This window comes from Sceloporus undulatus, chromosome 3 (assembly GCF_019175285.1).
Source record: "Sceloporus undulatus isolate JIND9_A2432 ecotype Alabama chromosome 3, SceUnd_v1.1, whole genome shotgun sequence".
Lineage (NCBI taxonomy): Eukaryota > Metazoa > Chordata > Lepidosauria > Squamata > Phrynosomatidae > Sceloporus > Sceloporus undulatus.
In genome coordinates, this window is record NC_056524.1 from 261,537,915 (window position 1) to 261,672,758 (window position 134,844).

Here is a 134,844-nt window from a genome sequence, read left to right on the forward strand (position 1 = left end):
TTTTACCCTCGACTGATCCACGGGTCATAGCAAAATCCACAATTTTGGCCCCAAAACTTGCCCTCGACTTATAGTAGAGTATATCTATAATTGCCTTTATCCCAAAGGTGCATGTGGTAATGACTCAGAGCACTAGAGGGCAGCATTTCCTCAAGATCAAAGGCCACCTGTTTCTACTTTGGGGCTGAATTGCAATTTTAGTCCACTTCTGTCCAGAATGTATCAGATTGTAGAATCTGGATATGGAAGAAAGAGGGAAAATGACAACCTGCAAATCTCAAAATAAGAGAGCATTTTGTTTCAGTTCATTACTCTGATCAGAATTTACCAACATTTGGATGTGGGAGAAAGCAGCCCTCGCTTCAGGCAGCCCTCCACATTTGCGCCTTTGACTTTTGCAGATTTGATTAATATGTTCTCCCTTGCTAGGTCCCCCAGTGTGACTCTATTAGATGCAACTTCTGCCAGACATTGCCCATAGAGTCATGCTGGAGGAAGAAGAAGAAGCATGGATTGACATGCCCTACAAGGAGAGGCTTAGGGAGCTGGGGATGTTTAGCCTGGAGAAGGTTAAGAGGTGACATGATAGCCCTGTTTAAATATTTGAAGGGATGTGATATTGAGGAGGGAGCAAGCTTGTTTTCTGCTGCTCCAGAGACTAGGACCCGGCGCAATGGATGCAAACTGCAGGAAAAGAGATTCCACTTAAACATTAGTAGGAACTTCCTGACAGTAAGGGCTTTGGAGGTCTTTAAGCAGAGGCTGGATGGCCATCTCTCAGGGATGCTTTGACTGAGAGTTCCTGCATGGCAGAAGGGGGGTTGGAGTGGATGGCCCTTGTGGTCTCTTCCAACTCTAGGGCTGTTATCACACAGAGGTGCTAAGATGTTGGTAAAACATTCCTGAAGCGCAAAGGTGTGATAGCTGGTTGCGCTTCTAATTCATCACTGAGGCGTCCCGCTTCTCTCCCATTGACAAAGTGTCTCCGGAGAAGCCATTTCTCCAATAATGGAAACCTCTGTTATTGAAGAGATGGCTGCTCCATAAACGCTTTGAGGACGGCAGAGAAGCAGGACGCTTCAGTGACGATTTAGAAGTGTGACCGGCTATTGCACCTTTGTGCTTCAGGAACGTTTCACTGACGGCAAGCGCCTCCGTCTGAAAAGGGCCTCATAGGACTGCATCACATGGAAATCAGGGGTTTATCCTGTGAATATCATGGAAAGGATTGTGTAATTATGTGTAAAGGTTTCACAGGACGTTGCACAAAACCTGCTGTTAAAGCTGTCACAAAGAAGCATTAATGTGCATCTTTTTAGTTTTGGGATTTCCGTGACAATGCATTTCTGATCTTGTTGTGTCCTTTGTGTGATTGTTGCGTTGTGTGTGATAATCATTTGTGCACTGACTTGCTTTGTTGGGGGGATGTGCTTTAAGGTCTCTCTTTCATGCCCCGGTGTGATGTACTCCACAGCAGATTACATTTAGATTTGTATTTCTAGTGCTGCTTTTAAGTTTTTAATTCCGTTGCATTTTGAGGGAGGCTGAGGGCCTGGAGATGGGCATTTTGAAATGCGTTTCGTAGAGGGAGGGATATTAATACATTTGATGATGATGATGATGATGTTGCACTTCCTTTGGGTCAAGGAGGATGCGGCGCCACAGTGTTCGTCACGGGTGCCTCTGAGCATGTGCAGAGTGCCCTCAGATACACTCTATGGGTGGTTTTGTAAAGCTTTTGTTTGGCCATCTGCCTTCCACTTGTTCCTTGGCGTTGAAGAGGAGAACGCGGGGCCTGAATGGGCGCTGCCTCTGAGCATGTGCAGAGTGCCCTCCTTCCCCCATGAGCTAATAATCTTCGGGCGTGGCTCCTCCCTCGGAGGCCTCCTTGTTCTTCTCCGAGGGAGGCTGGGCCTTTCTTCCTCAGTTGCTGCTGCTGCTGCTGCTGCTGCGGCATAAAAATAGCCCCTGCTGCCCTGCCTCCCTCCTCCTCCTCCTCCTCCTCCGGGCCTCTCCTTCTCCTTCTCCTTCTCCTTCTGCTTCTGCTGGGCATGGAGCGCGGTGGCGGTGGCGGCGGCGGCGCCTTTTTGCTGGGGTCTCCGGAGGGGGACGGCGGCGGCGGCGGAGGGTCCTCGTTGGGGGGCCTGAGGATGGGCTCCTCCTCGGCGGCGGCGGCGTCGGCGGCGGCGGCCTCGGGCGACGTGGGCGAGCTGCTGGTGCCTTACATGCCCACCATCCGCGTCCCGAAGGCCGGGGACCGCGTCTACAAGGCCGAGTGCGCCTTCTCCTTCCACGCCCCGGTGAGACCCCAGAGCCCCTTCCCCTCCTCTCCCCAGGGCTCAAGGAGATACACAGAGAGAGTGTCTCTCTCTCTCCGTGTGTATATAGATATATAAAACCTACTGTATATTGCATACTCTCTCTCTCTCTCTCTCTCTCTATATATATATATACACACACACACATACAGATAGTGTATGCAATATATACTATGTAATTAATATCTATCTATCTAGCTATCTATCTGCATACTATTATATATACATTTATATATATTACATACTATATATATATATATATATATATATATATATATATAAATGTATATATAATATGCATATAGATAGAAAGAGTATGCAATATACAGTAGGTTATATATATATATATATATAGAGAGAGAGAGAGAGAGAGTGTGTGTGTTCAGATGCAGTACTCTAGGGTTTAGGTACAGTGAAGTCTACATCACTTTCGCTTACTCTGCATGTAAAATGCTCCAGGTTTACCTCTGTCTGTTCCCTGTTAGAGTCAGAGAGGACACTTCAGAGCCACTCCCAACCAACCAGAGTAGACAGCACTATGCCGCAGGGAGCCTTGGCTGGGCAGCTTTCTGTGTTTCTACTGTCCTGTCTGTATTACAACTGGCCAGCCTCCTCTCCCTGGCAACCCATCACTTCAGTTCATTCTCATACTATGAGTCTCTTTTGTCCCAGATCACTCTGGCAAGACTCATCCCCTTTGCACAAAGTTTTATTTCGCCTTTGGTGCTGCCTCCAGCAAGTTGCATCAAGGGGAAAAGATCCATTGGTAGGAAACTTTCCTCTCTAAGAAGCGGTGTCCCAATCCATATGTTCAATTGCTGCAAGTGATGACTGGACATAGATGCACATTACAGATACAGTGCTTTCCTTGCAAGGGAATATTGTCATGTTCACACAGCTCTGATACTGTTCCTTAAAACAGGATATAAATGTGTGTGTGCCTTGGTTTCAGACTTATGGCGACCCTAATGCAAACCTGTCACAGGGTTTTCTTGGCAAGATTTGTTCAGAGGAGGTTTGCCCTCACCTTTGCCTGAGGCTGAGAGAGTGTGACTTGCCAAAGGTCATCCAGTGGGTTTTTGTGGTCAAGCGAGAATACGAATCGTGGTCTCCTGAGTCCTAGTCCAGTGCGCAAACCACTACACCACATTGGATCTCATGTATTTCATTTCCCGTGAGCAAAAGTGCTTCCAGGTGCGTGCAGCTCGGATGGATGCACATGTGCGCCTGTCTTTAGGAGCTGTTGAATTTAGCAACACAGAAGTGTTTGCATTTGGGGAGGGGACGATGGCTGGGATTTTCTGATTCCTCTCATGTTCGCTGGGACTGGAGGCTGCAAAGGTGTCAGTTCTCCTTTTAAAATCAGCTTGAACCTGCCTAGCTTTTCTAGTGCAGCTGAAACTGAAGTCTGCAGAATGGCAACGAATGTGTTTTGTCCTCTCCAAATTGGTTTTTTCAGCATCTTATATCTGTCCAACTTTGATGGTCCTGTTTTATTTAGAAATCCTGATTTATAGCTGGTCTGTTGCACATGTTGCAGACTGCTACTTAGTTTCATGGGGCCCTTCTGCTGTTCATCCCTCAGGATTGTTGAAATAACTGATTAGGTGGATATATTTTTGTCATTGTCTGGTGTGTCTTGCTAACCTTCTGCTCATCGTTTTGTGATTAGACAGAGCAATCTGTGTAGTGCTCACATTGCTACCTCAATGGAGGAAGGGGGCAGTTCATGGGCTCAGTGTATTTGGGATTATAAAACATACAGGTGCATGCACAAGATAGTGGTTTGTACTCTTTTTTTGTTAATCTCTGGTTGCATTTAGTTACGTCCCTGTTTCTCATTTGCATGCAAGTGTACTCCCACTTACATACACACATGCATGCATGCTATTCATCCTGACTTAAGTAAATAATACTTTGCAGAAGTGCTTTTGGTCAAAGAAAGGGTTATGCAGCCCATCTTCATACCTCCCTGTTTGGGGAGTGAGAGAGGGAGGACGCAACTGCTTTTATGTGAAAATAAATCAAGGAAGCTACAGCTCTGAGTCTGCAAGACCTACGCAGGGCAGCTGAGGATCAGGGGACTTGGAGGTCTCTCATTCGTACGGTCATTATAAGTCGAAGTTGGCTTGACGCTAGTTAACAGCAACAACAGCAACAAATAAATTACTTATTTAATTGTAAATAAATATATGAAGTGAAAACGAATAGATTTTCCAATCCAGTCGTGGATTTTCTGTGTAACGTATCATTGATCCTCTGAATTCTGGTTTGTATTAGAACCTGCAGATGCATTCCTTTGAAAACAAATGTAGCAACCCATTTATTAGGTCTTGACTCATTCTGACTGCATGTATGGTTTAAGATTTTAAAGGAAGGCTCTTCTGCATTAAGCGATAATGAGCTCAAATCTTATTTTCTTCTCCCCAGGGCATGTTTGTCTAGCACTTTCTTTGGCAGTTGGTTGTTCTTAAATCTTGAGCCTACTCTGCTTTTCAGCCTGTCTGCTTGGCAGCTGGGTAGGACAGCATGCTCTGCTGCCCAGACAACCTACATTTCACGTTGGAGGTATAGTGATTTGAGTGTTGTACCTGGAGACCAAGGTTCAAATGATGGCTCAGCCATGTAAACTCACTGGGTGACCTTGGGCAAGTCACTCTCTCTTAGCCTTAGAAGATGGTGATGGCAAATCCCCTCCGAAGTAACTTGCCAAGAAAACCCTGTGATAGTTCCACCTAAGGGTCATCATAAATCAGAAACAACTTGAAGGCAAAAACAACTCCAGCTGTGAAGCAACAAAGACTAGATTTGGGGGAACCACATAATACTTAAAGGCATCTGTAAAATCACTTGAATGTGGAGTTATTCTCCCTCAGTGTGTCTGCACTGTACTGTACCATTTCATATTGCAGAAGGGGGATTGTGCATTCTAGTTATTCCTGTCTGAAACAGAATAAAAGTAAAATATTTTAACATGGAAAACTAGCATGTCATTTTTTGGCACATGGAAATAGATCCTAATTTAGATTGGTTTAGAAAGAGGATGTTTTTTATTGTCTTAAAGCACATGGTTTTAGAAGAGGAGGGGAGATAGCATCATTTAAATTGAAAAGATCACTTGTTTGCATCCTGTTTGGCCTAATAAAAACATGCAGTGTTGAAAAGCAGCTTTCTGTGCCATCATTTGAGGTGTGTGTGGTGGCAACACCACACTGTGGCAGTTCAGAGAGGTCATGGGTTCACTGTTCAAACCTCCTCTTCACACTGTGGTTATCTCTGTTTACTTTGGATGTCTGTGCAGCAATGACTTGGAAATGTGTGGCGAGCGAACTTGTGTTTTGTAAGGATTTCTTTGGGACAGAGTGTATGTGTTCCATAAGCTCAATGCTTGAAGTGCCATAGAGCCCTGTAGAATGATGTTGGTAAGGACTAGCATTCTTAGGGATGATGAGTTTTACAAAACCTTTATAATTCATTTATAACTCTACAAATTCAACTTTCCCCCATTAAAGAGAATTGTCATAGTGCACTTAAGGGGGAAGAAACAAGGCTTCACTTAGACACCACTGCAGTAGGTGTGGTGGTGTTTTTCCACTGTTGTGCAGCCCACCATCTTAAGACTTCTTGCTGTTGTTTATATAGCGCCATCCATGTATATGGACTGAAGCTTGCTTCTATATCTCTAGCCCTGTCGTTATTCATCGGTCACACAAACCTACTACAGTTGTAAGAATAGGGCAGAATCCTTGGTGCCCTCAGGTGGAGTTTTATTATTATTATATTATTATTTATGGTATTTATACCCCACCCTTCAGCCCTAAAGGCTATCAGAGCGGCTTACAACTGGTGGTGGGCAAGAAGGGTCTTGGCTGTCATTGAAATTCCCCACAATGCCCTAAGATAATGTTGCTTTTAGGCATTGTGGGAAATTAGGAGTGGAACAGAGTGAGGTATTAGAGCCGGAGCAGACATCATCACAACAGTGCAGTGGATGCTACGGGGATGCTGGACACCATATGCTGGTATGCGATTGGGAAGAGGTTTATTTAAGCATTGGTGTAAGCCCCAAGTGAATACGATAAATTGCATGAAGAGGCTTGTATGTTCCTTAATATAAATTCATTTTATATGCATGAATTTTGAATATGCCCCTGAATAATTAACTGCAGATTGTTCCATGCTCTCACTCTCTGCAGTGTTACTCAGCCTAGCCTGCTGAGCTGTGAGAATGTGAGAGATGTTGCATATTGAAGTAGCATATTTACAGCATTGATTCGTTACTTGAACCGCACAGCATTGGCACAAGGGCTGCAGAACTTTGTCTTCAACATTGCCTGGTTTCAAGGCTGATAGGCAAGGTGCAGATGTGTGGCTGCATTTCCAAAATCTGGTTTTCAGCAATTTGATCATTTGTCAATGAATAGTGGAGGAAACTGACTGACAGAATCTAAAAGTTCCTCAAAATCAAGAGTTATGGTGACTTGATTGCTTCTTGGCTTCTCTTTTGTGAGAACTGCTTTCCAGAAGGCGACTTGACCTCCATCTTAGGGAAAGCTGAGATAACACTCATCCGTTGGCCTCTTAGAGGCTGCATCTGCACTACAGAAAGAATGCAATTTCACACTGCTTTAACTGCTATGGCTCCATGCTATGGAGTTCTGGGAATTGTAGTTTTATGGGATATTTAGTCTTCTCTGTCAGGGAGCTCTGGTGACAGAATTCCATAGGATGGAGCCAAGGCAGTTGAAGCAGTGTCAAACTGCATTATTTCTGCAGTGCGGATGGAGCCTGAGACTTGCTGCCATTTTGTTTTTCTTTACCCAGAACTGTCTTCTTCATCAATTAATTTGTTTGGCCGTTGTGTAAGAGTTAGGCTGCATCTGCACTGGAGAAATAATGCATTTTGACACTGCTTTAACTGCCATAGCACAATGCCATGGAATTCTGGGATTTGTAGTTTTGTCAGATATTTAAGCTTCTGTACCGCAGCACTCTGGTGCCACAACAAACTACAAATCAAAGGGCTTCATAGCACTGACCCATGGCAGTTGAAGCAGTATCAAACTGCATTAATTCTGCAGTGCAGTTGCAACCTTTGTATCCAAGATAGCTAATTTTCTTCCTCCTTCTCTGTCTATTCTTCATTTTAAAATTTTATCTATTAGATTGCAAACTGTTTTATATTGTGAAATGATACTTTATATCATTAGGCAGAGTAAGGCAGTTTTTCTCTTGGTTTCTCTCTTCAGAGGCAATAGAGGGCACTGCCAAAGATTCAGTTGCTAATCCAGTTTGCTTCTGTACTTGAAAACAGGCAGGGTGCCATCTTGTTGTTATTTGCTTCAGACAGCAAAGTGTCTGGGGTCAGCACTGTTAATATTCTTGGGATCCCTAGAAGAAAGATGGTATGCAGCTGTGTAAGTAAATTAAAGATGGCTTTGTGACAAAGTCAAACATGATATCATAAATTGGAATTAAAGAAAGATACCCTGTACTTTTGCCCAGCACTTTTCGTCAGAAAAAAATATTTTCATATTATGTGTCAAGTATATATTTGAAGTTTTAGATAGTGAATCCCCACTTTCCCTCTTTGTTTTCCATTTTGATCAAGAATCTATACAGGATTCAAAAGTGACTCAGCTGCCTGGCTGTTGTCATCTCTTTTTGGCAGACGGGTTATTTTTAAAACTCACACACTTCAGATCTCAAGTGTCACCTATCAGTTTTCTTAGAAGAGAGAGCTGCACTGATTAGAAAAGCTAAAGAAAATTCCAAAACAATGTTAGAGGTTTAACTACTTAAGGTAGAACAACTAGACTCTAGAGGAAGTTACTACTTTTAGCATGCTAGAAAAACTTCCTCTGATCCCCCCCCCCCCCCGTTCGCTTAATTTGGACTAAATCTGTGGATATACAGTCATTTTCCAGAGTGGTGTGGTGCGGAGAATATCTGTACATTTATGTATTGTGACAAGCAGCAAGATTTAGAGAGTGCACTTTACTAAAGTTTCCATGGTTAAGTGGGGAGTGGGGATTTGAACCCTCATCCCCATCAGTTAAAATCGTGAACCCAGAGGCATCTTTGGCAATGAAATCTTCACATGTCCTGAGTGACTTCATTTTGCTGGGTGAAGAACTAGTTCAGTCCTATTTCACTTGTGTCCCTGTATAACTTGATCTTTTGAGTGTATTGGACTTCGATTCCCAGGAGCCCCATCCAGCATAGGGGTATGGGATCATGAATACTGCAGTCCAAAATATCTGCTTGACATGCTCCTTTGCATAGCCCATGGCTGGAAATTGTGTGGCACTCCAAATATCAGACTGCTTAGGAATGGGGGAAAATGTTATTTCTCACAAGTTTTTCTCACATCTACTTCAGCTTGTATGTGCAACCTGCATTAAAAATGTTGACTCTTCTTTTTTATTAGCCCCTTTTCCCATTGCTGTAAATTGGAAAGAGACGTTTATTTCTGAAATATATGGAACTTGGCACTGATGTAGCTTGTGGGTCTGTAATAGCCATAGATGTTGCTAATAGGCTTTTTCACCACTCAAGTAAAGTACGCCTTTAATAGCTGTATTTTGGGAAAGTGCCAATTGTTTCTATTGTCTAATAGCCTTACATTTTCTGGCACTTTGTTGTGACCAGATTTCTGCTTGATTTAATTAGACTGAGGCTGATCCCTTTGGTCGTAACATTTTCTCAAGTATTAAATGTCCCAACTTACTGCAATAAACAGGCATAAAACTGATGAATCGGTGGGTTCTTGGTGTATCTTTACTTGCTTGGATCAATAGCATACTGACTCTTGCTGGGATGATGGGATTGGGCCAGAGTCAGAAAAAAGTTAGTTTTTTGGACAACACCTCCCCAAATCACCCAGTCATCTTGATCAGCGATAGCTGTAGTTCAGTGAAGTAAGTATATAAATACCCCATGCATTACAGGGCATAATATGAACCATTTTTCTCCCCAAGCACTGAATTGGATACATCCCAAAGACCAGCTGGTTCTTGACAAAAGAGTATAAGCCAAGGATAGGCAACTTTAAAGGGGCTGAAGGTAAAATTTTGTCTGTATCACTTAGGAATGTAAGGAATACTCAAACAAAAGATAGTATCCTGATGCTCAAGACATCACACTAAGGAAAAGAACAACCATAAGATTACTCATAGCTTCTCTGACAAGATTTGTTTATGCAAAAAATACACATTATTCCTGCATAGAAAATACATTTTCTGCACAAAATTACTGCTTTTTGGCCGTAAACAATTTTCTGTTCAATTGCTTTTTGGGTTTTTTAAGTGCAAAGTTCAAAACTTTTAAGGTGCAAATAGTGTTTTAAAATAGTACAGATGCCCTTGTATTCTCACACAGCAAGGAAGGAACTGCTAAAATAATATATTTTATATGTGGGAATGAAATTAGTGAATATTTGCATCCTTTCCAGCACCTGCTGTGGATGGTAGGAGACCTGACAATGCTTTAAAAGAAAATGAGGACAAAGAAAGACTAAGATCAAAACTGGATATAATCAGACTTCCACTTCTGGAATTGTTTTTGGGTTTGAGGGATGTGAGCTGTGACACCTCTCCCTGTAACACGTGGTGCTTCTGGAAGCTGATATATATATATATATATATATATATATATATATATATTTGGGGGGGGACCTCACTTTATTATTTTTTTCAGATTCTGCCCTGGGAACTCTGGAGCCCTATAGGGCTATACTCTGTGTCCTCCTCAGTATAGGCCATTATTTTAAAGATGGATGATGTCCTACAGGCAGTTTATGCACATGAATGTGAAGTTAATGCATATCAATGCAAATGACCCCCCTCCCAATTAGCAGCACACACATGCAACTTGTTATGTGTTTGGCCTTCCTATTGCTTACATGCACCTTGCTGTGAGATTTCAGAAGGGCAAATGCTTCCTGACCTGGCTTTTGAAAAAAGGAATCCCTGGCGTCTTAAAAAGTTTCTGTAATATATGAGTTTATTTACAAAAGATGTAAGGATGAGCCAAGGCGAAGGACCATAGTTTACTCATTCTACAGGAGCAAATCTACTCAGATTCTTTTACTTTCTAATTCTCAGTTCTTTGGTTGTATTCTGACAAAAATGACACACTAGGATTCTGAAGAATCCTGTCACAATGTTGACAAGTGTTTTGCTGCATGCTGCCCCATTGCTTCCTCTGCGGGAGTATCTTCAGCAACTAGCAATTCACAAGTAAGAAAAGGCATTTACTTTATGTTGGGTACAATTCCTGGCTTGTCACGCTGTTTTTTGGAAGTGAGAAATTGGGAGTCAGGTTCAGATGTAACACAACTGTTATTTCCAAGCGAACTGCAGATTGTTTCATACTCTTGTCCTCTGAAATATTACTTTTAAAAAATAATTAATTTCCCAGTTATTTACTGTTATAGGTACCTTCTTAAAAAGCAACACTTCATTTTACCATTTCTCAAAAGTAAGTAAAATACCGTAGTTATTTTTTGCTTCTTTAAATCCCCCTCTGAATGCTAGATGCCTTAGGTATATACTGTACTATATTCTCCTCCTCCTCCTCCTTTATTGTGGGTAAGAAATCATAAAACAAATCAATTAAGATGCATTGTAAAAACATTATTACTTACATAAATTTTAGTAATGTGTATCTGTTACATATCTAGAATATACATATAATCTAATGGGACCCTAAGTTCCTTCAAAATTGTACCCCTATTAGTTCATTGACTGTTTATCATCATTCTCATTTACCTATAGTTAAATGTCCACTACTTCATGCCAAAAAGAGCCTGAATTACTACAAAGTTTATAGGATAGCTTTACGAGTTTTAGCAGCTAGTACAAAGAATTTCACTACTTCCTCTGTTACCCTTCTGTTGAAGGGTGTGTTGTACAAAATATATCCTCTTCTTGTATACTTTGTTGTAACTTCAGCACCCACAACAAGGCATGAGGCAGCAACATGAGACAGTATTTGAACCATGTGATAGTCCTCCACATTTAGTGAGACTGTAGTTCTATAACTATAAAGTAACTAAGAACTGCAGTTACACCTCAATCAGAGTGAAATGAATCCTTCTTAAATTGCAATCTAATTTAGGCTGCATTGGCAGTTCAGAGATAATCCATGTTGACACCACTTCAACTGCCATGGCTCTGTGCTATCGAATTTTGGGAGATATTTTGCCTTTTCTGTCAGAGAACTCTTGGGCTACAACAAATTCCAATTCCAAAGTTTCTACAGGATGGATCAATGGCAGCTAAAGTGGTGTCACCCTGGATTATTTTTGCCCTGCAGACGCCGCCTATGATGTATTTTAGTGATAAAACAAATTAAGTACAAGAAATATGTTGCTGGAAATTAGTTCCAAACATTCATACATGCCCACACACATCATCTCCTCAGTCAAGTGTGGAAAAAGGTGTGCCATCTCTGCCACTCACAACATTCAAGAAAGTTCTCAGTGATGCTTCCAAAGAAACTCACAGCAATGGCCATACTTAAAAGGATCAGATAGGAATATCACAACATAATTGTTGTGATGCCAGGGAAACAACTGTTCCATATGACCTAGTCTTTTTCTGCCATCAAATAATTTTTGCGCTGTTTGTTAGTCAGTACAGCAGACATATAATTAACAAGTTACAAAGATCCAACAAACACAAAACATGGTTCACAGAAGAGTAGAAAAACACTAGGACATTGATAGATTATAAAATAATAACAATATGGTTTGAGGACATCAAAATGGGCTTCTGCAGAATTTCATTCCTGAAGTGAGGGGCCTGTAAATTGGGGATCCTTTACATCCAATATAGCAAATTGTGTTACAGTACTTATATGTTGATCAGTTTGTAAAGGCAGTTTGTAAGAGCTGGCGTGATGTAGTGGTTTGAGCATTGGGCTCTGGGAGTCCAGGGTTTGAATCCCTGCTGGGCCACAAAAATCCACTGTTCCACCTTGGGCAAGTCACACAATCTTAGCCTCAGAGAAAGGCAGTGGCAGCCCCCCATCACCCCCCCCCCAAAAAAAATCCAAAAACAAATCTGACCAAGAAAACCCATAATAGATTCTCTTTAGGATTGCCATATAAATTGGAAATGGCTTGAAGGCACACAACAGCAACATCATCATCATCAACAACAGGCCTATTGTGCCATCCTAGAGGATTCATCCTAGAGATTTCCTATTGTAACTGTCCTTTTTGTGTTGTTTTTCCCAGGATTCTGAAGGAGGCATTTATGTCTGCATGAACACTTTCCTGGGATTTGGAAGGGAACATGTAGAAAGGCATTATCGGAAGACGGGCCAGTGTGTGTACATGCATTTGAAACGGCACATGAAGGAGGTAAGTACTACTGAAGAGAGGGGCTGCGTCAAATGTTATTTTCTTCTACATATGAACGAAAACTTGTCTTAAAAATGTATGTTTTGTGGCTCAGGTATGCCTTTTGGAAAACTTTGTCAGAGGAATTCCTTTATTCATACTTTGTGTGATGCAAATGTCCTCTCAGTGACCTTGGTTTTGTTGTCACAGAAAGTGTGTGGCAAACAGTAGCAAGGTTGTGAGGAAAGCAGGAGAGATTTAGCGGCTTGAAAGATGAAAATTTGCTTCGGTGTTTTGCTTTTTTAACACATCTATCATATGCATTTTCAAATTGTGTTCCTGCCTTTCAAGCTATTTAGAGTTCCAATGATAATGAGTGAGGCCTGTTATAGACAGGCGTAAAGTACGTCCTGGGGACGTACTAGGGTTAGGCAAAGTGCGTGCCTTACGCACACACCTAACCCTAGTACGTCCCCAGGACATACAAAATGGCAGCGCCCGTTCCACACGGGGGCCGCCATTACGACGTCACGAACACGCCGCCTCCAAACAACGTGATGTCATCGCGCCACACGAGGGCGCATAGAGCACCCTTTCTGTGGCATCAGAAGGAGCTCTGAAATGGAGCTCCTTCAGCGATTTGTGTTGCTGGCGCAGCCTTTAGACGGCTGCGCCAGCAACGCAAGGGAGAAAGGGGCCAAGTGGCCCCTTTCTCCTCCTCCCCACCGCCACTGGGTGTCCTTGGGGCATGAAGCCCCAAGGACACCCCCTTTCCAGGCCACGGGGAAGCAGCCTTTTGCCGCTTCCCCGTGGCCTGGAAAGAGGCGGATTGGGGCCTCGGAGGCTGCCGCTCTGGAAGCTGAGGCCCCAATCCGGAGGGAAAAGCAGCTCCTACAGGCCGCCCCAAATGGGCAGTCTGTAAAGCACCTCAGTTTTCCTGAAAGATAGGATGTCCACTTACTACTAGTTGTCTTCTGTCACACATCATTAACGTGGAGTGCTGGATGCTTTGTAGGACGCTTCCTAAGTTCATGTGAAATAATATGGGGACTTGGTAAATGTAGCCAGCACTTTCTGTGTTATGTTCCCTATAATATTTCCCAGAATTCCCTGCAGGGGTTCCATAGCAGACATGTAAAAGTTCTTTGGAAGAGTGTTAGACATGGAAGAGGTTTATTATGGATAGACAGTTATCAATGGGAACTCATTTGAACTGGCGATAGATTTACTTACTTTCTTGTGACTCCATTTACAGTATTTGCATAGAACTTTGCTTTTTTGCCCATTCTATTCTGATTTTCATTTTGCTGTTTCCTGACCTGATAAGATTTTGTTTTGTCTTTGTGGTTTAAGTCTCATGCTATGGCTATGGTGAAGTTACTTTCTGCAATGCAGAGCTAATGTTATTTTTTTCAGTGTTGTGATGGATGCCATTTATTAAGATAAAATGACTTTTAAAACAATTAATGGACAAGTTCATATAGGAGTAGCTAGTCATTTGAGGTTATTAGCCATGGCAGATAAAAATAGAAGAAGAATGCCTGGCCACTTGAGAAATCTTAATTTCCTTTTTGTGGGCTTATGGCCATGCCATCTTGCAGAGAATTGCAATTGCTAAATTTATCAGGGCTAGACTGTCAGGCTAGAGGGCATATACCACATCCACAGCAAGGGTTTCCTCTGACACTTTTGTTAAACATTGTCTTGTCTGGGGAGTTGGTTGGTGGCTTTGTTTTGCTTAATTTCCTGTAAGTGTTGCCAGGGGGTGCTTAGAAACCTTGCTTGTGAATAGTGAAAATCCTGCTCTGCTCCCCTTTGGATTTTGAGAGTTCATAAGCCACTTTCCACTGTTTTCAAGAGTGCCCTTCCTACCATAATGGCTAGTTATTTTTCTTAAAAAGTCAAGAGTCTCAGGTACCCAGTTACCAAATATCATGCTTAATGCAACATGCTTATGAATACATGGGGTGAACCCTGGAAATGGGGTATACTTGCTTTCTGTGGGGCTGAGCAATATCAAAGGCAAAGGACTCACAAATATTATTCTGGCCAGAGGTGCAGAGAAGTCTGGATCATTTTGAGTACTATATGGATCAGAGCTTGGAAGAATTATTTTTTGGAGTACAGTTCCCAGAATTGCCAGATAGCATGGCCAGTGTTATCCATGGTATAGTCCAAAAAAAGGAAGTTTACAGGCTATGGTTTATGAATGAATGAATATACCTATACACATATTCAACCTGACCTGCTTGAGTTTTTCACATATGAATATTGTTAGCTTTGGATACAAAGTTTGCTGAAACATATTGAACTGCTCTTCTTTTTTGGGGGGTGAAAGAACCTAGCCCTACTCATTTCATGTAATTTCTGTGCCTGATAACCAAATTTTCTGTTAAAGAAGTAATGCCCAGGAACAAATCGACTTCATTAACGGAGGTGTATCTGGATCTGCATGACACTATGGAGGACCACAAGAGCCAAAATAATAGTATTTGCTTTTCTGATGTTGATGTTTTTTTTCTATTCTTACTGTTTTCCCCTTGATTCTCATAAACTGGCAAAACGAAAGGGATTCCTTATGGGCCCGACTCAGCCATGTAAACCCACTGGGTGACCTTGGGCAAATTTTACTCTCTCAGCCTCAGAAGATGGCAATGGCAAACTCCCTCTGAAGAAACTTGACAAGGAAACTCCATGATAGATTCGGCTTAGGGTTCACATAAGTTAGAAGCCACTTGAAGGCACACAACAACAACCCAGGACCTTGTGGTGTCACTTGTAGGAAATAAAACAAACAAACAAACAAACAACCCCAATATAAACTGTACTTTCAGTATACCAACATTTATACTTTTAAGCCAAACCAAGTTATGCATAAAAAGAGAAACTGAATTTTGATATGCTAATGTTGCATTTTTCGTTTCCCCCCCCAAAAATGCTCTATTTTCCAACCCACCTGGAAAAAAAAAACCCTCACTCCATGATTTGAAAACTTCCAGAAATTTTACATCTCTAACATTTATTAGAGATGTAAGCATAATATTATTTTCAGGAGCTGGAGAGTAAGAGATCCCTGGATAGGCTGGGCTGTATAAAAATTCCTGCCTATAAATACCTTTTCATCTTTGCTTGGTTAACAGAACAGCAAGATCCTAACTCCTTGTCCTGGGGCCTCTGTTTAGCTACTCAATATCATCTTGCTCTTTGTTCCATCATTCTGTGCATATCTCCTGCTGTTTCTCCAGATTTATTAAGAATTTGTAGGAAAACCATAACCAAAAGTAAGAATTACATCCATGGTTTTGTGGTTTAGATAATGCTGCTTTAGGTGACTGGTGGTAACTTCCCTGCCCTTGCTCCCAAAGGTGGATAGACATGCCCACCTGTTCACTTTCATTTCTCCACCTGTGCCAGTTGGAGACAGCTGTCTTTTGTTTGTTTCTTCCTGTTGCCTTGCAGAGGCAGCAAGGAGATTGTTCAGTACTGAGCCCTGACTGTTTACGTTTCCATTCTCTCTGGGTTGGCTTTGCGAACGAAGATTCAGGAAGGACTCATCCCGCGCTTTGTACAAGCGCGTTGGTGACTAAAAAGGCCAATCCGGGATACAGTGGTACCCCGGGATACGAATGCGCCGCCTTACGAAATTTCTGGGTTACGAAAAAAATCCATTTAAAAAAACTGTTCTGGGTTACGAAGGTTTTTTCGGGTTACGAAAAAACTTTTGGTGCTTTTCGGCGCTATTTCACACGAAATCGCGGCTTTTCCCCATTAGCGCCTATGGGTTTTTCGGCTTGCGAAGTATTTTGGGTTACGAAAGCGGCGGCGGAACGAATTATTTTCGTAACTCGGGGTACCACTGTAAACAGGTCCGGTTGCAGTTTCCATTATTATTATTACTATTACTACTACTACTACTATTTTATATAGCTCCATGGCTGTTAACATTGACAAATGGGGAAAACCCCGTCCTCCTTCTGCTCTGAGGTTTGCGTTCTGCACATTTCCTAGTCTTTCTGTGATGATTCTTGAGTCCATTGACCACCCTTGGCATAACATGACAAGGAGGAGTTCCAACCTGGGCCAGAATGGCAGCCTTCCTTGGGGAGCAGAGCCATAGAACATATCTCTGCTACTCCTTTATAGCAGTCTGATGCCACTTTATAGCTCCATCCCATGGAATCCTGGGATATATAGTTTGGTGGGGTACTCTGTATTCTCTGCTATAGCTCTACTGCTGTAATTTAGAGGACTGGACAAGAGCTCTCTAGCAAAGAATTTAAATACCTCACCAAACTACTAATCAGAGGATTCCTTAGGATGGAGTCATGATGGTTAAGGTGGAATCAGACAAACTACTAGGACTGTGTACTGTAGATACATGCATACTTTCTGCTTCTGGTATGACATAATTGCTCACAATAAGTCCCAGTTGCCTCACACAGATATTGCATGGTAAGAAATAAATAACTTTTGCATACAATATTTAATTTATACAGTAGTAGCTGCATATATTATACAGATCAGTCTTTCCTAAGCTCGTACCATCCACATCTTTTGGATCACAACTCCCATAAACCTCAACTGGCATGGCCATTCATCAAGTATGCTGGGAGTTATCCAAAATGTCTGGAGGACATCAGCTTGGAGAAATTTCCTATAGACAACATATGGACACATTGTAGGCACAGTTTAGGATGTGGTAGACAACAGTTTATTGTCAATTGTGCTGATTGTGGGACTTGAACATTGTTTTCAGCCACTAATTTTCTTGCTTGCATAACTTTTTGAATAATAATTACCCTTGGATAAACAGCTAAGCGCTGAATTACACTGCACATCTATCCATTTTCTTCCTGGCAGTCATAAAATTGCTTCTGTTGTTGCAGTATTGCTTTCATGTATTCCTTTCCAAATCATTTTTTTTAAAAGGCAAGACTTTTTCTTTTGGTTACAAAGGTTTTGGTAGCACAGGTTAAATGTAAATGAGCATAGGTGTATGTGGTTATTACTGTGACGTGTTTTCTTTTCCTGTGGAGCCAGCACTGTGACAGCTTTCTGACCAGTTTGCACCAAAATCCTTGAGGATAGCTGGCCTATGACACTGTTGCTGTTGGAAACATTGAGCAGTGTTGTTGTTGTTGTTATATTTTTATATTCCACTTATTTCTAAAGTTGGAACTCAAACTATCTCACAATGTAAAATAATACAATTAAAAACATACAAAAGTGAACATTAAAATAGAATGTTAATATTTATGATGTGCGGACAGCACCATACTACTAGCAGAAAACATCACAGACCTAGGACACCTAAGGAAGATCAGAAAGGAAAGTGCAAAGGCAGGCTTAGTGTTGAACATAAAGAAAACAAAAATAATGAAATAGTATGGGTATGTTTAGCCTGGAGAAGAGAAGGTTAAGAGGTGATATGATAGCCCTTTTAAAACATTTGAGCAGATGTCATATTGAGGATGGAGCAGGCTTGTTTTCTAGTGCTCCAGAGACTAGGACCTGGAGCAATGGATTCAAACTAAAGTAAAAGAGATTCCACCCCAACATTAGGAGGAACATCCTGACAGCAAGAACTATTTTGACAATGGAACACACTCCCTTGGAGTGTGGCAGAGTCTCCATCTTTGGAGGTTTTTAAACAGAGGCTGGATGGCCATCTATTGGGGGTGCTTTCATTGTGAGTTCCTGCATGGCAGGGTGTTGGACTGGATGGCCAACTCTATGATTTTGTGATTCTAGTAAAAGAATTTTCATACCTGGGATCAAACATTGGCCAGACTGGGGACTGCAGTCAGGAAATCAGACAAAGACTTAAGAATATATGTGTGTGGTACTGGAGAAGAGTGCTGAGGGTACCATAGACAGACAAAAAGACAACCCATGGGTCCTAAACAGATCAAGTTAGAAATCACCTTGGAAGCCAAGATGGCTAAACTGAGGCTGTCATACTTTGGCCACATCATGAGAAGACACGGATCGCTAGAAAAGACAATGATGCTAGGAAAGGTAGAGGGAAATAGAAAGAGAGGACTCAGTTGAGGAAGACGTGGGCAAGAATTTACAAGACCTCTTCAGAGCAGTAGAGGATAGGAAGCCTTGGAGATGTCTGGTTCTTATCCTTGAATCTGTTTTCTGTCATTGTTTATATTTGTTATAGAGGTAACCTGTAAACATGTCTTCTAAAATGCATAACACAACATTGCATTGAGCAAGGCTGTCAATCCTTTTCAGAGATGTGGAGCTGCCAGTGCTGATTTTGAACAGCTACAATAGCACTGTGACTGTTCTGGCAGAGGGTAGAAATGAGGTGGGGTGGGGAGTACTTTGAATGGAGAAAAGCAGTAATGATGGAAAGTGCAACCAGTCCCCTGAATAAATATTTACGATGTTGCTGTAGAGTTTGGCAGTGCCTCTTCCTGTTTCATGAAAGTCTTTACAGGCCATTGCAGGAGGGGATTCAAGATATACACCAATCCATTTGGCTTATTGTTTACATGTCAGCAGGTACTGAGTTCTACCCTCTCTGGCTGTGGAGATGAATGTAACCATGGTTCCAGTAATACAACGTCAAAGTTGGTTTGTCTGCTGTGATTTCTATATTCTGCTGCTGTCCAGTAAAGTCATGTGAATAAATATGTTTGTACGTTGTATCAAAAAGATTCTGAACATTGTGTCCTCCAAAACTGAATTAAGTAAAATTATATGGATTTATCAAATGTGTTTGATGGATTTATCAAATGTGTCTACCACAAAAATATTTAATCCCATTTTTTGGAGCTGTAACTGAGGAAAACTGTAGCCTCTGGTAATGAGCCCTGAAAAGAAGATCTCTGCTGAACCAATCTGTGTGGGATAATAGGCATGTGTGTTTTAATTTTTAGATGTTTTTGTGATTAGACCATCATCAATTTGAATTAACTAAAAATATTTGCATCGGTTATCAGCTTTGCTCTCTCTGTCTAGCTTGGCCATTGCTGGGATGCCAATCTGCCTTATGATGAGTTTATGTAACTTGAAACTTCGTATACTACTGCCATAACAGAAGCTGATCCACATGGCCTTTTGCCTATTTTATTTGCTTTCTTCTTTGGAACATGGAACATAAGAAGAGTTGTGATGGATCAGATGAAAGATTATTTAGTCCACCGTTCTTTTCCCACAGTAGCCAACCAAATATTAGGAGCAGGGAACAACGTGAAAACAGTATCCCTCTCCCACTGTTTTTCTACAGCTGAGCCTGAGTGCCATCATGCCTCTTTAACCATACATGAAATGTGATATGTAGCCACTGATAATAACTTTATTCTTCAGCATGCCAACATGTTCTGTATACAGTTTATCTTGTGGCAGTGCATTCTGAGCTTCCTTAACCTGTGCTGGCTTTTGAGGACCATATCAAATTTCACCAAAGAAAATGTGTCCCTGTGTTACCATAATGTTTTGGCCACATTTCTTCTGGAATTTTAGAAGTGGAGGCAGTCTTTTTGCAAACAGGAAAAAAGAAAGCACCCCCCCACCTACTTGCTTGGGGGCTATCTGCACAAGCCAAAGGCCCCTGTTTCCCCTGGCCTCGCATTGTCCAGTTCAGATGGTGCAGGCCAGGAGGAGGCGCAGTCCTGATTTCCCCATGGGACTTGGTGACAGGAGCTTGTCAGTATCATCAACAGCATGGCAAGGTAAGGTGTGCGCAGTTGTAGCAGGTCCCAGGTAGGTGCGGGGACAGGTGTGTAAATGCATGCCTGTCCCTGTGCCAACCTGAGGACTGATGCAGATAAGCACAGGGGCCAGAATAGCATGGGCTTTGTCATGCTGTCCTGGACTGTCTGCACAGCCCCATGGAAACTGACTGATGGAGAATCTTGAGCAACCTATTCAAATTTAAAAGGACCTCTTTTCTTTCCTTCTCCCTTACCAGATGGCTGTTACATAGATGGGCACAGATGTTTTTTTCTCCTCCTTTCAAAAACTTTTAATTGAGGTTGGTTTGTGTATTGGAAGCACCATGCCTGACGAACAACTGTAATAGATAGATAGATAGATAGTGGGGGCGGGTGGGGACCTGTTTGTTCCTGTGGTGCCTTATAGTTCTCCCTGCACTCTCCCCCATTTTTATGGCAGAGGCAGTAATTGCAATGCTTTCTTTTGGAAAAATTATAGAAATATTGTGTAGTGCAGGTGCTCTGTTTCTGCAGAGCACAGCTCCAGGTAGTTATAGCTCCAGAGTATCTTTAGGTAGGCACTATGAAAAGTGAAAATGGCAGGCATGGTTGTTGTGTGCTTGTGCACCTTCAAGTTGCTTGTCAGCTTATGGTGACCCTATAGGGTTTTCTTAGGCAAGGAGCACTCAGAGATGGTTTGCTATTTCCTTTCTTTGAGATCTAGCCTACAACAATTTGTATACCTTGGCGGTTCCCTTTCCAAATAATAATCAGGTCTCACTCTGTTTAGCTTCCAAGATAAGATGGGGTCAAGTGCCTTCGAATTATAGGTAGAGTTGAGGAAAGTGCAGATCACCAGATTTTATTAGAATGCAGCTCCCAGCATTTGTCTAATAATTATGTTTTATAGAGTGAATGAGAGTTATATTTTATATAGCTGAGAAGACTACACTTTGTCCATCTTCACCTAGAGTTTTGCTTCAGGGCAGCACACTTCTTTGCTATTTCTTTTAAGAATGGAGGAAAGGAATTGTTGTGGTGATGTGCCACAGAAATGTCATTTGGAGATCTTCACTAGTAACCTTAGGGATACATCCAGTTGTTAGTCCAAAGTATCGCAGACTCATTGAATCAGTGAAAATCTGGAAGGGCAATACTGATACTGTATAAATTCAATTGATTCAGCAAGTCTCCTGTAGTTGGGACTAATGACTGAATTTATCCCTCAATTATATAAATAAATTAAAAAATGTTTCCAGATATACCTTCAAAATCATAGGTACTTTTTTTTGTAGTTGTGTGAAGGCACTTGTTTAAAAGGTGATTTTTAAAATGTGAGACTTACGTAAACATGGAGCTTATCATTTTGAGAGGCTCCACCAATTGAATGTGTTTTTTTTAAAAGTAATTGTGTAAGTGTTTTAGAAGGGCAGTGGCTTTTACATAATTAGAACATACGGAGCTGACCTGAAATAGAACTTCTTTGAATAGCTATAAAGGCAAAATAAAGTAATTGAAGTAGAAACATGTATGATTTAGTTGTTAAAGGTGGTGGAGCATTTTGGTGGCATACACTGGCTTGAATCCTGTTGGTTAGCCCCAAAGTTGAGTAAACCCACTGAATCAATTGTTGAATGTTAAGTCTATATGTTGGTAAGTCTCCTTGATTCAGTGAGTCTGCCCTATTGAGAACTAGCAAGAGGTTTCAGGCTATTGTAGACCAGCGCTCGCCAACCTTGTAGCCAGCCTCTTGTCTGAGGGGCATCAAGCTGGGGAAGACTGTTGTAGGCTTTGGTTTTGTTCCTGGTTGCGTAGATCTTTCTCTTTCTGTTGAATGGTTGTTGTTGTAATGTCCTTCAGTCCAAGTTTGCTGCAAGTTTAGATTCAACCTCTTGATCTTTTGGAACACCCTAACTACAGTAATAAAGTATGATGGCCTGCAAAAGGCAATGTATTGAGAAATTCACACACTTGGTGCCCATGTGTTAGGCTTCAACACTAACAATAAATATTGGTTTTATACTAGTTTATAGTTTTATAGCCTCATTCAGAGCATCATAGTGACTAAGCTTGGTGATAGTGCTGAGTGTTCTTTGTTAGAGATTTCTTCACTGCAGTACTATGATTTTAGGAGGTAAAGAAATGACTGTTTGTTTACAAAGTCTATGACAATATCCCTTCCCTGGTGCTCTCCAGATGTCTTGGATTGAACTCTCATAATTCCTAGCCAGCATGGAGGCACCAGACCGGGGAAAGTCATTCTGTGATTCAGATGTGCTTTGTGACCTTTCTGGAACAAAAGCTCTGTCCAACAAACTCACTTGAAGAGTTGGTCCCATGGTCTGTGAACAGGGTACTAAAAATATTTTCCCCTTCAATTACTTTCTTGTTACTTTGAAAATTGTGTTTAAGTGCATTTTTAAAACCAAATACTCCAAAGGGTGTGTAACCTCAAAAAAGAGTTAAGAGCCACAGGTCTAGAGACAAGGAGAAAAGGTTTCTGATACTTTTAAAAACAGGTGGGTAGAGAAGAGAGTTTTAGCAGGTGCAGCTTGTTGGGCAAAGAAGAAAGAGTCTGCAGCTGTTGATGTCTCCTCCTCTTACAATCTGTTAAATCCCTGAATTCCCTTGCCTTTACATGGCATAGAAAATATCCTTAGCTGTTCTGTGTCAAATATGATTAATGATGATGATATTATTACTTTATCTTTGCCTTTATAACAACCTTGTAGTATGGGATAGAATCAAGTTTCAGATTCATCCACTGTGTATAACAGCATACATTTTACATTAGAGTATTTATACCCAAGGTAATTTTATATTCTTTTTTTTGCAACCACACGAGAGTAATTTTTTCATGTAGTGACAAGAGTTAGACTTTTAACTTTTCTTCTTCTTCTTCTGTTTTATCTCTCCCCTTTTTCTTTCTTTCCAGAAGGTAACAGGGGCATCTGGTGGAGCTTTACCAAAAAGGAGAAACACCAAGCTATTTTTAGGTATTGTAAAGAGCCATTTTCACAACCTTCTTCTGACTAACCCAAGTGCATGCATAATTTTTTGTGTTTTGATTTTTTAAATGCAGATGAAATACAAGTTACTTGTTGATGAGAAGCATTTTTTTTAAAAAATCGTTATAACGCTTGCAACCCTTGGAGGCTTTTCTTTAATACCTTGAGAAATTGCTCAGAATACTCTTCCCTTTCTCTCTGTATCCATCTGTGCTCTAATAATTCTTTGCATGTGCTAATAATTTGAACCTTCAAGCCTTTCTTTGTGGCAGTGAAAGTCTTGAGAAAAGAAATAGAACAGTAGAGAGAGTTAGGTCCCAAGATCAGGGAAGACATGGGGAAAAAAAAATCTTCACGACTATATGGTTTTTGCTTTCTGTTAGGATGGACTGAATTAGTGAATTTACAAGGTTCCTGTCAATAGGCTTGCTAGTTCATGTTGTGAATTTATTGATGATTGCTTACAAGTCTGAATCAGATTTACATGTGCAGCAGTGTTACTGGAATCAAATGGACATCAGTGTAGGACTGTATCCTCACAGTATATGTGTACATTTGTATAGGTGAACTATGTTGTGGTTTCTCTGATTCTGGTGTTCTTAGGAGTTTAGCAGCTGAAAGGTCCATAGTGAAAGGTGTGTAGACAAAACTGTGTTCTGGGTTCAGATTAGGGACAGATCAACTGTTAATTTTACTTTCTTCCACCATGTTCAATTTTCAAAGAAAATCTCAATTTCCTTCCATTTTATGCTTGAAGAAATTTGAGAAGTTTGGTAAATTCTTATTAAAACCCAAAGCTATGAAATTTCTTACTCAACTGTTAAAAAGCTTTATGAGTACATCCAGCCCTCTATATCCATGTATTCAACCATCCACAATTTCAAAATATTTAAGAAATATAAATTCCAAAAAGCAAACTTTTATTTTGTCATTTTAATATATGTGACGCCATTTTCCAATGCCCTGGTTTGTAATGGGACTTGAGCATCCACTGATTTTGGGATCCATGCAGGGTTCTGGAATCAAACCTCAGTGGATGCCAAGGGCTCACTGTAATCCAAAGCATCTCTGAGGATAAATGGATGTGATTCTATTAAATTCACAGTTAATGGAAGAACAAAACAATGATATCCCCTATCACAACTTTTATTTGCATTGGAACCTTTGGCAGAACCAAAAAAGAAACAACTCTAAAATACAAGGTACCTTAACTGGAAAAACAGATATTGGCCTATTTTCAGAGGATATGGCTTTATTTGTACCATTACCACAAAAACGAGGCCTCTGAGATGATGAATGAGTTAAATATGTATAGTTTTTAAATAAGAACATGACAGACTATGAAAGGATAGTAATAAGTACCTAACCTCCACTTAATCCGATACAAATGCTTATAGCAAGATGACTAGAAGTTTTTTAAAAATAGAGAGAAATACTTAAAAGAGTTGTGGGGAAAAGGGGGGAAATCCCAGCTAGGTTTCTGTGGGTTTTGCTTGGTTCACAAAAACATTCCTTTTTCACTTCTTTTTCCGGATTTGATTTTTCAGAATTTATCCTGGATATTGAAAAAATGGACAAGGGAGGACAGCAGGCAAAGCAAAGAGTGATTTAGCTCACCACATACCTTTCTCAGAGTCACATTCCATAGATCAAAGTTTCTCAAATGGGATTCTAAGCTTTTGTTCAGATTCAGTCATGGGAAACAACAATGAAGAGAGAGGATGTGGTCTGCATTACAGGCAACACAGAACTGTGAACAGCAACTTGGGCCTCTCTGTTATTTTATCTGTGGAACATGAAAAACAGGAAAGGAGGCAAAAAAGAAAAGAAAAAGATAGAAAGATTTCCCAGAAATAATAAAGCAGAGCCAGGACATTGTGATCCCAATACGTCATCTTCTCTAGCCAATACCAAACACAAAAAAGAAGTAAAAAAATCAGGGTTTTTGGAACCCTCTGTTTAGATCAGATGTGTTAAAAAGGAAATTGGGAGGGCTTCACAAATAGCCATTTGGAGAGTGCGCAGAGAAAGTTAGTTGGATCAGAGCCAGTTCAGTCATTGGACTAATAAGGAATTAATCTTTAATGGCAACCCTAGCGGCAGTGCCAACATAAAAGCTTGCCAGACGTTTCCTGACATTGCTGTGCTGTCCTTAACCATGCTGCTGAGTGCCAGGCCACATCTCAAAACTAGTCAGCCATTTTGGTGGCTTTGGGGAAAAGAGTAAGTTGAGCTCTAGCCGTTAAGCAACTACAATCCCCTTTTTCTCAACCATAAATTGAAACCTGAGGATTCATGTTGGGCTCTGGATGGTGGGCTGTGGGCATTCTTAGGTCAAAGAGATGTAAACATTATCCCCGGGGGGGGAATGATACCGCCAAAGTCTGAGAGTAATCTAATTTTAAGATTCCCTTGATGTTTTATGGTCTATTGTGCACGCTTCTTGGTATTTTGTCATAATTTGGAAACCACCTGGAGAATTTTCTTATAAAACCAAAAGGTGAAGTGGAAACATTCTAAGTCTGCTAATCCTATTCAAGGCATGGAAAATGAACTCCCCCCCCCAGCATATATCACACAAAAGGGTGTTTCATATGTCGTAAAACTAGCTTAGAATTGACTCATCGAGCTCAGTTTTACAATATTTTACAATATTGAATAATGAGTTCTTGGTTCAAAAAAGGGAATACAGGGGTGAAATAGATGACCCTGATGGGGTAGCTTGGAACCACCCCACTTAGGATAGATTGGGGCTGTGGCAAACAGACACGAGGCCTCAATCCATCCAGCTTCCACCCTAAGTAGGGGTGGAAGAAATCCACTCCTATTTTGGGCGAAAAAAGCCATCCCTTTGTCGCTGGAGCTGGCTTTTCAACGCCTCTGGGGTATGTGGCATATAAACACCATGCCCCCAAGTCATCAGGAAGCCACCTGGCATGTAATCGCCTGCATGACTTCTGGATGACTTGAGGCATGGTGCGTGTAAACACCATGCCCCCAAGCGAGCTTGAAGCTGGCTGAAGATGCTGGTCTGTTTTGGCCCAAAGTTTCACAAGAAAGCAGAAACAGCTTTTACTATTTGATTGACAATATTAAAAAATAGTCAGCCATCCTATGGATTGTCATCTCACCCTATATTAGTTCTAAAACTATACGAGGGGGACAAGGGGGAATTGATTACATTACTTTTTCTGGTAGCTCTTTTAGTGTTTGTTTTTACAAAGCTAGGTGTGAGTAAAATTCAAGCAACATCTGGAGGGCTGTATGAGTCCGGTTTCATCTTTAAAATAACAACTTACCAAAACCAGCATTTTCCTCATAAGAAGCATAGACAGAATGTGCAGTTTTAAAAAATGCACATGGAAAACAAAATTCCTAGATTACTCTATCAAGGGGGGGGCAGTTGTGGTCTTCAAGATGTTTCTGACCTACAAATCTCATCAGCCCTAGCCCGCATAGCCATTGGCAAGGGTTTGTAGGTGCGGGAGTCCAGTTATTCACTGGGCTTTGAATGCTGTGTCTGAATTCCTGCCTATTCTGATATGTTTACAGCATTGAACTAGACTCAACTGGTCTTTTCCCCCACTCACAGATGCCTTATCTTTAAATAGCCACATGGCAGGTACAATATGAGAGAAGCCTTATGGGTTCACAACACCAAACTGTCCAATCCAGCATTCTTTGCACACAATGAGACAATCACAATCAGGACATCAGTGCAGTAATTCACTGGAAAAAGGTTTTTCACCTCTTGAGCCAGTGTGGTATAGTGGTTTGAGTGCTGGACTATGACTATGGAGACCAGGGTTCAAATTCCCACTCCGTTATGGGAACCCACTGGATCACCATGGGCAAGGCACAATCCCTCAATTTCAGAGGAATACAAAGGCAAACCTTCTCTGAACAAATCTTGCCAAGAAAATCCAGTGATATGTCCCTCTTAGGGTTGCCATAAATCAAAAACAACTTGAAGGCACGCAACAACAGCAACAACCTCTGGCCTAGACCAATAAACTGAACTGAAATAATATTACACTTCATGGTAATGCTGCTAAGGAGCAGAGTTGTTCAGTTTTTCCTCTTAACTTCCTTATGTAAACTGGGAGTTTGCAGCCAAGGAAAGGTGCTTTGTTTTCTAGCAAGACCTCCTTCTCTCTTCTCTTGTTGAGAGAGGGTTATGGAAAAGTTAATGGACTGGCAAGCTCTTTTGAGTGATTACTCGATTATAAGTCAACCTCATGTATTAGTAGAGGGCAGGTTTTGGTGCCACAATTAGTGTTTTGATATGACTATTGAATAAGTCAGGGTTAAATGTTAGGGGCACATAACAAAGGATCTAATGGATGAAGCAAAGGAAAACACTGCCAAAGAACTTACAAAATTCAAGCAGCCATAACCGTTTGTGCTCACATGAAAGGTTGGATGGATGAAAGAGTAGAGGGGGGGCAGTGCTTCCAGGACAGATTACATTCTTGCCTTTCACCAGGAGATGGTTCCTTTTTCCATAAGAGTTAACATACTGTACTTATATTGACCCATGGATAAGTCAATTTGAGGTTTTTGGGACAATTTTTTGACTAAAAATATAGACTTATACATGAGTATATACAGCATTAGGTGTGGTGACTCATTGGCTATTAATCATGATGCCTATGGAACTTCCAGGCCAGTGGATGTTGGTAACCAGAGAGTAGAGAGATCTTGTAGCACCTTTGAGACTAACTGAAAGAAAAAAAGTTGGCAGCATGAGCTTTCCTAGACTCATGCAGCCAACGCCTTTCTTTCAGTTAATCTCAAAGGTATTATAAGATCTCTACCTACTGTTTCTACAGACTTACACAGCTATATTTTTAATTTTACCACTAAGGTAACCAGGGAGAAATGGTAAGAGAGGACTTTTGCTTTCACTTTCTACTTGTAGGCTTCCTGGAACTATCTGGTTGACCATTGTGAGAAGCAAACTGAAGGATGGATAGACCATTGATCTGACGAAACAGGCTCTTTTTATGTTCTTGTGAAACATGATACTTTCAGCCAGAATGATATAACCAGAGCTTGTAGGGGGGATTACATTTCTAGACTGATGTTCTCAGAATCCTTCAGCTGTCATAGCCTTGCAGTTTTTCCAAGCTCTGCATTTAACTTTCTTGTAATAGTGGGAAAACAGATTGGTTGCCCAGTAAGCACTGGTAAGAATTTTTGGTCCCTGCTGACCTGACAACACATTTCATACATGAAAAACTGGAAGAAACAGTTGATTAGTGAAAGTAAGGCAGACAGTTCATCTTTCATTGAAACTGGTAGAGTTGGCACACAGAAATATAGTTCTACCTTGTTGATCATTTAAATGTATCAGTGATCAGACATTCAAATGATGTATGGGTAGTGCTCCAGACTGACATGAAGAAGGTGTCTTCTTGCAAATAAATTTCTGGTTAAACATATAGAAGAAGCCTTGAAGACCTGGTGAGGACATAGTTTAGAGTCTGTCTTTAGACAGTTCCATATGGCTGCTTTCTAATAAAATGTGGAAAGCCTCATCCCAAATGATGATAAATTTTAAAAGTAATGTGTGCATTTTAAGGCTTTGTGGTAATACAGTGCTCCCTCGGGTTACGAAATTAATTCGTTCCGCGGCTAATTTCGTAACCCGAAAAACCTTCGTAACCTGAATTGCCATAGGCGCTAATGGAAAAAAAGCCGCGGCTCTGCCGCGGCTCCATTGAAAACAGCGCCAGAGGTTTTTTCGTAACCCGAAAAAACCTTCGTAAGCCGAAACAATAAATCCCTATGGGATTTTTTCGTATCCCGAAAAATTCGTAAGCTGGGTAATTCGTATCCCGGGGTACCACTGTACATTGAATGTGAACCAGCCACACAGTATGGACTGCTTAGTTCACTCAGCCAGGATTGATGCTGAAGACTTCTTTGTGTTTTAAAATAGTTTTCCTGATTTTTTGCAAAATTTGAGATGAGGAGTAAAAAAATAAGAGCTAATCCCAATTGCAGAAATCCCAACATGTGATTAAAACGAAATGAATTAACAAGCACAGAAGGCGGTGTGGATTAGATGAAGCCTTACATAATCCTGCATCAAAAAGTACCCGCAAACGCAGTCTGTCAATTCAGTTTGAATTTTTGCCGCATTCTAGCTTCTAATTCTCTTTGAGGTATAAACCTATTAAGGACATTAAACTCCTTCCAATCCCTTCTGTATCAGAAACATCCTTAATTGATCGCCTTATGGAAATCAGCAGCAATAGCAAAGACAGAGCTGGAATAAGGAAGAGTTTCTTTTTTTCAAACTTAATATTGGGGTAACAGGAGAATTTTGGGCTCCAAATAAGTGGAAAGGCATAGCTGATGAAAAGGCTTAAGTCTTTCTCAGGCTTGTGCTTCAGCTGGGTTGAACAAAAAGTCAAAACAAAATAAAAAAAGAAAAACTTCAGTGTGAGTGAATATATGTTTATTAAATGATTTGAGAGTTTGTATCTCTGACACTGTTTTACTTGGACTAGATAGAAAGTTATGCATTAGATGTGATCCTGGGCATTGCGTCTTGAGTAGAAAATTTGGTATCAGAGACAGAAATAAAATGGAAAGAAGAGGGATAGGTTGCAGATCACATAGACTTCATCCACGCTGCAGAAATAATCCAGTTTGACACCACTTTAATTGTCATGGGGCCAAAACACACTTCAGAAATAATCAAGGTTGAGACCACTTTAATTGCCCTGCTCTGATAGAGAAGGTTAAATGTCCCAGAGTTCCCAGAATTCCCTAGCATTGAGGCAGGGCAGTTAAAGCAGTCTCGAACTGGATTATTTCTGCAGTGTGGTTTGGTTCATGGCTCACTGCTATGGAATTCTGGAAATTGTAGTTTTGGGAGACATGTAGCCTTCTCTGTCAGAGAGCTCTGGTGCCACAACAAACTACAATTCCCAGGATCCCATAGCATTGAGGTGTGGCTGTTAAAGTTGTGTCAAAGTGGATTATTTCTGCATTGTGGATGGAGACTCAGTAAAGCATTCTGAAAGCAGCTGCTATTTATTTTGCCTGTTGTAGGCAGGCACACATACCTGCAGCAGGATCACTAAAAGTAAAACTTTGTTCTTTCCCAGCTGAAGCTTTATTGCATTGCTTTCTACTAACTTATTTGATTTATTTAATTTTTATGATGTCTTTCTCCCAAAAAGGGACCCAAGGTGACTTCTGCAGCCGAACCTTGACAATCTGTGTTTTCTTGCCCTTCATCATGCTCTCCATGATTACTGTATGTTGCTAAAACACCTTTAACTGTTCAGAGGACAGGGAGAAAAGGGGATTGGAAGAGCATAAATATACTTTGTAAAAAGGAACTTCTTTGCCAGAAACCTTGTTAATGGAAGTATGTCTGTATTGTTTTTAGAGCTGTTGCTTGACTGAAGAATCTTTTCTGATTGAAGGACATTAATTTTAATCTATTAATTAATTAAATTCACATGCTACTAAAACCAATTTTAACTAATGCATGTATTTGTCTCAGTAGGAGACATTTCGGAAGAGGAATTCCTATTTATGTGAGAGGGAAGGGAGAATGCCTCATCTAAAATGGTGGTTTCCATTTGCTATTCCTCATTTTAAAAAAATAATCAATGTACCCAATTAATTAAAAGTTGTAATCCTAATTGTTTTTATTGTTTTTAGAAATTTAACCTATTGTTCACTGACTTTCTCTGGAAAACAACATTTGCCATTCTTATCAGAGAACCTGTGTAAGTTGATGGGTAAGACTAGGATCTTATTTAAATGTCTGCATTTAATGGAAATGTATCATCCAGGTGTTAATGGTCTGGACTCCTCTCATGATTATCAACTCTGATAGCATTTCTAAGTCTGTTCTAAAAGCGGAAATCTGTGTTTGGTGCTGTGCAAACATGCTGGGAGCAGGGAAATATGGCTAACAGATACTGTACTTACTGTGTGGGTGGATCCTTAGTATTGATGAATTTTAGGATCTTGCTGTAAGTCATCCTTCAAGAATCATATGGCCTACTCAAAATACCTCCCCCCCATCACAAAACAAAACCAGAAGCATCTGGAAGCCCACTTCTGGTTTTGAAATATATATATAGATTTTTTAAAATGTGAAACAGTGCAGGGTGTTTAGCAGGTGAATTTTTGCTTTAAGTGTCTTCCAGGAAGTCATTTTCCAGAAAAGGGATGGTAGGGAGTCTGTAGGGGTCAAAGGCAGTGAAAACAGCTTTGAGGAGACTCCACACAGTGCCAAAGCCATATTTTACCCACTTCTTGGCCTATCTAGTGGACCCTCCATATTGGTGGGCTGGTGATCCATGGATTTGACTGTCTGCAGGTTGCCACACTTAATATTATTCAATGGTAGTTTGTACACTACATTTGTTCACATATACATGTACACGTCACCACCTTTGAATAATATGGGGCTTGAGCAGTCACATTTTTTGCCATCCATGGAGGGAACGTCACAGAACCAAACTCCTGCAGTTGGGAAGGATCCATTGTATTTAATTCAATTTAAGATTAATAGAATAAGATATGTGAATTGTGTTACAGAAATGATGCTACAACAGAATGCATATTTGAAAATGGATGGTTTCTTGCCTGATTGCTTTAAAATTGCATCTTGTATATGATGAAAATCCCATAATTCTTAGAATAACCCCATGTGAGAGGCCAGAATTTTCTTTGTTTTTAACAGGTTTATTGTGTGAATTTTGTTGACAGTTGTTCTCACTTTCCTGTGCAAATTTGTATCCATTTGGCCTCCCTCTGCTGAAAATGAGCAACCATGCCAATCCATGTAAAGCAGACAGATACATTTTGATAATGCACATCCTTGCAGATATTCCCAGTTATTCCAGGTAAAAAACAGGATTCCTTTTTCCACAGGGTTTGGTGAATTCTTCCTAATTGCTTGTGGAAGGATCACATTCTATTGAAATAGAATGAGGAGTACAGTTGCCCCTCCGTTTGCACAGTCTTGGAATTTGTGTCCTTGGTTATGTGCGAGTGGCAAACGGAGGGGGGGCATAATGGGGTGCGCACCTGCAAGCATGCACCACTATTCATGCCTATGGGCTTGAATATTGTTGAGTTTGTTTTCTCTGGGGGTGGGGGTCCGGAATGGATCCCCCATGAAAACGGAGGGCTGACTGTATTTACATAATAATAATAATAATAATAATAATAATAATAATAATAATAATATTTATTTGTATACCGCCCTCTGGCAAACCAATCCGGGCGGTTAACAACAGTAAAATATAAAATATGACAATTAAAAACATTTTATCCCTCCCCCCCTTAAGACAGTATTAAACAGTATAACATATTAAAACACAATGTCAATGCATAAAAACAACAATTAAAAACTAAAAACCCTGATATTGTGTAGACAAGGCTAAAATCTCATGCTAAAATAAATCTATAGTTTCACAAGATTTCTTTCCTTCTTGTTTTGTTATGCTGATTACCTCTTGAAGAAAATGGAAGGTAGAGAAAGTGAATACCAGTGTAATGGGAGTGGGGGAAGATTGTTTAGTATCTTGAAGGAAATAGTAGATAAATGAGATGATGGCATCACATAGTGGTTTGAGTGTTGGGCTACAACTCTGGAGAACAGGTTTCAATTTCTAGCTCAGCCATGAAACCCACTGAGTGACCCTGGGGGCAAGTTATATGCTCTCAGCCTCAGGGAAAGGCAAAGGCAAACCTCCTCTGAACAAATCTTTCTGAGAATACCCCATGATAGAGTCATGGGTCATAGGGTTGCCATAAGTTGGGAATGACTTCAAGGCACACAACATCAATAAAGATGAATAATTACCAGTATATAAAAGTTGAACTGCACTCTTTTGACATACAACTGTCTTATTTAGTCACTTTGGTGCAACAGCTCATGCTGTCATGCCTTAGAAGTCAATGATATTAAGGAACTCATCATAAGTGAAGGGATGTGAAGGAACTGGCAACTTGCAGCCTCAAGTATCTCTAGCTTATTGGCTTGTGTTTTTGTATGAGAAGGAATCCACTGGGGTTTGGTTCCAGGACCTCACGGGGATAATAAAATCCATAGATGCTCAAGTCCCATTAAATAGAATGGCATAGCAAAATGGAGTCCCTTATATACAATGGCTATTTGAAATTAATACTTTATTATTATTATTTGGAATACTTTCAAGTCATGGATGCTTGATCTGTGGATAAGGAGGGCTGACTGTATCTTCCTTCATTGATCATGGAGGGGATGCTCTTTAGGAAGGAGCCCAGTTTAGAATCTGATCTTGGTGTTATTATTAGCACATTCAGTTGGTAACATCTAAATCTGATCTGGGCATGTCTAGTCAAGCAATCCTCTCTTTTCTTTCGCCTTCACTGTATTAGCCTATGGCTCCCTTGTCTGCCTAGAGCTAGTCTTCAGCTGTTCTTTTCAGTCAGCCGATGGCTGAACATTTGTCATCGTAGAGTGATGTGCTTGTTGAACCTAGCCAGATGGTATCTAGAGGAAATGGAAATTTACCCTACTGACTGCTCACCCAAAAATAACAGCTTCTCAGTCCTTCTTCCCTACATGATGCCTCCCTCCAGTCTTTGCAGGCTTACACCATTGCTTATTTTGCTTTGCTGCTGTTCTCCTTTTTTTTCTTTCTACTGTGGTTTTGTGACCTTCAGTTGATCTCTGCTGATGAGGGCATCATTTTTATCAGTGCTTCTGACTGAACGCCAGAGTACTTCCAGGCCCTTAGAAGGGAAATGCACTCTGCTCTCTATATTAGCTTGCCTAAACTCCCTTTTAATAAGCATGGCTTGGCTGACAGCAGCTGGAGTTTCTGCTAAAGGGGAAATAGAGCACCTTATGATGCTGCATAAGCACATTTAAGAGCTCACTGGTTTTGGAAAGGAACCTGTAATCAAAATAGCTACTGTGTGTCATTCATGTACAGTAATTTCCAGAGAACTGCCCAGTATATTATACACCAATATTTTGAAAGGGAGATGTGTATTTCCCAACCTTTTAAGGGACAGTGGACTTAATTTTTTTCAGTTTTCTTCCTGTGTCTGCACAAATTGAGAAAAAAATGGCTTGCTGAGCAGGACATTTTGGGACATACAAACTTTCCTCCCTCTTCCTCCAGTGTTGAATCGCTTGAGCTAAGTAGTTTGAGTGTACAAGTGATTTCACATGTTAAATGTTAAAAGTTATCTTGAGAGGTCCTACCTAATGACAGAGAAAATTAAACATGCGTTTACAGCTATTTCTGATAGCTGCAGTACAGTGAGCATTTCTTATTCCAAATGGTTAGGACCAGAAGTGTTTTGGATTTTGGACTTTTTTGGATTCTTGAAATATTTACATAATGAGATATCTTGGAGGTGGAATCCAAGACTAAACATGAAATTCATTTATGTTTTGTGTACACCTTATACATATAGAATGAAGGTAATTTTATACATAATATTTTAAATGATTTTGTGCATGAAACAAAGTTTGTGTACACTGAATCATCAGAAAGCAAAGGTGTACCTCTCTCAGCCACCCATGTGGACAGTTGGATTTGGGAGTATTTTGGATTTAGAAATTCCAAATAAGGGATACTTAACCAATAGTGTGAATCAGAACCCTTTTGATTTGTTACATTTTACATTTATTACAGGTGGGCTGTGATAATTTGTAGTATATATTTCCCTAAGGGCAATTCCTTATAAATAATATTTTGGAGAATGCAGCAGATATCCTGGAAAAATGCTAAGAGGTACCTTTATCATACTCTTGTTGGATTAACATGAGATGGTAATTTTTCTGAGCATATATAGTACCTTCATTACATCCTAGTATGTATCTTTCACATTGCTTCTTCATTTATAAACCTGTAATCTTGCCCCCTCTCCATCATTAAAAATTGCATTTATACCTTTTCATATTTGAACCTGTCTTCTGACTTTATGCAATAATCTTTCTCTTTGTTCTCCTACACCAGTTTTGGGTTCATGGGTTAATCCTGTTTATATATTTTTCATTTTACACTTATATATAATTCTCATAGTACCTTATGGTAATGACCTATAATAACACACACCAGATATATATTACTGTCAGTAAATAGGCATCAAAAGGGGTGCTAATTAATAAGCCCACTCTATCCTCCAAAGCAACCAACAATTACTAATGTGGTTTTCTGCAGATTTTTATTTGGCTATTATTTATTAAGCACACTGGGCATGCAAGGAAACTCCTCTCATTTACAGAGTGTGGCATTTAAGAGCATTCATACCCTTATACAGTTGCCCCTCCACAGATTCTGCATCAATGGATTCCACCATTCATGGCCTGAAATATATATATTTTAAAAAATCCCCCAAACAAACCTTGATTTTGCCATTTTGAATAAGGGACATAATTCTACTATACCACTGTCTGTAATGGGACTTGGGCATCCATGGATGTTGGTATCCATGGAGGGTCCTGGAACCAAACCCTAGCGGATACCAAGGTTCCATTATACTTGAATTATTTTGCTGTATGGTTAGTTTTGCCCAGACTTTAATATCTTCAGGAAATGGTTTCTTTTCTGCCATTAGTGGGAGTAGTCATTAATTGAGGGGAGGGGCTTTTTGGTGGCTGGTCCCAGCCTCTGGCTCTCCCTGTCATGTGGGGCTGGGGTGGTGTTTTTCCATGAGCAGACAAAGATACTTGTTTTTGGTCTGAAGACTTATTATTTTATTGCTGAAGTAGGTTTTAATTTGATTTATTCCTTGCTTCTAATAAACTGCCAATGCTTTTAAATAATTAGTTTTCACATTTTTATGGTGAATTTATATTTTGATTTTATTGGTGCTTTACTTTACTGTTTGCTTAGTGGGGAATCTGTATATTAGTTTAATAAAGAAAGGATGAGGCTGTCTGTCACTGAACACAGTCAGTAGACATTAGGTGAAAGGAAGAAAGGGCTTCAGGAACACACATTTCTGTATTATAATACTGTGGGAACTGCCATAACATCACTGGGTCCAGTCCTGCAAAATGGTTCAGATTCCTAGGTTGCTGGATAGCCAGATATTTCCAGTCCTGCATATGATTATTCTAGATTTTTTCTTAAATGGCTAAACCAAAATACTTGTCCTGCTTCCTAAAAGCCATTATTGATTTCTGAGTTACCATATATGTAATGTCCATTATTTTTGCTTCATTTGTATTATTCTTCTGTTTTTAATCTCTTAAATATATTTTTTTATATCTGTTACTATTTTGTATTCTGCTCTTCAAACTATCTTCTGGGCTATTTTAAAAAATAAAATAATGACTATCCTATCCATTGGTCGTGTGGTCTTCCTCTCTTTCTCCTACCCTCTACCTTCTCTAGCATTATTGTCTTTTCTAGTGATCTGTACCTTCTCATTATGTGGCTAAAGTACGACAGACTCATTTTGATCATCTTGGCTTCCAAGGAGATTTCAGGCTTGATCTGTTTGACTTGAGTCCCTGTACCGGGATATAAATAAAATAATCATTTAAGGACCCATTTGTTTATTTTTTGAGCTGTCCAATGTATCCTAAATGCACTTCTATGGCCGCCTGGTATAACACTTAATGGTGCAATTTAAATAGATAGATAGATAGATAGATAGATAGATAGATAGATAGATCTATCTATCTGTCTTGATATGTAGCAAGTTTAGTAGCTTCATTTCAGAATAGACACATGTCTCTAACTGAAGTTCACTGGTTAGCTATGGTCAAATCAGGGTCTAATCTGCTTTACAGGATTGTTTCGAGAGAAAAATAGGACTTTTTAATGCATTGCCAATAAGTACATTCTGTATCTCTGTGTACAATATGAAGTACTGAAATGGTTTTATTTCCTTAGAAAAGCTAAGCTCTTATTGCTATAGCATTTTCTTTCATCTTTGGAAAGAACCTTGTGAGAAACTTTAAATTACTTTTTCAGACTGAGGGAAAATGGTTTGTCCAAACCTACCCAATCGAGCTCACTTAACCAGAAACAAGACTTGAATCTAGTTCCATATCTACTGTTTGATCCATCAACCTTATATAAACTGTCACAAAGGGCAAAGCACTAGTTGTTATAAAACAGTGAAATGTTTTGAGTGTTGAAGGCTAAGCACATAATTTGTCATAATAGTTTAATTTGAAGGATTAGCTGGTTGACAACAATTACAGAACCTTTCACCTCTAGCTCTCAGTTTCATTTCCTGGTTAGGGTTGTTACAACCAACAAAGTAATTAACATCCATTTATTGGAAGAAGTTCTGACATGAAGTGGGTGAAACATCCTTTATTTCCACATGGAATTTAATTGCATGTCAACCATACTTTTTAATAGGTGTTTGAAGCCAAACTATCGGCTTATATTAAAAATTTGATTTTATGGACTTTTTATAGAAACACTGTAGTTGTCTTCTTTAGATTTTTTGACATTTTACGTCTTTGATCCTCCAACATTTGCCTCTCTTCTTTTGACATGTGAACCTGATGTTTAAATGACAATGAAAGGGATCAACAATTCCGTATTGTAAGACCGTTTAGTTGCATGTAGTGCCTTTTATATGTTTAAACCTGAGAACAGTTGTTCAGGAAGGTGTTTGTGAGAAAGATAGGCAAGGAGCTTGGATATCTAAATTAATTGCTTTGGCTTCTTATATGCTACACTGCATTGTGTGTCACAGATTATCTGGTACCTCGTGGGATATAATTCTACAGGATTCAGTGGTGGATTCCACTGGCAGAACAATGGGATCCAATTGAACTTGGAAGGGAATTATTCCTATTGCAGCCCCTTTTGAGTACCCCAAGCTAGCTCAGAGTTTCAAAACCAGTTTGATCAGGAGGTAGTACAGAAGGAAAGTGTATGTGCCTATACGCATATTGCAAGAAACCTAACCTCTCTTTAAAGGCTCTATCTAAACTGCAGAATTAATGCAATTTGACACTGCTTTAACTGCTATGGCTCAGTGCTGTGGAATCCTGGGATTTGTAGTTTAGTGAAATATTTAGCCTTCTCTGTCAGAGAGCTCTGGTGCCACAACAAACTACAAATCCGAGAATTCCACAGGATAGAGCCATGCCAGTAAAAGAAGTGCCGAACTGCATTAGTTCTGTAGTGTGGCAGCAGCCAAAATCTGATCCTGATCTCTTCTCAGAATATTGAATAATGACAGCTAGAAATAATAGAGCAATTATCTCACAAGAATTATAAGAATCACAGATGGGGCAAGGCAGGAGGTGTTCAGGACAATCAGGATTAAATTGAGTGATCTTCCTTTTGCAGTTTGTTGTAGTTGATCTTTGGGAGTATATTTTTATACCTGTCTACATAAAGAGAGGAGTTTGATTTTACAGATAATTCTTCAAGTGGTAGGATGAAAAAAATTGTAGCATCATAAATGTCATTGTCAAGTCTTGAAGAAGTCAGTATCAAATATATGCCCTGTTTTTAAAATAATGCTAAAGAAATATTTTTGCTTCAGTGACACCAGAATCAAAATTTAAGGCATCCACTTTGAGCAACTAAGTTTCTGAATTTTTTTCAGCCCGTCCTGAAAGTGCTGCCTGGTGAAAGGTATGATTCTTTGGCTTTTCTGCTCTTAATGTTGTTTTCTGTCTCACCCTTTCTCTTACAGATCTAGAGTCCAATGCTGATTTAAATAATGACGATTATGAATATGAGGATGAAGCTAAGCTTGTCATATTTCCAGACCACTATGAAATTCCTTTGCCCAACATAGAAGAGTTACCAGCACTGGTAAGAGAAATGAGCATGGGTGATAATGAATAGGTCTGAAGCTGGCTTTGTGAGTGAGGGGAAGTGCACCTAAGACTCGGTACGCAGTGTCCTGATGGTGATAGTAGGGCCTGGGACCACACACCAACTGCACAGTCCCGAGCCCTAATACGTGTGGGTGGCGCCATTAAAGCGCTGCCCCACCCACACAGGGGGCTTGTGCATGATGTGTGGGCATTGTAGCTCACACACATTATGTAAAGGAAGAGATGTTGTAAGGGCTATGACATCCCAAAAGGAGCCCCTCTAGGCGGCTCCTTTTTTGATCCGCAACGTTGTCGGACGGTTTGGTTGATACGGAAACGCTGCAGACCAAAAACTGGTGCCCCTAAAGAAACAAAATATAACATAGCTCTTCTTTTAGCTTGGAAGAAACAAAACTGAGAAGTGACATGATTTGTTGCTACTGCTCTGTACCTTCAAGTCATTTCCAACCTTTGGCTGTCCATCGCTGAGTGCAGCATTTGCTGGATTTTCTTGGTCAGTTTGTAGACCATTTGGAGGTTGTGTTTCCTTAATAGTTTTCCTATTCTGTCTGTGACTCGTTTGATGTATGGTAAAAATACTTCCCCTTTGGGTGGTTGTTTGTCTTCACTCCTATGGGTTTTTCTGGGTTTGGAAGACCTTCCAATGTCTGAGTTGGAGTAACCATTAGCCTATAGAACCCTGTCTAGGTGCTTTAATTCATCTTCCAAAAAGTGGGGTTCTTGTGTAGGTATCTGTTCGTGTGTATAGGTTTTCTGTATACTGTGTGGCCCAAACTTTGGTTCAGTTTCCAGATGACCAGGACATCCAAGAATGGCAATGTTCCTTCCTTTTCTTTTTCCATCATGAATTGTATGTTTGTGTAAATGTTGTTCAGATATGGTTCAAAACATGGTTCAAAAACATGGTCAGATCTTCTTCTCTCTGGCTCCAGGTCACGAAAGTGTCATGTACATATCCTGGGAACAGCACCAAAAAAGCCCACAACATGGTTCCTATATGTGGATGACACTTTCACCATCTGAAGCCATGGAGAAGAAGAATATTGCCATTCTTGGATGTCCTGGTCATCTGAAAACAGAACCAATGCTTGGGCCACACAATATACAGAACCACCCTCCTTCCACAAGAACTTCAACCATCACCCAGGACAAAAGAGAAGCACAATAAAAACATTGGTAGACTGGACAAAAAGGATCTGTGAACCCCACTTCCTGGAAGATGAATTGAAGCACCTAGACTAGGCTCTACAGGTTAATGGTTACTCCAGCTCAGACAGCAGAAGGGCTGTCAGACCCAGAAAAACCCATAGGAGTGAAGACAACCACCCACCCAAAGGGAAGGTATTTTTTACCATACATCAGAGGGAAACTGGTAAGTAAACACAATCTCCAAATGGTCTGCAAACCAACCAAAAAATCCAGCAAATGCTACGCTCAGCGAAGGACAGGAGAGACCTTCTCATGGCCGTAAGAGTTTACTGTATACTGTGCAGCTGTGAACAAGTCTACATAGGGACCGCCAAATGCAGTGTTCAAACACGAATCAAGGAACACAAGAGATACTGTAGGCTAGGTCAGCCAGAAAAATCAGCAGTAGCAGAACACATTATAAACCATCCTGGGCATAAAATGCTGCTTGAAAACACTGAAATTCTGGACCGTACCAACAACTATCAGGTCATAATGCACAGGGAAGCCATTGAAATCCATAAACATCTGGACAACTTCAACAGGAAAGAAGAAACACTTAAAGTAAACTAGGGCGTGTTACAGACGGGCCCTTCCGGCGCCACCGTCATATGCTAGGGGTTGGTTGAGGACCTAGCATCCACACCGGCCTCACCCCTAGCACAGGACGGGGCCGTAATAATGGCGGCGCCCTATATACACGGGCGCCGCCATTATTATGTGCCAGACACATAGTGTCTGCACGTCGCGCCCCGGATATGACGCCGTGAGTGCGCGCCTCGCGGTGTCACATCCGGGGCACAAGAAGAAGTGCCATTTCAGCACTTCTTTTTAGCTGCGCCAGGAAGCCTCGTGGTCTGGCCGCTGGGGCTTCTTGGCGCAGCTAATGACGGCGCAGGGAGAGCACCGCTTTTCGGCGCTCTTTAACGCGCCAAAGTTTGGCCACTAGTCCTGAAAAACATCAAAATCAAGACCCAGCAAATGCAAATGAAAACCACCCAGGGTGAGGGGAGTTTCCAAGCAGACAGTGTATCATTAATTAAACAGACATGCTGAGACCTTGCCAATCAACCACAACAGAACAATAGACAGATCAACATGCCAATCGCTTCCTCTCAACCAACAGTATATATACCCCACTCTCTTCCATGCCAGCATTCTCTGAAGCTGCCAGCCACAACTACTGGCAAAACAGGAATAAAACTCTTCTAAAACACAGCCTCATAACCTGAAAAACCCACAAAAAAACCAAGAAACTATGTTGTTGTTGTTATTGGTGTGCTTAGTTAGAAATCATGCTAAGACAATGAAAAAGTTATGTTTTGTTTGGTCTTATGTTACCTTTTAGTTTCAATTTGTCTTCTTGTTCCCATCTTCAGGTCACAATAGCTTGTGATGCAGTCCTTAGTTCGAAATCTCCATACAGAAAGCAAGATCCAGACTCATGGGAGGAAGAGCTCCAAGTCTCCAAACATGCGAATTCTCTTGTACAGATAGACAATGGAGTCAGGATTCCACCAAGGTGAGGCTTTTGCAGTTTGTACCATAGAACTGCTTTACTATAAAAGACCAAAGATTTTTTTTTTGTGGGTGAATAGTGAATATGGATGGTGTGTGTGTTGAAGGGAGATGCTGTGGCTTTGTTCATTTTGGATTTGGCCTCACTCAACTGAGGCATGTGATCTCCATTAGGCTTCCAAAGAACTAATATGGACCTCAGGTTGAAAAACTCCTTAACCCTGGAATAGGCAATATTGAGTGAAATGGATAACTGACTCAGTATGATGCATGTTTATATTTGGCTACGTTTTTGGAGGGAGATCCTGCTAGAGCCTATGTCTTAAGTCATTTAGAGAGAAAGTATCCTGTTTTGCTTTTTTTCTGTTCCTTGTTGTATCACAAACCTAGTCCTCTCTCTTCTCCTTTCATTTGGCCCAAACTTTAGACTTTTAGTTCTCTACAAGACACTGATTAATGTGCTGAAAGTCCATCTGACAGTAAGTGCTCAGAAAGATGTCAGAACACTTTTTTTTGGATCCAAGAACTTGTTTGATCGGGGTTGCATTAAAATCAAGAAAAATCTGATTGCCAAATTCAAGACCGATAAGGAAAACCCCCTAATTATTCTTCAGCAACAATATAAAATTATTCTAAAGGCAAAAATGTGATATGCTGTACAAGCTGAATGGAATCATCTTATCTGTGTGGTAAAATCTAATGACACAGCTTCCTGCTGGCACCTCACAGCAACATACATCACCTGTTTTTTACATTCAAAGACATTGTCATGTTAGTCTGGTTCAGTAGGCAAAGGGATATTGTGACACTGTTGAGATTTAACTGAGAGAAGGAAGGTTGTAACATAACTTTTTGTAGACAGAGTCTACTACATAAGATGCATCTGATTATGAAGTAAATGCAGCCTATGAAAGCTTATGCTTTAACCTTCTTTCTCTCAGTTAATCTTAAAGATGCTACAATATCCTCCTGTTTTTATATGTTTGTGCTACCACACCCCTGCAAAGTGGTGGGAGACATATTTCTCCTATCTGTATGTAGAAGATGAAACACATTTTTGCCTGAACAGTATTTCTGTCTATTTCTTTACCTAATCAGCCTGTTTCAGTCTCTGAAGTAATCTAACTGGTAAATCAACTAAAATTGGGTAAGTCTCCAGCTTGTGATTATATCTTCCCTGACTTAGGTTGATTGGTGGGCTCCCATTCTTGCTACTGTGGTCCAAAACACATTGCAGAAATAATCCAATTTGAGACTGCTTTAACTGCCCTGACTCAGGGCTAGGGAATTATGGGAACTGTTTTGTGAGACATTTAGCTTTCTCTGTCAGAGAGCCCTGGTGCCACAATAAACTACAATTCCCAGGATTCCCTAGCACTGAGCCAGGACAGTTAAAACAGTTTCAAACTGGATTATTTCAGCAGTGTGTTTTGGACCTCTCTTCACCTATGTTGGTCATAATGCAAACATTCCTTCTGACGAGGCTTAACTGTCATCGTTCTCATTTTTAAAAAGTGAGAGAAAGACAAGTCTTCCATTGTCTTGAGTCAGCTAGAGTAGGTATCTTGCTTTGCTTCCTTCTGTTGCTTGTTGTGTCACAAAACCATCTTGCTACTGCACAGTACTGCAGTAGGTAGAAGTGTGTGTATGTGTAGCACAGTTGAGGTAAGCTAAATGGTGTGACAAATGGAGAAACACGGTAGAAAGCACAATGCTGCCCTAATTTTCTCAAAGTGTTCTGGGGAACATGTGGCCTTCCAGAAGTCATTGGATGACAAGGCCTGTCATTGCTGATCAGTCAGCAAGCCAGTTGGGGCTGATGGAAGGTGAAGTCAAGCAACATATGGAGAGATACAGGTTACCTTCTCCTAATTAAGAAGAATAGCACCCCTCAGGTAACCCCTCCCCACTCTAGACTTGTGGCACAGAGGTCTCCACTCATCTAATTTGTAATTTCTCTTGGTTATTGTTAGTGCAGCAGCTATTAAGGCTCCTGCTGGCAGTTATTTACATTCTCTCAGATGCATTAACACTGCATTAATCCATTCTCTGCCCCATGCAAAGCACATCAAGGCTAATTAAATTATTCTAAAATGTACTGTGATACATTAAGTGGTTTTTAAAACATATACTCTTTAATATACCATATTCTTGAAAGCAGGCTATTTTTTGCTTTATTTTATAGGAATATGATCCCTTTTCCGGAACAATACTGAGGAAAGAAAGACACTGTGTTTGTTGTGGTTTCTGTGCATTGCACACACAAATCTGCATTATGCAAAGTCACCTTCAGAACCACCTAGATAACTGAAAAGGTCTTTATTTTATAGGAAAATTATTGTTACTGCTGTAAGAAAGAGAAATACATTGTGTTCACATCTATCCCTTTTGTCCCAGATTTTATTATTACTGATAACCTTTCCCTTTTTGGCTCCTTTTCTAATGAAATTTAGATCGCAAGCTCTTTGAGGCCATCGTTTGTTGGTTTGTATTGTGTTTGCAGGGGCTTCCTTTTGTTTTGTTAAGAGGTATGTTCATTGACAGCGCTTCAGAAGTAGTCCTTAATAAAAGCCAGCAGTTTGGGGTTCTTAAAATGGTGGAAGAAAATGTTGGTGCCCCTGATTGTTGCCAAAATATATTTTATGCCTAATCCAATCTAAGAATTTAGCAGCTGCCTGTTAATTCTGAAGCAAAGCCCAGGTTTTGCAGCCAGTGCTGGCAAATGAGCTTTGTCGGATTGTGTTTTTCAGTGGCTGGAAATGTTCAAAATGTGACTTGCGGGAGAATCTTTGGCTGAACCTTACAGATGGGTCAATCCTGTGTGGAAAGTGGTTCTTTGATGGCAGTGGAGGAAATGGACATGCGCTGGAACACTACAAAGAGATGGGTTATCCCCTAGCAGTGAAACTCGGAACAATTACTCCAGATGGTGCAGGTTAGTAAAAGCTGTGTGTTTTACTGGGCATAACATTTTTTCAACAATGTTTATTTCATTTACCAAAAAAGTCTAACAACATTTTTATTTCATTCAACATGCCTCTTAAATTGTAGTTTCAAAAGGATAGTGCATTGTTACTTACTGTTGAATTGATTTCAATTTACAGCGAGCCCAATGAACGAGAAACCTCCAAGATTCCTGGTCATCAGCTGCTCTGCTCAGGTTTTGCAAACTCAGGGCTATATCTTCCTTGATGGAATCAGTCCCCTGTAACATGGACTCCCTCTTTTCCCATTACCTTCCACTTTACCAAACATTACCATCTTTTCCAGTGAGTCATGCTGGATATGTAAAGGATATGATTTTAGATATATTCTTATGAAACTATAAGGAAGGGTCATATTGTCCGACTTGTCTCTGTCTTTCTCTACCTTGGTCCAGGGAAAGCCAGTTCTGTGGATCGAAGCAATTATTCTCAATGTTGATTGGCTAGTGGCTTTACTATCATGTTTCTAGCTCCTGCAAGCTTTTTTTAGGATTTTGATTCATATGGACACACAGATTTTCTTTTTTCTTTTGCAAAGCTATTGTGGGGACATGTATCTCTCCTTCAAACCCGTTTTAGCTCTTTGTGCAGCATTGCTATGCAGAAGTAGATTTGGTGCTTGGCTTGCTCATGCCGTGTTCTCACAGTGCTGCAAATTTAGAACAAAGGGCTTTGCAGACCCATATAGCCCAGCCGTGTTTGTCATGCAGCTCCCAAGGGCCTTGTGGTTCAGCTGGCAACTCTTTCAGGCTCCTCCCTCCATCTTTCATGCTTTTACCATAGAATTAATGCTGCGTCAGGAACAAATAAATCATCTGAACTTCTGGCAGCAGCTGAAAAGGGCAGAGTGGCCTCCGTCATTGTTAATGTTTTTTTTTTGCTGAGGGCATGGGGACAAAATTTATTAAAGGAAGACAGGCTAATGAGCCTTATGTACCCATAGTGTTGCACATTTGGCAATCTGCTCTGAAAGGCTTCCATCTGGCCAGGAAGCAATGAAAAAATGTATGCCTTGAAGTCACCTGTATAATATTTTGACCAAAGTAGGCTATTAGGATTATAGTGTATTATACTGAGGCTACATGGAGGATTTGAGGAAGATGCTAATGATACATACATTTTTTTTAAAAAAAAAAAGAACTTTAGGTTATTTTTGCAAACCTTTCAAAGACATAGCCGTGTTAGTCTAGAAAATCAGTATGCAATCAGTATTGTAGCACCTTTGAGACTAACTGAAAGAAAGAAGCTGATAGCATGAAATTTCATAGACTTGAGCCTACTTCCTCAGATACATGTTTTTGCAAACCTTGGTAATCTTAGCAAACAAACTTAGAACTGTAAAGGCAGGCAGTGCATCTTTGTGCATTCCCCCCTCCCCTCAAAACTCGGACATTCAGTTTCAACCCTACATACCTTATTGGGATCTTTCATTCTTGCTCACTTTAATGAGAAGCATTTTAATCTTTTCTTATTTTAGCTAGATCAGAAATAATTTAATGCCCAAATGCCTTGAATAATAAACACAAGATGAAGCAAGCTTGCAGTTGGTCTTTTGAAAGATTGTTTTATTTTTCACTGATGGAGGAAATTGGGGCATCTGTGTAGTTTGCATAGTAGTGGACCCCACCAACACCCTTATTCTGAATTCTGTTGGAGAACAGTTTTTCAAACTCCAATCTTGTGTTCCATTATTGAGGCAACCTCAAAGAGGTGTGTGTCTGTGTCTGTGTCTGTGTCTGCACATGACTTCAAGCTGCCTCTTGACCTTTGGTTACCCCATGAATTTTCTAAGAGTTTCTGAGGTAAGAAATACTCAGAATTGCCATTGCCTTCATCTGAACAATAGGGTACAGCATTTGGTATTCCTTGGTGGTCTGCCATCCAAATATTAACCAGACCCAAAGTATATATGTGACAAAACTGAGCTCAGTTAATTAAATTAGTACAGTTGGCCCTCTGTATCCATGCACTCTACATCCATTGATTTAGCCACCGTGTAATTCCTAAAAGCAAACCTTGATTTTGTCATTTTTATATAAGGATCACCATTTTACTACACCACTGTGTGTAATGAGATTTGAGCATGCATGTATATTGGAATCCACAGGAGCTCTTGGACCAAACCCCACTAGATATCAAGGGCCCCCACTGTACCATACTTTTTCTTAAGGAAGTGCAAAATGATGTTTCTGTGATTCCTTCCCCTCCTTCCCCCAACTTTGAGATAAATTACAAGCACAAGGACACCCAATGGAGCTTTATGGTCGAACAGAAATTTATATGCAAGTACCCTAAGATAAAGCCCAACTTTTACAAGTTAATCTTGACTGTGCTTCAAAAAAGACATGTGGTTTCTTAGTCTAGTTGTTGCTGTTTTCTTAATTGCGGTAAATGTTCTGGGCTCACAATTTTCTTCCTGTATTTAAAAAAATACCCATATTTGCAGGCATTGTTTGCTTTGCTTTCTGGTCAGACATCCATTATTGGTAAAGATAGTACCCCAAGATCCATTTAAACTCACTTAGTTGAACCTAGTTACTTTTACAGGTATTGTGATTTAACTGGAAAAACATGCAAACTCTCTGAGCTCATGTTTATAGATGGGAACAATAATACATTCTGGAAAACAGAGGCTCCCTTAATATGCCAGTAGGAGGGCACAGTATGTATCTATAAATGTCAGCTGGGTCATCCTTGCTGGACACTGGGAGATAAAATGCTAAATGTGATATATCCTTGGCAGCAGAAATTAAAGGGCCATTTCAGTATCAACCAAATTAACTTTTTTAATGAAGTAGACATGTTAGTCTCTTGTAGAAAAAAAAAGGAAGGGGTGGGAGGAAAAAAAGAATGTGGCAGCATCTTTAAGATTTTTAAGTTTTATTTTATCATGAGTTTCATGTAAGAGGATAAATGGACATAAATCTGGCAATAACCAAAAGCTAGTTGCAGAACATGTAGCCTTCTTGGACACACAGTAACAGATTTCCTTAAACAAAGACATTACAGAGGAAAACTAGAAAGAGAAACAGTTGAATAAAATTATATTAACAATTTCCAATGCCTTAGCAGAAGTATGAACAAAATGAATGGCTTTCTCAGGGGAGAGACGAACCCACAGTATCTGCTGGACTTGATCCCCTTCCTCACTGCCATTCCTTTCTCCTTTTGTATCATGTCTTTTTAGATTGTAAGCCTGAGGGTAGGGAACTGTCAAATTAGCAGTCTACAAACTGCTTTGAGAGCCTCTGTGGCTGAAAAGTGGGGTATAAATACTTTAAATAGATAGATAGATAAATAGGCTGCATCAATAGAAGTATAGTGACAACATCAAGGGAAGTAATAGTGCCACTCTATTCTGCTTTGGTCAGGCTGCACCTGGAATAATACTGTGTCCAGTTCTGGGCACCACAATTCAGAAGGGATGTTGAAAAATGAGTGTGTCCAAAGGAGGGCAACTAAAATGGTGAAGGGTCTGGAAACCATGTCCTATGGGAGCTGGGGATGTTTAGTCTGGAGAAGAAAAGGTTAAGAGGTGATATGATAGCCCTGTTTAAATACTTGAAGGGATGTCATACTGAGGAGGGAGCAAGCTTGTTTTTTGCTGCTCCAGAGAACAGGATCCGGAGCAATGGATGCAAGCTGCAGGAAAAGAGATCCCACCTCAACATTAGGAAGAACTTCCTGACAGTAAGGGCTGTTCGACAGGAGAACACACTCCTTCCTCGGAGATTGTGGTGGAGTCTCCTTCCTTGGAGGTCTTTAAACAGAGGCTGGATGGCCATCTTTTGGGGATGCTTTGATTGAGAGTTCCTGCATGGCAGAGGGTTGGACTGTATGGCTCTTGTGGTCTCTTCCAATTCTATGATTCCATGAAATAAGAGCCCTTGCTACTGCACATATAACAAAATGAATCTTCTGAGAGAATTTTGAACCCAGGGAAACTGACTTTTGATACACAGATTTGTTATTTTCACATGTCAGCACTATCTGACTATTGTAAAGATCTGAAAGATGGATATCATCTTGCCAGCCCTTTGAAAAATTTGAGCAAGGGGCATGATTTGCATCTTTCTGGACCTTGTTGTATTCTTTCCCACTTCCACCATTGTACAAATATGCTTTATAACCTGAGGCTTTAATGCAGGGGTAGGCAACCTGCGGCCCGCGGGCCGGATGCGGCCCGGCGAGGCCTTGGGACCGGCCCCAGCCTGGTCCTGCCACCGATTGCCGCCGGGGCCTTTGGCGTCTCGCGCGAGGGGCATGGTGGGGCAATTGTCTATAGAAGCCTCAGAAACATGCATTTATCTTAACATTTTTTTAAAAAATCAGCAAATTTTTTCACGTGTCCTCCATTTTTTATTTAAAAAGTGCCCGCCATTTGAAAATTTTGTCCTACATTTGGCCCAGTTTATTTATTTATTTAATTTCTAAACAAATTATTTAATTAATTATTTTTTTTCTTCGGCCCCCCAGTTGTCTGAGGGACAGCAACCTGGCTTCCGGCTCAAAAGGGTTGCCTACCCCTGCTTTAATGGCACTCTGTACTGCATCAGAAGATGTGGGCTTATATCCACGAAAGCTCATGCTAAATAAAACCAATAAGTCTTAAAGGTGCTGCCATATCTTTCCAACAAATTTTTGCTCTTTCAAATGCTGGTTAAAGAAGAAAAAAACCTTGATAGTGCAGTACAGAACTTTAAGAGTTCCAAAATTACAGGATAGGATGATATCCACTAATAAAATTCCTGTGTGCTTCTCCTCCACCACCAAACAGGCCCATGAAACAACCTAGCAGCAATAGTACCTGGATATAAAATATCAATGGAAATCTAAAATTTGGATAATTTTAAGTTTCATTGTTGCACAGACCTTCTGAGGAAGACCATTTATATTAATTTTCTTTAAAGAAAGAGGGTGGGAATCTTAAAAATATCATCTGTAATGACATTATCATTAACAGATGACATTATGTTCATTATCATTAGGAAATGAAGAGATGATTTGCCCAGGGGCACACACTGAATTTTGAAAACAGATAATCCAGACTGAAGTGCTGCTTTCTTCTCTTACTCTCATTCACACTTGCAGTCTTGTTTGACCTGTGTTCTGTCCTAAAGCATTTAATATTATGCCCAGTATCCAGGTATTTTCTAGGTATTGCACACTGAACAGAAAAACCAAGTGCAGTTTGAATCTGTATCAGTGACATTTCATAGTTTGGTGCAAAATAAGATTGTTAGAGGTCAGTGAAATCTCTAGCCCAGCAGCCTGCTGCAGGGGATAGTTAAATAAACATAGACAAACAGAACTTAACAGATCGGTTTCATGCAGGAGAATGCTTATGCTAGCACAGTGATAGCAAACCTTTTAGAGACCGAGTGCCTAAAATGCAACCCAAAACCTACTTATTTATCACAAAGTGCCATGTCCCTCTGGCCATCACTGTGATACATCTTTTGTATTGTATGTATTGTTTTAATCTCTGTTGTTAGCCGCCCTGATTGCAGGAAGGGCGGGATATAAATAAAAATTTTATTTATTTTTTATTTATTATTATAGCGTGATGATGACTAGATGAAGTGACTTGGATTTTAACTTGCTTTTCCATTCACAAGGGGTGGGAGTCTACCAATTACATGCGCTACCCATCCTTGAATTATGCCACATCATCCCCCAAATTCTCCTGATCCATAGGAGTACATTTCTGGGGAAATGGAGATATAGAGGGAAAGGTGAGGCAGCAAAGTCCAGTTTCATAAATTATTATTACTATTATTAACCTTTATTTATAAAGCGCTGTAAATTTACACAGCGCTGTACATACAATCTTTTTAATTGGACAGTTCCCTGCCCTCAGGCTTACAATATAAAAAGACACGACACAGAAGGAGAAGGTGGTGGGGAAGGGGCCTTTCTAGTAGGATAATAAATATAAAATATATAGCAATACATAAATGTGGAAGGAGAGCTGAGACCCAAGCCCACAATACAGCGACTAAGACCCTGCACCAACAGACATAAACTCTGTTACATATCCCAGCACGGTGTAAGGCTAGGCTGTTAGTAACACTTGGCAGGGTTTCTCTGTAGAAGCATCCCAGTTTTGGAACTCCCTTCTGAGGGAGGACAGGCAGGTTCAACCCTTCTAAGTTTTGGATGGGCAGTGAAGAGTATATGGTTTTGCATGGCCTTTGTCTCTTAAAAATTGAGTGTCAGTTCTGGGTGTTTTAAAATTGTTTGCCTGTTTCTAGAAATGTTTTAAAATTTGGACTGCTTTAATGAGTTTTCAGTCATTTAATTTAAAAATGCATTAAAATTTTGCATTGCTTTGGAGCACCAGATGGGTTGAGAAGTTGCAATGAAAAGAATGGTATAAGATTCTTAGAGTTGCATAACAAAAGTAGTAGCGACAACAGTGGTTACCCATTGAATTTTACGACAGAACAGGGACTTAAACTCATGTCTGCCTGAACCAAGCTCAGTAATGTAAGCATAATATGCCAGTTCTCCAGTATATGAACCAGATCCCAATTAAGGTGTACAGGACTTCTGACTTGAGTTGTAGATGATGCAGGAGAGACTGAGTGCATTGTGTTTCCTGTTGCCCATGAACAGAAACTTCTTGTGTCTCTTTGTTTTAGAAACCCAAAGAAATGCTCACAAATGTTTTCAGCATTTGGATTAAATTCCAAAGAGAACATGTAAAAAAACAAACAGTTTTTTAAAAAATATTGTATTGTCTAATTTATTGAGAGGCCCTGGTAAGTGCCTTTCCGTAAGGGGGAGAAGGTTTATGCAGGGAGTTTGTTTGGAGTTTTTTTTGGCACTACCTCCCTCTTTTTTTTCTTCTAAAGAGAGGAATATGAAAGCATTCGTTTAGAACAGAAGAAGAGCCATGCTGGATCACACGAAAGGCCCATCTAGTCCAATATTTTGTTTTCATGGTAGCCAAATCAGTTGGCTTCCATCTTGTGCCCCAAAGTAACTGTTACACCGAGGTATTATTGCTGGATGATGTTGATGGAGCCATCCTCCACGAAGTATCCTGTGCCCTTTTGAAGCCTTCTAATCCAACACCTATCATTATATTTATGAATTCTCTAGTTTAAGTATAAATTGTATGAAAAGGTACTTTTTTCTTTTCAGTCTTGAATCTCCCAGAATTTAGTTTCGGTGGAAGAGTCAGGTTATAGTATAATAAGAGAATCTACTTTTTCCATACTGTGCCTAATTTTGTAGTCTTCTATTATGCTTTCCCTGACCAAACAGCCCCAAACAGATAATTCTTGGTTTCCAGCTCTACAGTATCCCCTTTTTTAAATGTTGATAGTCCATCTCCAGAAGATCTGTATCCCGTCCCTTCCTACCCACCAGATTTCCTTGACATACCTTTTTTCCGACCTGAGACTTCTGCTCATTCCAGTGACCCTTGGGACACTCATAAAATTCACTTGCATAAGGCCTGGGCGATACCTGATTTTAATGCGGTGGTGTGAGTGAAAAAGAAAACCCTCTTATTGGAAATCTTTGTTCCCGTGTATTTATTCAAAGCAACAAAAACACATCTAATTAATTTTCAAAATAAAAGTATACATGGTGGTGTACCTTCAAGTCATTTCTGGCTTACGGCAACCCTAAGATAATGGGGTTTTCTTGGAAATGTTTGTTTAGAGTGTGTTTGCCTTCCTCTGAGGCAAGTGGTTTCCATGGCAGTCCAACACTCAAACTTCTACACCACACTGGCTCAAAGCCTCATGTAACTATATGGGAGGAAAGGGGTCCCGTATGGGAGAAGAGCTGAGAGAAAATTGAATGAGTGAATGAATGAATGAATAAAAGTACTGATAGAAAGACAGCTAGAGCATAGATGGAAAATCAGAGAGTACACAAGTTTATTCTACTCTATGGCAGTATTCTTGTTCAGCACTCAAACTACTATGCCACAATGGTGCATTCTCCATCTCTGATCCCTCTCCTAGTTTTAAAGCTCGGCATTGCAGGACTTGAACTGAAATTTTCTGTGTGGGGAACACATGCACTATTGAGGTTTCTTTCTTCCAGCCCTTTCTTCCAGCACTTCAGAATCTGCAACCATGAGGGCAAGGACAGCAGTATGGCTCCATCCTTCCCATTTGCTTTTGATCCAGTATGGGAAAGGTGGGATGAAGCCATGGAAAAGTAGTTGTCTTCACCACTGTTAGAATATCTAAAGGAGGTTGCCAGTGGAGGCTTTGTAGTCTAGAGAACTTCGTAGTGAATAAATCATACTGAATTGCTATATTTACTTAAAATATAATTTATAGGTATGTGCAGCAAAATTATTATATTTTACACTGTTATGGAAGTGGCAAAGTTTCAGAGTATGTTGGTTTAAATAATATTGCTATATAACATTCTTTAGTGAATTGTCCCTTTTCTTATTTCTGCAGATGTTTATTCCTTTGATGAAGAGGAGGCAGTTTTGGACCCACACATAGCCAAACATTTAGCACATTTTGGAATTGATATGCTACAAATGCATGTAGTAAGTGACTTGCCTTTTATTTGGAATCTCTCTTGAGCAGTCTTAGAAAAGAGGAAAATTAATGTCCATGGGAAATTGCACTTTTTATTTGCTGAGAATATGTAACCATGATCATGTATTTTAATGGTATACAATTTATTCTTCACGTTATGTTCTCTTACTACAAGACATTCAATATTATAATAAGACAGCAGCAGATGGAATTAAATGAGGCTTTAAGCATTTACAGTGTATGTATAATTGGGAAGGAGGATTATGGCCACCATTCTGTCCAGTTCAGAAGTTCAAGCTGTATAGTCATATTTTGCCATATTTGGATCTCTGGAGATTGGTCTTTTCATGCATAGGCCTTAAGTAGACAGTTAATTCCATATGTAAATGCTGGTCTAATCTGGGTGTGAAGTGACTGCATGGGGCAGATGACAACACACACAGGCATGTCTGGAACAGCCCACTAGATATAGAATGAGTTGGAATAAATAAAACATATTTTAAATAGTGTAGATCACACAACAGTGTTATATCTGAAATAGCTAGATTTTAGCGTATGACTATACGATGCTCTCAAACAAAAAAGGTGAAGCTGTAGTCCTGATGAAATATTATGAACAGGATCCAAACTGCTATTTCTCAAGGAACTGCACCCGTTCCTTTAGAAGCTAGATCTGGCCACGGTGGTATATGCCTTGGTTACATCCCGTTTGGACTACTGTAATGGGCTCTACATAGGACTACCTTTGAAAAGTGTTCGGAAAATTCAACTGGTTCAAAGAGCTGCTGCCAGGCTGTTAACGGGCAGATTACAGAGACCATACAACTCCCCTGTTGAAACAGCTTCATTGGCTTCCAGTTTGTTTCCGGGCACAATTCAAGGTACTGGTTATAACCTACAAAGCCCAACATGGCTCAGGTCCACACTATTTGGCAGACCGTTTCTCCTGGTATGAACCTGCCCAGGCTCTGAGATCATCTGGAGAAGCCCTTCTCTCCATCCCAACACCTTCACAAACATGGTTGGTGGGGACACGAGAGAGGGACTTCTCGGTGGCTGCCTCTAGACTCTGGAACTCCCTGCCCAGGGAGATAAGAATGGCTCCCTCCTTGATGGCTTTCCGCCAGCAGGTGAAGACCTTCCTGTTCAAACAGGCATTTAAGGAATTACTATAAGGACAGGCTGGAATGTTGGACTAGTTTAATCATTCTTTTTAATGTACGTCATTTATTTGTTTATTTTTTAAATGTTTTTTAAATGTACTTTTTGTTTGTTTGTTTGTTTGTTTGTTTGTTTTTTAATGCTGTGAAGCCGCTCTGAGTCCCAGTCCTGGGAAAAGAGCGGGAAATAAATAAATAAATATAAATATAAATATAAATAAATATTTCAGATCTGCCAAAGAGCTTTGAGAATGAATAATAATAATAATAATAATAATAATAATTTTTATTTTGAAAAGAAGATCCTTGTTGCTAAGTGTTCTTGAAATTCCCTCCTATTTTGGAAGGAGCTTTTTTTGGCATGGCAAAGTATCAGAGCCAGTGTGATGGTGATTTTAGTATTGGACTAGAACTCGAGGAAACCAGGGCTGAGATCTCTGCACGATGGGCAACTCACATTCTCTCAGCTGCAGAGGAAGACAGTGGCAAACTGCCTCTGAATAAATTTTGCCAGTACCATGATAGAGTCACAGCTGCAGTTTTGATTTTGAAGTCCAAAATCCTCATCAACATGTAGAATAAGCAGTGTGTTTCCTTGGACCATAACTGTTCAGAGCATAGCCACATAAGGACTTATTAATTCCTATTTTCCATTTTTTCCTACCTCATGTGGTCTTCCCATGTGTTTGCCAGAGTGTTTGTGTGTGTGTGGAGATATAGGAGGGGGCACTAATTCATCTCTAAACTAATCATTGCAGGAGGACAGACAGAATGTAGCAAGAAAAATGAAAACATCAGGCTCTGCTCAGCACAGAAAAAATACGCGAACCTGGCCAGCCATTGTACATGTTCATAACGAATAGATGGCATGGCATCATTGTTATTTAAAACTTCTTATATGGTTATTAGTAATAATTAATACAAACAAGGCAAAGCTAGACATGATCTGTGATTAGGATTCTTTGTATCTTTTTCTTTACTAAAAACAGATGTGGCCAACTGAGGTCTGATGTTGTGACATATAACTCCTGTCATCCATAGCCAGCAAAACCTATGTTGAGGGACTGTTAGAATTGTCCAGTGAATCAATCAATCAGTCAGTCAGTCAGTCTATCTGGAAAGCCACCATTGCCAAACTCTAAGTTAAAAGCAGCTGCAGTTCCCCTGGAATTGGATCAGGATTATGGCATTTAGGAATGGGGGTGTAACCTGTTTAACTCCCCATCCAGCACCACCTCTCTAGATTTATTATAATTCATTGCTTCGCTACCATTTATTTTTCTAAGCCAGAGCAGAATTTCAGTATATCAATATGATTCATTTCAAGTGTCTAAAGTGCTCTATATACAGTTTTCCCAGTCACTGATAACCAAAGACAGTAGTCATTCTCTTCTTGTGAATGTGAGACTTAGGTTGAGAGGTAATGAGTTGCCCAAGGCCACCTAATTAGTTCCAGATTCACAAAAGTGAGAGCTGGAGAATATAGCTGATTCATAACTTAGTTTCTTAGCCATCTCTTAACAGTGATGAAATACGATGGGGCTTTTGCTCAAAAACATTTACTGCCAGCTTTTGTTAACTTCCTGCCGAGGAATTAGGAACTCCTTGTGGAGATAATGGTGACACCCTGTGCTAGGGCTGTAAAGTGTGACTAAGTTTTGAGCATCATTTCTTTATTACAGTTGCTTGGATAATTCAGCAGGGGGAGACATGATTACATTTTTGGTTTGGCAAATTGAAAATATGTGCCTTGTATGCTCAAGGGTGAGTGTTTCTTTTGGAAATCCCACCAACATCAGACAAAATTTCATTTTCTTTTTAAGTGTCCTTGTTTTTTTTTTTGGTTCTTAGAATGTATCCTTGTAAAATGCTTCTTCTTTAAAGTCTCTCTTTCATTCAGATAGAAAATGGCCTGAGAGATAATGATATAAAACCCAGAGTCTCTGAATGGGAAGTGATTCAAGAATCTGGCATGAAGCTAAAGCCAATGTATGGTCCGGGATACACTGGCATGAAAAACCTGGGCAACAGCTGCTATGTCAACAGTGTCCTGCAGGCCCTTTTCAGCATCCCTGAATTTCAGAGAGCGTAAGTTGTTCCAGGGGAGTTTTGTAGCAACTAAGTTGCTGCCAAGCCTTTGCTTAAATGGACCTTGTAGCTGCCAACCTATGTGAGGGCAAAGTGACATTTAAATTCTAAACTCTTCAGTTATGAGCAGCATTTAGATTTCTTTCTTTCAGAAAATTTGCTGCTAAGATGGCATTTGTACATTGCATGGTGTCAAAATTATCCCTTGGAAATGTTTGCCGACATTCTGTTCAATATTTGAGGATTTATATTTTTGATAATTAATGATTAAACATGGTCTCACTGGGAGAAAGCTGCTCAGCACCTCAGAAACCCTTCATTTGGGGTGCTGCCTACTTTAAGAGAGAGGGTTTTTTTTTACAGGTGGCACTGGCAAAAACTAGTGGTGACAACTGAATTCTGTTGTAGCTATGTCTGACAGTGTAGGATTTTTTCCATTGTTCTTTTGGACTACAGCAGGTATAGAACTAAAGAGTAATTTTCCACATTCCTCTCAAACGCCAGTCTTTATATTCATTGGGAATTTGATGCTAATTTGGACTTAACATTCGTTTTTGCATTCTGTTGCGTTCTCACTTTATACTTTTTCAGTTTTAACTGAAAAGCATAATGTGTGAAGAGACACTAATAGGCACAGGTTCAGCCAATATTTATAAATATTTGAAGCAGCCTCCCTTCTAAACATGCTCTGATTTTTAAAGGACCCTTCCTCCTCCCTCTGCTCCACAGACCTACACCACCCATCTCTTCAGTTGATGAGCATACTGGGTTTCTCAGGTGCAGCAGTATGAACCCCCTGAGAATCCCAGGGTGCATATTAAAAGGTATATTTTAATCCCCTCCCACTGTCATTTTATTCTTTTCACAAGGCTATTCCCTAGAACTTGCTGATTTTAATTCCTAAGGAAGTCTATATGTGACCAAGCTGTCCTTAAAATAATCTGGTATTGAGCCACTTTGAGTTTTAAAGGACTTGTTTTGGATGATTTGTGGTAGATCATCCTGTCCAGTCTTTAAGGTTTGTAACAGGAATGAGAGCACTTCACTTGTGTCCCATGATTGGGATGTGGAAGATGGCCTTCTTATCTGTGTTCCCCTGGATGTGATATCTTTACCTTTGAGGCCCAAATGCTGCTGACATTGTCATTACTTCCCTGTTAAAGCGTGACTGTTTTCCCAAGTTTATGGACCCCAGTTAGTCATTGCTTTGTTTCAAACATAGGTAGACTAAGGTTCAAACAGTGAGATGCCCCCTTCAGACCATGAACCAAACATTGCAGTTCATTTAAGTTCTTCTTTAGGAGAAGAGCTAAAATGGTAATATAACCCCTGATCTGCTAGTCCTTTTACACCAGATGGAGCAGCTTGTCCGTGCTAAAACATTATCTGTTCTAGTTTGCTGATTATAGACAATGAACTCCTTCCAAGATTATCTAAAGTAAATCTCTATGATCAGGGCAGAATTCTGTACTTTTATTTGTTATGCCATATGCAAGAGAAAAGTAACTTCTGTATATTTCGAGATGGTATAGTCACAAGATATCCTCTCTTGTAGCAAAAGATGCCAACAGAAAATAATCCGTAATCTCTGAATATTTCTTCTCTTCCTTCCCCTTTTCTATTCTTCTTGAATAGGTATGTGGGAAATCTTCCAAGAATATTTGATTACTCGCCTATGGACCCAACACAAGATTTCAACACACAGATGTAAGTGACCAGTTTGTATCAAGCAGGAAACAGCTCAGATTTTCCTGGACTCTGTATACCTCCCATATTGTTTGCCTTCTTTATTTTGCTATCCCTTATGATGTATCTAACCAAAATTGGGTTTTTGCCATTACTTGGGGGAAGTGAACCAGTTATTTTTCAATCTTTTTCTCAATTACAGATTTCCTTTTGAAATTAGTTTCCTGGAAAATTTGTAGTGACAGTTATTCTTAGATGTCTGACCTGATGTCTTTGATTATATATCTATGTAGATGGAACAGATCATTTCCTGACCTTTGGGTCAGTAATTGTGTAATCTCATTACTTTGATTTTAGTCATATTTTGAAATCACAATATACTTATGCTTATGAATGTTTGGTAGTACTTGGTTTCTTTGGTTATTATGCATAGCAATTGAATTTGACTGAAGTTTGGAAGTCATATGTTATAAATTATGCTGACAAGAAAATTCGCAAACATTCCTTAATTTGTATTTGAAGCCACTACAGGAAGTATGTGCTGACACACGTCCTATGAGTTGCTGTGTCTTAATGATTTCCAAAATCAAAAATGCTTTCCAGGGACTACCACTTTGAGTAGTATTGGTACAATGCATGCTTATACCGTAAGTCAGAAAAATAAAATATATTAAGAGAGAAAATGGGAAGATTGGGAAGTAAGGAGTTATTAGGATAGGAATGCAGAGTTTAGGAGAACTATTCACACTTTTCTGGCTTCTTGTATCAAATAGCAGTTGTTGGTAATTGTAATTGTAGTTGTAGGGCAGTGTTTTGCTCAGTTGTGGTTCCTAGCAGTTGCTGTGTAAATACAAAAACAGTCATTTTTTTTTGCAATGAAGATTTTGTCAGTGATAAACAACATACAACTCTTTATAAAGGATGAACATACAAGTCTTGACATAGAACTGGATTACTTGCAGAAAATTTTGTAGCAATCCTAGTTATATAGTAAACACATTGTTGCAAAGATAGGTATATAGTTGCTCTTCCCACACAGCTAGTGTTGTGATGTTCTTGAAGTATAGTGGTGAGGAGGAATGTCCAGTTGTGTGTTCGTGAAGTGTATTAGCAGACAGGGCAGTTTAATCTTAACTTCAACCTTTTTGCTTTTTCTCCCTTCTCTGTACCTAGTGGGCAATGCTTTGTCTGCTTTCTCTTTCTGTCCCTACCCCCTCACCCTTTACTACAGGGCTAAATTGGGACATGGTCTACTTTCAGGCCAATATTCTAAACCACCAACAAAATCTGAGCTCATTGAACAGGTGATGAAAGAAGAACAGAAGGTATTTGACCCAGCATTTGCATCCTGAGAACTAGGTGGAGGTAGTGCTCTGAGACAAAGGAATGAGTTTGAAGGAATGTGAATGACATTTTTTCAACCGGACAGCTGATTCTTGAAAATTGAAACCATTGTGAACTTGTTGGTATGTTTTGAAAAAGTGTAAAATGAGTCTCAGAATGTCAATAAAGGTATCTCTGTCTTTAGTCTTCCTTGAGTACAGCTGGCTAGTATATACCTAGCTCTGACGTATTCTGAGCTGGTTTGAAACTAGGGGTAGGAGTTCTGCTGTCCTATGTATGTTGTTGCACTTCACTTTTTTTATAATCTCACTGTTGGCTATGTTCACCATCACATCAACCTGAACACACTGAACTGTGTCTGTTTTTGAAGGTTAAGCAGGTTTGAGCCTAGTTAGGATTTGATGGAGACTGTCAGGGAATACTAGGGATCTAAGAAAAAATGCTGCCTGAAACTGTGGAGACCCACTGCCAGTCAGGTGGATAGTATTAGGCTAGACAGACCAATGGTTAGACTTGGTGTCTGCCAGCTCCCTATGTTCCTAGGACTGATGCTCTCTGATAACATTGGAAAAGCCACAGGTTGACCCCACCTGAGTTAGTCCTCAGGGCCCCCAAGACATAGCTGTTTTTACCACCATGAAAAGAAGCAGTATATCTTTGATTACCAGATGTCAAAGACAAATGACACATTATTGATCTTTGCCTTGCTCTGCTAATTTGTTTTCTAAGGGCATTTGGTGAGTCACTGTTGGAAAAAAACAGCTTGGAAACATTACTTTTTGGACTGCAGTTCCCGAATGCCCAGTCAGCATGGTTGTTGGCCATGGTGGCTGGATAATTTCTTGAGATGGAATTGAAAGGTAACACTCTATAGAGGTCAGAAAGGTAGTGCTGGACTAGGTGGATTCTATACAATTTTCTTTTGTTACAGTAATTCTGCTATTGAGCTTTTGTTTCTGTGTTTTTAGCTCTGTTGGCTATGCCTGCTGGGATTTATACTCCAATAGTATCTGGAGGGCAGCATAATTCCCATATCTGTTTTAAACTAATTTGGATCACTCTTTCCTTTTTGTTATCAGGTACATATTATGTTAACACACAGGGCCTTAAATATACAGTACGACTCCCATATCTGCAAGACTGTTACCTGTGGTTTCACTTCCCTACGTCTGAAAAAAACATGCTCTTTCTAGACATTTTGTAGGCCCTCCAGCATGATTCGATGGTATGCTTTTGGCAGAAGTAATTCATAATAGGGTTCACTATTATGTGTGGTTCCGCGTTTCCACACTAAGTTTGGGAACATATCCCCTGTAGCTATGGGGGTCATACTGTAATTCAAGATTTTTTTTTAGCATGCGTGAGCAAGTGTGGCAGGCATGGGGCCTTTTTCGCTGCCCCATAAGCCACTCTTAATATGATTGGCAATGACAATGTAGTTTCTGGTTCTGGGAATCAGTTGAAGTATGGGTAATTCCCATGGATTATTGGGTAAAGTGGTGCTATGGAAGTCAAACCACCATGCTTTTGTGGCAATTTGAATACTTTTCTTAAGTTTTTTAAATCCTTTTTTTTTTTAAATGGGAGTCTCCTCCCATTTATATGTACCCAAAGTGCAGCCCAGTGTCCCAAGCAAAGCAGATGTATCTGAATACAAATTAGTACACTAAAGATGCTCTTAAATAAATCAGATAAATATTTAACAACTGTAACAAGAGGCACACAGTGCAGGGTTTTCTTTGGTATCTTGTGATTTTTGTTTTTTTCCCTTTGATGAGTTCTTGTTGCATTCTGGAAACAACATTCCAAAGTAGTCTGAGGAATATACATGCTTGCTTGGCTGGCGAATTAAAAATATTGCAATATTATTGGCTTGCTGTGATGCTGTCTGACATAATTCAGCATTCACCATTTGCGTGGCAGCCAGTCTTTTGTACCCTAAAATGTGAAAACATGATGGATACCCCTCCTCCCAGGGTTCTCCCTGTAATGTGATGGATACTGGATGGATACTGTAGTGTAATGGATACTGGAGATGCTGTCTTTGGAAAAGAATTTTTCTTCCTGGAAGAACTACAGTGTTCAGGGTAAACATAGGGGTATATTTATAGTAGGGCTGCAAGTTTAATCAGTAGGTTAATCAGCTAAACCTTGAGTTGAGTAATCTGTCAAAGCCAATTTTAGTCAGCTAAGTGAAATTTTAATTGGCTAGGCCAAGTGGTGGGTTTTTTTTAACTGATGAATTTTTGGAAGTTTATTTTGTTTCTAATATGTTCACTCTTTAAATGAGATTTAAGGAGAATATATTAAAGATGGATTTTATTTTAAATGATGAAGAGTAGCTTTCCTTTATTAAATTATAAACTATATCATACTCCTTTCAATGTCTCAAAAAGGTACTCATATGAAAGCCTTGCCTAATATTCGGATTTATATAATTGTCTTTCATATAATCAACTAGAAATGCTGTAATCTGTTCTAATTTATGGACCACTAGCTAGAGAAAATGGCTTTGACTGATATGGGGAAATGAGATGTTGTTATGTTACCATCTGGAATGTACCTTAGTTGTGGAGGGACCCCTGTACATTTGAGTTCTTAGTCTGTGATAGGCCTAGTTATGTGACTTTGTGAACCCACAAAGAATTTGGAATTGAGACACATGGCTGCTATTGCTTGTGTTTTTAGTGGCATGCTGAGGGCTATGTTTTTGAGATGGTGGGGATGAGTCCAGATGGCTCAAACCACACTGGGAGTAAATGGGATGAGCTTTTTTCACTCTTTCTTTCATCCCCTTTCCATTTTTTCTAAGCAGAAGTGTTCTTTCCACATTCAGTTGATGGCAGTGGGATATTATTATTTATTATTATTCTTTATTTATATAGCACTGTAGATTTGCGCAGCACTGTACATAAAAACAACAAATATAAAAGAGTAAACCTGCCTATGGCGTACAATTTAAGAAATGATAGGATAATATAAATAAAACACATAGCAATACAGGAAATGGTTCAATAAAACAGGCAACAAAAAGGACATCAGATAGCAAGTGACAATCACGCCCTGTCAGGGAACGCTTCTCTGAACGGGATGGTCTTCAACTCCGTTTTGAAGCTGGTTAATGGAAGTGATGGTCCTTGCTCGCGAGGGAAGAAGGTTCCAGGAGTGAGGGGCAGCAAGTGAAAAGGGGCGAATCCTAGATGGGGCAGAGGAAATCCTGGGCTGGGACAGCCGACTTTGACTACCAGAACAGAAGGCCCGAGTGGGAAGGTGAGCAGAAAGAAGGTCTGATAAATGGGGGGGGGGCAGCCCATGGAGGGCTTTAAACGTCGACAGCAGGAGCTTATACTAAATACAGAAAGGGAGGGGGAGCCAGTGAAGGGATGCCAACAAAGGAGAGATATGGTTAGAGCGGTGGGCGGATGTGATAATGCGTGCAGCAGAATGCTGGACAGAAATTAAAGGGCGGAGGTGAGAAAGATGAAGCCCAGCCAGGAGGATGTTACAGTAATCAAGTCGTGAGACCACTAGGGCATGGATCAGGATCTTGGCAGTAGAGGCGGAGAGATATGGTTGGATTTTGGCAATATTGTATAAAAAGAATCTACAAGCCTTTGCTGTGGTCTGGATCTGAGGGATACACGACAGATAAGAGTCAAAGATAAAACCAAGACTACGGGCTTGCTGGACATGTTGAATAGAAATGTTGTCCACAAAGACAGAAAAGGAGTGTTGAAGGGTGGACTTAGGAGGAAAGACAAGAAGCTCCGTCTTGGACATGTTGAGCTTCAAACGCCGATGGCGCATCCACTGTGAGACAGCCGTGAGACAAGACGAAACTTGCTGTTCAAGCCTTTGAGAAAGGTCAGGGGTGGAAAGATACAACTGGGTGTCATTGGCGTACAGATGGTAGGAAAAATCAAAAGAGCTAATGAGTTTACCTAAGGACAGTGTGTAGAGAGAAAACAGAAGGGGACCCAGAACAGAGCCCTAGGGAACTCCAACAGATAAGGGAACAGGAGAAGAAGTCTGACCACCTGTGACCACTGCAAAAGATCTGTCTGACAAAGAAGATCTAAACCAGTTGAGAACAGAGTCTGAGAACCCAAGGTCAGAGAGTATGTCAATTAGGAGACAGTGATCAACGGTGTCAAAGACTGCAGACAAATCAAGAAGGATGAGAACAGAGTAAAGGCCATTAGTCTTGGCCCGTAAGCAGACTGAAAGGAATCGAGAATGGAGTTGGCTTCAAGAAACTCAAGACAGCGAGAATAAACCCGTTCCAAGACCTTAGAAGGAAAGGGAAGAAGAGAAATCGGACGATAGCTAGACAAAGAGGAGGGGTCAAGAGAAGGTTTTTTCAGAATTGGGGAAATGAGAGCATGTTTAAAGTCCAAAGGGAAGGAGCCTGTAGAGAGAGAGAGAGATTTAAGATATGGAGAAGCGAGGACAGAATAGAGGGAGCTATGGAAATTAGAAGACAAATAGGAATTGGATCAAGAGAACAAGTTGCAGGTTTGGAAGAGTTCAGAAGTGTAGAGAGTTCATCCAGAGAAGCAGGAGGAAACACAGAAAATTTATTAGGTGAGGGCGATAGAAGATTATGAGCAGAAGAAGAATCGGGAGGGACTATCTCAGAGCGAATGGTGGTAATCTTTGAGATGAAGTAATTAGCGAAGTCATTGGGAGAGAATGATGAAGAGACAGGAGGAGAGGGAGGTTTAAGCAAAGTGTTGAAGGTGGAGACCAGACACTGTGGGCGCCTCTCACTGGCGGAGATCAATGATTTGTAATAAGTTTGTTTTGCTATAGACAGGGCACGTGAAATGGTGATGTGAAAGAAACATGGTCCTTCATCACTTTTGTTGCTGTGTGCCTTCAAGTTGCCATGGCCATCCTAAGGCGAAGCCTATCATGGGGATTTCTTGGATGTTTCTTCAGAGGGGGGGTTGCCTTTGCACATTGGGCGAGTGTGTGACTTGCCCAAGGTCACCCAGTGGGTCTACAAGGCTGAGCTGGGAATCAAGCCCTGGCTTCCAGAGTCATAATCCAATGCTCAAACCACTACACCAGGCTGGCTTTCATCACTACAAAACTCTTAGCAAGACAAGCATGAACTCTGGCTTGCCTTGTGTGAACCCTACATACTTAACTTCTCATGTTTATATCTTACCCTTTTGTAAGGAACTCTAGTAACATTACGGGAATTACTTTTTACCTTTCCAGTAATTGAGTATGGAAGTTAGACTGAGAGAGCAGATGTCATTTTGGAGCTTACTGGATGTGCCAGGATTAGGGGACCCAGGACATACCCAGTCCCTATTTCTGTCTTCTTTTCTTCTGGTTGATTGTGTGGATCCCACCTAATGAAGTAGATGACAGAAACTGCCTCATTAGGAATTCACCCGTACAAATATGTGGAATGACCATAAGATCAAAATGACATAGGCATTTTGAACTCTAGCATTGCTTTTCTTTCTGTCTGCTTGGAATATGTGTATTTTGTGGAAGGAAAAACAAAACACTGCTAGGTAATCTGCTGTTACATAGCATTGTCCCCAAAATTACTTCCCTAGTCTAGCAGTTGAATATAGTTTCATCCAGAATACACAAAACGGTGATACCTTTATTGGACCAACCAAAATGCACATTACATATGTTGCAACCTTTTGAAGCGCTACTGGCTTCTTCATCAAGCAAAGGTTAAAAATCATACAGGGAAAAAAAAGATAATGTCAATCATGGGCCTTTTAGTCAAAATTTTGTGGTGATAGTTCTTATCTTAGATGGTATGGAAGGGTATTCTTGCAGATGGACCCCTCCTCCTGGCCATGATCTACAAGCTCCTTTGTTAGGAGGAGAACACTGAATTTCTCAGGATGTCTGTGCTTTTGCATCAGGAAAATCTCTAGGTGTTGTTAAAGTAAAACATGCCAGTGCAGTCCCGATTTAAAAGAATAAAAATTGGTTAAACTGATATAGCTATTCATGTGCTGTGGCAGAACAAAACCATTTATCCCCCTTCCAGTTTTCTGTGCCAACTGATGGAGCTTCTGTGCTGCTGATGAGAATTTTTTTTAAAGAAAATATTTGTAGATTTTCAACTGTTGAGTTAATGTGATGTAGTGGGGCAGAATATATTGAGATTTAGAAATGGGAAATCTACAGGGGCAATTTGGAGACGGGAGACCTCCAGAGGTTGTATGTAATGAATTATGCTGTGCTTGACTACTTTTTCTTAACATTCTTTTTTAACCTAGGAAGATGAGGTCTAGATATGTGAATTTTCCTTGAGTGAGAACAGGGATTACACTCTCTATTAGGGGCTGTGATCTTCAGTTGTCCTCTCTAGTACAAATTCCTTTTAAAAACAAACAAACAAACAAACAAACAAACAAACGCCAAAAATCCAAGCCTTGCAAAGATGATAATGGCTTCTAATCATGGCTGTACAGGATTTGAACTCAGGACCTCTGAGAAGTGTTACTGATGTAATATATGGGCATAGAGTTCTCTAATGATATAACCCAAGAGTGCCCTAGGAAGCTCACTTTAGTACCAGTATTTTGGGGTACTCTGCTCCCTGAAATTATACCAGTAGGTTCCTAGAATGTGGTTAGCTATGCAAAGAACCGGTGCTTGTTGCATCTAACTTAGATTCTTGTGTAAAGAAAAAAAAAGAGGTCATTTATAGATTCATCACCCTCTGCTTAGGAGAAACCTTCCCAACGGACAGGGAGTAATATTAACAGGAAGGCAAATGTAATGTGTGATGTGTTGCATTCATGTAGACTGGTAACCAAATATGTGTGTGAGAGGAATGAGGAATGCAGTATGGTCTGTTTTCCAAATAACGTTCCAAGCTCTGAAGTGCCATGGGTGGAAGTAAAATTAACTCTTATAACTGATGAGGGATCCCTCTTAACTCATGAGCGTTGGGGTGAGATGTTCAAATTGAGGGTACTCCAGAATCCTTTGGCCAGTTTATTTATGGAAGCAAAATGAGCCATGTTGAAGGGTCTCCATGGTTGTTCTTGTGTGCCTTCAAGTTATTTCCAATTTATGGCAACCCTAAAGTAACACTATCATGAGATTTTCTTGGCAAGAGTTTGTTCAGAGGGAGTTTGCCATTGCCATCCTCTGATGCTGAGAGCATGTGACTTGCCCAATGTTACCCAGGAAGTTTACATGGCCAAATTGGGATTTGAACCCTGGTTTCCAGAGTCATGTTCAAACCACTACACCACAAATGTCTCCCCTTGTACTTTAAACTTCACTGTCCAATCCCCCCTTAAAAAAACAATGTCCTTATTTTTCACATCAGCACTGCATTAATTAAAAAAAAAACCAACAGTTTGGGCAAAGCTAGTTCACAGAAAATGAAAACCAATGCCTTATATTTTGAAGATTTTGTTTGGCTTCCTGTAACCTTTTCAGGGATTTGTCTCAAGGCTTTAGCAGTTTGCCCTGCTTAACCACTCCTCAGAGTTGCCTGATGAGAAAACACAGTTCAAATCCAGTCTGGCTCAAAAAACACACTGGGTGTCTATTTACCACCCTTAGCTGTTCTGCTTTGTAATGGAGATAGTCATGTTGATTTACATCCATTTTCCCTCCCAATTTTATCTCTTGCAAATAATGCCAAATTTAGTGTAAATGTTTGACCATGTCTGTAAAAATGTATCTTTTTTAAAAATATGGGAAACATAAAACATTAACAAAAAGTATGGAAGTTGTAAAGGGCTGTTGTGCCTTTTAATTTCTTGTATCTCTGGAATCCATCCGCTGTTGGACGTCATTGGATGCCTCCTGCCTAAAGCATTAATGTGAGAGATTGAATGATCTGGCCCAGCTTATTTTTAGTTTAACTGTTTTGCAACTGTTGATGAGGGAAGCCTGCCCAGAATTTATATCTCTCCCTCCTTCTGTGTATAAATATACACTTTAATCTGTATGCTAAACGTGTTTGTGCAATGCAGTAGATAGGTCTGGAAACAGAAGGAACTTCCTTTGAGCAAAGCATTACCAAAATGGCTTGACTAATAAGCTTATCGCTTGGCATTTGGAAGGACAGGAACGGAACAGAACAGAAAGGAATGGAACAGGAGGAAAATGTGTTATCGCATGGGAGAACGCCGCTGATGCTGCCAGGAGTCCCCAAGCCGTTCCCCATCCATTCCATGGCAGCCAATTTTGAAGGGCGATTTTGAACCATTCCTCAAAATTGGCTGCCGGGAATGGCTGGGGAACGGCTTGGACTCCTGGTGGCATCAGCGGCGTTCACCCATGCAGTAACACACGTTTCCCCCCATTTCGTTCCATTCCGTTCCTGCAAGTGCCGTGCGACAAGCTTAAGAAATGCAACAAATGGTACAGAAAGGAGAATGTAGGTGTAGCTTCTAGCTACCTTGTCTTGTTGAAAGTCCCTGTGTGAGAGAAAGATGAAGATGAAGTCGGAGTAGGAGAGTTGGGCTGTTGGCCCAGGTATCCAGTGGGACCATCTATGCTAAAGTCATATTGCTTCCTTGTGAAAGTGATCCACACTGCATGAGGCTGACTGTCCATTTAATTCAACATTTGTCTGTTCCTAAGCACTCAAGCATGTGCACTAGTAAGATTGTGGCTTCTTAGTATATATCAGCTAGGAGATCAGAATCACTTCTCTTTACACTATGTGTACATGTCCTGGGATATTCCGGTGTGTTATATAGTGTGAATAGCCTTCATGTTTTTATTTTTAAGGCCTAGTGTTGTCCATTGACCTCTGAAGCCTATTTCCAGCATTACTGGTTCACACTCATCTGGCTTTAAGGTTCTGTGTGGGGTTCAAATTATATGCAATCTGGACTGCAAAGATCTCCTTTCCACTGCTTTGGGTTATGGGTAGAGAATTAGGTAAGCCTTATTCCTTTTCCTATGCTGCACTCCTGAACTGATTAGTTTCAGTTGCAAATTCAGATGTGCTGTGTGCATCAACAGACTTATTTTTGTCATGTACCTTACAGGCACAGAGGATCCAAACTATCTGAAATTATGCACTATGTAGCCCCTAGTAAAAACAAGTGGAATAAACCCCAACAATTATCGAGGATCCCAACAATTATCGTCCAGTTAGTCTGACATCAATACCAGGAATGATTCTGGAGCAGATCATTAAACGGAGAGTCTGTGAACATCTAGAAGGCAATTCCATAATCACAAAAAGTCAACATGGGTTTTAGAGAAACAAGCCATGCCAGACAAATCTGATCTCTTTCTTTGATAAAATTACTAGCTTGGTAGATGAAGGGAATGCTGTGGATATAGTATATCTTGATTTCAGCCCTTTGACAACGTTTCCCATGACATTCTTGCAAACAAGCTTGTAAAATGTGGGTTAGACAAGGTAACTGTTACATGGATTTGTAACTGGTTGACTGGCTGAAGCCAAAGGGTGCTCAACAATGGCACCTTTTCATCCTGGAAAGAAGTGACCAGTGGGTCCCACAGGGCTCTGTCCTGGGCCCAGTGCTATTCAACATCTTTATCAATGACCTGGATGACAGAATTGGGAGCATACTTATCAAATTTGCAGATGACACCAAATTAGGAGGAATAGCTAATACCCCAGAGGACAGGATCATAATTCAAAACGACCTGAATAGACTAGAAAGCTGGGCCAAAGCTAACAAAATGAAATTCAACACGGAGAAATATAAGGTACTGCACTTAGGGCAGAAAAATGAAATGCACAGATATAGGATAGGGGACACCTGGCTTAATGAGACTGTAACAGACCCCCTTTCTTATGTGGCAGGCGCTTGGGACTTTTATTCTCCCACCGCTGCCACCAATTTATGTAACGGCAACACTCCTCCACCTTATGGCAGTCCTATGGGGTTTTCTAATCCCACCCCGCTGCCACCAATTTATGTAACAACTCCTTAAGCTCTACCACCAAATATAATTGATGACAGCACCCTGTTTAAAACTCAGGTTCACAGTATTATATAATATAGTATCTGCCCTTCTTATACACAGATTTTTCATACACGGATTCAAGCATACACGGTTTGAAAATATTCCAAAAAAGTATAAATTTACCTTGATGTTCCATTTTTTATTAGGGACACCATTTTGCTATGTCATTATACTTAATGGGACTTGAGCATACATGGATTTTGTTATACACGGGGGATCTTGGAACCAAACCCCAGCGTATAACAAGGGTCCACTGTATATGGCAGACAAGCCTTTAGATAAAACAAAATATGAACTTTATTGAACAAAGGGTTTGAACAGATATTACTTGAACTAACTGGCATTAAACAGCTGTTAGATCAGGAGCTTGTTACTTTGTTACATTGGTACTCTTTACTTTGTTACTGTTATTCCTCTTTCCCTAGATATTCTTTAACCACCTCAGGACTTCCCTGTCCCTCTTTAGGCAATTCTTTTTACTAACAGCAACCAAGGCTACAATATCTCTCCGGAAATTATGTAACCAAAATCCCTCTTTCTGAGTCTGGCTACACTGGGTTTTTCGTTTGTAGACTCCCAAGCTAATGCTGTCCTTCTCTGGACCTATCAGACCCTTTCTTGGTCTATTATCAACACCCCCTCTAACAAAATACTGTTCCCTCAGGAACTATTGGAACACAGTCCTCTCTTGGACTCTACTGTTCCCCAACTGTCTCTCTGTCAACATTCCAACTTCATCTCTCAACATTCTAAATCCTAACTGACAAAAGCAACTGCCAAGTGGAATCTTCAGACTTCTCAACCAGCACCTGATTGGCTTAGGGTCTGTGGCTTCTGATTGGCTGGTTTTTCAGTCAGTTCGTCACAGAGACTATGTGTGAAAGGGATTTGGGAGTGCAAGTAGACCACAAACTGAACATGAGTGACCAGCGTGATGTGGCAACCAAAAAGGCCAATGCAATTTTAGGCTGCACCAATAAAAGTATACTGTTTAGATCAAGAGAAGTAATAGTGCCACTGTATTCTGCTTTGGTCAGGCCCCACCTGGAATATTGTGTCCAGTTCTGGGCACCACAGTTCAAAAAAGATGTTGAGAAACTGGAGCGTGTCCAGAGGAGGGCGACTAAAATGGCGAAGGGTTTGGAAACCATGTCCTATGAGGAATGACTTAGAAAGCTGAGGATGTTTAGCCTGGAGAAGAAAAGGTTAAGAGGTGATATAATAGCCCTGTTTCAATATTTGAAGGGATGTCATATTGAGGAGGGAGTAAGCTTGTTTTCTGCTGCTCCAGAGACTAGGACCCAGAACAATGGATGCAAGCTACAGGAAAAGACATTTCACCTGAACATTAGGAGAAACTTCCTGACAGTAAGGGCTGTTCGACAGTGGAACACACTCCCTTGGAAAGTGGTGGAGTCTCTCTCCTTGGAGGTCTTTAAGCAGAGGCTGGATGGCCATCTGTTGGGGGTGCTTTGATTGAGAGTTCCTGCATGGCAGGAAGTTGGACTGGATGGCCCTTGTGGTCTCTTCCAACTCTATGATTCTGTGATTCTATGAAATCTCAGACAGCAATCTGCTTCAAAAGTAACCATTGTAATCAGGATATTTCCATAATCCATCTGTCCTATCAGCATTATTTACTTCTCATCTTTCCTCCCAAAAGGACAGGTATACATATGGAGGACAGGTATACATATGGAGCATCACAAGTGACATTTTGTATAGTGGGGTGACAAGGAATTCAGAACTTGTTTTCTCCTTTGTCCTGATTCATACAGAGTTTTTGGTAGTGAAAATAACAGACATTTTGCAAGGGTTATGCAGATAAATGTGAAGGTGTTATATACACAGCCACAATAATGGTATAGTTTCTGTCATTAAATACAACATTCATTCCAATATATGTTTGGTCTGTTTTCTTCTCATTTCTGTATATTAGCCTCAGCACAATGGCATTTCCCCTCGCATGTTCAAGGCTTTGGTTAGCAAAGGGCATCCTGAATTCTCCTCCAATCGGCAACAAGATGCACATGAGTTCTTCCTACATCTTATAAATCTAATAGAGGTAAGCAAAGGTGAAATGCTACTATTATGTTTTTTCCCCATTTAAAAAAAAAAGCACAAGTTATGTTTGTCTTGCATACTAATTTCACCTTGTGAAGTTAGTCTGGTGGGTATACGCAATAGAGCTTTCTCTGTTGCAATGCCTTGACTGTGGAACTATCTAGCCAAGGACATTAGGTTGGCTCTATTTCTTTTAACCTTCCAGTGGACAGCCAAAACAGTGCTGTTCCACATAGAATCATATAGCTAGAAGAGACCATAAGGCCCATCCAGTCCAGCCCCCTGTCTTGTATGGTATTTAAGATTTGAAATTGCTGTTTTAACTATTTCAAAACCAGATTCTATTATTGTTATTAGATGCTTTAAAGAGTTTTTAGAGTATTTTAATGTGTTTTTTTTACTTTACATGTTTTCAAAGTGCTTTTTTCTTTGTATTATTTTAATTGCCTTTTATATGTTCATTGCCTCAGGAGCTCTTGTGGGATGTGAGATGATAAAGAAATAGTCAAATAAATAAATAAATGTATATGTTTTATGTATATATTGCTGTAGTATCATAGGTGCATATGCTGCTTTTGCAGGTCTATATAAATAGAAATGCAAGCTTACGGCATAAATCTGGAAAGCAAGGAGGACAGCAGAAGAAAAGGAGCTGACTTTTTTCTTTTAGCCTTGCTAAGTAAATATTGCTGATTTAGCTGAGCTTGTTTTAAGTGACAGATTTAGCTAAATCAATGTGATTCCTTTTAAAATAAATCAATTTGGGCAAAGACATGCGGGTGCCTTATATTTACTTATCTTTAGAGGAGCATGAAATAAATCTAATGGAAATCAGTGCAAAAGTCTTCTAAACTGAATTTTGAAATATTGACAGAGGAGATACTGTAAGTACTTACTTCATAAAGCTTGTTTTTAAAACATTGATGGCAGAGGCTGAAAAAGCATTGTTTTTCATGCATGTAGTGCACAATACTACAAAAAGCACTCCATCCATCCATTAGTAAGCTACTTGACTAGAAACCATTTGGATGTCCTAACATTAAATCTTTTGGGGGGAGGGGGGTTCATGAACAGTTTTCCCTCTTTTTAAATTAGATTTATATTTTGCCTTTCTCCCAAAAATGGAATTAAAGACATCTCCAATAATATTAAATAAACAAAAAATACAGTTGAAGCAGGAAACAAGATTAGCTGTTTAAACATAATTAAATCAAAGGGACAATTTTTAAAAAGTTTAAAACACAATTTTCAAAACACACGACTAAGAAAAATACAACATCCAACTGGATAAGAAGCTCAGTCCTCAGCAGCCAGAAGACTGCAGAAGCCAATTTAAATCTCAGGCTTCTCTAAATCATTGTTTTAAAGAGAGAGTCTGTCAGTGTTAGTAGTGAAGTGGCGACTTACAAGAAACATTATTGGTACATAAAAATCCTGCAAATAAAGAGTGCATGTCAGCCAATTCTAAGCATTTTTAAACCCTATTGATTTTGATAGAGGAAATTTAACCACTGTACAACTCTCCCACTGAAATCAATAAGGCATAGTGTGCTTACTTCCCACTGGATTGTATACACAATGTTTATTTTATTTTATTTTTATTGAACACGTTGGTTTAAATTTAATGGAGAGGAAACCCCTTTGCCGCTGCTGTTAAAACAAACTGCTGTCTTTCAAGGCACTGGAAAGAAGGCAGAGGATGAAAATAAAAGTTTCTCTCCACTGGAGACATACTTTAATGTTTGTTGTTTTTCTGCTCTATGTGAAAGTGTGTATACAAAATATTTCCTTGTGTTTCAGAATGTAAGTATCTGTCATGGCAGTTATGTGTCCTTAGTGCAGCTGTATATAGCTATGGGGCTTTCTCTAATTGCTTAGTGCTTCTAAGTTGCTAACCAAGCCCTTTTTATGTTGGTGGCATGGGAACTGTGTAGTCTAGGTCCTTCCCATGCATTGTAGCTCCTTCACAAGCCATTACAGAAACAAAGGCAATACTGTGTGTTTCAAGGGTGTACAACTTGGTGGCTTCCCACATGACTGAAGGCTTCTCATGTTGAAGTGATTGCTCAAATGGCTCGGTCTGATTTATCCCTTCAGAGGAACCACATTGGTTCAGAAAACCCTAGTGATGTCTTCCGGTTCTTGGTGGAAGAGCGTACACAGTGCTGCCAATCTAGGAAAGTCCGATACACGGAGAGGGTAGACTATCTCATGCAGTTGCCTGTAGCAATGGAAGCTGCAACAAACAAAGGTAAGGCAGGAATTGGGCTCTCTTATGTGTGACTTAGCATATAATTCAAACAAAATTCAGAAGTCAGACAAAAGTTGAGGTTTATTCACATGCAAGTTATGACTTGTATTCTAATGACCCAGTACCTAGCTGACAGGGTTGAGAGATCCTCTGATTTCACCTGATGCTACTTTAGGTACACTGTTCAGTAGAGCCAAGTCCAAAACTTGCACATGTGGATCTATTTTAATTGTGTTGACAACCTAAAAGATTTGGACTTCTGTCCTGAAAATATGCCTGAATTCTGCAACCGAATGGCTCAGGGATTTTTATTTTTATTTTATTTTATGAACCTCTTCCAGGTAATCTGTCTTGATTCATAAGATTCTAAGGGAACAGAGTTCAGGCCTGTGCATTTCAATGGAAGTGGACAAACACCTCTTTGAAGCAGGATCAAACCACTGTTGTATTTTTTTTTATGCTGTTGTACTTTGGAGATTTCTTAGCTTTTATGATGTTAAAGTTCACTTTCCGCAGTTTGTTTGTGTTTAAAGGGATTTTAGCAATTTGTGGTATCAAAGAGACAAAGACCTGGTGCAGTTGTAGCATATCTTCTTGCCACTCCTGTTTGAGAGTTCCCACCATCATTAACTAGTCATGGATTCATAATCAGGCAAATCTTAATTTCAAATCCTGGATAGCAAAATACTGAACCACGGTTAGGGTTGATGGAGAAAACACTAGGGAGTGGTTGCAGAATTATTATTTTTTATCTGAGTGGCTTGAATAAGGTTGTCTCTCTATATAGATGTCTCTCTTCTCCAACTGTGGTGGTCCTTCAGTGTTGCTTGTGCTTCTGGTTAGATGAGTTGATTGCTTATGAACTGAAGAGGAGAGAAGCAGAAACTGCAAGGCGGCCTCCTCCAGAGCTCGTACGTGCCAGGATCCCTTTTAGTGCTTGCCTACAGGCTTTTTCTGAACCAGATAATGTAGAAGACTTTTGGAGCAGTGCCCTTCAAGCCAAGTCTGCTGGTGTGAAGTGAGTATGCAGTTAAATATACCTGTGTGTTGAAGAATGGGAGTGGTGTCTTGTATGTAGCACAGCAGTGGCTGGTTTGTGACTTATAAACCATATTGTGTTCTCAATGAGTTTCAACCATAGCTGCCAAAGTGGCTTAACACAAAGAATATAACATTTTAGAATGGAACAGTCATAAAACAGAGGAGGAACACCTGCTTTGCATACAGAAGGTTGTCCAGTCTCTAGCTAGTAGGGCTATGTAATGACTGGGCTTCTAGTCATTGGAGAACTGCTCTCAGACAACAAAGAGGATCTGTTGGGGCTAAGGAACAGAATTTCTCTTAAAATCAGGAAAAATCCAATGTTAACAATAACAGAGTCAGATGGCCCAGTGGTCTGACTCGATACAAAGCAGCTTCCTATGTTTCTGCGTAAGCAAATTATTGCAGTGGCTCTTTAATGGGTCATAATCAGTTTGAGAAGCTGGTGATAGCTAGGTACCCCTCCATAAATAGCATATAAAAACACATTTTTTCAATCATTTTGGCAGGTTACAGACCGCCCATTTGGGGCGGGTTGCACTCGCCCCTTTCCCCGGTGTATCGGGGCTTCAGCTGCCAGAACGGCAGCCGCTGAGGCCCCAATCCGCCGCTTTTCAGGCTGCGGGGAAGCGGCAAAACGCCGCTTCCCTGCAACCTGAAAAGGGGTGTCCTTGGGGCTTGAAGCCCCAAGGACACCCTGCGGCGGCGGGGAGGAGGAGAAAGGGGCCGCTTGGTCCCTTTCTCCCTTGCTTCGCTGGGCGCAGCTGTCTGAAGGCTGCGCCCAGCGACGCAAAGCGGCGCCGCAAACCAGGAAGGAGCTCCGAAACGGAGCTTCTTCCTGGTCCGCGGAAAGGGCGCACTAAGCACCCTGGCGTGGACCGACGACGTCACGTCCGCGCCGCCCCGTATAGAGGCGCCGTGGTCGTGACATCGTCATGGCGGCCCCCATGTGGAAGGGGAGCCGCCATTTTGTACGGACTCAGTCCGTACTAGGGTTAGGGGGGTGCAGAAGCACCGCACCTTCCTAACCCTAGTAGGGACTGACTCCGTACTTTCATGGCGGTGTGTAACCCGCCTTTATTTTATTGCATAGGAGACTGAGGTTTTCCTGCCATCATGGTAAATTTTAAGATAAGCATTCAGTCTCGATTATTCATTATAATTTTCTTTTGTTCCAGTCAAATCTCTGTAAAGGAAATTCAAGTTAACAGGAGGGAAATTAAAGCGAGGGATGGGTGATTTTTTTGTACCTAGTCTGTGGACCCTCTGAAGCATATTTTAGAATCCCTACTTTGATACTTATATGTGTGATAGATTCTAAAACAATCTGTTTTCTTAGCTTCCCATAACCTCTTGAACCTCACTCCCAGCCACATATTCGAACATAAAAACATCCATGCTGACTCAAATTGATTTGGTCTCACCACTCATTTCTAACTTCAGTTCATTTATGAATGAGGTAAAAAGTGCTTGTATTACTCTGTTAGAAGAACATTAATTTTTTTCCTACTCTCTGCAGCCTGTTATTTTTTCAGTGACTGATCTGTAAGATCAGAACCAGTGTGCTGTAGTGGTTTGAATATTGAATTAAGACTTGGAGAGACTAGCAGGTGACCTTGGGCATACACTCTCTGAGCTTCAAAAGAAGGCCACAACAAAGCTCATCTGAACAAATCTTGACAAGAAAACCCTATGACAGGGTCGCCACAAGTCAGAGTCAGCTTGCGGGCACATAACAGCCACAACAAATCTATATGGTGGCCTGTCTTCTTAGGCCATGACTATTGTATGGTTAAATTTAGGAGTTCTCTTGAATTAATTTGCCTGGATCTTGTACTCTTTTGTTCTCCATATAGTAGTATAGCACATCTTCTGCTTTTGTTGTTTTGCTTGGCCTATGGGGGCAAGGGGGGGGGGAATCTATATACCAGCCTGCTTAGGAGAGAGCTTCATATATTCGACAAAGTTGATTCTGTCATATAGATGTTTATATGATAAAATGTATTAATTAGTCCAGGGGTGGACAGTATATGTTCCTCCAGGTATTGTTGCACTACATCTTCCATCATCACTCACCATTAGCTCTGCTCAGTACCATGCTGCTCCACTCACCTAATCTTGTCTGATTTTGCAAGCTAAGCAAGTTTGGATCTGGCTGGGACTTGAATAAGAGACCATCAAGGAATACCAGAAACGTCCATTAAGGCTAGGTAGAAATCCTGTCTGAAACTCTACAAGAATCCAACAACACCTGAAGGGCCAGAAGATGTAATTTCCATGTACAGATGCAGTAACTGAGCATTCCTCAGTTAACAAAGATTTTGACAATCTCCTTGTTTACAAAGCCTTTTTATGCATTAAAGAAGTAATACCCAGGAATACATTTACTTTGTTAACTGAGTTATACCTGGAAGTATTTCAGGGGTAGCCAGGTTGGCCATTCAGCAACATACAACAAAATCCATAAAAGAGCAATACTTTTATTGGCCAACCAAAACGCACAAAATACAGTGCGCCCACGTTTTACATGGGTATGGCATACGCAGCTTTCAGCATATGCTGAAAGCCGTGCCAGAAAAGCCCTTCATGCTCCCTGGAAGAATAATGGTGTGCACACCCAAGGCACATGCGCCGCTGCGTCGCAGAGTACCATGGGCGCAAGCCCCATTACTTCTAATGGGGCTTCAGCATGTGCAGATTTCCCCTTACACTGAGGGATCTGGAACGGATCCCCGCGTAAGGGGAGGGCCCACTGTATATAATGCAGGCTTTTAAAGCTCCACTGCCTTCTTCATCAGGCAAAAGATGTATCATATAGGAGAAGATAATAATAATATTTATTTATAGCCCGATCTTCTCCCAGGACTGGGACTCAGGGCTGCTTACAATATTTAAAAACAATACAATTAAAAACATACAAAAATAGTACATTAAAATGGAATTAAATTGCTACAATAATTAAAACAGATTACAAGTACTTTAAGAAGATAAACATGTTTAAAATATATTAAAACAATATAGCACCCCAGGCTATTCTTTAAAAGCTTCCTATTTTGAAAGCCTGCCTGAAAAGGAATGTTTTCTCCTGTTGGCCATCAAGGAAGGGGCCATTCTGGTCTCCCTGGGAAGGGAGTTCCAGTGTCTACGGGAAGACATGGAAAAGGCCCTCTCTCATGTCCCCATCAACTATGTTTGTGGTGGTGGTGGTGGAATGGAGAGAAAGGCCTCCCCTGAGGATTTCAGATTCCAGGCCAGTTCATAGAGGGAGATATGATCTGGACCTGAACCATATAGTGCATTATAGGTCATCACCAGTGATGATGGTACAGTCAAAGGCCTACATTTTGTATCAGATGTTGTTTCTGTTGTAGTTCTGTTCTTCTGGAGATGTCTCAATACAGTCAAAAGCTATTGTCCTTCTTGGTCATGTGGGTAATACAAGTCAGGTAATAAAATTTCAACTCTATTAGCAATAGAAAAATACCTTCCCTTGAGATCTAAGTTGTCCCTGTCAGATTCAAAGCTAACTGTGTATCTTTGAGCACCAGGTGCTGATGGCAGACAACAAGTTGGTGATTTCTTTCTTGCTCTGCTACAGTAGTTAGTCTGCCAGTGTTGGGAACAAGACTTGGAAATGTTATGGTTTGGACTATAATTCTCAGAATTTCCAACTATGGACTCCTAGTCCTGGTGTTGGAGTATACTGGGAGTTGTAATCCAAAAATAATTTTTAAAGCTTTCGTTTGAAAGTGCTAGGCTAGATGGATCCTGGACAATTCTTTTTTTGTGACTAGGATTTTGTTCTTGTGCTTTGGTTCTGCCTTCTTTTGGCTCAGTTTCATTCATGTAAATTGCTTCTATTTCCAGAACCTCTCGCTTTGCTTCATTTCCTGAATACCTGGTGGTACAGATAAAGAAGTTTACTTTTGGACTTGACTGGATACCTAAAAAGCTTGGTATGTGTTTTGAATGATGTCCACATTGAATTGCCACAGGTTCTGATATGTTGAACACCAAGCATACTTCCAGACAGAGGGCTCCTAATAGTTACTCCATCTCTTTAGTGCATTTCCTGTGGTAAGAAAAAAGACTGGAAAATGGTGGGAAAACACAGGAAGGCAGAAAAGACACAGTGCTATCTAGATCCCTAGTAAAATTTTGTGAATAAAGCAAGTTAATTGTGCACCCAAAGCCTTCTTTTGAAGCTCCTTGGTGACGTATTTGTGTGTGTGAATTCCTTAAGCTGTAAGAACTGGGCATTCTCTTCCTTTTTAATGAACAAACTCCCATACATAAATAACTTAGCAAGTCAGTTGTATTACAGAACTAGCTCATTTTGTTGTTGTTTCACTTGAAGAATTCTGTGAATTGTATTTTTTGTGAAGCCACACAGAATTGTTGAATCCTTTTGCAGAAAGAAAGTTCCCATAGTTTGTTGGTTAGGAGCTGTGATAGTTAACTGTTGAATTTAATGACATCTGAAGGTCTATAAGTTGCTTACCCTTGAATTAAAAATCCACAACAGACCAAGAAGTAGCTTTTTTTCTACCATGTACAGCGTATCTCCAATTACCAAATTATGAGGCGAAGTAACAGATGCTGGTGACCTCCAACTCGCTTGTGTAAATTTACAGCGCTGTATAAATAAAGGTTAATAATAATAATAATAATAATAATAATAATTTGTTTCCTGAGGGCATCTGATTGATACTAGATGTTACTTTTTTTATTACAACCACCCAGAATCCCACAGCTGGATATGGTTTATAGTATAGGAATGCCTCAAGTTTACTTTAGGTAAATAATTATGTCTAATATCAATTATTATATCTAATACTATGGCTAATATTTTCATGGTCAACAGATATCAAGGGCACTTTGTACATTGTAATCATTTTAATTTGTAAACCTCCTAATCAGGGAGAAAGATGGTGATATAAATAAAGATGATGATGATTGCCGAAGGCAAGAGTTATGAAACCTAAACTTACCTTTGTTTAGCTGTAAAGCATTTGAGTGTTGAGACTTGAGTGTAGGAACACACTTTAATGTGCCCGCTATATATTTGCTGTGTGTCTATAGGCTTATTTGCCCTGCTGTGCTTGCAGATGTTTCCATAGACATGCCAGATCTTCTGGACATCAGTCACCTCCGTGCTACAGGCCTTCAACCAGGAGAAGAGGAACTTCCTGATATCTCTCCCCCCATTATCATTCCTGATGACCCCAAAGGTACTGCCTGCTACCATGAGGATCTCTACCTCCCCACCATTCTCCACCATAACTGTTAGTTGATCTTCTTTTTGCCCTTTGTCACTCTTGCTTCCTACCTGTTCGCATGGAACTTCTTGGATGACAAGCTCCAACATATTCATGGTATATCCTTTGCACAGCAACAATTGTATATGAACATACAGGTGTATGTACATAAGAGATATAGCTAGTCAAAGAATCAAGGCCCAATTCTCTGCCTGCAGGTGGTAGATCCATTTGTGAAGATTTTCAGGATTTGGCAAGTTCAGTGGGTGATGCAGGCAGGATCTGTGAGTGTGTTCTGCAGAGGAAACCTCCAAATTAGGTGAAGAAAAAGCCAGGGAGAATGGGAGCCAGGATCAAGGAGGATTACTGAAATGGGCACTGTAGTAGCCATGATGTGCTACGAAGAAGGCTGAGAAGTGCAGTGGCTCAGAGAAGACACTTTGGTATGACTTCTGGCTTCAAAAGCCACCCTAAATCCCAGTTTGGGAGAAATGTAGATTAGAAATTCAATAAATAAATACATAAATAAACCAGCCTGTGGAAAGCGGGGAGGCAAGGATGCCTTGTAAAGGGGGGGAAAAAAAGAGCTAATCATAATACTGGCTAGGCATTTAAGCCAATTCTGAAGTCTTCTGTTTCTTGTCCTATGGAAGGTAGCACTTCTAAGATATGAACGAGGCCTTGACTCTGGATCTCTGACTTCGTGTTCACACCCAGTGCAGAACTGGCCAATTTTCTCTCACACACCATCTCAGTGCTGACACTCTGCCTCCCTCATTTTGCTTTCTTACATTTCCAGGTGGCATGATGAACCATTTCATGGAGAGTATGTATTTTATTACATTATGCTGGTTTTATTTATGTTTTTTTTAAAATGGTTGTTGCAATGAATATTTGCTGCGGCTCACATAGGCTCCATGTTTGCAGCAACATGCATGGAAGCTCTTCCTGTTTGGTTTTTAACTATGCTACTGTATGTATTTGAATGTTTGAAGCAATCTTAGTATTATGGAGTACAGTAGTATGGAGACATCAGAAACTGCTCGTCTTTCTCTTTTCTGCCCCATAAAAAACTGGAAGTACTAGCTTTCTTTTGGCATATTTTTTGTTGTTGTTCCAACAGTAGGCAGAATATTAGATTAATTTATTAAATTGATTTAAAAGCACAACACAAATAGTCCCTGTCCTTGAGCTTACAGTCTGAAAGACAATACAAAAAGGAAAAGGAATGAGATAGAACATGGAACATACGGCTTGGCTCTCCCGTTGAAGTGTAGATTTATATTCATAAGAAACTTTTGTATATCAAAAAAAGCTGAGCTCCTTTTAGGGCTGTGCATAAAGTCACATTCTGTACTTATACATAATCACAGATCCCTGCATATTGTAAAAAAAATAATACTGTACTTCCAAGCCGATCTGAGCTTGTGCAGTTGAAAGATTGAGACTATTGCCTTCAGTGCACCCTTTTTGTTAACCAGAAGTGATATTCATTGTGAAGTTACAATAATTTATCTGAATGGCCCTTAAAACCTAGACCACTTTGAGTGCTAAAAAGCCTGGGCAGCCAACACCTCTATCCTTTCTGTATTGTCTTGCATGGCAAGTGGCAGAGGTCTTTGTTGATGTTTAGTAGCCAATAGCCATACTTACACTTTCATTTCAGTGGTACGGATATGATTTTTCTATGTTAATAGTGCTGAGTGCTTTGCTATTTTTCAGAATAAACCTGAGTCTGTGTGAATGCAAGACCTTTGTAGGAATTTGCACAGATGTTTCTTTTTCTCTTAATGCTCAGTGCAAAACTGAATGTCAAACTGAGTACCTAGCCTACAGTTCCATGCAGTTGCCCTTGGAGGGGAGGAAGAACTGTCAAGGCATAATCTGTGCCCCTTCTGATTGGATTCCCTTCTAGTTTGAGTCGCCAAAAGATGCTGCCTCCAGCTCTTACTTGTTTTACATTTCTATAAGCTGCCAAATTTATTCTAGAATCTGTGGGGGGTTTGTTGCAAATGCTCAGTTCTGTGTAAATTTATGCATTTAGTGCAACATGATGAACACAGCCCAGATAGATGACAGCTTTGAAGTTTTCATACTAGGACTGTCCTCTCTTTTAGCCCCAGACATTGATGAATCGTCAGTGATGCAGCTAGCAGAGATGGGATTTCCACTGGAAGCATGCCGAAAGGCTGTCTACTATACTGGCAACATGGGAGCTGAGGTAGCTTTCAACTGGATCATTGCACACATGGAAGAACCAGGTCTGTAATCTGAATGTGTGCATGTCTTGTTTTTTTATTTGCGGTTTTTCTTTATTCACAGGGGTCCTGTGCCCCTAATCCCAGCAAATGTGGAGGGTCCACTGTACATGTGGATGTCAACCCCCCCCCCCCCCCCCAGTATATGAATAAAGCTATTTTCTGTGTATATTTTCATTTGCACTTTCATGTATATACATATTTTAACATTTTATAAGGAAATTAACATTGTTAAAATTGGAACAGTTTTATTTAAGTAAATTCAATTTTAACTCAATGCATGTTTAAATTGCACACATCAAAAAGTTTTGGAGGATGAGTAGGAGGGATTAGGACTTCCAAGTCTTTTGCCCCCTTTTGGGCAACTCTTGTTCTCCCCTGGGGATCCTGCGTCACAGTTTAAGAACCACTGTCAGAGCTCATTTAATCTTCTGCTGTGCTAGCTTGTAAATACATGAGATGTAAGAAGAGCCCTGCTTGATCAGTCCAGAGCTTGGAAAAGTTACTCTGAGTCAGATCAAACATCCATTTAGTCCAGTATCCTGTTTCTTACAGTGGCCTGGAAGATATTCTGTGAAGATCTCAAACATAAAAGATGGCATAAAAGAATTAACACAATCCATCTGTTGCTGTCCAGTAACAGAAATACTTTTCTAAGTAACTAGTTCAGAAAAAATTATATACTGGCCCACATGCTTGCATAGCAAGGGGCCATGAATGGCAAGACAGAGAAATGAAACTTTCTTCCCATCAAAAAATGTCCCCCCCCCCTTTTTTTTTTTTTTTTTACTGGAGAAGGTTTCTTTTCACTATAGGTAAGTAGGCAAATACTGGTCAACGGACATCACATAGAGAGTTCAGGTCCACTGCACTTCTGGCTGTCCTTCTCAGCAGTCTTGCTCATATGGTTTGCTCTCTGTTTGTTTGCATCTCCTTTTAACCGTGGATGTGTAGGGGTCACAGCTGAACAAGGCAAATACCTTTAGTAACATTTCCAGAACCATAGCCCTATTCATTTGCAGGAGCAAAAATTACAAAGTCTTCTGCCACCTAAGAAACTAATACATTTTTATGGCAAAAACTATTGTTGATACTGATCATAAATACTGTATTTTCTGGCATATATGACTACTTTTTAACCCAGGAAAATCTTCTCAAAAGTTGGGGGTTGTCTTATACGCCGGGTGTCATCGTATGGGGCAGGTACTGAAACATCTGAGCCGGATTGGAGAATCTGCAGTCGCCGCATAAGTAACTGAAGGGCGGAGCAAGCTGCAGGCGTCCGGGACGCCCGGGGTATGGGAAGAAAGCCATGTTTGCAATACCACTCTGATAGTCTTGGAGACAGGGAGGGCTGGGCAGGCAGGGAGAGCTAACCAATCCAAGCAGGCTTTGTATACAACAAGTTTTCCTGCTAAGTATCTGCATGTCATAAGCATTTGAATTAAAACTACCATATTGAAATCAAATCTGATGTTTTTTAAATTTTTATTTGGTGTGCGTTGGAAGAGGGGTAGTCTTATATAATAAATAATAAATAAATAAAAGTTTTATTTTTATACTGCCCTTCTTCAAATCAGGGCGGTGCACAACAGAAATTATACACTACAATAACCACCAAGCAAATATAATACAAACCATATCACAGTAAAAACCTAAACATATTAAAAACATACAACCTCATGCCAGTCTACAATGCTGGCGGAGGGAGGGGGGAGAATAAACAGTCTGGGGGGAAATATTCAGGGGTAAGCGTGATTGAATAAATAGGTTTTCAACCCCTTCTTAAATTGGGGTAGGGAGGTGGCTGCGCGAAGCTCTGTGGGCAGCGAGTATATGGCGAGTATATCCCAAACTCTATATTTTAACTGGAAAAGTTTGGGTCGTCTTATATGCCCAGTTGTCTTATAGGCCGGAAAATATGGTAACCAGCCATTCTATTTACATAGACATGAATATTGGTAATTCACATTTCAGATTTTGCAGAACCATTAGTCATCCCTGGCTATGCCGGAGCTGCTTTTCCTGGGGCAGGTGTATCAGGATTTGCTGGTTTGGATAACCAGCCTCCAGAAGAGATGGTTGCCATCATTGCCTCTATGGGCTTCCAGCGGAATGTAGCTCTTCGAGCACTGCGGGCAACAGTAAGCCATCCAACAAATTATTTTGGATCTATGTATAGCAGAGATGCAGAGATTTTCCACCTGCATCCATCATCAAATATGACTTTCTGAGGCAGTAAATGAATGTCATTATCCAAAGCAACACAAGTGCACTGATTGTGGTTAGCGGCAGCCATGGTGGCAACAGTAAATTTGTCAGAGAAAGGTCTTAAATTACTTTTGGTCTGGGGAACTGAATTGTTAACCTGTAACCTATCATGAGAAAATTTTGATTGTTTGCAGAGTATTCTTCTGCAGGGATTTGTTAAAGTAAGAAAACTTATTTAGCAAAGTTTTATAATAAAAAGAATGCAGATCTAGCACAGAGAAATTTCAAGTCCTTTTTCGTTATCCTTTCTTTGATGCACTTATTAACAGTTTGTGCTTAAAATCATTGAAGGGCTGCTCCAGTTCTGTCTTAAATGTTAATGAGAACAGGACAACAGAAAGGACTCAGGGAAGACAGAAATAGAAATTAAAATATTTGTTATTATGTTGTTGTGTACTTTGTTAATTTAAAAAGTAAAAAGTGAAGAAACTGCAATAGTGGTAGAGATGCTGATGTCCATTGGTTATCTTGTTTTTCTGTGCTATTTTGGCTGCCAGAATAACAACTTGGAACATGCATTAGACTGGATCTTCAGTCACCCAGAGCAAGAGGAGGAGAATGAAACCACTTCTGAGGCCATGGACGTAGAGAACCATGTGAATGCTAACATCCTTGTAGTATCTGACCCAGAAGGGCCCAAGATCAAGGATGGGTCTGGACGTAAGTCTGGCTTGGATATTCTGCATCAGTTGTTATGTGTATCTTATTCATTTATTTCCAGATGCTTTTGCTTTTTATGAATTGCTCTCTGCTGACATGGAAAGTGATATACAGCCATTTATAAAATTAACAGCTGTCAAAATTGTGAAAACATTAACAACAGTGATCAACACAAAATTCAATCTGCAAACGAGAAAAGTAACGACTAGAAATAAACAGCCCCAGCCTTGCAGGTTGAAATCCTCCCAGATAGCATGAAAAGCTTGATAATACAGCTATGTTTTCACCAAACTCATAAAAGCAGAGGTGTAAGTAGTTCTTGAAACTTGACAGGGGAGAGGAGAAAAGGCTTCCAGAAGAATTAATAAAGCCTGAATCACTTGTTATACTGTCATAAATCAGTGTTGATTCAAGATGCTCTTTTAAGATTAGTTATGTTAGATAAGTCAGATTGGTAAACTCAGATCTGACAAAGCAATGGCTGTTCTTCTATTGAAAATCTAGAATTTACTGAAGTATTCAGTGGTGTAATTATTTGAATCACTTGTTTTTATATTTTTAGATAGAGAATTTTAAAAGGAGAGAGGCAACTCCTGCTTCCTACTGTTATTTTAAAAACAACAAAATAATCTGTAGCATTAAAACTGTTTAAAATTCACTGAAAGACAACATTTAAAAAATCAACACAGCATAGTGAATCATTAAAAGCTCTTCACAGTCAGTTCCTAAAAGCCTGATGGAATAGAAATGTTTTACTTGCCAGCAGAAAGGAGGGAGCCATTCTCACCTCCCTAGAGAGTGATTAAAATGAAAGAACAGCTAAAAACAATGGCTGTATAATTTTTTAAAAAAACAAACAATCCTATTGAAAATAGTATTAGTTTAAAGCATTTTAAAACCATTTGAAAATCATACAATTAACAGGCAGCAATTCTCCATTAAGTCCCCATTAAAAGACCCTTTTGCAGTAACCAGATTGAGGGAAGTAATAGTGACACTCTGTTCTGCTTTGGTCAGACCGCACCTGAATACTGTGTCCAGTTCTGGGCACCACAATTTAAGACAGATATTGACAAGCTAGAGCATCTCCAGAGAAATAACCAACATGGTGAAAGGTCTGGAAACCATGTCTTATGAAGAGTAGCTTAGGGAGTGGGTTTGTTTAGCCTGAATAAGAGAATGTTGAGAGGTGACATGATAGAAATGTTTATATATTTGAAAGGATGCAATTTTTTAAATTTTTAATTTTTTAAAAAAAATTCTTTATTAACAAAGACAAAGTGACATGAATAGACAAATCAAACCCACAAAACAAAACAACTAATACAAAACAACTAATACAAAAAATAAAATAAAAATGACTTCCGCTGTCCCTCACTCTGCTTTCTAAATTAATAGGTAGTTTCTCCTGTCCAATTTCCATGTATATTTCATTTTTAACGTCTAATTATAATAGCTAGAACTATTGACCTTTCTTTCATAATTACAGATTATAATAAAAATAATTTTTTTGTGGGTTTTCCGGGCTGCATCCTGCACAACTGATATCTCTTCTTTTCTGATTAATAAAGTCTATAAATGGATGTCATATTGAGGAGGGAGCAAGCTTGTTTTCTGTTGCTCCAGAAATTAGGATACAGAGCAATGGATTCTTACTCCAGGAAAAGTGATTCCACCTAAACATCCTGACAGTAAGAGCTGTTTGATAGTGGAATATGCTACCTTGGAGAATGTTGGAATCTCCTTCTTTGGAGGTTATCAAATACAGGCTGGATGGTCATCTGTTTCAAGTGTTTAGATTGCATATTCCTGCATGGCAGGGAGTTGGCTGGATGGCCCTTCTGGTCTCTTCCAACTTTATGATTCTATAATTCTGTGATTCTTAATTGCCAAAAAGCCAATGTAATTAAAAGGATTTGTTCATCAAATGAACGCAAAATGGACGTTGGAACACAAAATGGCCCCCAGAACCAAAAATCCTTGGCTAGGATTCATTGAACTATGCAACGAATTTGATCTGGCACAAGTAGGCTTTGAATATAGGTTTCCTTGAAGAATAGCTCTCTCCTGTCTGTCTCTCATGTTGGTCTAAATGCAATTGCTTGTCCCATCTGTACTGTACTGTCAACAGTACAGGGCTGTGCATGCTATTTGTCTGACTTCATCTAAAGCTTCTCTAAATATGGATATCTAGTGAGGTTAGGCATTTAATCAGTTTTGCCTGACTCTCTTGTCCTGGTTTCCAAATTTGCCCATAACATTCACTGTTTCATTTTTTTACCCTGGGGTCATCCTGATCTTTGCAGGAAAAATCTCAAACTAACCACAGGATGGGGCTGTTTGGCAGCAGCTAAAGATTGCTGGAGAGTAATAAATATAGCAGGTTGATCTTGGGCAACCTGCAGTAGCCAGTAATAATTCTTGATTCTGCAAGGTGAAATAGCTGCTGGGAGTCTTGTGCATGACAGAAAATCAGGATATAAATTGGATGGACTGGGTGGGTATCATACAGCCAGGATGCTATTGGAATGCTACTCCCAGAAACCTTAGTCAATATAGACAGTGGTGAGCAGGGCTTTGAGTTGTAGTCCAACAACTTTTGAAATGCCATATAAGCCCCTCCTCTGGAATAAATAAATAAGGGTTTTAAGGGAGCATATGCAAGATCAGCTTGTGGAAACAAGATGCCCTAATACAGAGAAATCTAGTGGTTACATTATGACTACTCTTTGAGGTAAGTAACATCAGAACACATATGACAGATGATCACATATGACAATCACATATGCATATATCTTACAGCATTTTTGTAGGTTGCCAAGTTCCAGGAACCAATTCTGTTTCCCACCACCTATTTCCCCACAGAATCTGCTCTTTTGGGCAGGCATCTAAATGTAATAACTGTATTATAAGAAGATACAAATTTTTCACAAAAGACATAAAACAAAATGGCTTTCTGAATTTGACTTGGTAAGAACAGTTCTTACATAATCTTTCTTCTTTTTTTATGTTTCCTTGTATAGGATATGAACTGTTTGGGTTCATCAGTCACATGGGAACATCTACTATGAGCGGCCATTATGTTTGTCATCTCAAAAAGGAGGGAAGGTAAGTCACTGTCCTTATTACTTGTTTAATTAACTTTATATTTTGTCCTTCATTGACCAGAGTTCTTGAGCTTGACATTTCAGTGAAACATTCATTTACTTGGAAGTAAGTTCCATTAAAATGTATGGGACTGCTTTCCAAGTTAGTGCTACTTTAGGATTAGCATTTAAAGAGACAAATGCTATTTGTAATAGTCAAGAGCCACTTCTTTCCTGCTGCTGCTACAGAACTCATCCTGTACTAAGAAGTCATTTTGTCCTACTTCCATGTCTCCTCTGCTCTACTGCTATTGTCATCATATTGTGCTCCTTTTGGCAAGATTATATGACCTGTGCTTACTGAGGTTCATATCAGTATTTGGGGAAAAAACACCACCACATATCTGAGCATCCCAGCAGTTTTAATTCTGTCTGTGAAGTGTAGCATCTATCCACAGATCCCTGGACCCAACTCCCAGTCCTCTTAAACAGGAACAAAACAGACCTTGGAAAAATTACTTATTTCATCTACAACTTCTTGAATCCCTCAGGGCCATGCTGTGCTGACTGTGGGGTTCAGGGAACTGTAGTCTGGGAGAAAGCTCTTTTGGAGCTTTGAAAAAAGGCAATAAACTTCAGCAAATTAAGAATTTTCTGTTGTTGGGTACCTTCAAGTTGTTTCTGACTTATGGTAGCCCTTATCATGGGGTTTTCTTGAAAAGATTTGTTCAGAAGTGGTTTGCCATTGTCATCCTCTGAGGCTGAGAGCATGTGACTTGCCCAAGGTCACCCAGTGGGTTTCACAGCCAACCAGGGAATCAAACCCTGGTCTCCAGAGTTGTAGTCCAAGACTGAAACCACTACACTAGGCTGGCTTTATCAGATGGGAAATTCTGGTAGGTTTTAGCACCAGGATTGGCAGCCAGTTCCTGTGCTGTTCCTGAAAACAGGCATTTCCAGCTTGCTTTCACAACTGGTGTCTCTGTTTGCATTGAGCTGAGATGTGAATCAGGTGGGTCTCTTCAGGTGTTAAAAGGCTGATTTTGTGCAGGTCAGAGCTTGGAAATGTTTTTTTAAGACTACAGAGAACACCTCAGCCAGCATAGCCACTGGTCATGCTGGCTGGAAAATTTGGGGAGTTGAAGCCAAAAAAGTAATATTTTGAGGCTCAGGTGCAGATCATTGCAAGTGAGAACTGCTAATAGTCTTGTCAGACATAGGTCCCCGAAGTGGCTCCTAGCCCCTTTGGGAGTGTGTGTTGTTTAAACTTCATGCTCCCAAAGCAGCCAGATGCTGCTTTATTTGAGCTGTGTGATTTGGGCCATCAAAAACAATTATGTCTGTATGATGGCAACAGCCTACCTGAGCAACCCTAGAATTGAGCTTTAATGAAATTTTCATAAGGCTTACTGTCTCTATCTTTCTTTCTTTCTTTCTTTCTTTTTTCAGGTGGGTGATCTACAATGATCTTAAAGTCTGTGCCTCTGAACAACCACCTAGAGAGCTGGGATATATTTACTTTTACCGCAGGATATCAAGTTAGGCCTCATTTATATCTCTTGGCCTTAAAAAGCCATAAGCCTTTTTATTCTGCCAAAAATATTGTTTGAAACAAGCAAAGCCTTTGGACTGCCAAAAACAAAATAAAAAAGAAAATATTTGAATACTATTTATAGCTTAAATCAGGATCAGTCATTTGATGCCTTCTTAGTGGATACATTTCTGTTTAGGTCACAGTGTGTTGTAGGATGTTAAAATTTGTACACATTTGTGGAGACCATAAGACTGTTCTAATCACGAGGAGTTTGCAGCAAGCAACTGGAAAACACAATGCTACTCCTAATCTCCAAAAAACACACTTCTTACCTCACAGCTCAATTTTGACTATCAAAGATCATTGCAAAGTCAACAGTGGTAGCCAGCTACTGCCTTTGACTGGGAGTTTGCCTGTGTTCTGAATGGAAGTCATTAAATGTTTGGTGAAGGATCTGTTTGCAGACCTGAAAATTGTTTAGCTGTGAGATTTGTATTTCCATGTTTGGCGGGGGGGATGAATATTCATCTTCATATTCTGGTATGTAACAGCAGCTCTGAATATTTTGCAAATTTCAGTGTTTGAAGTTAAGGTTAACTATTGAAACTCAAGTTATCAACAGAAAATTTGGAAGTCCTTTCTTTCTTCTTAATTGGTGCTTTGGTTGATTTGGAAACATGCCTTGAATGTCTGTAATGACCCATTGATTGCTGATGGTTTGAGAGCCCCCTTAAAAGAAATGCTCATTTCATTTATTTACTTGGATCAGAATGGACATTTGTATGTGTGCATATCTGCCCCCCCCCCTTTGGGAAATAAATGCTCCTGTGCAAGAACTCTATGTGAGCATCTAAGTTCACATAAGGCTGTGGATCAGCAAGCTGCAGTTAGATTTTTTTTTCTCCTTGGTAGATAAGGATTTTCATACAACACACACATCTTCTACTTCATAATGTTTGCAAGTACTCACCTTGTGCCTAGTTTTTCTTGTGCCTTCTTCCCCTGTCCCACCAGCTACATAGGAGCCACTAAGCTGGCAGAAATTCAGTGTCATGGGGAAGATGGGAGTTGTCAGGGATGATGGGAGTTGTGGCTCTTCACCTGGCCTGGAACTCACCACCTGGTTGTGCACCACGCTGACCAGTTTTGGCCAGTTGTTGTATCTTTGCAAGAGTTGCAGAGAACAGGCTGAAGACCCCGACAAACTCTCCAAACCTTCTCACTCTTGCTTCCACAGAAGTCTTCACCTTTCTTCACCAGGGTCCTGCTGGTTCTTGTAGCTTCACCCAAGACACCAGACAACTCAGTAGTCTTATATAAAAGATCTACTTTATTCTACTATATACACAGCTCCAAACAATACTCAACTCCTCTCTCTCCAATCCACTCAACAACCACTACTACAACCCACAAAATGCACTGGGATCCATAGTCATTATTATAACCAAAGCATGGCACCACCTACTGTGGTCTGTTTCCACCCAGTAGGCGTGTACATTATTCCCATTGGTTCTCCTTGTTCATCCCACAATTAATGATTTCATCATCTCAGCCTTGACCACTTAACAATTGTCAGGTGTGTCCAATTATCCACTATGCATTTCTTGTCCTTGGCACTCAGGACCTGTTAATTGCTTTACCATTCACACCTGTGTGGTTCTCTATTGGCTTCTGCTGAGTCATTCTGACTCTCACATACAAGTTTTATTTCTCTTACTGTATGTCCCATGTTGCTTTTTCCTTAACATTTATGTGATGAGAACCTGCAAATGTTGTGGATCAGGTAGGATCCCTTACTAGAAGGAAGTAAGATGACCTTACCAAAATGGCCATCATGTGGGCCATTTATGAAAATTGCACCTGTTTTTTTTGGGGTGGTTGTGGTGATTTTACTACTGCTTTTATACTACTCAAGAATCTGTATCACATACCTCCTAGCAGTGATTTTTTCAAATGGGAGCTCTGGCTTTTCAAAGAGAATGTATACTAAATACCACCTTCTCAGGACAAGTATTGGAGATATTAATTTCTCTCAATGTGTAATACACATTGTTTTGCTTTCTGCTAAATACTGATTACTTTAAAACTGCTGATGGATTTGACCTAATTTTAGAATGAAAAAAACCCCACACAATCATAGTGGTTTATCAGCACTTTGCAAAGTAGCCAGTCACATAAGTTAGTCAGATTACTCTTTCTAAAAGCGTGTCCTCATTGTTCTTCCCACCCCACTCAGTCGAAGTCCGATCTTTTTGGACTGAAGTCTTGCAAAGGATTTTAATTTTGGTTTTAGTTGATTATGTGAATCATTATTATTATTACTATTATTATTATTATTTTCTTATATCCCGCCTTTCTCCCAGTATAGGGACTTAAGGCGGCAAATTCCTGGGCTTAAGGAGTTTCTTTCCTCTTTCCTCTCCCTTTGGTAAATAATGATGCCCCAAGGAACTGAACAAAACCAGTTCAACTGCAACTGTGGAAATTAACTGGCATTCCTATATAAAGTGTAGGTGTAACAACAAGCTCCTTTAAGCAAGATGTTCAGGAGATACTAACACCCTGTTCTCTGTGGAAAGTTTTGCATTTCAGTATAATTTTAAACACATGGCATCTCAAGGCCCTGTCAGTTGTTGAATCTAGAGCCTATATCCTAAGGCTTGTTTCTTTCCCTACCCATTCCTGCCTTGCTTCACTTTAGTTACAACACTCCTACAGGCATGGTAGCATGCTTTTCTATCTGATAGCCATGTCTGGGTCTGTCTTAGATCCTGCCCTCCCAGCCATTATGAATGCAGCGCCACGACTGATCTTGTGCTTTTTATCTGAATTGGGTAACTGCCTGAAATACTCATCTAATTCTGATTTTTCCAGCATTAGATTTTGCAGACTTTGGGCTTGCCTTACAGTGCTTCTATTTCACTTTATTTAAATAAGCTGTCTGGGAGGTGATTGAGAAATGCAACCAAGTGTCCTTTTCTTCCATCTTATGACCTCAAGGGCTAGTTTGAAGCAGCTGAGATCTGCTTTCCTAACTTTCTGTGTTTACTGTATATACTCGTTTATAAGTCTAAAATCTATGCCAAAAAATTGACCCCAAAATCCCAGGTCGACCTACTGTATTTTATGGGTCACTATGGAAATGTGATAGCTGCTCTTTCAGATTTCCCCATGCAGTGTGGATGGAAGTTTAACAAGAAAAAGCCAAGCAGAAAGAGTCCTGGGTGACTGACTGATATTGCCCTTTGTTTAAGAGTCCCCCTCTTGCCATGCATCTGGCTGAAACGAAAGTTGAAACGATGAAGAAAAGCCTTAATAAGAGTCGCTCTTGCCATACGCACACCTACACACACTGAAGGAGCCTCCAAGTTTTACCCTCGACCTATCCATGGATCATGGCAGAATCCATAATTTTGGCCCCAAAACCTGACCTCGACTTATACACGAGGTCTACTTATAGTTGAGTATATATGGTAGGTGAAAATAATGGGAACTCTGTATTCTATGATAACATACTTTTATCTAAAATAGCCAGTTGGGGACTTCCAGTGTCGGCGCTAGGAGGTGAGAAGCTTTGCTCTGTCCTCCATTCGACCACCGCAGAACCCGTTTGCTGTCCCAACCTACCGCTAGTTGGAGACGCGGAGGGTATCCGAGCCGGGCAAGGCTTGGGTTGAGGGCCCACAGGGGGCTCGAGAGCTCCTTCCCAGCTCCTTCTACTTTGGCGAGAACAGGGGGAGAGAGAGAGAACTTGGCGAGAGCCGAAGACCAGCCGACGCGGCGATTTGAAGTCTGTACATACATCAGTCTTGGCAGCAACTTTTTAATTGTTCAAGCTGTCCCTGTTGATGACCCAGACCGGGTTATTTACTTATTTACGAGGAGCTTTGGATTTTAGAAGAGCTTGAAAAAGCGCCAAACGAACTCGGTCTCCAAAATGTGGGTGGTTTAAGAATAACAAGCGGTGAGCATTTAAACATACAAAAGGATACAATCTATCTCTGCTGACTGAGGGACGGGTTGAGAACAAGTTTAAAGTGCAGCTTCTTCGACTTAACTGGTTTAAAGTTTTATTTTGTTGAAATTGAACTGTGGTCTTGGAAAATAGGGAAAATCTGTGGAGTTGGGGAAAAAGGGATTTTTGTTAAACTCTATCCTTTTCTCTTTTTTCACGTTGCTGAAAAGATTGTTTACAGGTATAAAAGAAATCAGCTGAAACCTAATTAGACTGAGGAGCGGCTCCTATGCACCTAGTAGTCACAAAAGGCTTCATTATTACTTCTGCAATTGAGTCTTGTAAGCATTATATTATTATTTGCCCATATTATTTTGATTTCAAGGAATAAATGGAAATGAGGAATTCTAGAAACAGGAAGGTAAATATCACCTGGACCCAGCAAAGCCAACAAGGCCAGAGAAGGGGGTCATCAGATTGGGTGAATAAACAAACGGACATAAATACAATCATTCCAGAAGAGCTTCAGGAATTTAAGAAAAATTTTAAGGTGGACATAAGGGAAGAACAAAAAAACGTGAGAGAAGAGATCAGGTTGGATATGCAGGAAGAGATAAATTGTTTCTCAAGAAAGACAGACAATTTGAACAAAAGCATTTTTGAAATTAAAAAAGAGGTACAAGCAATAACAAGGAAAACTTTGGATTTAGACAGCAAGGTGGATGAGTTGGAAAGAACCCCGAGATCCAAGAGAAAAGACACAGAGACAAAGCAATTAAGATTAGAGGACTTCCAGAAATAGGAGAGGAAAACTTAGAGGAAAGAATAATACCAGTCCTGGCACAATATTTGGAAATCCCACAAGATTTAATGGACAAAAAAATAGACAAACTTTTTAGAATAAACTCAAAAATAGCCAAAGAAAAAGGACTACGACGTGATATCGCAATTTGCTTTAATGGAATAAGGATCAAAGAGAAATTTATCCAGAAAAACTATAACGAGAGTCTCATTATTGGCGAGGTGGAAGTGGACATATTTAGAGATCTTCCAGTGCACATCTTGAAACAACGACAACGATACAAAATCTTAACCACCTTGCTGCAAAAAAAAAAAAATAACATCAGTTATAGATGGGGCAACATAGAAGGGATAGTCTTCATGTTTAATCAAAAGAGATTCAGGATCAACACAATTGAGAAGGCCAAGGACTTCTACAGGAAGTTTTACTCAGCATGAAAATAGAGGTGAAGGAGAGACTAAGGAAATCAATCTGGGAGGAGTGAGGGAGTTTACCCCATCCAAAAAAGGGAGAGACAATCATTATTCAGATCAGGGAAAAATCTCGCGAGTGGATTGGCAAGAAGTGAGACTGGAGACGGAGGAGGAAATACATGTCTACTGGAGACAATTTATTTAGATAAGGCTGGGAGTTATTAAGGTGCAGAGTCTCAATAATCTGTTTTACTTGATTTAAAGTGGATTGGCATCATATATAAAGTATATATGTTGAGAAATTAATTCAGTAAATTAGCAAATAAAATGTACAAGATTTAGAGACAAGCACTATAGTTCTGAAATTTATAAATACATAACGATGATTAAAATAGCCTCATGTAATGTGGGGGGAATAAATTTAGAGAAAAAAGGAAACAAATTTTTCATGAAAAACGACATATCATCTGCTTACAAGAAACAAAAATAAAAACGGGATCAAAAATATATCAGAAATCCAAAGCTAGGCAATTGTTATGAAGTATCTTTAAGCAAAAGGAAAAGAGGTCTAGCGATTTTTGTAAATAGAAAATTTTTAGTAAAAGATATCAAGAAAGACCCAGAAGGCAGATATTTGATTGTAGAGATAACCACAGGTGATTTAGTTTTGACTTTGGTAAATGTTTATGGACCACTGGAAAAAAAAAGATATCTTCTTTCAAAATCTAAACGAGGAATTAATGTTATATGATTGGGGGGAATTTAATTATCACAGGAGATTTCAAAGGAATGATTAAACCAAAAAGAGATAGAAGGGCAACTCCCTAGAAGCTGTATAGATTTGATGCATTAACACAATTTAGAAGACTTCTGGACTTATAAATATGACAGTAAACCAGGATTTACCTTCTTTTCAGAGGTTCATAAATCCTGGTCCAGGATAGATTTATTTTTGGTGTCTAAAGATCTAGCTATTAAAACAAACATAATGGAAATAGATTCTACGTCTTTATCAGACCATTGCTTAATTGAGATGATGCTGAAAGATGGAAGTAAAGCAAATTTTACGCAGAGATTACAAGGAGATCTATTAAGAGATGAAAAATTTATAGAAAAATAAGAACAGAAATTAAATTTTATTTTAAAATAAATGAAACACCGAGGTCAAACAAAACCAATATGGGATGTGAGTAAGTCAGTAATTAGAAGACTATTAATAAAAAGATCTGGCGAGGTTAAGAGATATAAAATAGAATACAGGGAACTAGACAGATTATTTTGTAATGTTCAAAATTACAGCATGACAAAGAGGGAATGGAAAAAAGCCAGATGGGAAAAGGAATGGGATTTGAATTTAAACCTTATTGAGGCTTGATTTCTCTTACAATTTGAGAATATATTTGCAAAGTTAGCTTTCTTTTTATTTTGTCTTTTTATATTTTTGATAAATATAGGTCAGTAGAAAAAATAATGAATCTCCCGCTCAATTTAGATTAAGACAGGAGAGGAGCCGAGAATTTTGGAGTTATGAATGTATTATACATTAAAAAGATAGACAGGAAATTTGGTAGCTATTGGTGAGCAGTTGTAATGTGTTATATATCTGATAGCCTAGTATGTAAATTCTTAATACAGATCAGAGAGCAAGGGTCTTTTAATTCGCAAGGAAAGTGAGCTCTTCGAAACTTCAAGAACAAAAGGAAGAATGGATATGGGTCCATGAAGACAAGAAGACTTTGGCCTGATACAGACAGGCCAAAATAAAGCTGCTTCGAGTCACTTTGGAGGTATGCTGTTTCAATTATACATGCGTCGTAAGAGTCCAGAAGCCGCACCAAAGCCACACTCCAGTGCTAAGGACTGGAGTGCAGCTTTGGTGCAGCTTCCAGACTCTTAGGACGCATGCATCATTGAAATACCATATCTCCAAAGTGACCTGAAGCAGCTTTATTTTGGCCTGTCTGTATAGGACCTTTATTAAGCAGTTATTGATACTGTATTTGTATTTGTTTTCTTTTATAAATAGGATAATAATAAAGAATATGTTAAAGAAATAAAACAGCCAGTTGTTCATGTATGTGACTGATGGCCTTGGCTATGCATGTTACAAAGTTTAATAACTAGTCCTAAAGGCTGACTGGTATTTAAAATGATATGCAGCTGTTCTGTGACAGGTGTTTGCTTACTGCTGCAGTTTCTGAAATCCTTCAATGTACCACACACCTCCTGTGTCTGTATATCACACATACTTTGCCTAAGAGTGGTTTGGGAGGATCACATAATCATGTAATGAAGAAAAACAGTGTAGAACAATGAATGGGACAACATTAAATCATTATCAGAATTTTTTTAAAGCTGCATTTCCCCCAAAGTTCTAATTCTTCCATCACATGATCCTTTTTTATATCTGCATATCATGTGTCGTTAATAAGCTTGTGTTTTATGATGGAGTCTGAAATATCAGGCTCAGGTGCAGGCACAATCTGTCCGAAATGTCTTCTGTATGGGTCCTTTTGGAATGGAATGGAATGGAATATACATAAAAATATAGGCATGATTCTGTAATTTCCCCATTTATTTTAACAGCGTTTTAGTGGGATGTTTTGGAAGAGCTCTACCATTTTAGAACAGGATTGGTGCACGCAAAACCCCATTGTGGCTTCAATGGGTTGTTCAAACCCCCATTCTGGTACAATTACTAAAATGAAAACTAAATAATCAGTGTTGGATGTTTGGCTGTTGATTATGAGACACCCCCCCCATCCATTCTTATCTCATGCCCTTAAAGTCTTGGCTATGTCCACTTCATTAGCATTATAGATGTGTAGCTTCAATGCAACCAGCACATCCATGACTGTGGGACAAGAGAGCTGAGGGCACCACCCTTATATACAGTACGTATGAAATGATGAGAGTCCTGGTCTTCATGTGAATTTTACTACTTTTATTTCCCAAGTGAGGTCCTGTGTGGAGGATTACTCATTTGGGATATTTATATCTATTTTCTTTCTGTATGGTTGTTAGCTGAGGCTGCTTATCCCTTGCCCCCAGTGCCAGTCATTAGGATGTTGATCATCATGACATTTTTGTAGTGGCAGGGAGAAGAATACATGTGGACTTGAAGCATGCATCTTTTAGGAAATCCAATCTTCCACCTATGTAGCTCATATTATTCCTATTTTAGTCTATTTGCACAAAGAAATATTTGGCTCATGGATGCCTAACTATTCTGGCCTGAGGTCTGTTATGCTCACTGAACATTGACTGAAAAGTCACTTCCCGTACATAAATATAACTGAAATCCAATTCATAGTTTAGAGTGCATGGGTGGACATTATATCGGAACAAGGAGAATATTGATGTTTGCTATAACCAATGGCAAAACTCTTAGGGACATCAGCCGTTCCCCAAAGAGGTTGCTGTCTGCCATGATTTTCTGCAGATGTACCATTGAGGTGAAAAGAGAAGCACAAGAACATTTTTAATGGAACTTGGGTAGAAAAACACTCCAGTGGTTTATATGCAGGGATTGGTTTACAGTGGAGATAAGTTTCATTTCAATTCTGTTTTCCATTATGTTGGATAATGGGTTAAAAGGCATTAATTGCCTTAATTTACAAGGTTATTTATTTTTATAATTTAAAAACCAAAAACAAAAACCATAACTTATTTCACCAAATGAGTTACTGAGGAGATGGAAGCCCCAAGTTTTCTGAAATAGTATTTTCCATGGCCTTTTAAACCCAGCTATTAATCCAACTGGAACAGACTTATTGAATCAGTGGAACTTACATAAATGTTGACTTACCAAGTTTCCATTGATTTAATGAGTCTATTCTTTTTCATTAATTGGATGCAGACTGCCAGAAATGGAGTCTCTTCCCAACAATATATGACAATCACTGATACATTTCAGACCAGCAGTAACTGTTACATGACAGACAGATCTGCTGAAGTGATGTAAAAAGTGCACAGATATGCACACAACTTACATCTGTTCTGGAAGCCCTGTGAATGGAAACCCCAATTTCTTATCTATTGCATATGGGGCTCTCCTAAGAAAATGTCCAATAACCCACCTCAGGGTAACTTTTCCACAGTTAAATTACTGCTTCTGGAATGAATAGCTAAAGTTAACCCTGGCTTACTCTCTAAATGCCTCCACAATGGGGATGGAATTCATCCCCTTTTACCCCCTTGAAGCGAGCAATGAGTAATTTCAGCAATTTTCTCACTGCTGTAAGGAAAATTTCAAAAACCAAGTAGTTTTCAAAGCCTATTTGCACTTTGGGAGTTTTCTGTAAAAAAAATTTCACACGTAGATTTTATGCACAGAAAACATCTTTCTACACAAACCACATGCAAATTGTATGCAGAATAAGTCCTGAATGAGAAAAATGGTCATCATTCCAAGATTCTTCTCATCATGGTTTCTCAATACTTGAAAAACATGTTTTTTAATCATTTTGTGAACCTTTTAAAATGTTCTTTACATCTGTACTCCACACAAGAAGGCCTTTGGTTGAATTTGTATCTAATTCAACATGGCTGCCATTGCAGTTGCCACCCTCTAGTGCAGTGGTTCCCAACCTTCCTAACACAGCGACTCTTTAATACAGTTCCTCATGTTGTGGTGACCTAAACCCATTAAATTACTTTCATTGCTACTTCATAACTGTAATTAAATAGGTGTTTTCCATTGGTCTTAGGTGACCCCCATGAAAAGGTCATTTGATCCCCAAAGGGGTCCCGACCCACAGGTTGGGAACCACTGCTTTAGTGGGAAAACACAACTGTAATCCTTGAAAAAGGCATTTACTGTACATCTGCCACTCATTGGTGGGAAACAGCACTGGTAGCTATGGAAAGGATAGCTATGGGGTGTTTTAAAATATATGAATCAGCCCATTGTGTGGCAGGTAAATGTATATGCCAGCCACATCATTTCGAAACGAATTTCCAGCCTTCAGTTTTCCATCATTGTGACAGTTTTGCTAGTTTTTCTGCCTTCTGAAGCACTGAATGATGGTGCAAGATTATAGTAGAACTGGATGTGTCTTTTAATTTCCTCCCTTATTCACACCTCTCCTTTCCTGCTCCACAAATTCAATCAGGACACTGTATGAATTCTTCCCCACCACTTGAGATTAACTACTGTATCCTGAAAGCATTTGCAATCCAATGAATTTTGCACTGTTCCGAATTGTTTGCTTGAAACACTGCTCATGTTTTGAAGAGGATTTCCTTGCCACAAGAAGGGATATGAATGAGATGTTGTTGCAACTGTTTTAAATAAAACAAACAAACAAACAAACATTTAGTGTTTCAGTGTTTTGTGTTTCTAGTAGTTAATATTTCCAACGGATCTAATATGGTTTTTTCTTTGGTTAAACAAGGCACTGTTTGGGCAATGATAATAATCACATTAACTGTAGGTACCAGGTAGGAAATTCCTGCTTTCTCTTCTAGTAGAAATAAACCAGTGGAATCTCAAAATGTCAATTAACGTGAAGCCACACACAAAAGTTTATTTCAAAACATATTTAAAAATTGCACAATTTTATATAAATACAGGAAATAAATACAGTGTAATAAGTGGAAAAGGAATCAGAGGAAGGCATGCCTCCATTACCGTACAAAAATACATTTAGTATGGTGCTCTGCAAATATATAAGCCTTATATAAATTAAACACATTAATACCCATACAGTTCCAAGTTAAAAGCATACGTTAAAGAGCGGAGCACAAAAACTTCACTTGGAAGCTTCAGTAAACTATAGAACTGTGTTTCTTCAACTATTTTTATGCAGCAAATAATGCACTAAATATATAGAGGCAAAGTTTGCAGTTGTTTGGAAACTAATCTTAACCCTTTATTTGCTTAGAGATTATTCAAGTCTGGATGTGTTTTGAACATTTGAAAAAAATCAAATTTAGGGCTTTAATCTGCTCCCATTTGCATCTTTTGTATTCTGTTGAACCATTCCTGCAAAGAACATGTTCACATGCCTTCATTATTTCTGCATCTAATTAAAAAGTTCATGGATGCTAATATTATTCTGCAGCCATACCATGTAAAAGGTTTCATACAAACTTTCAATCTTGGCAAGAACCTTATTACAAATATTTGGGGCAGGTTACATGTTGCATTGTTCGTTTATTTAAAAAAACATGCTGAAATTGGTTCCTTTGATTTTAAAGAAAAGGTCACAGGCAGCATCTCTGTACTACACATACCGTATATGCTCGACTATAAGTCGACAAATTTGTGCCCCAAAATTCCCCCTAAAAGTTTGGGGTAGACTTATAGAAGGGTCAACTAATCAGCAGTGCTTGGAAGGATCCCAAAGCAAGCATGCCCAATCTCCCTTGAAGACCAATTCCTTCCCCGCTCCAGTTTGTGTTCCAAGCCTTGGCTTCCTAGCGGAAAAACTCCCTGTTTAAAAGCACTTGCATATCTCTCTGCTCTGTTCTCCAAGCTTTGGCTTCCCAAGGAAAAATTCCCCATTTAAATAAAATTGCTTCTCTTTTGCAAGCCTTGGCTTCCCATGGAAAAATCTCTTCTATTTAAATCCAGTTGCTTCTCTTTTGTAAGCCTTGGCTTGCCAAGGAAAAATAAATCCAGTTGCTTCTCTTTTGCAAGCCTTGGCTTCCCACGCAATCTTACATTTAAATAAAATTGCTTCTGTTTTGCAAGCTTTGGCTTCCGAAGGAAAAGCTCTCCCATTAAATCCAATTGCATCTCTTTTGCAAGCCTTGGCTTCCCAAGGAAAAACCTCTACTATTAAATTCAACTGCTCTCTTTTGTAAGCCTTGGCTTCCAAAGGAAAAAACCTCTCCCATTTAAATCCAGTTGCTTCTGTTTTGCAGGCCTTGGCTTCCAAGGAAAAACCTCTCCATTTAAATCCACTTGCTTCCTTTCTCAATCGGATGTTAAAACCTCTCCCCACACCTGGGAATTGGTTGGGAGAGGTCCAGAGAAGGAGGGATGGAAGTGATATTTCCCCCTTTCTATCTCCCTTATAGCCCCCTAGGTTTTACCCTTGACTTCCATGGGTCATATCAAATCCAGGATTTTGACCCTGAAACCTTCCCTCGACTTATATATGAGGTCGATTTATACATGGGTATATGGTAGTGTGCGCTTCACCCAGAGGGTGGGAAAAGGGTTTATAGTTTCTTTTCTTTGTCTGGTTTTTAAAGCCAATGATGCTGAATACTTTTTTTAGTTATCCCCCAGAGAGAACAGTTAATCAAATCCGTGAATTCAAGCCATAATGGGGAGGCCAACTGTATCATAGTAGATGACATTGTTCCTTCAGTTAGGAGATGGAACTGGGTATTATGTGACCTTTTTTTTTGGGGGGGGGGAAAGCAATTTGTAGTATGGAGTTTTTTTTTCTAAGAGGCTCCATTCATCCACCACACCACCAGTAGTCTTAGTTGGACTATTCCCCTAGGATGGTTCCCAATGAGGACATTGCCCCCACCCAGACTAAAATTTTTCATCCAAATGCCAAGCTTTGCAGAGGCTAGGAGACAGAAAATGGTTCACACCTAAGACCCCGTATATTTGCTGTGTTTCCTGCCCCTTTCCTTTAGATACTTGGGCCGTGTTACGACAGCCAAAATAAAGCTGCTTCGAGTCACAGTGGAGGTATGGTGTTTCAATGATGCATGCTCCAAGAGTCCAGAATCGCACCAAAGCCACGCTCCAGCTGGAGCGTGGCTTTGGTGTGGCTTCTGGACTCTTAGGACCATGCATCATTGAAAACACCATACCTCCACTGTGACTCGAAGCAGCTTTATTTTGGCTGTCTGTAACAGGCCTTGGAAAGCATGGGATGGTGCTATATTGTTTTAAAGTATTTTAAACATTTTTATCTTTTAATTCCATTTTATTTCTTTTATATGAGCTTGTTTAATATTGTAATAATTCGGTTCTATTTTAATGTACTATTTTTGTATGCTTTTATTGCACTGTTTTTTTAATGTTGTGAGCCACCCTGAGTCACAGTTTGGAGGAAAGGGTGGGATAATAATAATAATAATAATATATATATACTTAAGCTGATTTCTAAATGCTCAGCCTTAGGCGCGTTACAGACTGCCTAAAGCGGCGGTCTGCCGCGCTGCTGGTTGGTCCGCAAGGGAGCCGCAGCACACAACCGCGCGGCTCCCGCGTGGAGCAAAAAAAACCCCAAAATGGTGCTTCTTCTCCTTGTGGTGGCGTTATGATGCCGCAAGGCCCAATGGCGACCTCACGATGTCATAAGCGCCGTGCGACTGTGGACGCTATGCATCCACACATAATAATGGGGCGCCTGTGTGTATAGGGCGCAGCTATTATTACGCCCCCGTCACGTGCTGGGGTGAGGCCGGTGTGACGCAGGTCCCCGGCCAACCCCTAGCACGTGATGGGGCGCCTCAAGAGCCCGTCTGTAACGGGCCTAAGTTTTAAGTTAGCACAGTGCCACAGGAAGATTTCATGGGGATGGCAGAATTCTTATTGCAGCAACAATGCTTTCATTCTCTCCCTTCTGCCTATATCCTGCTGAATTTTCCCTCTTGTGTATGGATCATGCCACTTGGCTACATCAGGTTATAGCTCTTACATTCAAGACATTGCATTTGCTATTAATAATATGATTTTATAAGATAAGATCCTTTCAGACTGGTTACTTTGGCTTCTCAACCAGTTACCATATACCAAGATTTGAACAAATACTGCCAAGGTAATTTGTAAGCATTTGCAGGACTAGTACCCTACAAACCAAACTGTGGAGCAAAAAAAGGCAGACCCTCAATTTTTCTCCTATAAACTATATTTAGGCTTCAAAACAAGCCCCCAAACTTTGGTACTATATATGCAAAACTCAATTTTTGACATCATGTAGCACAAGATTCTGTTCAAAACTATATATGCTTAGTTTCATCTATATTATCTTATATTTGATATATAAAATATATATATTTATAAACATTTCCCCTAAATTTACCACTGAGTACAGATATTTTAAAAAGCTGCTAACTTAAAACGTCATTCTTAAGTCTGCTCATGATGCGCAAATAGAAAAGTTATGCAAAGAGAGGAAGAGAAAGCATATTAAGGCTGAGGTCTTTCAGCTGCAACCAAGTCATAGATTTGTATTTGCAAAGCCAGGGTGTGGAACACATTCACATATTCATGTGCATCATCTATCCATGTTGCTTCATGTATCCATGACTTGTAGTTGAACATGTCCTCACTTTGGATTTTGAGAAGTATGCAGTGGGTTCTCCCCATATGCTGCTCATTGCTTGGTAGTGCAATGGATCAACATGAATGAATGAATCTTGGAAACTACTCATTCAAAAAAGCATTCGTGGATGTGAGTATAAGGGAATACTGATAATGTACCATAACTTCATTCTCTACTTCACTGCACACATATGTATACAGCTTATCCTCCAACATTTCATAGATGAAAAACAGGTACAAGCAAGATCAGAGTGTGATTAAGATGGCAAAGTTATTCAAGATGGCAAAGTTATTAATGAGAAAAGACACACAAGACAGAAGAAATTACAGCAGTTTGCATTTTCCTGCCCCCTCATTTCTTCTCCCCTCCTTACTGCTGAGTTAGTTGCAAACTACGTTTGCCCTTTGAACTCAGTTTGCAGCAATTGAAGTAAGCTGAGGACAAAAGAAAAAAGTGGAAAGAGGAGAGAGAAATGGGGTCATTTTAAAAGCAGCTGAAAAAGTTGGATAAACTATCAGGATTGTCCCTGCCAAATTGAGACAGTTGGGGTCTGTGGGACACAGACTGCTTCCCTCTGTTATTTGAATAGCATTGTGGTAGGCCTTTATTCCTCATGCAACTGGCTTGCCTATCATCTAGACAAGGGGTGGAAATCACGCAGACTTGTGGACTGCATGCACCACCACCACATGTTTTGCAACACGATAAGGCCATTACTGACCCTTCCCCAGCTGAAAAAGCATTACTACTCAAGGGACAGTGATCCTCCTTTAAAATAAGCCACAGCGACCTGTACTTTGTTTCTCATGCTCTACAGGGAGTGTTACAAATGTAGAAGAGGAATCCCTGATGCCACCAGTGTCAACAGATGAGTGTGTCTTGTGTACCCAGTGGGTCCAGGGTTGGTGTTGGAAAACTGGTCCTTGAAATTTGCCTTTCACTGCCCAAAAGTCTTTGTGGGTTTCTCAGTGGGAAGTCTGTATTCTTGGACACATGGTCCTAGATCTGCCAAAATGGCTGACTGTACAGTAGTGTCCATGATTATTGACACATTTCAGGGAAAGGCAAGTGATAAGAGCCCAGGGCCAGGTGCTTTGTGTTTATTTTTTGCCTTGGGAACTTCTCAGGGGACTGCATGGCCTGGTAACCCTTCACACAAGGCAGTGTCCAGAAGTCCACTTCTAGTTTTGAAAAGTATTTTCTCACTGTTTAAATAATGCAGGGGTCCCTCAATCTTTTAAAATTGTGAATCATCACTCAAGGAAGCTTTCAGAAGAGTAGAACACACTTTCCTTGTTTGCTTTGTCAGAAAAAAATGGTGCAATGTGCCTTCAAGTTGTTTCCAACCAACAGTGATTTGTTCCTCTGAGGGTGAGAGAGTGTGACTTGCCCAAGGTCACCTAGTGGGTTTCCATGGCTGAGTGGAGATTTGAACTTTGGTCTATGCAGTGGGAGCCAGCCTGGTGTAGTGGTTTGAGTGTTGGACTATGAATCTGGAAATTTCCACCTTGGCCATGAAATTCACTGGGTGACCTTGGCCAAGTCATATGCTCTCAGCCTCAGCGGAAGGCAATGGCAAACCTCCTCTGAACAACCCTTGCCAAGAAACCCCTATGATAGGTTTACCACGGGGTCCCATAATTTGGAAATGACTTTTAGGCACACAACAACAACTCCAAAGTCATAGACCAACACTGACAATGGTTAAATGCTTCTCCTGGACATACGGGCTCAAAGATGACAGATACAGCTATACAACTAGTTGGCAACAATGATTTCCTCATCCCTCACAGAACAGTCTTGTAGAGTTGCAGTTCAGTGAATGGGCTAGAGACTAAAATGTGCAAACCACAAAATGTTTGGAAGAAAATGATTACAGTTAAACCATTTTTTAAAGGTAAATGAAGTGCAAGCTAATCTTACTCTGTTTCATCATGATAAATTGATGAAACTGGATGTATATACTCGTTCCTCTGCCTATATTCAGAGACAGTCCTAAATCTGAATGGTTTATGTTCCACTGCATGGAATGACTTGGGTGGTACTGCATTCTTCAAAACACGCAAGCCATATCTCCACCAAACCATGCCAGCTGCAAGTGCTTTATATTTTTCTGTCCCTTACTTCGACAGTGGAACACACTCCCTCGGAGTGTGGTGGAGTCTCTGTCTTTGGAGGTCTTTAAGCAGAGACTGGATGGCCATCTGCTTTGATTGAGATTTCCTGCATGGCAGGGGGTTAGACTGGATGGCCCTTGTGGTCTCTTCCAACTCTACGATTCTATGATTCTATGACAACAGTTCCATTAGCATGTTTCACTGGCTTATCTTTAAAACAGAGGTGGGCAAACTTCAGGCTTATGGAATCTACTTTGCATTTGTATTTTTACCATAGCAATAAGGCCCACCAGCTAGAGCGCAAAACAGTAGCTGGAGGGTGCAAGCAGATTTTCCTTCAAATGCAAAATAGAAATTCAGGGGGAAGATACAATTTTCATCCTGTGTTCTACACACTGAAAAGTCTTGCTAATGAAAGTGACAGCTATTTATGCTTACTTCCTTCAACACCATTCCAAAACTGAACAGAGATCCTTGTCAATGGGAATCTATGACTACAAGTGAGGAACATTAAGGGTAAGAAATGAGCAATTAGTCAGTGGCCAACCATGGAAAATTGACTGATTATTTATTTATTTAGGTAAATATTTTCTTCAGCGACTGGAAATCTGTAACCCTTCTAGATTGGCTTCAAATCACCTAGAAAATTATTTTGCCCACCTCTGTTTTAAATGAGTCAAGTGGAGAATGCAAATGAAGATAAATATTTGCTTTAACAGTCAATTGTGCTGCAGCAAAGGGAGCATGTATATGTGGAAAAAGTTACTCTTCAGATTACAGCTCCCAGAATCCTTCAACCAGCATAGCTAATGCTATAATCCAATAAATAAATAAATATTTAATAAATTCTCAAGTTTACTTCCTATTTATTCTGGCTCTGTTTTGTTGTTAGCTGCCCTTGAGTCAGCCTCGACTCACGGCAATCCTGTGGATGAGAATTCCCCAGGCCGCCTAATCTTCCATGGTTTTACTTAGATCTTGTAAAGCCAGGCCCATGACCTCCCTAATCTGGTGTGCAGTCTTCCTCTCTTTCTACTGCCTTCAACCTTTTTTGGCTTTTCTAGAGTCATGTCTTCTCATGATGGGGCCAAAATCCGACAGCCTCAATTTGATCATCTTGGCTTCCAGGGAGAGTTCAGGCTTTATCTGTTCCATTGACCCATTTTATTCAGCTACAAAGTACCTCCCATTGACATTCCCTTCCATTGATAGAGATTGCTTTTATATTTGATGCTCATCCAAAGATGAATTGAAGGACCACCTGCCAAAAGACCTTAGTCACAAGTTGAATGGAACCATATCTCCATCTTTCCATTGTTTTGGCCGGACACTGGGCTTGTAGTGAGGTCACCAACTGGACAGGAGTGGCGTGTGTCTTTAAAAGCAGTTTGATGTACAAAAATTAACAGGTGATGCCAAAAGAAGACCTCAAAGTTCAACGAGAACATATCTAGCCATTATCAAAGACATGATCTGACCAAGACCCCTATCAGTGTAGATAATGGCCAAAATCCTAAATTAAGAAGATGGAGTGTAAGTTTATGCCCACAGTTAGGCAGTAGTTGCACATGCTGTCTCACTATTGAACTGTGACATTGTGCAACTGACTCTACAACCAAATGCACTTACACACCTGAATCTGCAATGTACAAATTTGCAGCGGAACCATATGTGCAATTCTGTTTCTGCAGTCCTGAACCGAATGGCAACTTTTTGACATTGAACAAAAACGTCCTGCCACTTCCATAGGAGAATTTACACATGCAAAAGATACCAATAGGATTCTGGCCCACTTTATTTAGAATTTACTTTGGTGTGGGACACATCGTGGTTTCCATGTCAATGGGGTAATGAACCCACTCTGAGACCAGGGTGGATTACAGACAGCTGAAAAGCGGTGGTCTGCTGCCGCCGCCAGTTGCAACATCCAGGAACCGCAGCAGCCAAATGGCGCGGTTCCCGGACGCTGCAAAGAAGGAGCTCGAAAATCGCGCTCCTTCCTGGGCCCCGGATGTGACAGCGTGAGGCGCTAGTCGCACACTCGCAGCGTCATATCTGGGGCGTGATGTGCGGATGCAGAGTGTCCGCTACATAAAGATAGCGGCGGTCGTGTGGAACGGCATCCGCCATTTTGTACGGACTCAGTCTGTGCTAGGGTTAGGGGCGTCTGGAAGAGACGCCCCTTTCTGTAACGGGCCCTAGTTTATCTAAGGTGCTTTGGGTTATTGCTCAGCATCATCCACAGCTACTTTAAAGACTGGACTGAAATCCAGAGCAGATTCACCTTCTCACTGATGTGTGAGAATTTCCCATGCTTTCATGCCATAGTCAGAAATATAATCACCTGCAAATTGCTGCAGATAAATCAGCTGTTAACAAACTAACTACAATTCAAGGGTAGCCAACAATAGCCTTTCCCAGGCTTTGACATCCTCCTTGACCAATGTTTTCTCCTTTGATAAGAAACTGTATATAGGCCCAGTTAAATATCCCAATGCCACCAAGTTAACAAGCCTGAGCTTAAAACCAATTGTTAGTCCCAGCTAGAGTAGACCCATAGAATCACTTGCACAATACTTATGTAAATCTCATTAATTCAATGGGTCTACTCTAGTTGGGATTGACAGCTAAATTTAGACCATAATCTCCTGAAAATCTCTATAATCCGACAAAGATTAATGAAATATCCTCTGCCAGAAGTAACTGTATACCCCATTTGTTTCTTTTGTTCTGGGGTATATTGGTTTCCGGCTTTGTAAAGTCTTTAGGCTTATTCTCTGCCTTTATTTGTTCAGCCATGCAGAGGAACAGTGAGTTTATGAGAGACAGATCAAAGTGGGCCTTGATCTTATTGGTGCCTGAAAAGTCCAAAATGCTGCCCATGCCCCTATGTGGCAATGACTGGCAGTTTGCTGTCCTTTGTTTGCAAAAATTGCTACCTGAAGAGGCCACCTACTGTTCCTTGTTACCAAGTAAAGTAATTCACTCCTCTCATTTCAAAACTTCTCATGTCACTTTGCATAATCTTTCAGCCCCAGTTATCTAATGAAAGCAAACTGCTGCTTGGCATATTGACTTTGTTCGCATAATGAATGGCCGAGCCATTGAGACATGCAGCATGCTTTTGCAGTAACAGATTGTTGCTTTGGTTACATGCATTATACCTGTAGCACAACTGTAGGTGTTAAATATGGCCGCATGCAATACCTGAGGCTATTTCTTTTTCTTTTTTTACCCCCCCCCCCCTCCTTTTTAAACAAACTTTCACAATTGTTAAGGGGGGAAATTACCATATATAGTGGTACATTTGCTCACTTTAACTTTTCTCTCTGTATAACTTTTCTCTCTGTATTCTCTGATTTCAATTAGTCATAACAATGGTCTTTAGTGGGAAAGAAAAGGCCCATAAAGCATAAAAAATTGGGTTGTTTTCTAAAATAAAATAGAGATAGCATTTGACTCTGTTGAAATAACTGGTCAAACTGAAAAATGAAAAACAGCAGGTACTGAGTGTACACACATGTGACACTTTAAATGGCGAGGCCACCAGAAATCGCAACCCTGTGTTGAATTTCTCCTCTATTTATATTCTTCCCTTGAGTCAGATTTATCCATGTTATTGTTTTACCTTTTCGCATATTATTACTCGTGGAGGCAGGAGAATGCCATGGTTATGTGCGATCAATGATAGGCAGAACAAAATGTTGACATAGGGGTGCCATTTTGAGTGCATGTAATTCCTGCACCAAACAGCAGCTCATAAGTTTCAGAGTTAACTTAAGTGTCCAAAACTGTCTCTCAAAAAGGATGCAAATGATTAAGGAGATGAGGCTGTTTTTAGTCCCCTGGGTTTGGCCCTAGATTGCTGGACTCTAGACTCAATGTTATAATGGGAATGAGAAGTACTTGCAACAAACAGGCTTTCGCAAAACAGTGCTGAGTGAACTCAGCCTCTCAAAATTCTCCTTCCATTTTGTGAGGTGAAAAGCAGGTGCCTTCCCAAATACTTCCCAGAGGAACAAATTCCTCTGAATGGTTTCAGAGACAGAAGACCCTTGTCATGAGAAGCCACTGCTAGTACAAGCAGCATCCTTTTTCTAGATTTTCATCTTGCTGCCACTGTAAGCATTTCATTTCCTTTTATGGCAGCCAATTTTGTCTTCCTTACTGGACATCCCTTATTGGATATCGCATTCTTGATTATTTGTATGTTAAGAGGGAGGATGGCAGCTCTCACAAAAAGATGGTGCAGAACAGCAGAGACTTCACTATGGTAGAAAATTAAATTCTGATGTTTCTTTTGTGCTAACTTGACTTGGAAATGGAGTCAAAAACCTTTCTCAGTGTTAAATAAACCTAAATCGTGGGGCTGGAGAGGAAGGTATTGATAGGTTAAATTGATATGACAGTTCACATGAAAGACAGGGAAGATCCTACTTTGTCAGTTGCATGAAGAGTAAAATGTGCTAGTCATTCTTTAGACTCATACAAAGGAGAAAAGGGGACCTGGTTTCCATCCTGTCGTCCTATGCCAACACATTATTGCTATGACCTACTGAACATGAGACACAAGCAACAGGACACCAGTGAAAGTAGCCAGTTGTTCTAGGAGTCTTAACATAAAGGTCAAACAAACAACATAGTATAGTGGTTAAAGTATTGGACGGGAACTTGGGGAATCTGGCTTCTAGTCCCATTGAGCCCTGAAATTCACTGGGTGAATCTGGACCAGTTGCTTTGTGTCTCTTAAATCTGACCTACCTCACAGGGTTGCTGTAAAGATAAAGTGGGGAGAAGAAGAGCCATGAGAGCTTGCACTCACTGGAGGAAAGGTTGGATATAAATATAAATGATTAGCAGTAGAATTCTTCTGAAAGCCAAATTGTGTATGATGCTAAATACATCAGTATTCATTTTGATAGAGAGAAAAGATGCCCCTGGTACCAGTGGGACATTTAAAGGTTGACATTTTAAGGGGTGCCATTTTTCAAGACCATGTTTTCAGGAGAAGGAGTCCTGATAGGAATCATCATCTTGTGGCTCATTTTATATATTTAAAGGAAGTCACTACCTGAAGCAATGTGTCTAACACTGCTTGATTTGACCCAGGACTTTTTCACACTGCCCAAATATAGCACTATGAATCCTCTTTATCTGCCATGGTAATATCCTATGGAATCCTGGGATTTGTAATTGGAGAGGTGTTTAGAATTCTCAGCCAGAGCATACAAATACTTCACCAGACTACAATCCCAAGGATGCAGCCATGGCCATTAAAGTGGAATCACAGTGCTGTCACTGTGCAGTGTGAAAGGGCCCTTAAACTGATGTGCTCTTGTGCGACTCCTGTCCATTTCAATGGGACCAGGACAGAAAAACCTCCTGTAAGATTATACTGATGGATTTCAAGCACTGTCTCTCAAGACAGGATTCTCCTTTTAGCCTTTTCTGCAACCTATCTGGTTATTCTAGAGTAAGCTCTTCCCAGCAGTTTTCAGTCTTGCCAGTGAACTGTTGCAGCTTTGTGAGCAACTGAAAAAGAAAAAGAAATGGCAGCAAAGGAGTTTGTTCACAAGACATAAAAACAAATGGCCATTTCCGCTAGACACACAGTGATAGCACAATGACAGCTGTGCAGAGAGCATCGTAACTTCATTGTGGAGAGAAGGAAAAGTAGCAAGATGGATTGGATCATTTCCATCTAAGTTTTATTGCTGTCTGTGAGATCTCTGCTTTTTTCTAACATTTTGCTCCCCCCCCTTGTTCTCATGCTGTGTTTTTGAGACAGCAGAGAGTAGACAGGTCTATTAGTATCTGTTGGCAATGGCCACAAATCATAACCTACCTCAGGACTTGAAAAAGTTACAGTACTCTTTTTGAGCTATGACTCCCTGGGTCCTTACTTGGAGATACCTGGTGTTCTCTTTTGGACTTTAGTCAAGTACTAACTAGGCCTGGTCCTGTTTAGCCTCTGAAGCCAGAAGAGATCCGGTGTGTTCAGGGTGATATGCTGGAGATATGGTAACAGCCACATATATGACACTATAAACCCTCATAGGTTTATAGGAACAGGATAAAAAAACTTTCGTAGTCTGTATTTGGGTTATTTTCTGAGGATTCCAATTTACTGATGATTAGCAATAGATAAAGGATTCTAGTTCTTGTTTTGGATTAGAAAAATATGCCAGCCAGCATGGCTAATGGATATGGGATCTCTGGAGTTGTAGCCCAAAAAGTAACTTTCCCATCTCAATGAGAGACCTACTGAAATCAATAGACTCCAATGCCTGATTCACTGTTCTCATTCATTATATAGAGACTGTTCACTTCCCAATGAACCTGGAAGGTATTTTCAGACCCTTTAAGGAGCAGTGACTGGGGAGTTTAGGGCTGGATCTCATAGGGTGTATGTACACTGTAGAAAATAATGCAGTTTAACCATTTTGAGTGTTGTTGCTCAATCCTATGGAATCCTGGATTTGTACTTTTACAAAGTCTTTTGCCTCTTCTGCCTATGGGTGCAGGTGCTCACAAAGCTACAAGTCCCATGATTCTGTAGGAATCTGGAGCCATGGTTGTTAAAGTGGTGCCAAACTGCATTATTTCTACAGTGTAGATGTACCCGTAATCAGCTTAGATGGTGAGGAATTTTGGAATCTAGTCTGCAAATGTTTTAACATTCATTCCAATTTCTTTTCTTCTTCATAAAGCACCCATCTGCTCATTTTCTTGCTGAAGGACAAGGGAACAGATGTGTTCTCTTTCATTGCTGACATTTGTATTCTATTAATCACCCTGCAATAACCTTGTCTTATGAGACTGTAATTTATTACCTCTGTTTGCCTTTTTAAATAGTAGGATAGCAGAAAAGTCTGTTGTGGGTTGCGGAAACCTTATTGGATCTTCATCACAACACAGCTGATTCAATATCTTCCATTCCTAAAGTCAACGTGTAAAAAAAGTCATGCATTCCCCTCCCAACCCCAGAATACAAACAAACCAAAAAGCTAGATTAAAGTGCATACGTTCATAGAATCTATTTATGTTGTGAGCTCAGCTCAAAACAATGTGCACGGAGCACAACAAACATCTGTGCAGCCAGCTGCTGGACACCCCAGTTGCCTCTGTCTGGCCGCTCCAACAAAGTTTGGAAAAGTGACTTTTTAGATTGCAATACCCAGGCTGTACCAGCCATCCATGGCCACCAAGGATTCTGGGAACTGTTCACTAAAAGAACATGTTTTCTAAGCTTGGTACCATATCTATGACTGACACAGGCTGGCATCCTGTTGGTGCAGCACATTAGCAAATGTCATGCAGTGCTGGTGTGGGAAGACAGACAAAATCTGCCAGCTCCATGTCAGTCTATTTCTCCAGCATGCTACTTCCTTCATGGCTGTTGCACCAATGGAGTTTTCCTTCTTGCAACCACCATCAACATCTATACCAGTGTGGTACACCAACAGGATCTTTGCCATTGTTTAAAGTGCTTGATGGAGGGGAAAAAAGCATATTATAGTTGCCTGTCAATTGCACAATACATTCTCCTGACCCTTTTGTGGGCCATCTCTGTAGCAATCTGAACCTGTTAGGTAACCACAAATGGCTTCCAATGCAACATTCCTCCAAAATCACTGAAAATAGATGGCTGAAAGTTAAAGCTCCCAAAGAAATTAACTCTCAAAGATAAAGGGGTGTGGAATTTTGAAAGACAATACGCGGATCCAGGAAGGTGGAAGGGATAGAGGTGCACCCAGAGACCTGTCCAGGGCGCCCAGTTAGGGCCAGCCCTAATCATACCTATCCCAACCTCTAGTGCAAAGTACAATGTATGTTTTCACAACATGCCGTAAAATATATTATTTGTCCTGCAAATTTTCCATGTGCAGATTTTTTTTCTTAATTTTCATGAGATCTTTGCTATAGAAGGCTTCATAGGATTAGACTCCAGATTTCCCCCCAAAAAATCTAGATATTTTTTTTAAAGCTCTAAAGGATTGCCTGTGAAATATATTGATGGAGTAAACAGAGCTACTCTAACATGCATGCACCAATGATCGTATTTGTGGAAAACAGATCTTGAGAAGAAAATTGTAAGCCACCACCCTTCCCCACCAATGTTTCTTTCAATGCGAGGGCAGCAGATTCAATGGTTTCGTAGGTTCCTAAGAAAATGCTACCCAATGCCCTCCTCTAATATGAACTTCTGCTTATGAAGCACAATGTTCAAAGCATACTTTCTTCATATAGATACATGTTGTCAGGAATATTCAGGTGAAGTTTTGTGATCCAAGTCTGATCTGTATGATGGTAGCTCTTGTTTATTTCACTCCATTACAAACACTTGAGTGAGGTGGTATTTACAAAGTTTTGTGCTTTTCAACTTTCTTTTCTGAAGATCTGCTGGAATCCTGCAGAGTCGTTTTGGTTGGAAAGCATCCAAGCAACCTTTCTCTGATCAAACTGGGAATTTAAAGATATTTCTTTTGCTGAATCGATAAGATGGTTTCTGAATTTTGAAGGACTTGATGTGTGTGTGTTGTTTGTTTGCATGGGTGTGTTTAGGGCTCGATGTTGAATGCTTTTAGTAGAACATCCAGGTCACCCACATTAGCAGCCTGAAAAAGTTCTGGCTGGTCCATCATAGACAAAGCGATCCGGAGAGCAGCCCAGATATTACCTGAAATTGCAGGATGAGGAACGTGCTGTTGATTCCGGCTCTTTCGTTGCAAATTGAGAGCCGTCAGGAAATTGCTCACTGCCTCTCTGTGGTGTAGAAGAGAAAGAAACATGTCAAAACTGAGGAAGAAGGACCAACACCTTTGGAGTCTCAGAATCTCAAACAACAGTATGTCATGGTTCAACTTGAGTACTTCTGTGGTTCTACAGCTAGCATCCTGTTGGTGATGGACAAAGTTGCAAGTCCAATTTATGCTTGCGTAACTCACTTCTTTGGTTGTTGCAGAAGTTGGAATTCTCTACCAACCGGGCAATGACCAAAATCCCCTTCCCCCAAAACCACCTTTTCAGGTGCTGCTGCAACCCACTGCAAATGCCAGTTTATTGGCCAGCGGAGAATGGGTGGTGCTGGTAGTGGAGAAACATCCAACTATGTTCCTGTAGCAAGATGAACAATTATATCACACTCTGGGAGCTCTGGGACTGCTACAAGGTCCCAGAAGATGCTTTAATTATTTGCCCAACTATAGGAACATAGCTGGATGCTGCTTCTATTGGCCAGTAAATGGCCATGTTGGGGGGGGGGGGGTCTGAGCAATTTAAAAGGTGGGTTTGAGGTAGTGAGGGGGACACATACTATAAGTCCAGCCCAGGAGCTTGGCCTATATTTCATTCCAGAATCTTCTCATGTAAGGCAATCCATTTAAAACAAGGATGAGCATCATGTGATTCCTCAGGCCATTTTGGCACCCTCTTGACCCTCCCAATTATTTCACTCAAATTTAGAAGCAAAACAGAAAAAAGCATGAAAGAAAGTAGCAAATACATGGTTTAAACAGCTTTTTGTGATTTGCTGCTGAGATGCATCAGGACAAGGATTTCCAGTTTTTTAAAATATAATTTTCTGCTTTCCTTGTTGAAACTCTTCAACACAATTTACTGAATTCCAGCAATATGGTGGTAGGGATATGCAAAATCCATGGATAGTTAGAGAAGGACCAAAAGTGGCCTCTGGATTCAAGAAAGTTGCCCACCCTCTGTTTAAAGCATTAACTTATTTTATCCAATGTGGAGAGACGTTGTCGCACCTTTGAGACTCACTGAAAGAAAGAAATTAGTTAGTCTCAAAGGTGCCACAAGATCTCTCCACATACTGATTCTACAGACTAACACAGCTATATCTTTGAACTTTTTTATCCAATTAACTGTAACTATTCAAGAGCCCTCTTGCAGCCACATACTCTGAAATTACAACCCAATGCATCTTGAATTGCAGTCACCTTTTCCTCTTGTCAAGTTACATATAAGTTAGAAGCAGATTTAGTATGAAATAAAGCCTATGGAACTTGATATATAGGGAGGAATTCAAAAATGAGGCACTGCACTGCTGAATGGGCGAAAGAAGCTAGTTTTGTAGAGAGTTGACAGTGGGTTGGTAAACAAGACCAACTGTTGTTTCGGGTGTATATTTATGTTCATTCTTTGCTCGAACAGTTTGTGTATGTTTTTGAAGCAGAAACCTACCAATGAATTTGATTATAGATGAAGTCTTATGAGGAACTGTTTAAGGAGCTGGGCATATTTAGCACAAAGATGAGAAGATGAAATGCAGCCATGATAACTATCTTTAAAGACCTAAAGGGCTGTTATGCAAAAGGTGGAGGAGTGCCTTGTATTTTATAATCACAGATGGCAGAACAAGAACTAATGGCTGAACATTACAAGGAAGCAAACAGTGGCTGAACATTAGGAGAAACTTCCTAGTGGAAGAACTGTTCAGACTTGCAGATTTCTTTAGGAAGTCATGGGACCTCTCTCACTGGAGTTGCTTAATTTGAGGCTGGAGGTCCATCTGCCAGGGATGCTTCTAGCTTCATGGATGACCTCTGAAGTACCATCCAACTCTAAAACTCTGCTATTTTGACTTAAAAGGGAGCTATAGCAACCTTTGCAACATAGCATATACATCAACATTTTTGTGTCTGTGTGTGCACATGGTGGCTTGTTCCAATGATCAATGACTGTATAGATCTTGATGTTCAGGAGACTGTTTATCAAATTATGGTTTTCATTTTGAGCTGTAGTCCGGACAAATAAATTCTTTAATCTGATTAGAGATGACAGTGGGATGATTGTGGAACTGACAATGAATGATTGCACTTTCTGTTCTATGAAAGAACCACTGTAATATCTCAAGCCTTAGTTTATCTTGTTCCATTCCACTGGGAAATCATGAGAGAAAACTAATTGTCCTCAACTCAAAACACTTTGATTTATATTTTAATGAATTATTGGATGTGTGTGGGATCTGAATATGAAAGGGTGATATTCTGAGTTGAATTATTTTATATCAGAAGATGCAAGAGAGGCTTATGTCAGAAGCATGTATTTTCAAAGAATATTCTTAGCATCACCTCCGAACATTGAGTTGCATTGAAATACTGAGGATGTCAAACATGGAGCTCCCAAAGGACAAGCTTTTAAGAAAGAGACAGAGCAAAAGGGGGAGCAAAGTAGTAATACAGAGTTATGATAGTCCAGATTATACTCAAACATTATCTAGTTTCTGCCATAAACTTTGATAAATTCTGGAAAGTTATTGTCACATTCCAACAGCATATCAATGCTCTGGCTGAAACAAACCTAATAATGAACACAGCTTGGTAAAGTTACCTCTTTGGACTACAACTCCCTGGATGCCCCAACTCACATGGCCCAAACAGTGGCAATTGGTATGTCAAATGCAGGTACTTAGTAGGAAGCAGAGCTTGGATATGTTACTTTTTGGACTACAACACCCAGGCCCTTCATGCTGGCAGGAAGATTCTGGGTTTGGTAAGATCAAATAAGGAACTTTCCAAGGTACAAATGAAAACCACACTGGGGGAAGTATCACTCTTTTTCAAAAATCAATATTAAGGTTATATCTTTTCTGAGGCCAACTAATTCCATTCCAAAGTCCTGCTATTGCTGATACTGAGTACTTGGTATTGCCCCATAATGAACATCTGATGTTTCTATAGCAGGATTAAAGTACAGCAAATAGCACTTTAATCCTGCTAGAGTATTTGGCACAGGAGAAGATAGCAGGACACACATGACAGAACTATCAACAACACTGATGCAATGTGAAAATAGATCAAGGATAGGGCATGTATAGTCTAGATGTTGTTGGAATGCAACTCCTATCAGTCTTAGAAAGCACAGGTAAGGATGAGGCATGATAGAAATTCTGGAACAACTACATTGGAATGTCTAAAACATTCTCTATTCCTAGTCTGGAGAATGAGAGAGTGAAAAACATTCTGGTGTGCCAGAGGAGAGAGAGATTAGGGCTTGGAAAAGTTACTTTTGGAGAGCAGAACTTTCAGATTCTGTAAATCATAGTAACAGTCTGGAATCCTCCAGTCTTTAGAACAGGGTATAATCATAGAATCATAGAGTTGGAAGACACCACAAGGGCCATCCAGTCCAACCTCTTTGCCATTCAGGAACTCTCAAGCAAAGCATCCCCAACAGATGGCCATCCAGCCTTTGTTTAAAGACCTCCAAAGAAGGAGACCCCACCACTCTCCAAGGAAGGAGTGTGTTCCACTGTCGAACAGCCCTTACTGTCAGGAAGTTTCTCCTAATGTTGAACTGGAATCTCTTTTCCTGTATTTTGAATCCATTCTTCTGGAGTAGCAGAAAACAAGCTTGCTCCATCCTCAATATGACATCCCTTCAAATATTTAATGAGGCCTATCATATCACCTCTTAACCTTCTCTTCTTCAGGCTAAACATTCCCAGCTCCCTAAGTCGTTCCTGATAGGGCATGGTTTCCAGACCAATTACAAATTAGAAATCATGCAGCTCTCCAGATTATGTTGTCGCTTTATAACTCCTAGTATTCCTCACCATTGGCTATGTTGGTTAGGACTGCTGGGATTTACAATTCAGTAACATCCCACAAATAATTCCCACCCCTGATCTAGAGGACCTGTTAGAAAGGTAAATTGGAACTATCACACCTCACAACACTGATTCAGTGCCTGAGGCTGACAGGGAAGGGCTTGGTTAGAGGTATTGGTGAAACTGTGACTGGGGATGAGATTTTAACCCAGATCGTTGCTAGTATAAACTTCTTATCTTGGGCCATTATGCTATGCTTTTCACCTTCCTTTATTTCTTTGTCCTGAGTCTTTCCTTGTGGTTTCCCCAGCAATAGACCTTGTGTGTTGCTGGGTAATCCTGCCTCTCACCTTGAAAACTGTAGTTTTGTTTTCCAGGGGTCCCTGGTGGCACAGTGGTTAAATGCCAGTACTGCAGCCACTCACAGCCACAAGGGAACCCTGGAAAACAAGGCTGTGAGTTCAATCCCAGGCAGGGCTCCAGAGTCCACTCAGCCTGGCATCCTTCTGTAGGTCGCTAAAACGAATACTCAGCTTGTTGGGGGCAATTAGCTTACACATTGTAAACTGTAAAGGCCAGTACAATTTTAGGCTGCATTAGATCAAGGGAAGCAGGCTCTGGGTATTTGGCCACCCTAGGCGAGAAATATTTTAGCACCCCCTGTCGCCCCTCATAATTATTTTCACCCTTTGATTTCTGCTGTTTCATTTGTTAAAGCTAAACATGACATAAAAGTTCGGTTGCGATCTCTCATCATAGTATTGAGAATTAGTCAAAGAGCCAATTAAAAACCGTACCACAGACACAGGGGGGCACACATTTATGTTTTGCCCATTGTACAAAGAAACCATCATATGGTAGCCTGCTTTTACGTCACTTGCTGTAATGAGTTTTCACTTTAATATTGGTTAATTACGCAAAAAAATATACAAAAAAGCCACCAAGCCAGCCCTAAATTTTCCTATCCTAGGTGGCTGCCTAGTTCGCCTATATGGATGAGCTGGCCCTGAAGGGAATTAATAGTGTCACTCTCTTCTGCTTTGATCAGGACCCACCTGGAATACTGTGTCCAGTTCTGGGCACAATTCAAAAAGAACATTGAGAAACTGGAGCGAGTCCAAAGGAGGGCGACTAAAATGGTGAAGGGTCTGGAAACCATGCCCTATGAGGAACGACTTAGGGAGGTGAGGATGTTTAGTCTGGAGAAGAGAAGTTAAGAGGTGACATGATAGCCCTGTTTAAATATTTGAAGGGATGTCATATTGAGGGGGGAGCAAGCTTGTTTTCTGCTGCTCCAGAGAACAGGTCCCAGAACAATGGATGCAAACTGCAGGAAAAGAGATTTCACCTCAACATTAGGAGGAACTTTCTGACAGTAAGGGCTGTTAGACAATGGAAGATACTCCTTCCTCAGAGATTGTGGTGAAGTCTCCTTCCTTGGAGGTCTTTAAACAGAGGCTGGATGGCCATCTGTCAGGGATGCTTTGATTGAGAGTTCCTGCATGGCAGAATGGGGTTGGACTGGATGGCTGTTGTGGTCTCTTCAAACTCTATTATTCCATGCTTAGGGAGTGCTTAAATGCACAGATAAGCAGTATAGAAATATACTAGCTATTGCTATTACTATTTCATTATGAGTGTGGAGGCAGATACATGGGGGTCAACCACAGCAGAAAATAATCTACTTGTGTTATGCTTCTGTGAACGGCTTTTAATACAAATCTTCACCAGAGGAACAGTTGTGTTGCTCAGTGTTGTTGTTAATTAACAATTTTATTTATTTTTTTAAAAAGAGCCTGTTAGGATTACTGTAAGGCAGAACTGAATTTGTTAAGGTGCTGAAAAAAATTGCCTTTGTTATCATTTATTAATTTCACTAGAAGAAGGTTGCTTCATCTCAACTCTGTTGGGAATGTTTCTAACTCAGAGGCTGCTGCATCTATACTGCAGAATTAATGCAGTTTGACACCACTTTAACAGCCATGGTTCAATGCTATGGAATTCTAGGATCTGTAGTTTTACACATTCTCTAGCCATCTCTGCCAAGGAGAGGTGCCTCACAAAAACTACAAATTCCAGGATTCCATAGGATGGAGCCATGGCGATTAAAGTCGTGTCAAATTGCACTAATTCTGTAGTATAGATGCAGCAGTTAAAGCAGTGTCAAGCTGCATTAATTACAAAATCGTAAGCTGAACATATGATCTTGTCACTTTGGGGATTCATGTTAACCATGATGGAACATGACCCACAAGACATATCTCTTAGGCAGTAATTGGTGAAGGCTATTTGCTTTCTCCCAGTCTGTGTTCTGTTTCTTGCTTCCACTAAAGTATAACAATGGAAGGAACTGGCTTTTCCATATATAGAGAGATGCTGGATGCATCTGACTCACCTGTATGCTCCTAGGTTGATGCAGCTTATTCCTAAATTGTATCTGGACCTAATGAAGCCAGGTTGGATTTCCAAGGCTCTTGTGTAGGCTTCAACGGCTTCCTCGCTTCGATCACCATTTGCTAAGGTTGCACCTAGACGGTTCCACAATGAATAATCCTGACAACACAATGACAGTTTTCTAGTACTCATACAATCCTTGCACAAATAATCTTTTTTTTTTTTTTTTGCCTGATGCTTCAAATTAATGACTGAGGCAGAAAAAAAGTAATTGTCTTTTTCACTAATTGGCACAGAACCTGAGGTCATGGCTCAGCATGATTGATAACTTCCTATGAAACTGCTTTTCCTTCATTTGCAGGCAGGTTAGAAATGTGACAGGAATAAAATTATTTAAAAATGGGACTCTCTTTGCAATTAACATTTCTGTGTCAGGCAATAAAGTATCAGTGGCTGGAATGACAGCTTGTTAATGCAGACCAGCTCTATAAAAATGGGAGCACTCAGCAGAGCAAAGTGTAAAACTTTTTAATGCAAAAGTGTCAAACTTACTTCTGGTCGAACAGTGAGGGCAGCGCTGAATGCATCTATCGCTCTGTTAAATTCCCCACTCAGGTGGAAGAGCACGCCGAGTCCTGTTTGTAAGTCTGGATCTATCATGTCACCATTCTGATGCGCACCTTCCAGGTAGAGATCCTTCACCTCTTCTAGCAGTGAACTAGAAAATGACACCATGCATAGAGAGATGAGATTTTTTTTAGTATTTAAATATTTGTTAATTTTAAAAAAAATACATATGTAGTAATAATAGTAACAATGATGATCATAATGTACAGTGGGGTCACTGGGGGTGCAGCGAGTTCAAACTGCACAAGGTGACATCCTAGGTGGGGGGGAGTGTTATACAACTGTTTCTCAAACATCTGCTTTTTGGCAGAAATGGACTGTGGCACTTGCCTGTGTCCTATTAAAATGCTAAAGAGATGGTGTGAGTAAGATGAAGCTCAGTGGAAGGAGAAAGAAGAGGTCCCAGTTTCTTTTAAATTAAATTTTAATATATCTTTTAAAAAATTAAATTAAAATATATTATTTTAAAAAAAATTCTTTAAAAATACATCCTTCTACCAAATTTTCACTTCAAGCACATGAAACTAGTTATATGTATATGCATGGAGGCAGTGTGTATGATATTGTAATTTAAAGGTATAATTTTAATTTTGCTAGTTGTTTCTGTTACAACTATTACCATGACATCCAGTGATATTCAGGCATCACGATTAATGAGTAACATTAGTACAAAACTGGAATAAAGATTCTGTATGGTGTGGGATAGGAGGAGGTCAATGGGGGTGGTGACACCATGAGTCACCACAATGGGTGAGTCTATGGGGCTTCAGCATATGCTGATTTCCCTGCTTAAGGGGAGAGTGGACTGTACCTAGATTCCATTCAATCTAGATCTAGGTTGAGAGATAAAATATTTTAAGAGCTGATGCGAGGTGGGAGGTCAAGAACATTTGGAGCAACCAAACCCCATTTTTTCCTGATTTCCCATTGTTTCTTTGTACCAGGGTAAATATACTCTAAGTATTGGCTTCTCTGGAGCTCCAGAGGCCATAAAAAGCGATGATCCATTACTTCCAGATTAGGTTGATTTTTTCCTAGTTGTTGAAATCTCAGGATATTTATATGTGCAGGTTCTTTGGTAATTTTTAGGCCATTTATTATATGCATTCAAAGATATATAGACATATACAGCCCCTTTAGGGAGAAAAAGAAGCATGTCTATTTTGAGGTGCTTGCTTTCATTCTATTACATTATGTTACATGTAAAGCATTGTATATTACATTCCATTACATCATATGACAATCAAAACATTATGCTTTCACAAAGGAATGAACCTTTATCTCCCTGCATGGTTTTAATAAAGGCTTTGTAATAGTTAACAAGAAGACCTGCAACAGATGGGCCCAAAGGAGCAAAGTGAGGCTCTGCTGGCACCATTTGCACTGGGATTGCGGCAACCACACGTGCCTGGCTCCAATCCAGGTTGCTGCTGCAGTCCTGAACTGGAGCAGATGCTATCCACTACTTCTTAACTCAGTTCTTCTTCATTGGCACAGCCTTGATGCAGTTTCAGACCATGTTTGGGATGTGTGTCATCTAAATGCCATGCACCCAATGCAGCCTGAAGGCACATCATTTTGCCCATGTGTTTCGGGCCATAGAGGAACATTACTGTCCTAAACCATATAATTTTGCCATCTATCTGTTGTCATCATCATCATCAGGTTCTTTCACACTTTCCATAAAGTCTGTCAAGATATCATACGGACATTTCATCATGCCTTTCATATTTACAGAATTCTGTCTCTTGTATCATATCTATAACCATTTATGCATCAAACAATGCAGTCATCTGTTGAGGCATTCTCCCCAAACTTAAACTGTTGCCAGATTCTCACTGATACATGCACTATGACATCTAGCTTCCTGTATTACATCTTATGATATACTTGATATATTACACCAGGTTATGCTGTGTAATTCAAAGGTTTATTCGCTGACTACAAAGTTGGCAACCAATAACTCTGGTCTGAAACAGTAGTCCCTAGATCCCCCACCTGCCTAGTTCTGCATGCCTCTGGCCTGCATAGATATGGCAGCACTCAAGATATGTGTCCAAGGCTCTTTGCATTCTAGAAATTGCAACATTGCTTGAATTTATCCCTCCCATACAACACACTAGTCTTCACTCTTCAATGAACAAAGATTTAGATTATCATCCAGATACCTCGCATGTTAACGTCCCAGATGTAACTCATAATAACTCCAGACAATTAAAAATAACTGTTACCTATCATTGGTTGTCTTGGACATTCTCCTAGTCAAAGCTGGAGACCCTTTTTTGCTCCTCACTATGTACTTATATTTGGGATTTTGCTTGATCCAGCTTCTCAGTGCTTCATAGGCCTCCTGCTGATGGCCAGTATTTGTAAAGCTTACGGCCAATGCCATCAGTGCTTTCAAGTTGTTTGGCTGAAGCTCTAAGCACCTGAGTGGAAGAAAGGAAGACTGTATTAACTCAATGCCTCTCTGGCATGCAGCCTGTTAATTAAAACCCACTGCTTTGACACTTGAGCTAAGCCTATAAAGGAATGTATTTTAAGGAAAAAATAGATTGGCATTATTTTATTTTATTGGTTGTAATTAACAGCATGCTCCTTTGCGGATTTACTTGGCAGTGAGTCCAACAAAGTTCAAGGAGACCTAGTTCCAAGAAAATGTATGTAGGATTTCAGTCTTAGCTTAATATGGGCAGCTTCATAAGTTATAATTTTACCCAAAGACAACCTAGATGCGAGCAATCAGAATCACACAGCTATTAGCCCTGGATGGGGATGTTCACATATTGCCACAGTGATCAGAAAATGTATCCAGGTAGTTCACTGGGATCCTCGCATGATAGTCTTCCTTGAAAGCTGCATTATATCAGGTTAAACTATTGGATTCAATGTTGTTTTGTTGTTAACTATTCCTACAGCCCAGTATTATCAATGCTGACTGGTAATATGACTAACTGGGAGACTTTTCCAAGGTATGGTCCTTTTAAATGAAGTCATCAGGGACTGAACTAAGCCCTTCTGGAGACAAAGCACCTGTTCTACTATTAGATTATCATCCTCTCCTAAAGTGTATAAAGATTACCTCATCCTAATAAAAGAAGAGTTCCCAAAAGATTCATATATTCCTGCAGTGATAACTGACCTTGCCTGTTAGAGAAACTGCAACTACTAAAACTAACAGATTTATTATTATTTCCTACTTGATTAATTAATAAATGGCCAGTTGCTATGTTATGCATCTCTTAACATATAAAACATATATACAGGGTGAATGTGAGAACTGTCACTCCCTGCTGACCCTTTTAGAAACTCTTGGTTCCTACATCTTTATATCAGAGATCAGGAATAGAGCTGATTGGATATGGTGGTATTGGTTACTGTGTTTATCTTATGTGAGGGAGGAATGTGTGAAAGGGACTATAATAATCAAATTATCCTTAGGTAAATGAATGGAATAATTAATATATGCTCAGTATAAGGGACCACTGACTTTATCCATGAATGGGGCATAATAACTAGTGTTTTGGAAGAAAGTGCAGGGTGATTGCTATCTATTTAGTACAGGATGAGTCTCCCTTATCCAAAATTCCAAAATATTCCAAAATCCAAAATTGTACACATGGGTGGCTAGGATAGTGACACCTTTGGTTTCATGAACAAAATTATTAAAACTACTGTGAATAAAATTACCTTCAGGCTATAGGTATAAATGAAGTTCATGTTTAGACTGAGTTACCATCTCTAAGCTATATCTCATTATGTATATACAAATATTCCAAAATACAAAAAAACTCCAAAATCCAAAATACTTCTCGTCCCAAGCATTTTGGATAAAGGAGATGCAACCTGTATTGCAAAAGTGACCACACCAGCAAAGATCATGACATATTTGCCATGCAGCTGTCAGAATGAATTTAGTTCAATTTAGGAGCATGTCTAATGAAGAGATAAACCTTTAAGCAATGTGCTGGTGCCAGGAATACCAAAGAGTTCTCTTATTTGCAGAGTTCCTTGTGTTTGCTGGATAGTGTTAGCTTTCTTTCCATGTTTCCATTTGCTTGATTCAATAACATACTAGATTAAGGCTTTGCAAATAATGTTAAGGAAATATGTGAGCTGTAAAAAAAGAAGGTATTTTTGTATCTAAATCAAGATGGCTCAAATTCTGTATGAATTATGCAGACTATAGCATGCTCCTTGCATAGATTATACTGCTTGTGTTAAAGAGGGAGAGGGACAAGGAACCTGATAGCCAACATAAGCCATATTTTGTCTGAGATCTTTTATCTTTTAATGTTGGTGAGGTGTAACACTTCAGCAGCATGGCTATGCAGGAGTTCTGGGAGGGAGGGATACAGGTGATCCAGGATAGTGGGTGAAGGCATGACAGAGCAATACTGACACCCTTCCACATGCTCAGTCAAAGGCCATTTTGAGTTTTAGGAGGGGCATAGCTGCTCCAAATGCTGGCTGGTTGCCATTGCACAGCCTTGGGAAAATCATTGCATAAGGAGGCACTGAATACTATCTTGTGCATTACCCCCAAAAGTATGTATGTAGGATAACTCAGAGCTTAACTGTCAATATAGCCAGTCTGAAGATTCTGACGTCTGACTGTTGGAAGACTTGCTGATCATTACCCACCACACAGCAAATGATCAGCCATTGCTAGAAACTTTATTTCTCCATTAAGAAAATTAAAAATATTCCGCCCTCTGCCTCAAGTGTGTTTCAGCTTCCTTACTTCTATGAAACTACATGCAGCTCCAATCATATTAGTGGTGTGCTGTAGGTTTATTGCTCCTATGCAAAGTAGCCCAAGAACCCACAACAGGACTGTGCATACCTGCCCTGTCCTTGACATACCAAACTATCCCTCCACGAGTGTCTACATGCACAGATTGAAGGTCTCCCAGACCTTAGCAGCTACAGTTTTAGGGAGAAAGTGCTATTACCAGTACCTTAGCAGATACAGTTTTATGTGCAAATGTTTCCACAAGACATGGTAACCTGAGTGTGCAGGATTCCAGATCCTTTAAATCGCAAGCCTTCACATATGAAGTTGTATCTGCAAAAGTACTCAACCTTGCAAACATTGATGCTGTACACACAGATCAAGGAGAAGTTAAGCCATGCATGTAGTAACAATGTTCCACCCATGTATTACTCTACAAAGGAAGAACAGCATCTGATTAAGTCTAGAGAAGGAACTACACTGCAGCCCCAGACACATTCTCCCCATAACCATCTTTTGCCTGATGAAGAAACCAGTGGAACTTTGAAAGCTTACATGATGCATTTTCTGCATTTTGGTTGGCCAATAGAGGATTCTGTTGCATTTTTGATTTTGTTGTATTTTGCTCTAAAGACAATACAGATATCCAAATATATATCCAGAATAATGTGCATATCTCATTTATCTTTTATTGAGACCAACATGGCAATGTCTATGTTCTGATTATGCAACACTGAACAGCGTCCTCTGAAATTAATACTGTCTACCTTTGGAGGGCGACGATGGCTGCCTGCTCATTTTCATTTTCCGCTTGTGTTATCCCAAGAAACTGCCAAGCCTGCAACATAGATTTTTAGTAGGATTATTGCACTGCTAAGTATTTTGTTAGAACAGATCCTGCTTTTTTTGGCCAAAATTTAAAGATCTTTTGCTGTTGTGGTTAACTGCCTTCGCATCAATCTGAACCCATGGCGACCCTGCCGATGAGACATCTCCAAGGCCCCCTGTCCTTCACTGCTCTGCCCAACTCTTGCAAACTCATACTTGTGATCTCTTTAATAGAGTCCATCCATATAGCATACAACCACCCTCTCTTTCTACTTCCCTTTCCAAGCATTATTGTTTTTTCCAATGATTCATGCCTTCTTATGATGTGTCCAAAGTATGCCAGCCTAAGTTTTGTCATCTTGGCTTCCAGTTAGATTTCTAGCTTGATCTGCTCTAGGACCCATTTGTTTGTGTTTTTGGCTCTCCATGGGATCCTCAGCACTCTTCTCCAGCACCACATCTCGAATGAATTGTTTTTCTTCCTATTTTCTTTCTTAACTGTCCAGCTCTCAGACCCATACATGGTAATAGGGAATACAACGGCTTGTATGATTCTGCCTTTTGTGCTGAGTTGTATATCTTTGCATTTTAGGATCTTTTTTAGTTCATTCATAGCTGCCCTCCCCATTCTTAAGATCCTATATAAATTCTTTTACAAAAGGAAATAATGCAAAAATGTAAGAAAAGCAAACAAGAATGGGAAAATATATATTTTGGGATTATCATTGTGTTCTACACACAACCAATGTGCTGTTTGATAGCGAGGTTTCAGCATAACCTCAGTGTGATACTTACCTACTAAACTGGTGCTACCTTCCAAACAAACTGGCTCAGATCTTTGATGCAGGTAAACCATAACATCCCCTCCTAGATTTTAGGGACTTTTTGGATTACAGCTCCCAGAATCCCAATTGCCATTCTGGCTGGAAGACACTAGGAGTTGTAGTCCAAAATAATGCTTCCATATTCTGCTCCTCCAACCCCATTAGGTGCAACCTAATCTCACAGATCCAAGAAAGAACTGCACAAACTATGCCTGAATTCTGTTGGTTAGTCCCACTGAATGGAGAGTCATACAGGTAGACCCTATATTGTGTTGCCCAGAACTGGACACCTGGAAACTGTGTCCAGTTCTGAGCACCACAATTCAAAAATGATGTTGACATGCTGGAGTTTATCCAGAATAGGGTGACCAAAATGGGGAAGGGTCTGGAAACCACACCTTATGATGAGAGACTTAGAGAGCTGGATATGTTTAGCCTGGAAAAGAGAAGATTACTAGGTGATGTGATAGTCCAATTTAAGTATTTTAAAGGGTGTCATATTGAGGATGGAGCAAGCTTGTTTTCTGCTTCTCCAGAGAACAGGGCATGGGACAATGGATTCAAAGTACAGAAAAAGAGATTCCACCTCAACATTAAGAAGAACTCTCTGAAAGTAACAGCTATTCAACAATGGAACCCACTCCTTTGGAGAGTGGTGGAGTCTCCTCTTTTGGAGGTTTTGAAACAGAGTCTGGATGGCTATCTGTTGGGGGTGCTTTGAATCTGAGTTCTTGCATGGTGGGGATTGGACTGAATGGCCCTTGTAGTCTCTTCCAACTTTATGATTCTATGACCCAATGAATAGTGAGTGAGTTTTTTGCATAAATCTCATGGATTCAATAGGTCTATTTTAACTGAGACTAGACCTATGTCAACAAAAACAACTTGTGCTGGTCTATGACCATCATAAACATGTATTCTATTCTAACAAAAACTGATGCGATTGCAGATCAACTGCAGGTTCTCTTCCATCTACAAAGTGTGGGTTCATCTTGTACGGTTAGCTTCTCCATTTCAATATAATGGGATAATCGCCTTCAGTTTTTATTGATCAGGAACATCATGCCTCTGCATGCCATTAAGCCATACTGCTAAAAGGTTCTCTCTCCATTACTGACAAAACAACCTTAACTTCCAGAATATTAATCAGAGTGAATACCTCAGCATCATGTGGATCTTGGAGAATTGCAGCCTCCAAGTATAAGATGGTGAGGGGTAAATCCCCTTCCCTCAGTTTTTTCAGTCCTTCCTCAAAAGCACCAGGCCAGTCTTTAAAAGGGTTTTCTGTATGAAAATAATAGCCCTGGAACACAGAATTGATGATGACATCAATGAAACAAAGAACTAGTTTACAATGCAATCCTATGCATATTGCACTGCACAGAAAGTCCAATTTACTTCAGGATGGCTTACTCCCAAATAAATGTAGATGAGATTATGGTATAAATTATCTACAATTAAATGACCTTGATTCCTTGTGAAGCTTCAAAGTTTTTGGAGTGTGTGTGTGTGAGAGTGTAAAAGGCAATAGCACCTGTGTGGTAATCCTGTGGCCCTACAGATGTTCTTGGCAGACACCACTCATCATCCATGATCATTGGCAGTGCTGGCTGGTCCAACTCCTTCTCCCCTCCTTCTCCCTCTTTTCCCACCTCAACGTTCAAGTTTCTTCACTTGTGCAATGGAACCTCACACCATAACGATAGTACATTGTCTTAGTATTACAAGGAAAATAAGTGGAAGCGTCACTGGGCCTTCAGCTTTGTGTGTATGTACTTTCAAGTCACCTGTTGACTCAATGAATTTCAGAGGGGTTTTTTTTAAGGCAAGGAATAGTCAGAGGTGGTTTTGCCAGTTCCTCCCTCTGAAATATAGCCTACAGCACCTGGTATTTTCCCATCCAAGTACTAACCAGAGCTGACTGTGCTTAGCTTCCAAGATAAGTCAGGACCTGGTGCCTTCAGTATTACCTTCTCATTAATGGAAACAGCTGCTTGGCCTTGTACTTCTTGGCTTTCTGAAATCCAGTTTCTGCGAGCCATTTCTTCCCATTCTGCTTGCATCTTATCCCAAAATTCTGTGTCTGACTGGAGAGAAGATGAAAAAAGGGGGAGGGAACCCCAAAACATTTTTTAAAATTAAGAAATAAAGAAAGAGAAAAAGAAAGAAAGAAAGAAAGAAAGAAAGGACAGACAGACTTTTTTGTGGTATCTCCTGGTGACCATTTCTATTTATTTAATTATAATAAATTATTATCATACAAATTATAGCTATGATTAAAGTATTTATTACAGTCATTCAATCTGTCATAATTAAACAATTAAATAAAAACCTCCAAACTGTGAACATTAAGTAACTCCAATTGATAACGATACTTATTTAGTCCAGACTGCAAATTTAAAATTGCTAGATCCTTGTTCAGTGATACTGTCCTTTTCTTCTGCAGAATAGTTGCACTGAAGAATACATTTTTATTAAAATTTTAAAGCATCTGGTTAAAAACCTATCAGCTAATTGTGCCATTTCAGGAGAGGCTGCCCCTCTTTGACTACCAGTGATAGAAAGGTGGGATGCAAATTCACAAACAAATATGCAAATCTGTCCATATGCTTCTCTACATTCATAGAAAACCAAGCATCTTTCCATTACTGAAGTACATGATTACAACAGTGGAGATGGTGTGGTCCTTGCCTACATTCAGCCCCCAACTACCATCTATGTCAGTGATGGCGAGCCTTTTAGAGACCGAGTACCCAACTCAAGGGCTTTCTCACACTGAATGTTACTCAGTGCCAGGGGGAGGGACTTCCAGAGAGACAAGACTCTCAGGGGGTGGGACTTCTACCTTCTGGGGACAGGACTTCTGCGTTCCAGGGGTGGGACTTCTGGGCCGGGACTTCCCTGGAAACAGCTGAAGGCCCTGTAGGGTGGGGGAGGAGAAGAGAAATAGCCACTGTTTCTACTCTTCCTCCCATCTTTTTGTGTGCCCTCAGAAATGGCGTTGGATGCCAGAGAGGGCACACGTGCCATAGGTTCACCATCACAGATCTATGTGGTCTCCAAACCCCTCCTTTCCACCTTAAAAGAATTGCACTTGGCGGTATACTCCTGGCCTGAAACACATGACACCCCCTCTTCCCTGTATCTTGTTTTGGCCTAACAAACAAATAAACCAATAGCCATAAAATTGGAAGAGATCACAGACTCAGAGTTGGGAGGGGCCACATGGACCACTAGTCTAGCCCTCTCTATGCAGAAATACACAACTAAAGCACACCTGAGAGATGCCCATCCAACTTCTGTTTAAAAACATCCCAAAAAGGTCACTTCCAGCTTCCCTGAAAGGAGTGAATGTGCCCTGAGTATGCAGGGGCAATAATGGGGCAGGACTGGCACTCCATGGCAGTCCAACTTACATTATAAAAACAATAAGGGCATGAAGATGAAGGAGCAGCATCACTGTATATGATGTAGCATTAACATAACATAAAGACAACTCCCTAAATCATGTCTGGAGAAGTCCGAATGCAAGCTAGCTTCTATCCAACAAGAGTCCCCAAGGATCATGTTGAAGAGCCTGTCTAAATAAAACTGATATGTGCCCCTTGCCCTTCCCCTTTAATAAAGTCTATGCAATAAAGGTTTATGTGTGTACTTTGGGGGGCAATGTGAGATTATTGCCTCTCTCATCTGTTGTGCCCTGTTTCTCCGGGACACAAAATAAAAAAGACCGAATTGTAAATCTTCACCTCAAGCCCTAGGAATAATCCAGAAATACTCTGGATACACAAAATTAGCTGCTTGATAATTAACTTGTGGCATTCACAACCACTGTGGTGTAGTGGTTTGAGATTTGCACTACAATTCTGGAGCCCAGGGTTTGAATCCCTGCTCACTGGTTGTCAATGGGCAAGTTATACTCTCTCTGCCTCAGAGGAAAGCAAAGGTTTTCTTGCATAGAAAACCCCATCATAAGTTCACCTTTAGCTTGCCATAAGTCAGAAACGACATGAAGGCGCACAACAGCAACCATTCACAACCAGGAGCATTTGTGATGGAGAGACTTTGCTGAGTCTTCTTAAACATTCACTATATCTGCTATGTTTGGAAGCAGAAAGTTAAAGAAACGTCTGTGCTTTGTTCACAGCTTGATAATGTTTCTTTTTTGAATTAGTACTACTGGAATCTTTTAATGAATTGTAATGTTTTTAACGTTTAATGTTTCAACTTTATAAATTGTTTTAAAATAACACATAAGTCCAATTTTTGTGGGAAATGAGGAATGATGATGATGACAATAATTAAAATATTTCAATGTATTGTCTGATACGGAGAAAAGGTTCATATCCTGAATGTTACTCAGTGCCAGGGTGTAATGGTGTAATGAAGAGTTGTAAGCTTTTATGTATATAATTTTAAGATATATATATTGCATACATGCACTGTACTGTGCTCCTACAAAGTGTAAATTTCTGCATGTAGAGTTACTCATTGATTGTTCCAATTGATCTCTGGGTTGAGATCATTTCTTTCATTGCACAATTTAATGCACAATGGATTGTGCAACTGAAGAAATGGAACTGCTAATGTCAGCATTGGCTGAGAGTGCACATTTCAGTCCAATGTGCATCTGCGTACTCAATGGTATTGTGACTCTGTTTCCATGATTTTAAACTGACTGTGGACATTGAGCATCAAACAAAAATGTACTACCACTTACACAGGGGAACCTAGGCATACTTAAGACACCAACAGGACTCTAGCTGTCATCTTGTAAATTTAAAATAAGCAAGACACTTTAGACATATACAATGACATAACTCATTGTAAAAGATTATCATGCTTAATAAAGTGAAAGGCAGTAGGAAAAGATGAAGACCTCACTACAAGGAGGCCACTCATGGCTATGAGTCTGCAAAACTTGGGCAGAGCAATTAAGAACTGGGGCTCTTGGAAGTCTTTCATTCATAGGAATATCATAAGTCAAAGTCAACTTGATGGCAATAACTACAAAGATTTCTTGCCTGTTAGGAAGAAACCCTCGAATACTGACAACTCTGGCTCTTTTTCACACAGGAAATATAGCATGAAACCACCCTCTTGATTCTATGAAGCATGACAGGAGTCTTCTCTAAGCCTGGCCTTGCCAAGATAAATTCATTTAGATTTGCATATCCATCCTCATGCTCATTCACAGGACACTTTGATTTAATTACAGAGATATTTCCATCCAAGCTGGATCACTGGAATTTGAGTCAGCTTCAGTTCTTTGCTCCAGAAAGGAATTGGCCAAATATCCTTAGCACAAAGGTGATTGGTTTGGGCTCCCTATAATTAATGTTTCTTCTCACATACAATAGTGGGCATCTTTAACCAAAAGCCCTTTATCTCACAGGCAACATCTGTTTTTAGCAGTGCAGGATTTGTTTGAATGCAGCCTGCATTCTGCTGACAACAGAAGTTAACTGTACTGAGAATTCCAAAGATGGGTGTGTAGGACAGGCAGCTGCCTTATAAAAGCCCCTGGCACATGAATGTACAAATTAGGCAGGACAGAGTCTAAAAGTGACTTTCTTGGGCCTGAATCCAATTACTTTTCTCAAGTAGGTTAGACCAACTTACATAAGTGCTGAATCATCAATTGATTTAGTGCAATTCAACTGAAATGCAACTTCAGCTGAAAGCAAACCGGGGGGGGGGGGGGGCCGGCTTACCTCTGGGGTTTCCACATTTGCAGGGAAAACCCACTAACTGCACCATCAGTTCCCATAATGGGTCAGCAGCCAATGCACAGTTCATACTGGCCCACTCCTGCTGTGAGGATGGATCCACCATAACAGAGCAATCGTGGCTACAAGCAGCCACCATGTCATTACTTTTTTTTCTATCTTGCCACAAACACATGTGCAAAGGTACCATGGTTTGTTCTTTCCAGCTTGAACCAGAGCAATTAGGGATTTTTCTTTTTGCTCTGGTGTTGAGCCCCAGAGTGCAGCATTTTCCTGCTGTTTCATCCATGTGCATTGTCTGCATGGATGACTTCCTAAATGGGATCAGATCATTTCTTTCAGCCCCCCCCCCCTTACCCCTTCCCACACAAATCAAACTATAACAAGGGATTTGCTCAAAATGAAGTCATGATATATAAAACTGCAAGACCTGCTGTTCCCTATTTAAGGGTTGAAAAGATTTCCCTTTTATATATACTGAATAATAGAGGCCAAAAATTTTATATTTTGTGATGCAGGCTCTTCCTAAAGACAGCAATGTGTGTGCCCTGTAATTTATTAATGTGAACAATAGAGGTGAATTAT

General features: G+C 40.1%; 2 protein-coding genes across 3 annotated transcripts in view; one reads left to right on the forward strand and one right to left on the reverse strand.

Moving 5' to 3' along the window:
• The first annotated feature begins 2,131 nt into the window (after positions 1-2,131).
• USP13 (ubiquitin specific peptidase 13) lies at positions 2,132-90,777 on the forward strand. Of its 2 annotated transcripts, XM_042459643.1 has the most exons (21): positions 2,132-2,300; positions 12,562-12,687; positions 23,272-23,332; positions 39,005-39,126; positions 41,720-41,862; positions 44,609-44,793; positions 53,275-53,369; positions 56,422-56,609; positions 58,245-58,316; positions 59,527-59,620; positions 71,539-71,664; positions 73,761-73,914; positions 74,758-74,932; positions 78,823-78,911; positions 80,064-80,186; positions 81,013-81,039; positions 82,331-82,474; positions 84,449-84,615; positions 85,240-85,402; positions 88,426-88,510; positions 89,938-90,777. In XM_042459643.1, the coding sequence occupies exons 1-21, from the start codon at positions 2,151-2,153 to the stop codon at positions 90,029-90,031; spliced, it is 2,583 nt and encodes an 860-aa protein (XP_042315577.1). In that variant the 5' UTR covers positions 2,132-2,150; the 3' UTR covers positions 90,032-90,777. The 2 variants fall into 2 exon arrangements, with proteins under 2 accessions (XP_042315577.1, XP_042315578.1); XM_042459644.1 differs by lacking the exon at positions 81,013-81,039.
• A 22,485-nt stretch (positions 90,778-113,262) lies between these two features.
• PEX5L (peroxisomal biogenesis factor 5 like) overlaps positions 113,263-134,844 on the reverse strand; it is a 206,750-nt gene continuing 185,168 nt past the window's right edge. The window contains exons 8-14 of the mRNA XM_042461020.1: positions 130,501-130,617; positions 129,690-129,833; positions 127,646-127,716; positions 124,375-124,572; positions 122,069-122,234; positions 121,518-121,675; positions 113,263-115,317 (exon numbers count right to left, since the gene is read on the reverse strand). Of these exons, the coding sequence (XP_042316954.1) occupies positions 115,113-115,317; positions 121,518-121,675; positions 122,069-122,234; positions 124,375-124,572; positions 127,646-127,716; positions 129,690-129,833; positions 130,501-130,617 (1,059 nt within the window). The 3' untranslated portion in view covers positions 113,263-115,112. The remainder of the gene's footprint in view (positions 115,318-121,517; positions 121,676-122,068; positions 122,235-124,374; positions 124,573-127,645; positions 127,717-129,689; positions 129,834-130,500; positions 130,618-134,844) is intronic.

Bases quoted from the DNA above. Each gene is read 5' to 3' on its own strand.
- USP13 (XM_042459643.1), top strand. From the start codon at position 2,151: ATGGGCTCCTCCTCGGCGGCGGCGGCGTCGGCGGCGGCGGCCTCGGGC. The intron at 2,301-12,561 runs GTGAGACCCCAG...TGTTTTTCCCAG, and splicing joins CCTTCTCCTTCCACGCCCCG to GATTCTGAAGGAGGCATTTA. The intron at 41,863-44,608 runs GTGAGGCTTTTG...TGTGTTTTTCAG, and splicing joins GGAGTCAGGATTCCACCAAG to TGGCTGGAAATGTTCAAAAT.